This window comes from Microchirus variegatus (assembly GCF_963457635.1).
Source record: "Microchirus variegatus genome assembly, chromosome: 16".
Classification (NCBI taxonomy): domain Eukaryota; kingdom Metazoa; phylum Chordata; class Actinopteri; order Pleuronectiformes; family Soleidae; genus Microchirus; species Microchirus variegatus.
This window is the reverse complement of record NC_139817.1, coordinates 13,373,189-13,517,367: the sequence shown is the minus strand read 5'-3', so window position 1 is coordinate 13,517,367 and position 144,179 is coordinate 13,373,189. Positions and strand designations below refer to the sequence as shown.

The following is a 144,179-nucleotide window of genomic DNA, read 5'->3' as shown; positions in this document are numbered from 1 at the left end:
ACACAAATATACACGTGTATACGTGACACGTACTGTGCAGTATATATCCTGACGGTGTGCACGTCTGCAATGGAGAAAAACTGAGCCCCATGTCCTGATTATAAAGCAGATCCAGAGCTCTACATGCATAATCTCACTTTCAGCACTGCACTTAGTCACAGCAAGGACAAAGAATGAATGTGCACTTAATCCTGAATAGATTTTGATCATTCAACACTATTCAGGATTAAGGGTTGTTTGTAAGCAGAGGGGGTGTGCATGTTTTACATGTAATCATGTACATCGCATGTTTCTACGGCACTTTGCGAAAGTCTCAGGCTTAAAAATATCATGACCCTGACTCTCTTAAAACTGGAGTGGAACCCTTATTAATGATATTGGTAAAAACAACTGCTATAAAAGGGGTTAACATTTACATTGTTACAGCAGCTAAGACAGTAAAGATAAAAAATAATAAATAATAAACATACATTACCAAAATAATGTACAGTATATAAAGAGATTTACACCAAGACTATACAAAAATAGTTAAAATAGAATGTAGAATATACATTAGACAGTTATAATATTTACAGTATAAATAAACAAAGATTGAACATGGGAAATTATATAAATATATTGCACTAATGTGAATGTACAGTGTGTGCATGTGGTAGGGAGGAAGGAATAGCCTGGTTAGATGCTTGAGCCTTACATACATTATGCTGACAGTTTGATAATATAAGAGCAACTTTCAGACATCATTCCAATCCAAATGCCAATGATCACAGAATTTGACATAAAAACAACACAAGCCCTGGGGCTTATGCACACTCCTGTTCAAAAATACATTATGGAGGTTTATTTTGAAAGGGTGTGTCACCTGTAAGACTACTAGTTGATGTCATATATACCCACAACCTAGTATTGTCCCATTGTAATTGGTTTATATATGTCATTTTGACCTCTGCAGGTTTATTTGAGTCAAGTGAATGGGTTGTTGTTTTTTCCTCATTAGTCCGCACCAGTGGTATTTAATGATGTGAACGCCGATGTCTATTAAGCATGTTGACTTTCCAACCCCTCATTGTCATTACCACATTGCTATTGCTCATTACTTTTTGGTTGTACCACACTGTAATGTTTTGAACCGATGCAGAGATAAACACCTGGCACCAGCCAAGTAAACTTGTCAAGATTACCTTTAAAACACGGCGGTGCACATGGCCAGCACTGTTGCCTCACATCAAGAAGATCGCTGGTTTGCATCCTGGACCCTCATGTGGAGGATAAAGCAGTGGACAATGATTGAATGAATGAACATTTCAAACTCAATGTACACAGCTGAAAAAAGGTGTTGATGCAATTCATCTAAATATTTAATTTACCATGATCACAGTGGCAATTGCCAGAACAATGGCTTACTCTTTTATATGGTAAACAACATTAGTATTAGTATGATGTCATTCATCCATTTGTTTTGATGCATGCTGCTAAAATTACATCAACTAATCCTAATGGAGGGTGCCCACTCCAGCCCAAATCCAGCTGTGTACACACACTCACATATTTATGCACACTTTTGTTTTGTTCATCATTATTTCGAATCATAACACTTGTGCTGCCAGAATTGAGGATTATACTAAACCAAACGTGAGCTCTAATCTGGATGCATTACGGTGTTCAAGGCTTGGATGGGAAGTGGTGACCTAGATTACTTTATACCACAGTTCCAGTTATGGTAGGAGAGAATGTAGTCCATCAGAGATTATTTTTAGATTAAACTAAATGCTGCTCAGTGAGTCTTAATCTAATGCTTTGACTTTTACTGTAACTCCTCCCTGCACACACCTTTTTACAGTAAAACAAGTCATGAGGATGAAACACATTATTGCCAATGAAAAACCAAAACTTTACCAGAATTCATATTACTTTAGCTATTACTTCCACAGCTTAGCGAGTGTTGAGCAATGTTGTCAGGTTGTTTTCTCATACTATGCCATTCACGGGTGAGTCATAAGAAGCAACAATCATCACCTCCCACTATGATTATGCAGCCGATGTCTCAAACTCATATGACCTGGGGGCCACTGAGTGTAGTCAAGTGAAAAAAAATTCTAACTTTTAGTGAAAAGGGTATCGAATTAACAATATTTATGATGATATTTCACATCATTTAAAAATAAAAGTGATTGTTTTGATATTAGATGAAAAATAGTTCACAATATAAACTAATTTATGATTGAATGATTGAATTAATGCATTAAAAAATAAATAAATGTGGCCCGCAGCCCCACAAATTTGAGACCTCTGATATACAGGATACACCGCCTTCATACTTATCATGTAATCCAAGTACAAATAAAATCCCCAATGTTATTATACAATTCATAGAGATGTATGGGATCAAAATGTTCAACCAAATCATTTTCAGTTGAGAATAGATGTAGTTAAATCAATTTATTGTATCTTGTAAGTGACAATTAATCAGGTTAAGTTGACATCCGATATCTGTATAGTTGACACACTGGCTGTTTGGGTAAAATGGCGCATGTAATTATGTCTCACTTTCCTTGTGAACACACTTTCACTGTTGACTTTTTGTAAAACTCATCTCAAGACGACACACACTAAAAGTGAAATATGTGACATTACTGAAAAGGTCAACAGCAGTCAAATGACTCAGCGCATGAATGAAAACTGGTGAGACCAGACAACTGTGCGTGACTTCACAAACGGATTTAGCCTTTTAATAGACAACTTTTTGCTCTGGAACATTTAATTGCATATTTCAGGGTTGGAAACCATGGGAAACAACCTCATGTGACAACATAAAATTGAAGCAGCTCACAAAATTAGCACTTTTTACTGGAAAACTGATGCTATTTAGATCAGGACCCTCCTCATCAGGGGGTGGAGATGCTGAGCTACCCTCCAGAAAAACTATGCATTTTCCTCAATGTCTCATTATTCCACAAACCAAGGAGAAACACGAGTGGTTTCATGTTGGTCTTTCGTTGCACTCACTTCAAGCATTTCCAGTAAAGGGTCAGGAAGTAGGGTAATGTAAAGTGCAACATTCTACCCTCCCCAGTGGCATTTTTGTCTTTCATTCATAAAACCCTTTCAAAACAGCTGCTTAAGGCCGTTCATCACAGTGTGACCCAGAGCGTGCGTCATTACTGAACTGATATAGAACTAGAAGCATGTGTTTGGTATAATTATTGAATTATTTTGTTTGTGCGTGTGTGTTTGAGGCAGGGGAGTTTCAAAGCCATTTTTGAGGTCTTGATTACGATTAAATTTTGGTTTATACTCTCCACAGAGCCATTTGTCAGTTAGGATAGCCGCACAAACATCTCTCATTCTAAGCCGTGTCTATGAGTTCACCGCTCTGTTATATGATCTGTTCACACCATACCCATCTACTCATCTGTTACTTGTCAGCAGGAGTTGATTCAAGTGGTACACTCAGACATTTCCTGTTATGTCATCTGTCCTCTACCAGAAAAAAAATTAAAAAAAAGAACTCCACTGATTCATCAAATAAAGCACATAAAGGGTAGTGTTGTTAGGAAACAGTTAAGAAGTTTCATTGCTCAGTATGTTCACCTGGTATTTATTAGCTGTTGCTTCGTGACGCCTCTACGTACTCCTGAAGATTACTCCTGACGTACAAAAGGGATTTCTTGTAATAGTTTTGTTATTTATACGGTAATTCAAGATTTGATCAAGTTTTTGTAGGTGAGATGACGACGATGAGTAATAGAATAAGACGGAACAGGAAGGGGGAAAAAAAATGGGAATGTTATCTCAGATTCTTTGACCACACTGTTACGTGGAACTATAAAGATTTCAGATTTCGGGAAAATACCTGTGGGATGAGTGTAATCGAAAAAACTGCTGTGAAAGTTTAAGTTTGTGTGAGGAGTAAAAGTTGAGGTGGCCTTCCCGGTATGGCCCCTGCTATAATTTCATTAGTTATTTTTAGCCACCGACAGTTCAGAAAAAATGTTTCATCATTCCTCCCAAGCTCAGGAGGAAAAGGAGAAAGGCCAGTTACAATATTATTGTAGGCTTTCGGTATTTTGTGAGAAGGAATAAGAAAAGCTCAAACAAAGCAGCCATTGAAAGTATGTACGCAGTGAAGCTGCACCCACTGAGAAGCTTTGACTATTATGTGTATGTAAAAGTGATAGTACGTCTGTACAAGATACCAGTCATTACCTATCAGATGTTTTCCTGCAAACATTTGATTCTTCTAATTTTAAAGGAAACTATTACATAAACATCAAAAATACAACTCCATCACATTGATGTTGTTCTTTTTTAATATATTGATTAATGAAAGCATCTTGCAGTTTTATTGAAGCAAATAAACTGCAAGATATATACATTATACAATAGATTAATACTATATTTAAGATAAAGGTTAATGGAAGGATCTTGTCGTTTTATAAAATCACATAAAACCTGTGCACGGTCTGTAGGGAGTAGAGTTAAGGATTATGTTGCCAGTGCCTGGTTCCTGTTTTCTAATTTTACATCAAAAAAAGGAGATGAGGAGTTTCCTGACTTCATCCTGAGGGATCAAACCCTGGTTGCTAAGAGACTAATGGAAAATCAGGGGCTAAAGGAATGGTGAGAGTGAGTCACTCTTCAGGGGAAAGCTAAGTGAATGAGTGAGAGAAAGAGAAAATTAAAGGGGGAATAATGCACAATTATCCACCACTGAATCACTCAATCAATCATCACTCCTTTTTTTTTTACTTATAGACAATCATCTATTTTACTGTGTAGGTGCATGTACAACATCTCACTCCTCCAAAGTTCCCCTCTGAGTGGCTGTTTTTGACTGCCACTTATCTTATCACAATACTCCACTGCAAAAATACTTTAACTATAATTCAAAACACAACTCCTTTCTTGCACTGTAACATGACACACACACACACACACACAGCCTATGGAAAAAAATAACTGCTATTTTTTTATATGGTTATAAACTGCAGCAATGTTCCTCAATAACTTTAATGACTTGTATAGTGAAACAAAGATAGTCTGTGTGTGATGTTTTATGATAATGTGTCACTGGAGGAACGAGAGTCATGTGCAGATTAGCAGCATTTATTGCACATCACATGGCTCTAACTCCCTGTGCTATTAATGTCCTGTTGACGCCAACACCGTGATGTCGGATTAACTAATTCACTGACTGAACCTGAAATAACAAATATAAAAAACAATTTCTTGGAAATGTGTGTATGTGGGGTCACTCACAGCCATGTACACAGATGCAACAAATCCCATGAATTGAACGCAGATTGCCTAAATTGTGACATTGCAACCATCAGATGTACAATATATAAAGTAAACTGCTGTTACACGCTACCATTAACTCACCTGCAGCATCCAGTCAAAGAAAGGGGGAGCCATTGCTGATGGTCAAACAGTTTAATTAATCTTGAAAGACCAACGTAAGAGCTAGACAAAAAATAGACAACAAGAAAAACACGCAACATTAGCATTAGCAAGTTAGCTAAATAAGAGCAGTGATAGTGATAGCAGGTGGATCTCCACCGCTGAGTAAGCTAGCAGACACAAAAGTTCACATAAAGCTAGCCATTAAATAAAAGACACAAAACACAATTTACCTTGCTGACAGCAGGTTGCTGCAACTCTTGACTGGTGATAATAATCGATTAACTGTTATCTACTTTCTATCTTTGTAATGTTTATCTTCCTCCGAACTTCGTCACCGTGTTTCCGTTTTCTTCGTACTTTTCCGCTGTTAAGTTCAATAGTACAGTTCAAAAGGTACTTCCTGTTAAACCGGAAATTAACGATCACGTCGACGATAGCTAGACACAGTTGCTAACTTGACATGTTAACACGTTGATGGTCTTTTACATAAGCATCACGTCTAAGACTATATACAGATTGGAGTGCAGAGAGTGGGATCAAGTATGCATAACATTAAATACCAGACCAAAGTGAAACTGCAAACATGGGACATAGAAGGTATGGAAAGTCTTTAAGTGTCTTCAGCCACTTTATTACGTACACAGTGATTGTCTTTTCCAAAACGTGGATGTAACAAGTGGTTATTTAAGTAAATGTAGTCTTTCTATCATCTTAACCAGTCTGATCATTCTCCTCTGACCCGTGGCATCTTAATAAGCCTTGGTTGTCCAGTTAGTGTTAAGCATCATCATGATCTCAACATTTGCCAATGAACAGCAGCTATTCTGTAGAGTTTGACTGTAAACCAAGCCATTAAACACTCAAGAGATACAATCTAAGCACATTAAAGTCTCGCTTCATTAAGAGTTATAAAAGTTTAACAAAGTTTCTTCACAACATCTAATTAGTTGCAGGCCGATAGATGTTTACCATATAGACTTAACTTAGACAATGAAGACACCTTAAAATTGCTTATGTCCAGGTATAAGATATAATTTTAAAGCTTTAATTGTTGTGAGTTATGTCATCCATGCTATACGATAGGTCCAATGCATTCCTCTTCAACTTATAGTTTGTTTAAACTGAACGTTTAAATTGTTAAAGTTCCATATACAATGACAGTATTTAGACTTTCAAAGTAAGGGGTTATGTCACTGAAATGAATGCACCTCCTCTATAGACAGTTATATAATTGTCTGCAGTGTAGTGCAGCGATCCTTCCTTTTGTGACTAAATTTGGTTTCAAGTCCACTCACCTTGTGTTCAATGGAAAGAAAATGATTAACCCCTCTTACCTGTGTCACTGACATTTTATTATATCTATTGTATTCGATCACCACACATTCTGTTGTTGTTTTATCTTTGTCGTTTCTGTCCAGAATTGGCACATTTAGGACCTACGCTCAAAAGCAGACGGTACACGCTGACATTAACCGCTGTGGTGTTAGGTAACACATCTGTGGGCGACGAGGGGACATGTGTTCCTGTGAGGTTTAGCATGATAATCTGAACCGGCGCTGACACTTTCAGTGACAGGGAAGGAGAGGTGGCGGTGGGTTACTGAGCTACTATGTTGGTTGTTCTTCAACGTGAGATCCACAAGATATTACTGAAATAAACATGCTTCATATTTATTATTCATATGGTCATGTTGATACTCGTCCCACATGCCTGCAGGTATTATTATTATTATTATCCGGCCGTCTCTGCTGGAGAGAAAATAGTCTTTTGGCTTTTTTTGGATAACTTTAAACCAGTCACAAACATTTTATGTGGTGAAGGGTGATGCTTCCCCTGGAAAAATGTGCTTGGGGTGTTTTTGATTGAATATTTGCACATGAGTGGTTGATTCCGAGCAGGAGAAAAACATATATGTCACTCTGTGATTGCCAAATCCGGATTCTCATAAAATATCCACCGCTGAGGTTGTTGTTGTTGTTTTGTAGCAAAAGGAATGTTGAAAACAGCAGGAGGCCAGAAGTGGAAGAGGAGGAGTATATCTTCTCATTCACGGTCAGTGACTTTTACGTTTAGACTAAGACTTTTTAGTTCATGCAACTTAAACATATAGATCTATTAAATTAAGTCAGTGTCACTAATTGTTTGGAGCAGAACAAAAGAAAAAGGAGAGACATAAACTGTCACATTAGCCTAAAATCCACATTCTGTTACATTCTACTTCACAGTGAAGGTGTTGTAAATGTAAATAAATGTAAATAAAAATGTGTTTATTTGTTAGTAAGCCATTCTGAATTGTATCTCAAAAAAAAAAAAAAACCCTGTTCTGCTTCTGCTTTTCTTTTGAAGAACCGAAAGCTGCTGTGGAACCTCGTGTACCTGCAAAACCAACGCGTAAGTACGTGGGACACGCTGTCTGAGGCAAGAATAGATCCAGAAGATGTGAAAGCAGTCACATACAGTAGTGTGTGTGGGGGGGGAGCACATTTGTCATCACCACAGGTTTTACGAGGCCTCTGCGGTAAACATTCAAAGAGTCAAAGCCAGTAACCCTGCCGTTGTCCAACCACCATCCAAATAAACATCTCAAACTAGGAAGACAAGAACCGCCTCAAAGACCAAGGGAAATTGCATCATCGTAGTTTCCAAAATCAGCAACAGTCTCATCCATCCACATGTGTTTGTGTTTGGCTGGTGATGTAACCCAAGTGAGTGCAGTGTATGGATTTCAGCCCGGAGCAACGCTAATCAGCCAAGGATACACAAAAAAAAGAGTGAATAATAAACAATGCTTTACCCAATCATCTGCTGGAATTTCTGACTTTTTAATTTTTTTTAATTTTCTTTTTTATGTGAATTCCAGGATTACTGTTTGACAGAATACACACTGCACCCATATGTGTGATAATGAATGTCACTGGTTACAGATGGCTGGCAGACCTCGCTGCTTATAGTTTTGTGAGCTGGTGTCGGTTTGAACACGCTTGCAGCACATGTCGTGTCGTGGAACCAAAGCAATGGAAAACACTGGAGTTTTGCCTGATTAATATCAACATATAAGTGTTCAAGGATGATTTTTCATTCCCGATACACCTGTAGAGATTCCCGCAGCAGCACAATTACACAGAAAAACACACATTTTTGTACTTTGTCATCTGATTTAATTTAATGAGGAACTTTGGGTCAGGAAAAAAATCCATTGCCCTGCTGGAATTTCCCCCCCACACTGACTTTATTGTCTATTCATTAACATAAGGGCACAATATGTTCCAGAGGAACTGGTGCTGCTCGTTACATGTCACATGTATGACTTTGATTACCACAGTATACCTGAGTATTTAACCTTGTGAATGTGTGGAAATACATAACTTCTGTTCCCCTGTTATGACATTATGACTAATAAAAAAAAAGTAAGTACTATAATGAGAATGTGAATATTTTTGATTCAAAACACTGACAGAAAAGCACATGGCCCAGCAAACATGAAAAAAAAAATATAATGTCAGTAGAAAATGAATTATTCATACACTATTGTTCAAAAGTTTGGGGTCACCTATATAATTGTTTTGTGTTTTCCATTAAAAGTCACACTTTTATTCATCAAAAGAGTTGCAAAATGAATAGAAAATATACGACTTTAACAAGATTAGAAATAATGATTTTTATTCAAAATAATCATTTTGCCCTTTTGTCAAAGAACCAGCAAAACTGTTTTCAGCTGTGCTAACATCATTGCACAAGGGTTTTCTAATCATCCAATAACCTTCTAACGTGATTAGCAAACACAATGTACCATTAGAACACTGGAAATGGGCCTCTATACACCTATGTACATATTCCATTAAAAACCAGACGTTTGCAGCTAGAATAGTCGTTTACCACATTAACAATGTATAGAGTGTATTTCTGATTCATTTAATGTTATATTCATTGAAAAAAAAAAAGAAAAAAGAATGACCCCAAACTTTTGAATGGTAGTGGATAAAATAATGTTTATGTAATATATTCAAAAATATACATTGTCATAATTCTTCTTTAGAGTAATTATATGTGCTCTTTGCAGACTCACATGGATTCTAATCCTCTAATACTTTTAAATTGTTCCTCCTGTTTTACACCCAGCCCCCTCCTCTCGTGGTCTATTTTTGCTTCAATTAAACAGTCCCACGTCTAATCCGCCAATAAGTGCGACATTAGTGGTCGACAATCGCAGTATCTGGCCTGAAGCCAGCGGGGGAACAGCTGTTGACACCGCTCCTCTATCAGACCTCTCGCCCTCCAGCCTGAGTGATGAGACAGACAGAAGCAGAAGAGAGGAAACAAGTCATTTGTATGTCAGACACTGACCTGCCTCAACAAATCCATGGCTGCTCCCACTGGGTGTTTCCAGCCCGAGGTCAGACACCGTCTTTAAAGCTACCAAGCATTGCTGCTGTGAGCTTGTTTTGGAGTCGGCTTCCAACACTCTCATAGCCAGAAATGACTTGATGTATGTTTAAGATGTGGCCAAATGTTTTTCCACTCGTGTGTGACCTGCATTTACACACACACACGATATACAGCATAGCTTTTCAACAGATCTTTCTAGGAACGATTCTTCGAGGAAAAGTAAGGACACCACAAAGTGTGGAGTATGAGATATTTAACAGTGGTTTTGTTTTATGTATATATTTTTTAGTTTATTTATTTTAAATCAGTGACCAAAACTGATTGGTCCCTTTTCCACCAACATTTCCAGGAACTTTTATTATCAGGAAGTTCCAGAAAAAACACTTACAACAAGGACAAGTACGCGCTAGAGTCTGGACCTTGTTGTCCGTCCACTTGTCCTTTTTTTGTCCATATTTTTGAAGGAAAAGCACTTTTTTCAATGAATATAACATTAAATGAATCAGAAATACACTCTATACATTGTTTATGTGGTAAACGACTATTCTAGCTGCAAACGACTGTTTTTTAATGGAATATGTACATAGGTGTATAGAGGCCCATTTCCAGCAACCATCTCTCCAGTGTTCTAATGGTACATTGTGTTTGCTTATCGCATTAGAAGTCTATGGATGATTAGAAAACCCTTGTGCAATTATGTTAGTACAGCTGAAAACAGTTTTGCTGGTTCTTTAGATCATTATTTCTAATCCTGTCAATGTCTTGACTATATTTTCTATTCATTTTGCAACTCTTTTGATGAATAGAAGTGTGACTTTTAATGGAAAACACAAATAAATTGTATAGTTGACCCCAAACTTTTGAACAGCAGTGTATAGCGAAATGTGTTCTTCTTTCTTCGTCTTCTTTTAAAGGTCTTGTTTAACGGTGGGTAGCACCACAGATTACCAGAGTTCCTGATAATCTAAAAAGTCCCTAGTCAGTAAAGGGTAAACATTTTCCCTGGGTAATTTCGGTGGAAACATGCGATGGTTTTTCAAAATCCCGGGTAAGTGAGAGAGGTTCCTGTGGTGGAAAAGGAGAGCTATTGTGTGCATGAACGGACTTTACTGCAGTTGTAGAGCACATGTGCCATGTGTCAATGGGAGGAAGTAAGAGTAGTTTCATTGTTCTGTATCTCAATGGCCATAAATATGTCATTCCTTTCCTTCCACATTCCACCTCATCACTATTTTCTGTGGTCGTCTGTAGGTGTCGTTACAAGGTCCAGAAACTTTCCCAGGAGAAAATAAAAAATCCCCCAGCACATTGTACGTTTTTTTCCTCCACCCCCCAAAAAAGGGCACCAAAAATAGTCAGCTGGCGTGAGCACATAAAAGCGTGTCTGTCATGTTTCACGCTATGTACGACAATACGGGGAAATTACATCATCTACAGTGATGACACTTCATTTTATTTACATAACCCTGCAGTAAAACGGTTCCCTTGTGGGCAGGAACACACAGTTTATGTCTTAACTTTAATGTCTGTGTCTGTTTTATTTCACCCTCACTGATCTCATAAGTGTTGTTTTAGGGTTTTTTGTCATCGATTTCTGTTAAAAGAATAATAATAAAATAAAATAAAAAAGAAGAAGCCGTTTAGACAAGTCTCAATAAAACAAAAAAAAGTGTTTGCTCAGCACTTAACAGCACTGTAACAAATTTAATGACAAGCTGTGAAAACATGTATAAAATTACAGATATTTCAGTTAAACGGCGGTTTGAAAAATTGATGACCAGCAACTGTTTAATAATGTAAACATGTAAATATATTATTTTGTTTTTTAACACAATGTGATAAGTTATTGTCTTTTCAAGTGCTGCATCCCTCCGCTCTCTCTCGTCTCCTGTGTTAACTTGCACAGACTTGGCTGATGCATTCATCCTCAGGCACATCCAGTTTGCAGATGTATGACTCACCGCCAAGATGGAAACTGCTGCAAACCCTTCTTCTTTTTTTTTAATAGCTGATTCAATTCCTTCAGTCACCACATTTTTAGTGATGGAAGATAAATTTTATACAACCACTTGCACTGTGACACTCGCTGCCAAAATATTTCTCTTTCTCTCTCTCTCTCTCTCTCTCTCTCAGCAAGAGCGGATGGGATCTTTGCAAAAAAAAAATGTATCTCAGATGTATTTGACGTAAGCGCTGGTCGGATCCCAGTCTCCTGCACGTTGAAGAAAAAAAAAAAACAGGTAACGCTTTAGATTAGGGAACACATATTCACCATTAACTAGGTGCTTACTAACATGCATATGCAAGTAGCATACTCGCCCTTTATTAACACCTTATGTAGGAAAAATCTGAATTCATGTCATAATAGAGGTAGAATAGATATACAGACAGACAGACAGACTTTATATATCCGAAGCTTGGAAATTTCAGTGAAGCAGCAGCATTACACACAAGACAATGACAACACAATGAAATTAGAAAAAAAAAAAGAACAAACTAGACATTAACATAGTATAAATAAGGAGTAATGATAGTCCAAAATACCTAATTTTTCTCAATAAATTTTAGGTAAAATTAAGAAAATGCTATTTATAGATGAACTAAAATCAGTTTGACACACCCGTACTAGACCTTACTGGACAGAACACAGTGAATACAATAAAATCTAAACCTCTCCCCGTGGAGCATCGTATTTCCTCTCCTCGCGGCACATAAACGACAAGTCAAGAGAGGGGAAACTAAGAAGCGCTCAGGCTCTCTGGTTAGCGTTAAGTTGTTGCATAACCAAGTGACTGTGACAGAGAAATGGAAAATGGATAAATCATTCAGCTGTGGCAAACACCTGCTGATGCAGTTCAGTACACCTAATCCATGTGTGAACCTTGTATTGATTATTACGCAGAGGTGATGATTGTCTGTGTGTGGGACACGGAGGCCGTCATCAGTGTTTGTGTATACGTGTCTCAGGAAATCCATTTTGTTGATGTCTGTGTGTTTGGAACTGCATTGATTTTTGGAGCATGAATGCTTTCCATCTCCTGCACACATACTCTAAATAATGAAATACTGGAGCAAAAATAGGCGAAAGTGCCATTTGTAGAACATGAGGGGGTTTAAGATGCTGTGGTGACTCACCTTGCTTTGCCTTAGAAAAAAAAAATCGGAAATCTTAAAGAAGGAAATTAGTTTTAGCTTCTTTCCAGGTTTTTTTGTTAATATTATTATTATTAAATCTGTGACTCATCAGTACATTGTGGAAAGACATGGACACGGCTTTGAATCTAAAATTAAAAGAATATATATAATATAAAGAATGTGTTTGGACTTAGGAGTTTTACATGTTTTTAATTTATTTTCATTTTTAACAGAAAGACAATGGCTCCAATCAAAGCATTGCCCAAAATAAAATGGACAAAAGCAAACACGAGTATAAAAGTCTCCAGAGATCAGTGTACAAGACAATACTACCAATAAATCAAAAGACTATATGATGATACACTTTTTAGAGCTGCAGCGTTACAGTCTCACTACTCTCATTGACAGATGTGGGGGACTCGAGTCACGTGACGCAACTGGAGTCTGACTTAAGTCTTAAGTCTGACTTGGACTCAACACTCATGACCTCAGACTTCACCTAGACTCGATGACTTATGGAATATTTACATCGCAAACATTGACGTTACAGTTTGTTTTTGCAAAATGGAAAACATTGAGTCGTCTTCTTTTACGGCCTTGTGCGCAAACCTGGCAACCAAGCAACACCAACACGTGAAATTTCATTTGACAATTCAAATCCCACAAAAGGAAGGTACGACAGGAAGTCAGTCTGTTGCCATTTTAACAGTAGTTAACGTCTTTGTGGGTCAAAAGAAACAGGCCTTATGTGTATTCTTTACGTTTTAGACTCTGTGGTTTCATTTTTATTGAGATTCTACATTTTGTTTTTCAAAATCAATCAATCAAAGGCAGGTGAGACAAACAAGACACAGGTGAAACACATTAGGGCGGGCCAGGCAATCAGGGAAGACAGGACAGGAAGCAAAGCTACACACACGGTACACTGTGAGGAAAAACTTCAAAATAAAACAGGAAGCAAAGAAAACAGGAAAAAAAAATGAAGGTAAAAAAGTCCAAACTGAATGTTCAGTTTGCTGAACAATGCTTGATTAAGATTAAGATTAAGATCCCTTATTAGTCCCGCAGTGGGGAAATTTCCAATTACTGCATTTAACCCATCTGTGAGTTAGTGAACACACAGTGAGGTGAAGTACACGCTAACCCGGAGCAGTGAGCTGCCTTCATTCAGCGGTTCTCGGGGAGCAGTGAGGGGGTTAGGTGCCTTGCTTGGCAGCCGCGGACTGGTCGGGGGATCAAACCGGCTACCCTCCAGTCTCAAGCTTGAAGCCCTAACCACTAGGCCACAGCTGCCCATCAGCTTTAAAGAAAGGTTTTTTTGTTTTTGTTTTAAAGCCACAGATAAAAGTCTTACCTTTGTTTTCCATGTCAATAGTCTCACGACTGTACCGTCACAAATTAAAAACACATATGCTGGAAATTTGACAATCACAGCTGGGTTAACTTGGCCTTAATCTTTCTGATTCAAGCTTGCATTGATTCTTCCTCAGTCTCTCTGTGTGTGTGTGTGTGTGTGTGTGTGTGTGTGTGTGTGTGTGTGTGTGTGTGTGTGTGTGTGTGTGTGTGTGTGTGTGTGTGTGTGTGTGTGTGTCAAGCTGTGGCCTTGAGATAATCTGGACAGATGAGCAGTTTGACCTCATCTGGCGAGGTTAAGAGGTGGTACGAGCACTGGCTGTGTTATGTTATGGAGAGGAACAAGCAAAAAATCAAAATGGTAACAGAAACAGGATCAGAGGTGAGTGACATTGATGTTTCCTCACATTACTGCTATGTGGAGATAAACATAACATAGAGACACACACACACACACACACACACACACACACACACACACACACACACACACACACACACACACACACACACACACACACACACACACACACACACACACACCTTTAACACGAAAAGTGTGTTTTTCAAAATAAAGGATGTACTCATTTAGAGTCTTTCCCACTCCCAAACTTAGCTCATGATGATGATGATGATGATGATGATGATGATGATGAGGCGTTGCTGGTGCTGAGGAAAGTAGTTTCTATTTTCACCAACATGTGACAGTCACATGCAGCGACGTGTGAGCTTCATCTTTTCGCAGTCACACATCATCATTCCCGTGATGATGACGATGTTACCCTTTGTTTCCAGTTCTTTGTCCAAAATTAGCTTTTATTTCCATATCCCAAGGGAATTGTGCCTATAAAATATAAGAATAGACACACACACACACACACACACACACACACACACACAAAGAGATTAAGACAATCCGGATGAATACCTTTCATTAATTTGAAATGGCTGCTCAGTGTCTGTTAAACAATTTGTCCGAGTGCATAAGTGAATGAAGCGTGACAGTGGAACACAGCGTATTAAGTGGTGACATCATGAGCTCGATTCACTTCCGCCGTTTCAGTTCCGCTCTCGCAGTGTGACACACACTCACTCACTCACTCACTCACTCACTCACTCTCTCGTGTCATTTCACCACCACGCAGTCAGACAGCTCATTAATGTGAACCAAGGCACACGTTTAGTGGAGCAAACAAACACAAACACACACGACACTTCAGAAGCCTGGTATAGGCTCAACGTTGATCCCCTTTCATGGGAATTGTGGGGGGAAAAAAGGACACGCACAACAGTGATTAAGTGGGGAATTGAGTAGTAGGATGAGATTTATTGTCAAACGTAGGTTTTTCAGTTACACTTTAGATTAGGGAACACATATTCACCATTAACTAGGTGCTTACTATCATATATAATTTGCCTAGTGGCTCTTCATTAGTAATCATTAAGCACACATTAACACCTTATTCTACATAACCTTATTCTACCTTTATTACAACATGAATTAAGATTTTTCCTACATACGTTAATATGTGCTTAATATTCACTAATAAAGGGCTAGTGAATGTTTTCTAACGTAGAGAAGGACAGAACTACGGAGCCCCAGGGTATGGGGAAAATGAAAAAATAATTAGTGTGCACGAAATACTAATTTGTCCCCACAGAATAGGTCAAACGTGCACGAGAATAATATTAATAACAGTCTCATGAATCACCTGGAGAGCTGCAGCGAAGAGAGCTGACGCTTTGTGATTGAGTTTTATTTTAGGTTGGGAATGAGTCACAAATATATTCTCAAAAGCCTGGCATTGGAAGCGTCGTGTGTCCACTGCTGCGGGAACACGCATGCATTCAGCGAGGTGGAGGCGGGGTTACTGGTGCCAAATCAAAGAAAAATAATAAAAGAGTTGGCCTCAATAACAGGTGATAAATGAAAAAAAAAAACAACAACCTGCTTATCTACAAAAAAGACGTGCGCACTCTGAGACACTAACACCAAAGAAGGTAAGTCCTCATGTGAGCGTCATTTAAGGAAATGGTGATTTTAGTGGATGGTGATTGGCCAGCTCAGGAACCTGGGAACCAATGAGCTGCTCTGCAGACACTAAACAGGTATAGGCACTCTGGTGATCACCACGCTTATTATAGTGTTTTCATTAGTTTTAGTTTTTATTTAGCTTTTTGTTTTTAAAATGAGTTACTTTTAATTCATTTTTATTTGTTATTTGTTTGTATTTGTTAAGTATTGTGTGTCATAAAAAAAACAGCAAAACATGCCATTTTAAAAACGTATGAGGACACATGAACAGCCATCGCTGAGTCAAACATAACAGTCGACAAGAAAATAGCCGGATGTGCATCACACTCCTGAGGTTGGATGCAGTTAGTGTGAAAGGTAAAACAATCAAATGACACACACGAACATGACATAAATAACTAGAATGCATTTCTGGGGGAACTGCAGAGTGTGCTTGCTCTTGCTCGGGTGCATTTCACTAATGCGAGCCCGATGATGCGTGGTAAGAAAGAGCTGCACTTGCGTCAGTGAACGGTTAGATAGTGTAGGGGCAGACCTTGGTGTGGTCATGTAAATAAGTCTGTGAAATATCCATAACATTTTAATGTTTTTTTTTTCTTTTTTCAGATCTTGTGCTTCCTCATATTGGAGTCCAGAGTTCGTGTACAAAGTTTGGTTTCGATACGTGAAAGTGTTCTGATATATGACCTAACTTCCTGTTTCATCTGGCTGTGATGGGCAAGTGCTTCTGGTAACTTTTGTGAGCCTTCGTCCAAGGATCATGTACGTCATACGTCATGTAAAATTTGTGACCTGTGAAAGTTTAGTTTCGATTTCTATTCAATCCAATATGGCGGAAGAACGACAAGGTCCAATAACACTATCTTCAATTTCCACACTACACTGGTTCCGGCCGGATATTCCACAGTTGGACCGGTGGAGATATCTCAAAAAGGTCTAGGAGCAGGAGCTGACCAAAAATTTGTCTGACAGGAATAAGAAAACTTAAGAAGGACATTAGTGTGCTGCCTTTCAGCAAGCAACATAATAATAAATAACCCTCATGAGACACATCTACTACTACTTTATGAATGAAAAGAAAACACACTACAAATGAACCGAAAGGAAATAAATGTGCACATTTTTACCCTTATTTTAGTTATCTGTTTTGTTGTTGTTGTACTGTAGTACTATTTTTATTTATAGCGAAAATGTTTTTTTCAATTCTAGTTTTCATTTGTTTAGTTTTTGTTAACCAAAAACAACTTGACCACAAAAACAGTGACCTTTGACCCAAACTGATGACAGTGACAAAAAGACTAATCTTTAATATGAAATCATAATTGTGGTGCTTTAAATGCTTCTTGTGAATTTAATACATGAAACATCTTCTATAGTCCATTCAAGAAAACAGGATTTGTTTAATTCACCACAGACACAGTTGGAGGTTAGTGGCTCGAGCATTAATCTGATGAGGTCAGTGGATTTTTTTTTTCAGGTGATTACGATCCTATTAGTAAAGTGCATTATTTAAGCTTAGTTTTGCCGCCGTTAACAACATTCATCATTTAAAGTGTTCTGTTGTGGAAGAGTCCACCTGCTTTTCCCTCCTCCTCTCCTCACTGCAACTCATGTTGTTGTTGTTGTTGTTGTGTGATTTACCTCCATTCACAGGCCTGCGCCATTCAAAGCGCAGTGTGTAAAATGATCCAAAATGGCAGCCACTGTAGGTAGAGCTGACTCTGTAATAAAACTCGTACAATCAGGTGGTTGTACACTAAAAAAAGATCCAGACTAGATCCTTCTCCACGGTCACGTCTCTGCGTGAGGTGTCACTGAACCTCGTGAAATGAGGTGAAAAGTGGAAGTGGGAACACCTGTCCTGTCGCACATCACATGGTTTTTCACATGGAGTCTTTTTTCTCAGTTCCGTCTTCACGTCTCGTGATCAAATGCTGTTTCATTATAGAGCGGAACCATCTGCTGTGTGTGTGTTTTCACCTCTAAAGCAGAGGAAGATCACCGTGTCCTCGTCCTTCAGAGACTGTGGAGGAGGAGGAGGAGGAGGAGAAGACACCTTAAAACAACCTGTGAGTGAGCAGTGAAGCAGTGAAACAGTCTGAGCTGATGGTGTGAGGAGGGTTAGTCTGGAAAAATAAAAAAAAAGAGTTATGTAACATAATAGATGGTTTGATGATATTTGCTGAGGCATCAAAAACGGGGGTGAGGAGCAGAGTCATACGTTCCTATTGAAGAATGTGTGTGTGTGTGTGTGTGTGTGTGTGTGTGTGTGTGTGTGTGTTAGTGTGTGCGTGTGCGTGTGTGTGATCAACAGCTGCTTCTTATTATTCCAGCTGAATCTGCTTAGCTAAAATCTCACAAAGAATTTGGTGCCGTTTCAAAAATGAATGGAAGTTTATTTTCTGACTCAGGTGCTCTCACACACACACACACACACACACGCACGCACACACACACACTTACAGTACAGACAGACAGACAGACAGCTTTGAGATGAAGGATGAGTCTCCTGTCTCTCCACCGTGTGAATGAATACATCACTTTGTTGCACTGATTTAATGTAACAATAACGTCATAGTTACTGTAATATACAGACATCTGTTTCTCTTTGTTTCCACTCTGTTATGCTGTTAGATTTACTGGCTGCATATTTGGCACAGGGACACGTGTATGGCAATCGCAAATAAATCACAGCGTGTATTTGCTTTAGCAACAACACTATTCCCATCTTTAATATTTTTTTTTTATATATATATAAAACTGACCTGTTCTGACTGAAGCAGCTATTTCATTCTGCTTCCTTCCCACTCTCTCTTCCTCAGTTCATTGCTGTTTTTTTTTTTTTAAAGTCTCCATCTAAACCAGCAACAATGACGACATCGGCATCGGTTACAAAGCTTATGATGGAAATCTGCACAAGAGGCAGGTGTGAGCTCAGCACAGTTAGGGCCCCCCTGGGTCCTTTAACAAAGATTTGTGCTGGACTGAGGAAAAATGTACCTGTGAGCTGACACATGGCCAATAAAAACTGTTCATATATTGTGCTCAATTGTGTGTGTAAGCATGATGGTGAGCATGCAGTGGACTGAGCAGAGTCATGCATCTCTTGGGACTTCATCCAGTGAGTGACGACAGAGGGAGACGTGATGTAAAAGAGTTGGAAGGAAAGATCTGAGAATCAGGGTTTAATTAAGCTCGTCGACCGCTGTGCAATGACCAGAATAATAATGAAGGGTTGAGATGTTTAAAACTCAAATTACACGACCGTTCAAAAGTTTGGGGTCACCTATACATTTTTTGGGTGTTTTCCATTAAAAGTCACACTTTTATTCATCAAAAGAGTTGCTAAATGAATAGAAAATATAGTCAAGACATTGACAAAATTAGAAATAATGATTTTTATTCAAAATAATAATTTTGTCCTTCTGTCAAAGAACCAGCAAAACTGTTTTCAGCTGTGCTAACATGATTGCACACAGGTTTTCAAGGGTTTTCTAATCATCCAATAGCCTTCTAGCATGATAACAAACAGCAGGGCCGGCCCAAGGCATAAGCGAACTAAGCTGCTGCTTAGGGCCCCGTGACCGCGAGAGGGAAGAGCAAAAAAAAAAAAAACTAAAGCTTTTTCACAGTTTTTACATAGTTGTCAGATGAGATTATTTAACTTTATATTTTATTTATAAACCATTTTTATTGGTATTGTTCCAGGTGCCTCCATTGTTGGATTGTTTATTTTATTTAATGCTGTGTTTTTTTACATATAAAATTCGAATCTTTGTATTACAGGAGTGTATTTTGAATCCCCCTCAGAGATTGCGCTCATTTTTAGATTTTCAGACCTTAATATCTTAATATTTTATTTATAAACCGTTTTTTTTAATGTATTGATTCTCCATGTCGCCAGTAGGGGGAGTTGCTGATTTTGTCAAATAGTAATTGAAAGATGTTTCTGTTAGTTTGCAAATCTGTTGTCTGCTTCCATGCAACAAAAAAGTTCTCCCATTTAGTTTTACAAGTGTATTCGTGACAGAGTAGAATAAGTAGAATACCTTTAGTATAGTAGGTGTGTGAATGATCAATTATCATTATTATTGGCAGTAACAGAGGGCCCCATAATCAAATTTTGCTTAGGGCCCCATGGAGGCTTGGGCCGGTCCTGGCAAACACAATGTACCATTAGAACACTGGAGAGATGGTTGCTGGAAATGGGCCTCTATACACCTATGTACATATTCCATTAAAAAACCAGACGTTTGCAGCTAGAATAGTCGTTTACCACATTAACAATGTATAGAGTGTATTTCTGATTCATTTAATGTTATATTCATTGAAAAAAAGTGCTTTTCCATCAAAAATAAGGGCATTTCTAAGTGACCCCAAACTTTTGAATGGTAGTGGGACTGTTTTCTTCAAGATAATATATATACATAACTTAGTAACATATGTGATTTAAAACAACGCAAAGTACAGTACTCCCAAAATTACAAATTAAGAAAAAAAAAATCTTAAAAAGTACAAGTACACAAAAATCTACTCGATTACAGTAACGCAGGTACAGTAAATGTAATTCATTACTTTCCACCTGTAGTGGGCAGCATCACTGTCTGAGAGACTGAAAACTTGCTCCCGTTGCAGCGGAAAAATAAAACACGGCCGTGTTTAAACTGACATTGAAGCGTGTCTGTAAATAAAGATAATAAGACTCGCTCTCATGCCGTATCCTGCATGGCGATACATTTTTTTTGACTCGTCAAGAATGTGAGATAAGAGATTGTGATGGCGCGGGAAACGTTGACAGCCATATTTGGAACGACAGGAGACCGAGAGATCTAAACAGGAAATGTGAGCTGGTGTGTTTTGTTTTTTTTGCTCGACCCCGAATATAACGGCAGAAAGTGCGATATGATTTATTTAAATGACAGAGCGGAAAGGGAAATCGAACAAAAGGATTTTTCGGTGAAGGAATCCAGAGCGAGAGTTTGGGGGGAAGGGGGCGGCTATTGTACGGCGTTACAAGACAGGCATGGAAAAACACAAGCAGAGGGACATGGACAAAAGACACGGTCGACAGGGAGCGTGACAGAGAGGAAACAGGCCCAGAAAGGCGATAGAGAAGTTTGTGACAATTCCTTTTTGGAAAAGGATACAGCGTTTGTCAAAGCAGACGGCAGCTGGTAAAGAAGATTAGGCGATGTTTCTGTCTTCAGACTAATCAACCCCCAAACACAGACACAGACCTCCAACTGTGTCGTCTCATCCCCTCGCGGCACAACATTCACTTGCTCTCATTTTTTCCTGCGTCTCTGCATCACCATATTATGACTTTCATCTCTAATAATTCACTTTAATTATGGGGGATCATGGATGTTGAGTAAGAAGACAATGAATGATATTGATTGTTATGGTATGGACAGATCTGTGCACAGTAAACACGGGAGAATGAGGAAACAGAAGCCCTCGGTTGAGGAGACTGTAAACAAGACGTCAAATCATCTAATTCAGTTTATTTATCGGGGGAAAAAAGACTAAAGTATATGTGAAGTGTTTGTGATAATTCCTCATGACAAAACCACCTCATTCCCAGTGCAATACTGCTAATTATAACACTCACAGTCTTCCCTGAGTGCACTGTTTACTTTCATTTGTTGTCTTATTTCTACTTTTCTACATTGTTGTGATTGTATGCTGCTGTAACACTGCAAAATGTCCCCATGTGGGATGAATAAAGGATTGTCTTTTTCCACTGTTTGTAGCCACGTTGCCAGAGCTCAGCATCTCATTAGTCTGAGGATGTCTTTCGTGAGTATGATAGTTAATGCTACACACATTTGAAGGGCCAAAATGACGAATGTCGAAATGAACGACTTTCAATGTTTATGTTTCTCAAAAAAAAAGCGGTTAAACATTCGAAAAAAAGTCCATCCATCCATCAGGGGGTCTATGGTGCCAATCCCAGGTGACATAGGGTGAAAGGTGAGGTACAAACAAACATCCACGTTCACATTCACACCTACAGTCAATTTAGAGTGTCCGATTTGCCTAATCCCCCCAATCTGCATGTGTTTGGACTGAGGGGGGAAACTGGAGAACTCCCCCCCCCCCCTCACACACACACATACACAGAGAGAACATGCGGAAAAGTTCCTTTTTCCTCATCTTCTTGCTGCTGGCCCTAGATTTGATATCTCCAAACGTATTGTGCCTTTGGCATTTCCAGGTGTGTTAGACAGTGATGTGGGGTCAGGTACTTTTCCACAGAGCTGCTGTTGTGGTGTGTCATAATGTGCCCACGTTCTCCTCGTTGTTTTGGATACGGATTAGCACAGTTCCTCTCTCTCTCTTTTGTAAATAATTGTTTTTCCTCTAGGAAAGTGTGCCACGAGGACAACTACAGTGAAAGCGAGGCCAGCATCAACGTGGGTGACGGAAATTTTTATTGCCAGTATGACGTGCAATGAATTTTAACATCGTAATGACACGTTTGAGACGTCAAAAGCGTTTGAGTACATTTCAAGTATCTTTCATGCTAAACTTAACTTAAAAAAAGTCTGGTAACACTTTAGATTAAGGAACACATATTCACCATTAACTAGGCTTACTAACATATATAAGTAGCATACTTAGTAATCATTAAGCACATATTAACACCTTATTCTACATAACCTTATTCTACCTCTATTATGACATGAATTAAGATTTTTCCTACATAAGGTGTTAATATGTGCTTAATATTTACTAATAAAGGACTAGTATGGTACTTATTTGCTTGTTAGTAATCACCTAGTTAATGGTGAATATGTTCCCTAATCTAAAGTGTTACCAAAAGTCTTTTAATGTCATGTATAGACACGTTACAAACAAAGAAGAGAGGGACAGAGAAAACACAAGTGATCAGGCTGTATCATAGAGAAAAATGTGAATTGCAGAGGTACCGTGTTAGTTTTTGCATATGACAATAAGGCTTTTGAATCCTTGAATAATGGCTATGCTAACAGCCGGGAACATGAATTCACACATCTTCTACCGTTTTATCCTCCACATGAGGGTTACAGGGGGCGCTGGTGCCAATCCCAGCTGACATACACTACCGTTCAAAAGTTTGGAGTCACCTATACATTTTTCTTGTGTTTTCCATTAAAAGTCACACTTTTATTCATCAAAAGAGTTGCAAAATGAATTGAAAATATAGTCAAGACATAGACAAAATAGAAATAATGATTTTGCCCTTCGAAGAATCAAAAATAAGGACATTTCTAAGTGACCCCAAACTTTTGAACGGCAGTGTGGGGTGAAACGGTGGATTACAACCTGGACAGGTCACCAGCCGATCACAGGGCCAACATAGAGACACTCTCACATTCACACCTACGGTCAATTCAGAGCATCCCAATTTGCCTAATCCCCAAATCTGCATGTTTTTAGACTATGGGAGAAAACTGGAAAAAACCTAGGGGGAAAAAAACCCACACACAGGTGAGAACATGTAGCAGCAAGTCCCGGGGTTGTGTGTGTGTGTGTGTCTGTAAGAAAAAGATAGAGCAGACAAGGTAGAAGTCTTGTGTTCCCATTGATGCCAATCAAAGCTGTTGCTGATAAAAATGAATAAACTCATTCCCACTGGTGTTAAAACCATTAAAATAGAGGATTTAACTGTTTTTTAATGACATGGGAATGAGGTAGTCAGTAGATATGCCTGTAATTAAACTACAGATGTACATTTAAAAGTGAAAAAAAGAAACAAACTCAAAATACTGTACATTATTATCATTGTTGTGAGAAGAAATCCAGAGACAACACGTGTTACTTCATCAGTTGGTTGGTTTATTTCTCATTAGCAATGACACCAAATGTACTCTATTGTTCTCACTTGTTAACATAGGAGATGCATTTTGCATTGTAAACAGTGAAAATGATAAAAATGCATTTCAGAAAAACTCCTTACAAGCAGTGTATGACCAGGGGGGAAAGAACAGATTGTACCTGCTCTCGCTCACCTCTATGTTTTATTTGACTTTTTATTTTTTAAAACAATACATGTCATCTTATAGTTTTGAGTCTCTCATATTTACATAGATACACAGCTGGGCCCCCGCGTTCATCGCCAGCAGAGACCTCAGATCAGTATTTTTGTTTTTTTTTTGTTTTATTTTTTTTAAATGTGTTATCACATAGTTTTCTTAAAGAATTATATTTACAACCAACGACATGCCCCAGCTGCCCGCTGCTGAGGAGGGTTAACACACAATTGGAATCACTTGCTTAAAATTCATTTTTACCTACTTATGGTTCTTGAAAGTTAACCTTAAACCTCTAAGTATTGATTTATTTTTTCCTTAACAAATAAAGTTAATACAGAGCATAAGCTGTTCATCTTTTCCGCCCCTGCCGACGACTCGTAAAAATTGGAAATAAATGAAAAATAATAATAAAATAAAATAAAAAATAAAAATATTGCACTTAAAGTTCAGGACAGCATTGGACCTGTTTTGGTGGTTAAGAGGAAAGTGAGAGTGTTTAGCTGAGTGCTTTGGAGGAGGAGGAGGAGGTGAGGGTATCTGTTGAAGTATCCAGCAAGTTCATCTAAATAAATAGGCAAAGCCTTTGTACAACACAGAGCGACCTCTCGTGTATTGCTCTGGAGAACTACGGAGTGCAGGTGCATGGGAAACTTTTACATTGTAGAAAAAACACACACACAGTAACAGCTGAGAAGATAAAACCAGAAGTGGAGACTTTGTCATAGCAATGTCCTGAGAAAACGTCCTCGTTAGTCCAGAATGAGCTACGACGTGGAATCTTTTTCTTTTTCCCCTTCTCGAGATTTTCAGTCCTTGTTGTAAACAGTCTTTGGAGACATGGATCAAGTCGTCGTCGTCTTTGTTTTTCCCCACCTCCATCTCTGGCTTTGAATGTCTTTTTAATGTGCACGTGACACACACACACACACACACACACACACACACACGTCTGTGTTTCTTCACAGCTCCGTCTGCTTCATGTCCTCTGCTGAACGCTCACAGTATCTGAAGACGACGAGGTGTTTATAGAAGCTTTGAGAGGGTGTAGAGTTTGAACAGAGATGACTGAGGATGCTCTTTTTGTTTTTCTTCTCTCCATCACAGCAGAGTTTGGAGGAAAATGCAGAAAAGACTTGTGTGTCGTCGTACCAACAGCTTTAGAAGTGGCTTCACATAGGACATGGCAGCAGGAAAAGGAGGGGGGGGGGGGGTTTAAGTGGAAGTTTTCAAAAGAAAATAAAGGAAAACATTTTTGACATAACAGTACCTGACTGTCTGTGTGTCTGCTCTTGTTTTGATTAACCCCTCCCTTTCTCCAGTACAGCTCGTCAAAAAACAACAAAACTAAGAGACGCGGAAATTTTACAAAAAAAAGCAACAGAAATGGACACGAGCGTCCACAGCTCCTGCTCCAAGCCTTCTGTCATTTTTATGGTCACAAGCATTCATCCATTCGTCAGTCCATCCACTCATCTCATCCACCTGGTTAAGTGTGTAAACTACATTCCTTTGCAGTGCCATAGCTTTAGCCACGTCGTGTCACACCATAGACAACAAAAAAACAAACAATAAAATAACAGTGGACGACGCATACAAAAAAGACAAAAACAAAATAGAAATGTATTAAAAAGGCAAACTAAGACCCCTCACACCCACGTTATGTGTTTTCAAGTCTGCCCCGTATCTCCTCTCTTTCTTTCTCGTCCTTCTTTCCTCTTCCTCGTCTCTTATGACGAGGATGACGTCGAAGTGGAGCTGGGCTTTTTTTGGTTGATTAAGTCCAAGTAGAGTTCTGAGCGGAGGAATCGGGGATATGAGTCCTTCTCCATCAGGCCGTATATCCGCCTCTGTGCGAGGTCGAAGCAGGAGCGTGTCACATTCTGCAGGTTGTCCTTGGTGTGGTCTCTGGTGTACGAATCCAGATTGACCTGCGTGAGAGGCAAATGGAACACGTGAGACAAACTCCAGGTTGTTTTGAAGCCATTTTCCCCCCGCTAAGTTGCATTCACGCTCACTCACCTCTTTACAAGACTGGATAGCGATGTATTCTGCAAAGACCTTCTTGGCTTTTGAGGCCATCTTGGACTGCGACTTGATCTTCTTATATTCCTCGCATGCTAGCCAGAATTCCAGATTCTCCTCGCTGAACTCCGTGCGCAGGAAAGCTCTGAACGCTGCCAAACCATCTGAGACAGAAAGCAGAAAAGGAGGAGAATAAACAAGATGAGCGTTGACTCGAGTGTCATGGCAACCTCACAGCTAAAGCTCTCTCCTTGGGAGTTTGAGTGACGAAAATAGCTCCGTGACGGCCTTTTTGAGTCATGTGGTTGGAATAAAGTGAGACAGAAAAAAACCATGAACACCACAGTTCCTATTCAAGTGCTTCACGCAGATCATTTGTCATTATTCAGCAACAAATCTACCCCTGAATGAACAAAGGTGCGACTGTTTCAGTGGAAAAGAAGGGAAAACAGACACATTCTGGAAGTTGTGACGCTTTTAGTTTCGGTCCAAGTTAATGATTTGAGGAAGAAGGCATGCAGCACAGAGAAAGGCAGGAAGCCCACGTCTGCCCACTGCTCCTTGTCTACACCTTTCCGTTCCCATGAATCACTCGCTGTATGATGATAAAGCCATGCCAATGGAAGCGGTCATCTCTTACCTCACTCTGGTAAGCAGGAGTGAGGTAAGAGGTGGAGAGAGAGAGAGAGAGAGACGATTGGAGAATAGAGAGGTCAGGAGAAGCCAGATGAGGAGCAGATGGAGCGCTGGCTCCTTATCAGCTATGACAGAGTGGGACTCAACAGTGGAAGATGGATTGTGGACAAAAATAGCAGCACATTTGCAAGTTTTTTTTTTCCCCCCTGTTGTTATTCTATGCAGCACATGAACTCCACATAGATCAGTATGTGCATACAATATCTGATGATCGACCTTCACAACCACAACAAACATGCAGCACGTGTTTGCATCAAATGATTTCACAGTTTCAGAAGAAGACAACAATGTAAGTGAAGAAGTTAAAGAGGAAAACAAGCAAACTTACATTTGTGAGCCAGCAGCTTGTCCAGTGAGTCCCCCCACTTCAGCGCTTCCTCTGGGGTGGGCCTGCAGATGAAAGCAGAGCGATTCTTTAACAAGCCCATCTCAGCCAGGTTTCTCATAGTATGACCCATCCGCAGAGCTTTGTCTATGCTGGGGTAGGTGAGTGGAAACGTGGAGGCGGGTAAATTTCCTCTCCACTGATTCCTCCTCCTTCTTCTCTAGTCTGTGTGCACTGCTGCTGTTCTTCCCTCACTATGGTTTCAGACTCGTGTTCTTGTTGTGCGAGCCATGAGTCTGTCTGCTACACTGTGCTGGTGGGGGTAGGACTTTATATTCCCTCTGAAGGCAGCTTTGTAGGCAGGAAGGGAGGGGCGTGAGCTGGGCCAATGGGGATGTGTTGTTGGGCTGAGACCTCCTCCCTCCCCCCCACATCAGAGTCTGTCTGCCCCCTGCTGCCTCTCATTCTTACCCTGGCCTGATAAAAAAAAGCATGGCTCCATACAATGGTCATCTTACACTCACTGCAATACACATGTGAGACTTGATGTGACACAGCCAGCCAGAGGGGCTGTAAAATGCTTATTTACCTGTTTCTGCTTCAGTGTAATGTGTATCAGAGACTGGGTCAGTGTTTTTTTGGGTCTTTCTAGCCTTTTATTTAAGGTTAAATAAACAACACACTCAATTAAAAACAAATATGCGTTAGTAAAATAATCAGAAATGTTATGCTCTCCCCACAGTTTATGTTGAGAATTGGGTCAATGTCAAAAGTGAACCCACATAGTAAAAGTTTGGTAAACACTGATGTATACATGCCTGCATTTTTGCCGCCCTCATTACCGCGCTGTAACCTTTCCTTATTACAGCACTATTACATTGTTGTTACCAAGCTATTTCAATTAAAACAATTCTTCCGTCCTCCTTTACGTACACGTCTTCCACTTCATTTCCATCACTAACTAAGTCAGACACTATGATATAGGCACACTCCCATCTTTCCGACTGCCTACACGTCTGTCCTCGCCGCACCAGGTTGTGTCGAGACCCGTAAAGCAGTGTCACACCCACCCACGAGCACACGCCGTCAGGAAGTGGCCACTTACTTGACTGACTTCATAGTCTTGTCTAGCTTGCTGGCTGGGTTGCTTCCTGGGGATTCATTCCTCCTCCGCAGGAAAGCCAGTCGATTCTTCATGTCTTTGGCCCTGGGTGAAAGAAAGAAAGAGGAGAGAAGAGAAAGAAAAGGGGGAGTGGGAAAGAGGAGGAAGAGTGAGAGAGGGTTTAGTGATTAGAGGTGAGGAGGGTAATGGGGTGGGAGGTGTAATGCAGAATGAGGGATGACAAGAGAGAGAGAAGGGGAAATAAGTATTGTCCAAAGTCCACAACTGAAGCAATCCAAGGCTCTTCAGCACTGTAAATCCAATCCATATGAAATCAAACTGCACAAATGCCAGAAAAGATAGAAAGGAATTCTGTGTTGTGTACATTTTAGTCTTCAGCCCGAGAAACGCTGCTGCGGAGAAACAGAAAAAGGGTGATATCACGCTCCCCTTTTTTGTCCACGCTTTGTGTGTCAATGTCTCTGCTGTCAATCTAAAAAAACCCCGCTAACAATCTTTCCTGTAGATGTGTCCCTGGCAGGTTCCTCGGCGGGGACTGAGTGAATGTGGCAGAGAAGGAGGAGAGAGAGGGACTCAGTGCACACTCCTCTGTTTCATCACGCCATTCACCATGTGCCTAGAGGGGATGCTGAGAGGGAGCTGACCCAGGGCCGAGGCAACAGGGCAGAGTGACCTCCTCCTCGCTCCTCTGCCGCACCGCTCCCGACATTCAAAAATGATCCTGACCGCTCACCTCACCTGCTTCACCTTTCTAACACCATCACACACACACACACACACAAAACCTCAGAACCCCCCCCAAGTGAGCGCAAACAGCGCATTCCCATAATCCCATGGTGCCTGTCCTGGCTTTTCTTGACCTGGAGCACGTGCCGTCTTCACTGGGACGTGACCTCGCTCAACACCCATTTCCTGAGTTTCCTTTTCGCTTTTGATTTCCACTGTGGATTGACTGGCCTGCTAATAATCCAATGCAGTGGTTGATAACCATAGCCCCCCCCCCCCTTCAGCAGAGCCTGCACACCCAAGATTTAAAAAAAAAAAAAAATCCCTGAGGCCTCCAGTTATAGACACCTTCTAACACGATCATGAAGAGGAGACACAACCGCAGAGCTGTGACTGTGCTTAAATGTTGGACATGAAAACATGATGATGAAAGCAGACCCACATCAACGTGAACGTTTCAAAGAGACCTCACCCCCGCAGCCCCCCCGCCTCACCCCTGCACCTGTGCCAACTCACGTCCACTTCACTGCTGCTTTCATGCCAGTCACAGGTGTTAGAGGGGGAAACTCCCAAGATGAAACCAGTAAGTGCATGAAGGAAAGAGTGAGAGAGGTGGTGTGTAAATGTGATGTGGTCGCTCAAAAACACACACACACACAGTGGCTGCCCAACTAAACAGAAAATCCCGGTGAGTAAATGTGTGTTTTTCCAAAGGCCAAATAAAAGGAAAGGTAGAAACTTGTCCGTACACATGATACAACACGACAGCATGAGCTGTTGTTGGAAACAGGAGCTGAATAATCGCTCCTTCACGACGTGGATGAGTGTGACTTTGTTGGTGGTTTGATTTGGGCGTGTTTGAGTTAGGGGAAGTGAGCTGGTGCTTTTCTGCAGGGGATTTGGTAGATTTAGGGAGTGATGACTATCCCTTACTACACTGACAAGGGAAAATGATATAGCCAAATGAATTAGATTCATTCAAGTAAGACAATTTCATCATATACACAACCGTACAAAAGTTTGGAGTCAGAGTTTTTGTTTTCCATTAAAACTCACTCTTTTATTTATCAAAAGAGTAATGAGTAAAGAGCAAAATGAATAGAAAATATAGTGTTTTCATCTGTGCTAACATAATTTCAAGGGTTTTCAAGGGTTTTCTAATCATCCAATAGCCTTCTAATGTATAGAGTGTATTTATGATTAATGTAATGATGTATTCATTGAAAAAAGCGCTTTTCCTTCAAAAATATGGACATTTCTAAGTGACCCCAAACTTTTGAACGGTGTATAAATCGTTTCAGATCAAATAAAGTACTTTTACTTTCAAATTTGGTGAAATATCATTGATTGAATATCTTTATTGTGATATCATGGTGGAATATTGTGTTATTTTAAGCTCATATTGCCCACCTGTTGCTTTTCCCCCACATGTTTGTCTCCAAACTTGCTGACTTAATATGAGGGTTACAAATTGACCAACTTTTTTCATTGTAGTTCCCTAAAAAACATGTATACGTTGAGAAAACTGTCAAAAAAAGCCAAAATATGGAAAACAACAAAGAACTCCTTCCAAAAACCACTTAAAAGTAGAAAACACTGACACAGTGTCAAAGGAACACTTCATCACTTCATCTGACAGAGACATACGTCACACATTGACTGAAGCTGGAACAGTTTTTGGAACACGATCATTTCATGCAAGAATCCCTGAGAATAGCTCACACAGCCGCGATCGCGGGCGACATTATCGCCCACATAAAACACAATTTTGCTCTTAAATAAACTCGTAACATCAGAGCAGGATTTATTAGATTCTTTCATTTCTAGGTCGCGCTCAATTCGAGGCAATTAAAGTCGTGAACTGTGCTAAAGGAGCGCGTCTGTCTCGCCCATGCATGTGGGGAAGGAAAATAACATGGGAAATATTTCTTGGGCCTAACAAAAGCACACTTTATTTTTTATTTATTCTGGGTTTTTTTTACACAAGCTGAGCCCATGTGGGCATGATGTCATAACAACAGACACTTAAAAGAGGGGAAAAAAACAATGTTTCTATCCTGCCACCATGTGGGAGTCAGTGGACACTGCAAACACCAACAGTAGAAGTAAACATTGCTGTAGAAAATCTAATACTACATCTGTGCTGTATGTGTGGTGATACGCGAGTGGTTTTCTTACTTAATTGTGACTTAAATTCAACTTAATGCAGATGAAACTGTGGGTAAATGAATTCTCCACTCCATCAACAATGCCTGTGATCACCAGGCTGCCTAACTTCAGCTAATCACCTAAACAAAAGGGGGGGCGGGGAAGCTTATTAGCATGACAAGGGAAAACTATCTAAACCCTTAACTCCAACTTTACACTGAAGTAAAAAATGTGAGTGACACACGGCTGGCACGAAGATGAAAACACTCTTCACTACAAAGGCCTTTCATTTCATCATCATAACATTTTTAAAAAGCACACACACACATATATATTCTATATAGACAGCAGATGGAAAATAGTCTCATGCGTGTGCTTATTTTTAGATGACGAGCACCACTTTACAACGATACCACACCGTTACTGTTCTTTGCACCTCTGCTCTTTATGTGCTAATGGTTCCTCTCACAGTTTCACTTTGACAACCTCTCTCTATTTAAAGTTTCACTGTGACGCTCCGGCTGCTAAAAGCTCCCCAGCACTAATGTCATTAACAAAAGCATCACACTTCTCTTGATCTATCACACATACAGTACAATGAGGCAACTATTCTTGAACATAATCTGTGAGGAGACTGCTCTGCAGAGACTTCTCAAACACGCAGAACTATATACAGCATGTTCATGTGTCTGGAAAAGGAAGGAGTGAAAGGTCTTTAGCGCTGCAATTAACTGCAGGTTTCTTTTCTCATTATTCCCTCATTGCTTGGCTCATATTTGACGCATTTATACCACGCTGCCGGATATTCCTGGTGTTCAAGGAAAGTAGGCCGCACTCTCAGGGAAAGGCTCTGGGAGCACATGGGGGGGTGGGGGGGGGGTGCTGCAGACAGACACACACCGCAGATGACAATGTAACACACATAAGCATCTCTATTGACAAAATGATGTCCTTTTTTTTCATAAAAGTTGTTGTGAATTAAATTAACTTGAGGGACATGGAGCATAACAAAAAGGGTAACACTTTATAACAAGTAGTTAAGCATTAATAAATATTGAATTCATCATTTATAACACATCAATACTCATTAGTATATACTTTATAAACACAGTCCCTTGTAAGTCGATCAAAGAGCTGATTTGTTGGAGGTGGATGCTGATTGGCTGCTAGAGTACAGCAGCTGTTTGGACACTGTTCCTAAGCTGATGGTATGAGTAAAACTTTTATAGCTGTGTTTATAAACTACATACTAATGAGTATTAATATGTTATAAATGATGAATTCAATATTTGTTAATGCTTAGCTAATGCTAATAGTGTGGACGTGTTATAAAGTGTTACCAATTAGTGGTTTTAAATAACGTGGAAGCAAACCACTGAATGCAGCTTTCAAGTAAAGCAGGCCTATGAATGCAAGTCACAGTCTTTCTAACAGGATGCAATGATGAGTCTTTTCTCTATTTGATACACGAGGCATTGTATCAAACAGAATCTGTGAAATCCGGGGTTTGGCATAAAGGACTGTGGAGGAATTGAAATACAGATGGTGAGAGCAGAGACGATGAAGCATGTTTTCATTCCCTGCTGCCACTTTCTAATTAGAGGAGGCTGTTTGCCAGTGAGGTCAACACAGAACACAAGGCACAAATAACACTGTGTGTGAGTGTGTGTCTGTGAGTGTAGAGGGCCCAGCGTCGTGCCAGTGCGTCTGCAAGACTTAAAAATAGCATTAACACTATTAAGGCTATGGGAACAAATTGTGAGTGTTTCTGTTTTCACGGACGAAAACTTTCCAGAGATGCACTGGCTCCACGAAACACAACATAAATGAGGAAAAGAAAGACCGTCATATTCCTAGAAGACAAAAGAAAAAGGGAATTGTCCTAAATTTTGTCCATAAATATAACGCCATCAGATTCAAAGAGCTCACACTCACCTTCCTCACTACTAAAACCCACATGGGCAATCCTATTCCTGAAATCCAGGCTATGTATAATAAGATAAAGGGGCAGCCTCAAGTTAGAAATGAACACTTCCTCGTCTAAAATAGTTGAAGCACTTCAGCCTCATGGGGGATTCTTTTTTTTCCCTCACTGTGACGATCAAATGAGATCCATGTAGAGGTCAGATACCAGCATCTGCGCCTGAGGGACCTTAAAAAGCCTCAGCCCACGCTTTCCCTCCCCCTCCTCTCTGATGTTTCTAATCCCCGGTTATGGAAATCAAAGCACAGATAAGCACAGATCGCCTTTTGCTCTTACCTTTCCAGGTACTTCTCTGAGAAATCAACCACAGTGTGAAACATGGGTGCCAGCAGCCAGTGTTGCACGTTCACGTGTGGAGAGTTGACAGCATGGACACAAGCCTGTGTCAAAAGTCCCAGAACTGGAGGCCCGAAGGTTTGTTTAACAGTCGCATTCCTCTAAACCCTGAGAGGCTCTGGTGGAGCATTTTTATAGTACAGGGGGGTCTGAGGAAGGCGGACCCTGCACTCACCCAATCACCTCGCAGATTCATTCCACTGAGGCCCAAATTGTTTTTAATGCTAATGGCTGAGTTGATTATACAGTATATTCAACAGTTTTATTATATCCAATCCAACATTATTTATAAAGCACTTGAAAATCAACAACAGCTGTACATCAGAGATAAATAAAACTATAAAAAAGATAAAAAATCTTAGTCTCACACTGGGTTGAAAGGCAGAGTGTGAGGATGAAGCAGCTCAGTTGATGACAGTAATGATCTGCTATCTGTGTTAACTGAAGAGCAGTGAATTAAAATACTTGTTTATTGTTATAAAATGAATAAAAGTTTAGTTCTGGCAACCATGTCTGGTAACACTTTAGATTAAGAAACACATATTCACCATTAACTAGGTGCTTACTAACATATATAAGTAGCATACTAGCTCTTTATTAGTAATCATTAAGTAAGTATTAAAACCTTATTCAACATAACCTTATACTAACTCTATTACAACATGAATTAAGATTTTTCTTACAGTAAGTGTTAATATGTGCTTAATTTTTACTAATAAAGGGCTAGTATGCTACTTATATGCATGTTAGTAAGCACCTAGTTAATGGTGAATATGTGTTCCCTAATCCCTAAAGTGTTACTATTAAAATACTACCTTGATTATTGTTATAAAATGAATAAAAGTTTAGTTCTGGCTGTCTTTTAAAAGTATGTCTCTGTTTTGGTGAAAATTGCTCTGATATCTAGTCACAGCAAACAAATGGTGAACATGCATTTTTGGACCTTTCTGTGGCGTTGGCCAAGTGTTATCTTAACAACGTAAAGTGCAAAGTTTCCACTAAAACAAGTTCGTCACACTATTTTTTGCAGAGCGCCATCACCTTATCCAAGTCTATGTCTTTGATTTCAGTGAGAGAAATCATCTGGACTTCTGTTTCGCTCTTGCAAATATTTACACAAAGGCAATCCATTGATCAGTGTTACTGTGTTCTTAAAATAGTGACTGTGTTCCCATCTCTTTAACTGTCAACGAGTTGTCAGTTAAAGAAGTACAAGAAACCACTGTTTCTTGTACTTGTGCTGTTGACCTCTTTGGCCAGGTCAGCCTTGTAAATGAGATCTTGGATCTTTTACCTGGTAAATAAAGGTTGTTGTTACTCATTTCCTTTTATTTACCAGGTAAAAGACCCTTTGAGATCGAGATCTAAATTACAAGGCGGACCTGGCCAAGAGGTCACGTCTTAATAAATATCACAAACAAGAGCTTTAGATGCTCCTTGGAAAGGAAACCAACATGTATTGATTATTGTTTACTTTTAAAACGCATCTTAATACTAATTTTAACTCTTTGGTTTAATTGTATGACCTGTTTATTTGTGTTGTTTTTATTTTTTCTACATTATTTTTATTTGTTTTATTTATTTATCTCTGGTGTACAGCACTTTGTTCCAGCTGTTTTTAAAGTGCTTTATAAATAAAGTTGGATTGGATTGGTCTGGGAACTGCTGCTTCAGGAAGTATCAGTGTATTTGTAAGATACACTGAAACACCGAAAAAAGCCCTGACCGTCTATTTATCTATCTGAAATCTGACATTTCTGCACTTATTACTCTGTGTCTGGTTTGGTTAATTACTTTATTGCCACTTGAGAGAAAAAAAAAACGAGTGGAGCCAGTACTTGGGGAAAAAGAACACCTGGACAGGATAAAAACAAAAGGTGGTAATGGAGGGGGGAGAGGCCAAGATAATGTGCACAATCCCAGGAAAAACAGCTGTGCGGAGAAACAAGACACATGCCGCAAAATGTGCAAAGAGATGGGAAGAGATAAAGACGTGGAAGAGAGAAAAAGAATGCTTAGGAAGGAAGGAAGGACCTCGCTGTCGGCTGTATGTTGCCTGAATGAGGAGGAAACAATGGATTAACTGTGCTGAGGCAAAAGTGCTTTGTGTGAGAACAGCGGTGGAAAGAAAACATCTAATGTGATTCCACATGTATTTCATTTTCCTTACACTGCGGTTATTATTGATGTTGTCTGTGGAGTTTTGTTCAATTATATTCTCATGTTAATTCCTTTTTAATTAAATCAATGTGACAGTTATGATGAAAGAAAGAGGGCCTTTATGTTCGCACAATCACTCATTTGCAGATAGTGAGACGAGAACAAAGAGGCGCGAGACAAAAAAACATAAAAGAAATTAGCATTTCCATGCCCAAACGAATGTGTGTCTACCCAAAAAACTATTTCACATTCAGTCTATTCTAAAGGCTGTTATGTAAGAAGAGAAAACACATTTTCTGTTGATTATTTTAAATGTGAGAGCTGAGTCTACACTTTATGTTGTTTATATTCTCCTCTCAAATAATCTGCTGCTCTTGGGAGCCTGTGCTCCAAAAACCACACGATCAAAGGTCAGTTACCTTTGCTTTAACTATAAATAGCCACATGCCACAGATAAAGATCTCGTTGGTACTTTGGTGATCAGTCTCTGACATCTGGAGGAAATCATTTCATTTCCTTTATGCTCCGCTGTATAGCAGAGAGATTTCAATCTACTGCAGCGACATATTGCATTTGTGTTCCTCTAAGACAGAGAAACACATACAGTGTTGAGTTAATAACATGGAGTACATGTATATGTACTGCAGGGAATAATGAAACCTGGCTAAATATATACACATAAATATATACATATATATGTTTATTAGTGTGTACTACATGATGAAAAAGCTTGAGATGGAAACGACAGACGTGCGGTGGCGATGATTTAATGGAAAAATGCAAAAAAACAAGTGCTGAGTTTCCACCGAGCTGAGAGGTAAGTGAGTTTTAAATTGACTAATGATGACAGAGGAGGGTCGCATCAATGACAGGACTTCATTTTATCTATTTTATCTACGCGAGACAAAAGCTTTTCTTCCATACAGCTGTCATCACTGCGACAGCTACGCAGCGCAGATGCGCAACTCATTCAAGGTAACTGCTATTGCACTCGAAAGCAACCAATATGATGGACTTATTTCCACCTCTGTGTTGTGTTATTGTTGTGTTGTTTCCAAGGTAACATCCAGGTGTGTGTTTTAGTCATATATGGCAAAAAAAAAACATGGTATTAGTATAGTAAATGTAAAGGAGAGGTAACATTAAACCTGTCCAGGGTGTCGTCCCCTATCTTTTGTCAGCTGCAGATGAAATTCATCCTCCCCGACGTCCTGCACACATTTTCTACTGGAATTATCAAGCTGTTACTTGGTGATTTCTATAGCAATAACACAGTAGTACCATAATATTACTTCCATATTGTTACTGTACTGTAATGTAAAAGTGTTACCCATTAACATGGGTTATTATTAAGGATAATGAACTCAGACAAATAATTAATGAACTCAGGAAACCCTGTTTAATGCAAGAGAAATGAAAAAGTTATTTGTTATTTCTGCCTATTGACAAAAAAACTCTACATTTCGACGACATTAAATCAAAAGAAGGAAACATACACTACCGTTCAAAAGTTTGGGGTCACTGAGAAATGTCCATATTTTTGAAGGAAAAGCACTTTCTTTCAATGAATATAACATTTAATGAATCAGAAATACACTCTATACATTGTTAATGTGGTAAACGACTATTCTAGCTGCAAACGTCTGGTTTTTAATGGAATATGTACATAGGTGTATAGAGGCCCATTTCCAGCAACCATCTCTCCAGTGTTCTAATGGTACATTGTGTTTGCTAGAAGGCTATTGGATGATTAGAAAACCCTTGAAAACCCTTGTGCAATTATGTTACGTAAAAACAGTTTTGCTGGTTCTTTGACGAAAGCAAAGTTTGAAGGGCAAAATTATTTTTTGTGAACAAAAATAATTTTTTCTAATCTTGTCTTGACTATATTTTCTATTCATTTTGCAACTCTTTTGATAAAAGTGTGAGTTTTAATGGAAAACTTGTATCAGTGACGCCACACTTCTGAGCAGTAATGTATGTAACCCCTAAAATCAATCATCTTTGGGGATGGTGTGAAGTCTCTTTTTTTCTAAACTGTTTGCAACAGCTGACAACAAGGCAATATACTGCAGAAAGAAAAAAAAAAGCTGTGGAATCTTAATCACTTAATCTGCTGGTTAACTAAACAACATTAAAACGCAGCTTGAGCTAAAGCATGGCCAGCGTTCAGGCCCCTAAAAAACAGCCACCGCCAGTGCTTTTATTGTCCTCTTGGTGCGATATGTGCATTCATCTTGACGAACAGCAGCGTGAATGAAGATCACTCAACAGCTGATGAATCGCTGAGGCGTCAACACACACACACACACCTTCCATTCTCACGCTGCCGAGAATGTGAGACCCATATGGGGCCACACTCGTCGGCAGCACACACATCATTTGCCACTTAATTAAGTCGATTATGAGCAGTGAAAAATGACGAGCTTTAACTCTTTAACGCCCCACCCTGAGCATGTAAATTTGACTGTGTTAGCATCAGGGGGCAACACAAAAACCTGACAGTTCACACTAACCTAAAGTGAATATGTTGTAACATCTTCCATCCACTGTCAGAATAGGTCACCATGTTAATTGACCCCCTGTGGGGCTGCTGTAATAGAAGTCATTATGTCCAGACCATTAGTTGGGACACAAGTAATGAGACCCAGCCTTTATTTCAAAATAAAGGCTGGGTGTGAAAACAGAGCCCATTTACAGAATACGCTGAATAAAAAAAGCCTAGCGACGACAACACTCTAAACACAGAATTCTGTGTTCATTATCATTCCTCACACACAGCACACATGTTTTCCTTTCCTTAACTGTAAGAACTTTGATGTGTCAGTCCTGGTTAATAACCTTTTTGGCTCTGTTGTCCAGAACTAATGAGAAGACGATGTGAAAAACACACTACATCAAAAAAGAAAGAAAGAAAAAAAAAGAAAGTAAGATTTATGTACTTACAGATTCTTGGACTTCTTCTTCTTTGAGCCGTCGGGGCCGACCTCACAGCTGCAGGGGGATCCGGAGCTCAGCTGAGGGGAGAGGAACGAGAGCACACACTGCATCATCCACCTTCCACAAAGAAAGAGGGCCTTGTAGCCTCATGCAGGAAGCATGGTTAGCTTTAACTGGCTGATAAGCTACTAAGTCCTTGGTGTGTCTGGTTTACACTGGGCTCAAACTACTCCAAAAGCCGGGGATGAGAATGGTTAATCCATGGGAAGAATCCAAAGTAAGAGTCCTTACAAGCCAACCTCCTCTGAGGTGTGTGTGTGTGTCTGTTTCTTGTGGAAATGTGAGTGTTTATGCAGAGAGTGGCAGAGTGTGAAGAGTCTGTGACTGTTGTTTCTGTTGGCTTCCAACTGTGCCCAAGGTTTGAGCCTTAGACCCTGGTTTCACATTACACTTTCTGACAACCCACACTTTTGATTGGCTCAGAGAGGAAGGGAAGTTGCCTCAGGATTGAGAAAGGGTCAGTCTTCACTAATCTGGTGGCCTGAAGTGGGCCCATTGTATATGTGTGTATGTGTGTGTGGGGGTTGGTGGGTGGGTGTACGAGGCTCTAAATAATGAGCCATTGTATTTACAGGAACCCACAGTTGAACCTGAGCGGGATACTCTGGCCACAGCTGGTAACACATGGTGGAGATTGTTTTATGGGTTTCTCAGTTTGAACCCTGGAGTGATGACATTTTCTGGCCGGCCTTCACTTACTCAAGGGGATGTTTATTTTTTTATGACGGTGATGCATGATACAAAAATGCTCATCCTTTTTTTTAAAGCTCCCATAGAATGGTCCTATCACACATATACGTGAGTTATGGAGGTCTACTTACATACATTAACTTGTTTTTATGGTCAAAAACCTCCTAGTTGCTGCAAACGAGCCCATAGAAATCTCTCCTCACTGAAGCTCTCGTCAGCCGTCTTGTGACTGTCTTGTGATTGGCCAGGTACCTGGAAGTGACGTAATTAGCACATCAGCTATCGGAAGCACAGCTCCCCCCTCTGGAACTGTGGATGCACTGCTACTCATTATCAAAACATTGTTTTAACAATGTTTGAAAATGGCTTGGTCACGACTCCCCACCGCAGTCCCTTTTACGCCTTTGACCCGGAGTCGAACCCAGAGTCAGAAGACACTGTCGGAAGTGAAACACCTCAACAACGAACGTTATTCTTCTGCGGTTCAATGTACGCAACCGTATGTGCCCGGACTGTCAGCTGTTCAGGAGACGGGATCCTTACGTAACGATTCCAGGCTTTTTCAGACTACTTGCAGAGCCCGAGAATACAATAAAACCCAGCGTTCGTTCTCAGCAGTGGCTGAACTGTTTGTTTCCAAACTTTAGGACTTCATAAACGAGGTAATGGCGCAGATACACACCAAAAAACTGCATTAATTGGAACTTTTGGTCTATGGGAGATTTTAAAAAGTGGCTGCAGAGTTTGTTGCTTCCTTCAGTAAGAAAAGGAACAGTAGCATGAATTCAGTTAAAAAATGGATTAGACAGATGAAAATATTGTGTTTTTTTTGGAAAAACATGAAAGCATCTTGCGTTGAATTGGAGGGAATCTGTTCTGATTTGATTTCCTCGATAAAACACTTTCAGACTTTCTCTGCGTGTGTTGCTGAGGACTTCGGGAAGGGCGTGAATTCTTTTTGAATGAGTGGTTTTCGGAGAAACATAAAATGTCACCCGGGCTTGGTCAACGCATCCACTTAACTGACACCCATGATTACAACAACATCAACAGATACGAGTGTGCCAAGAAAACAAGCTGCTGATATAAAAACCTGCACAGAATCATCTGAAGTGTGGGAGTAATTGTTTGTCACAAGCACTACAACCCGCAATGTATGGTCACTTGAAGTAAAAGCATTCTGTTTAGGATGCACTGACAACAAGACAGCGAGTGTTAACCTTCTCTTTTGTACACGCCCAATGATGATATTCAACTTGACAACAGCCAATGAGATAAAACATGAGATATAGGCCTGCTCTCTGTCATGACTGTGAATTGTTTAACAGTAACTGATGACATTGGGCTGTTTTGAATCTTGGCGAGCACTCAGGGTACTTTACAGTTCTGCCGTTCACGTTGTTTATCTGTAGTCTTTAGTTCTGTCACACATCATTCTTACACATTAGGAGCCACATTATACTTCTACGACTGCGTATGTGTTATCCAACTGCGTAACCACCTATGCGTATTAACACCTTATGTAGGAAAAATATGAGTTCATGTTGTAATAGAGGTAGAATAAGGTTACGTAGAATAAGGTGTTAATACGTGCTTAATGATTACTAATAAAAGGCTAGCAGATTTTTAATTTACCTTCCTCTCATGACATTTTGTCAAAGTTGTAGTTAAAACGTTGTCGATTCCCTTCAGGCTTTTTAAGTTGGTAGAACTGAAACCCACTGATGTGGGGGCAAGTACAGCGTGTTAGTGTATTCTTAATAAAATACCATCATGATACCGAAATATATCTGACATGTGGGTGATAGAGAAATAATTAAAATAACCCCCCTCACGTCTCCCTGAGCAGTGGAGCTTCCATCGTCTGCTGATAACACCAACCTCGGGCTGAGATGCAGAGAGTCAGAATGTTTAATGCATGCACCGACACATTCAAGGCTTCTTGAACTGATTTCTACGTTGACTGCGAAAAGGTGAATGAGTTTATGTTAAGTAGCAGGCCGTCTAAAAATAAACTCAAGCTCGGAACAGCAGCAGAAGTATGTGTAGAGCTGCTGTTTGACGAGTATGAAGGCCTGTCAAATTAAAAGGTGTGTGTGTGTGTGTGTGTGGCTGTGAGGACAACGTGTTGTTTTTGTGAGGATATTTTTGAAGGTTGTTAGGGCTTTTGAGGGTTAGGACTTGGTTTTAGGGTTAGGATTGTGGTAAATGTTAGTTAAGCATATATTTGAGATGATAAAGGTTAAGGTAAAGGGCCAGGGAATGTATTATGTCAGAGAGTGAGCGTGTGTTAAACATTGAAAGGTAAAATAATAAAGGACTACAATGTAAAATGACTGAAATGTGAAATGATAAATATATATCTAGAGAAAATAAGAATCTAGAGAAAATTTTTGTCATGTTTTTTACATTTTTGTTTGTTTGTTTTTTTCTTCTTCATTGTATTTCTGATATTTTGGGTTATTTTATGGATTGTACAGGATAGGCAAAAATAAGCCTCGGCTTCAGCCTATTCCTTTTTCAGTTACAGAGTTTCTTTATAATTTTGTTGTGAGCAAATGTTGACTGTAAGTCTGTGGTAATATTTGCCGATTAATTGCACATAATGTATTTTATATTGTAACCGAAATAAAACTATTCATTCATTCATTCATTCATCCTATTGGCATTATTTTTTGAAAATATTTGGTTTATTTGGAACATTTAAAAAGAAAAGAGATGCAAATACAACCATAAAAGGTAACACTTTAGATTAAGGAACATATATTCACCATAAGTAACATACTAGCCCTTTATTGGTAATCAATAAGCACATTTTAACACCTTATTCTACCTCTATTATGACATGAATTAAGGTTTTTCCTACATAAGGTGTTAACAAGGTGTTAACATGCTTAATATTTACTAATAAAGAGCTAGTATGCTACTTATATGCATGTTAGTAAGCACCTAGTTTATGGTGAATAAGTGTTCCCTTATTAACACAGGGTGGAACAAAAAGGAGCTATTTGAAGGCTAGAGTAAAGAGATATGATTTAAGTCTTCTTTTAAAAATATCTAGTGAGCTGGCTTCCTTGATATCGAAGGGTAGTGTGTTCCAAAGTTTAGTTGTTGTGGGAAACCTCCAATAAGCAGATTATTGCAGTGTTATTTGTGGTACATAGCTAACAAGGGACATGGCAATGTAGCTTCAACTCTTTGTTTGTGGTTTGTGACCCGGTCTGAACAAGGGCCATGGAGTTTGCATGCTCTCTGTGTGTGCGTGGGTTTTCAGTCAAAAGACATGCAGATTTGGGGGTTAGGCAAATTGGATGCTTCTAAATTTACTGTAGGTGAGAGAGTGGATGGTTGTTTGTCTCTATGTGGCCCTAGCCTGCGATGGACTGGTGAGACCTGTCAGCTGAGATTGGCACAGCACCTACTGTGACCTTCATGTGGAGGATGGATGACGGTGATGACTGAGAGCTGTAAGACCACTGATACTGTAGCTGTGATGAGCACACTTGACTTAGTTTATACTAACACCAAGATCAAAACATGATATAACATACACTACCATTCAAATGCTTTGGGTCACTTAGAAATGTCCTTATATTTGAAGGAAAAACACTTTTTTTCAATGAATATAACATTAAATGAATCAGAAATACATTCTATACATTGTTAATGTGATAAACGACTATTCTAGCTGCAAATGTCTGATTTTTAATGGAATATGTTCAAAAAATATATTACTTTGAATAAAAAATATTATTAAAAAAAACATTATTTCTAATCTTGTCAATGTCTTGACTATATTTTCTATTCATTTTGCAACTCTTTTGATGAATAAAAGTGTGAGTTTTAATGGAAAACACAACAAAATTGTATCAGTGACCCCAAACCTTTGAACAGTAGTGTATATTCTTCAGCTCATCCATGAGAAAACAGCAACACGGGCCACGGGGCAATTACACGAGTATAGATGAAGTCATCAAAGAAATAAAATAAAAAATCTGAATCTAATCACAAGTCCCAGTCTCTACAGAGCCATCAGCTACACTTTCCATACGAAAAGAAAGTTGACAAAACATGACAACATTTTATATCTCTGAGGACATTTGCTCTCATGTCGCTCCCGGGATGGGGATTAGTCAGTATCAGGATGGTGTTGTGCAGCCATTGGTGAACAAAGGAAGCGGGGGGGAATCGTCTGTTTGTCAGGTCAGGCTTTGTTCTGTTAGCTGTCTGCATAAGGACGGGGATGCTCATTCACACTTGACTGCTATTTTCCAGCTGCATAAGATCCACATGGAAACACACGCACACACAGGAGAATATACCTGTCTGTGTTTTACAACTGGGATTTTTCACAAGAGCATAGAGAGAGTGTTACAAGAATAAAATCATAAAAAAACAGGATTATTAACACATTTCTGTGAATTATTCTCCTTTCTTTTCTATCTAATGCTCACACATGACATAAACACACCACTCACTCATGTCCAGACCGTCTACAAATGGCAACCGGAGCATTAAAAAAAAGTCCAGATCTCATCTAAAAATAACCCTGGCATGTGTTTTTCAGCTCATGTGCATACTTCTGTGTATGTAAGACTCTGCTCACGTGCGTCACTGGACGCAGAAAGAAAAACGGGGAATTTGCCAAAGACCACATGGCGATAAAGCCCCCGCAGGCGGGAGATGAATGCTGTTCGTGGTTACAGGAGGGACGCGTAGATACAGAGATAAAGGCTTAACCGGACTACGTCTGCGCTGCACGTGTGCCTGTGTTTTTTTTTGTTGCACTTTTTAGCACATGTGAAAGTAATCTTAACCACATGGGCAACTTTTTTTGTCTGACAATTTCAAAACATGAATGAAAACCTGCAAACCTTTTGACCTGAGAACATATCTTTGAGCATATCGATAGCGTATCGAGGTAGGATGAGGTGTTTGTGTTGCCTTTTCTGGGCAAAAACCTGGCCCTAATGAGGTAGAACCTAATTGTTGAGGAACTGGTTAAGTTTACGGGTAAGAGGTTGGATTATTATTGGGTAATTATAGGGCAGGGCAAACCTATCTGTCTCACTTTCCCGACAAACTCAACCTTCTACGGACACACTGTGGAAACAACGCTCCAAACACATCCTAAAAAGAGTCTTGACCCAGCCAACCCCCGATCCTAAAATCCTCCTCAGACCTTGAGAGGTGAAGAAATTAATCTTGGTCTTTGTGTGTTTAAACTTCTCACCAGTTCAACTCCCGACTGCTTTCCTTCATCAAAACTTCCCTCGGGCTAACTTCCTTCCTTTCCACTGCTCAGTTTCTTCTCTTCTTCTGTTTGAAAACAAACTGACAAGCTGTCTGAACAATGTCATGTGAACTCAGAAAATCCCCCAGTCTAAGTGGTGCAGCAGCAGATTGGTGCTACCTTTAGAACCCCCCCGTTTCCAGGCATTGTATTCTTTCTCTCTCTCTTTCTCTGTCGTGTCCAAACACAGGCTTCAGGATTACAATGCAGATACTAAATGATCACACTCGCTTACTTTACTGTACATACAGTAGACAGTGTACTGTAGATATACCTGTTGTTTGGGAGTGAACTTACCACTCCAAGTCAAGTGTTATATATTCACACAAGACCAGGAAATCCATCTAGACAGATTTATGGGGTTAAAACGGTCAAATGTGATTTGAAAATTGCCTCAGATCCTAATACAAGCCCTTTATTAGTAGTCATTAAGCATGTATTAACACCTTATGTAGGACAATTCATGTTGTAATAGAGGTAGAATAAGGTTATGTAGAATAAGGTGTTAATAGGTGCTTAATGATTATTAATAAAGGGCTAGTATGCGACTTATATGTTAGTAAGCACCTCGTTAATGGTGAATATGTGTTCCCTAATGTAAAGTGCTACAGAAAATGAATTAATTTAAGTTAATTGAGGAGCAAAATCTGTTTGTTAATGCTCATGTATTTGTATTTATCGCAACCTTTCACAAAACAATTAAAAAGGTACAGACTGTAGAATCCAGAATCATTATATAAGTTCTGGTTTAGTAAAAAAAAAAAAAAAAAAAATAGAAGAACATATCTATTACTAAGATTTAATATCTTTCCACTTAAGGAAACACCTCCCTTCCACCCCCCTGTGATGTTCTGTCCTCACTTAGAACAGTAAAAGTGTGTAATCATGCAGTAATATAACATTGAACAGGCAGCAGTAGGTTTAGTTTGGCAGTCGGATGGCTGTCGAGAATCACAGCCACAGTTCATTATCTCACACTGTTTTTGAACAGATAGTGAGGTACATGTTAACAACAAGCTGCAGAATCTAACACAGCAGATTGTTTCATATAACAATCTGCTGTAATGACAACAAAAACACTTTTCTGTTTTTTCTTCAGATTTTGTTCTTCCAGCAAAAGAAATATCTCCAGATAACTCCGGAATTCAGATGTCACAAGCTAAGAGTTCCAGGTAATTATTTGTGGCATAACTATGTGCCCAAATCAGGCTTTTGTGAGTTTATTTTTAGTCTCCTAATTAATTATGGGTATGTTTACTCAATTTAAGAACAATATGATCATTCAGATGGCAATTTAACAATTTAACAGTAAAATTACAAATGTGTTCTGCTTAAAATAGGGAAAAACACTTGGGTCATGCCTGGCATCGCTACGTGCCGACGCTGACCGCATTCTCTCCAAAAAAACTCTTAATAACCCCCTGTTAAAAATCTTCAACATGTCTTGATTTGTGCACAAATGACCCTTTTATGGTGCGGCAGGAATTACGTTCTGTTGCACAAGAAGCACAGATGGACGAAAAACCCACGGGAACAAACCAACGACAGAGCCAGAGTGTCTGATTTCAACAGCCTCCAGGGTCAATATGTCAGAGATGGTGTGTTCTATAAAAAAACATCACTGGATTAGCTTGTTGGGGTCAAATGAAGTTACGAGAGTCGTCAATCATAATCTGAATCTGCTGAACCTGTGTTTCATCACAGAAGCGAAGCCACGTGATGACAGAGTCAGAAAACACATGGTTCTGTGTGCTTGCACATGTGTAACTTTAATATACTTACAAAAATGCAATTCTCCTTAATGTTAAAACTTAATAGCATTCCCTTTGTATGTCATGCTGCAGTAAACTAAGCAAATAACCAAATACAGCTTGTTTGTTTGACGATAAACTTGGCTCTTTTTTTAAGCGTCGACACAGAGAGTTGAAAGTAAATAAATTAAAAAGGAGACAAAAACAGAATACTGCATGGCCTCTGTCTCAGGGGGTTATTGTAGGAACAATGAGGCCTTTATAAGAGCCAGAGGAAGAAGAGAAATATGTAATGAAGGCAAAAAAACTGATGTTTTAACAAAATAAACTTGGGAGAGAGATCACAAACACAAATGCTGGGGGAGCTGCGCTGATTATCAGGCAATCTGAAGCAAATATGAAACTGATGTCGAGTGAAGTTTTCATGAATCTATGATGAGGGTTTCCATCATTTATTCAGGAACATTTAAAAATAAAAAAAATATATCTAAGGGGTGGATTTGGTCCCTTTTGACAGTTGACCTCATTTCTCCCTTTGTTTTATAGAAGCCATTAGAAAACAGCCTTGATATCATCATTTTCTTTGATGTGTTCGTTTCAATTCATGTCAGAGGAAATATTTGAATAGGTTACCAAACAACAAACACGGGAGATTTTTTTGGCCGGTAAAATTAAGTTGTAGTTGCAGCTGAGCGACTGCACTTGTGTTTGTGACACACAAACATAAACACCGAGCTTTGATAGGACCAGAGGTCATCATGGAGACCAAAAACTGATTCTAAGGAGGTACAACCTCATTTGGGAGAAAGGTTTAGGGCTTATATTCAAATTGTGGTGAGGTCAAGGTTAGGATCTGACAATAACTGGTTATGGATAACACTTAGTTTAGGCTGTTTGTGTGGGAGAGAGAGAGAGAGAGAGAGGGGTCAATTGTTACATTAAGTACAAGGAGCAAAGTAACAATAATTGTATAATATCTGAAAATAAACAGTTACCTTCACACAGGATACTGGCACACAATGAGAGCAGCAAAAGGATTGTATGTGTGCATGTGTGTGCGCGCATGTTTGTGTGTGAGAGTCTGCGTGACTCAGCACAGCTAAGTAGACGACGGCTGATTCCGGTGTAAGTACTTCCCGTGTCACAGGACGTCCGTGAACAATGCTGATATGACGTCACATCTGAGAACTGCTCTGAGGTGCTGACGCGTTACCCTGTCCTGAAACTGGTGTTGTGCATTAAAACATTTTTGACACTTTCAAGTTTTAAAGGCTGCAGCAATAAGGAGAATCAGTGCACCACTGAATACCACTTTACTGCAGGGAGAAACATTAATATTTATTTCTTTGTGGTACATTGCCTCCATAAATTGTGCTATTATTTTCAAGAATCTTAAAGGAGACATACTATGCAAAATCAACTTTTTAATCATTTTAATACTTATATTTGAGACTCTGAGGCCCTATGAGGAGGCAAAGTGTGAAAAAAGATGACTCACTCTTGTTGTTGTGGTCCGTCTCAGTCTTATTACAGGAGATAAAACATGCGATGTTGACTTCCGCTCTCATTGCTACGTCACAATGAGACATTCCTGTAATTATTGTCTCGCGGAGCTCCCCTTTGTCCCGAAAAAACGCGCAAGGGCAATAGTATCCGGAAGAGCGGAAGGGTTCTATTCTTGGCTCCACAATGCAGCACAGAGTTCCACACAAACTTCCAGCCTCAGAGGATTTACATGTCCACTGGATACATTTAATATATGAAGGCAATGTGCTCGCTAGAGTCAGCAATTGATGGCTTTTCCCAATGCTAACTGCTGTTAGCTGCCGGAGCCTCAGTGACGCTGACGTTTTTTCTTGTGTCTCATTTGCATTTAAAGAGACAGGCACTCAAAACTGAGTGTTCTGAACAGGGCTGTTTTGGCAGGGTGATTGAATTGCTATGGTGCCAAAGCATGTCACAGACATGTTCATTAGGACACCAGGGAACTAGGTTAACTTGGAGAAATAGGGTATAATATGTCTCCTTTTAATGACAGTTGACAAGATTTTGAAGCACAGCTCATGAAAAGTCTCAGAACGCCTCTACTTGTGAGAATAAAATATAGGTCAGTTACACTGACCAGATTAATGTTCTTGTTATTTCTGGAAATCAATTTATGAAATCCAGGTGCGGGAAAAAAACACATCATATAACATCTCAATCGGTAAGAAAAACATAAATTCTTCTTGCTGACTTTTCTTAACATGATTAGTTTCATTGTTTTTAGTAATGATAGACGGGGTTGTTGTTACAGCTGCAGAGTCAGTGTTGACTCAGTAGATGTCAGCACCACAATTACATTACATCGGTCAGTTTGAGATTAAAATTATTATTATGATGATTATTGTTAAGTGGTTGTGATACAGACACGATGTATTGCACTATTTTCTGTCCACGGGAGCAGCATGACAGGGTGAGATGTATGATATTTGGGAGGGGGGAGAACGAGACTCCGACTGCGCCAGCTCAAGGATTATGTGGGTCACACACTCGCTCATGTAAAAGGTCACGCTTCACCTCACAGTGGAGGTAAACAACACACCGCAGCCATGGGATATCTGAATTTTACTGTTATTTGCGGAGAGACCTGCCTGATTAAAACATAATATGCTCCCTCCGAATTTTACGAGAAGCAGCAGTGCAAAGCACAACTTCAATTTGTTATGTAGTCATCATCGTCATCATCCCTTTTAACGGAAAATAAAGTAAAAGAGGAGCAAACTGTACACAGAATTGGTTATAAATCATTAACTGCTAGAGTGCTTGGCAAGACCTTCAATGGAAGAATGTGTACTGAAACCAGCAATACAAATTTATTGTAGCTATTATGAACATTTTATTGAAAAAAAAGAAAAAAAAGAGAAAAGCTTGTGGTGTACCCTTGACATACTTTATGACTCTGTTTGGGCTAAAAACGGAGTACGGCATGTACACGGCATGAGTGAGTTGATTAAAGAGCAAAAAAAAATCTTAAACAAAATTTCAGAGATTTAATTTAAAAGAGAAGCTGCAAAATAAAGACTAATGAATCTGTGACAAAAAAAAATATAGATTAAAGTATTCTTTCACAATATAGAAAGCTGGCATTCACCATTGAAATTAATTAATACCAAGGTCAAATATCAGATATTATATGCTGGTGAGGTGAAGACTGAAACTTCAGTGTCGGGCACAGAAAGGTTGTTTAACCCATTTAGATGTTTCATTTCACAGCGCGTGCCTGAACAGCTTTGAACTGTGATTGTGATTTCGTTGTACCTCCAGCGCTGATTGTTGCCTTGACCCTGTTCCTCCTGTGAGGACAGAGTGTGTGCTCCCATCATCATCCCACCAGCATTGTTCACCCTGCCTCCTGCCTCCTCGAGTGATTTGTGTATGCCCTGTTTCTGCATGTGTCGCTGCACAGTTGTGTGTCTCAAATTCAAACCCAGCCAGGTTTTACATGCTGACCGAGACCACGCGGCTGGCAGATAAAGTACAGCGTGTTCTTGTTATCTCACTGTGTGTACCAATTTCTTTTTTTCTTTTTCTACTGCAGACAGAACGTAGCGGGGATTTGGACAAAATGATTTAGTCTTTTAAATGCATCATACAAACAACACACTGCTCAGCAATGTGCAATCGGCTTCCTAAAATGGTAGCGGCCAAACATTTACAACGATAAACTGAGCGCTGAGATTCGTAGCCTTTTATAAACTCTGATCTCACAACATGTTGGAGTGCTAATAAAGTAAGTAAATGTTAAACGAGTATAAGGACTATTTCATCCTTTCATCAGACGTTTGGTCATAAACATAAACAAAAGGGTTTGCATGTATTTTTGGAGCATTTTGTGGGTTCTTCAACCTGTGTGCAATTGTCTTTACTTTACAGTGTTGCCGTTGCCTCTTCTGTCTTGACATCAAATCAAATCACTTCCTGTGTGCAGTGTCAGGATTAGAACACACAGTGTTACCCACACTGCAGCTTGAAGTTCAAAAACATTATGACAGGAAAACCATTGTTTGTCTCAACCTGAAATCTATTTGTGGCAGTGAAATACACATTTATTCCTGTTTTGGAAGAATATGGTTAATTGCCATTTTGGTGATTTCCTGCCCATTAAACTGACACATGAAGCAGGCATCGCGTAGTGTCGGGTCAGTAAACATTTGTGATCCACAGACCAGACCACAACACTGCTATGGCAATGAACGCTACAAACATCTAGAATGGAACACACAGACGACACAAGTAAGAAAAAGGGGCCTTCTGGATCCTGTCCTGGCTTAGGGTTCACGTACTTGCATGATCCAAGTCCTGACACTGAGTCACCCAGCTGTTTACACTGAGGTGGGCAGAGAGCGTGGGTATGATGAATAATGTCTTTGCTAAGTGTTGTGACATCAGGCCAATGAAAGAACGACATCATCAGATGTAGATTGCTGATAATAATGACTTCCCCTCAGCTGGTTACGGTACTGCAAGTCAGGATGTTGTATTAGTCATGTTCAACGCCGTTCTCAGTGTCATTTCCTCTGTCAAACCAGGTAAAAGTTAGTGAAACTGAAATGGTGAAAGAACAGTGTTAAAAAGTGTAATAAATAGAAGAAATCCACTGTCTGTTTGATCTGTTCTGTTCAAATGTGAAACAAATGGAAAATGGATTTTTTAGAATCTGAATAAATGGAACTAAATGGAACCAAACATAATGTAAAATAAAGGTAACTACTCCGTAACATATTGCTAAATAATTTTCTGTATTAATTACATATTCAAGTTACAAATATGATGCATTATAGATGTAACCCGGTCCGCGATGGTGTTTCTTGACAAACTAAGTTTTAAAAGTCTGTTTCTGATCGGGGCAGATCTGCTCACACACCTTCAGCATGCACTGCTTCAAAAACGCATCCTCAGAAAAAGACTTTGAAGCACGGGTGATTTCTTCAGCCACAATAAAGCTAGAGAACTGGGTGTTCTACGCATTCAGCAAAAAATATCCTCCCCAGTTTTTGACCCGGAAGTAGAAGGAGACGACGTATAAACTGCAGTACTGTTGTCGGAAAAGAACAAACAAATACGATGGTGAGTGAACACTACATGCAGTTGTATCGACTAGTCCGACTAAAATTGGATTTTTAAAATGCATCATGCAGATCTTCTTTGTTGCTGTCCGCTGTGGAACTGCTGCTATGTTGTACAAAGTGTTCGCTTTTTAGAAGTGTCATAAAAAATATATTTCTAAATGTTCTCAAAGTCCTCTGCAGTCAACTAAATGCCAGAACTCTTCAGCATGAAGCCAGACATCTTTGGCAGCCAGGCAGATTTGGAAAACGGAAACTGTGGAGTGCTTTTTACTTTGAAAGTGATGGGAGTTTTTGACTTATGTGGCAGATTTGTGACAGATGACATTCTGCCATGAAACACACTTGGCTCTGAAAAGCAGGTCTCACAAGGGCAGTGTGGCTATTCACCTACCATGTGAAAACATGAAAAGCAAGACGTTCGTTTAAAGCAATAACGAATAGCAAAAAAGTTATTTTATTTAATCCTGCAGACCATCAACATGGGCACTATGAATATTATTGGTTAAAAATGAAGGTTGCATGTTCTGCTGAGACATAAAACATGTTTAATTGGATGGATCTTTCTAGGTGTCCATTCCTTATCATTTAAACTTTAAATTTAAAGCATAGCTATAACCAATTAATCATCTGTTTCCATCATACTGATAAACCATCTGTATATCTAAGTGTAATTTACTCACACATGTTTTGAAAATTACAATGAAAAAACACGTATCTTCATCCTGGTTTTTGGCAGGAAAGAAGGGAAATATAATCAGGAAAAATAATATGAAGATTTAAGCAAGTAACAGTTCCATGTATTTGCAAGAACAGAGTGAAAGAGATGTTTCTTTCCAGGACACTGTAATTTGTTATGACAGTTGCTTCACTGCCTCTTCCTGTGTGACTGACCGACATAATTTATGTAGATATTTGTACACAGAAAAAAAAGGAGTACACTTGGTAAATAAGAGACAAACAAAACAAAACAGACCACTGAAAGAACATCCTGGAGTTTTGTTGGCAGCTCTTATTAACCATACATGACAATTAAGAATCAATAATTCAATTTTACATTTTATCTCAAACTAAAAACACACACAGCAAGAAAGAATGAAACCAGTGAGAAGAGTATATATCGATTTTAGGTTAAGCTGCATCCGTCATGGTCCAGCCAACGTTTGTCAAAAGTCATCAGTTTGTTCTCATTCTTAAATCATTTTTATACTGTAAAAGTCAAGCACAAATCATATTATAATTTAACACATTAATGTAACAGGCTCCACCCTCCTGTATCACTATATCATGTACATGTGAGGATACTGACTTTGTGCATGAGAAATGTAGTTTTGACCGCATTATAATGACATCCATATTACGATGTGGAAAAACAGCATCAGACTTTAAAGTCTATTCAATGTGACTTCCTGTTTTAGTCAAGTGTCAACTTTAGCTGTATAGTGTTAATGTTAAGTGTCGGATCTAATATTTGTCACACTCATAGCACTAAGCACAAAAAAATGTGCTTTAAATGTTTTTTGTCAAAATGCCACCAGATGAGTAAAACAGAAAATATGTAATATTTGTGTTGAATTATTACAGCCTGGGATACGTCAATGATTAGCAGCAACACTCATGACAGTGTCATCTAGTGGAAATAGCATGTTCCTTAACGAGTTCGTTCAAATGCGTAGACTAGCCATTTTTGTTTTTCCAAAATAGCCGACTTCTGGGTGGGCGGAGCTAAATAATTTTACTACATTTTTGCAACTTTCTCTTGCATCAAAAATCCCCCCCAAAATCCTCAAGAAACTTTGGAGTAAGCCCAAAAAACATTTACTAAATTTTGTCCCGATCTGACGACTTTTGTCTGACCATGACCAAAATTCAGGGGGCGCTATAGAGCCCTGGGGCTATGTACGGGTTTGTGCCCTATGCCAATATCGCAATTTTCGCCAATCTGACCTCCATGCCAAATTTCAAGATTTTTTTATGCACATTAACCTCCTCAAAGATGAGCGCCATATCAGAGAAAAATAGTAATCTCAACAGAAACAATTGGTTCCTCACATGTTTGTGCTCGCATCCTAATGAAATGCATGCATTCTCCTTTGATGGAAGTGAGGTTAGAAAATTGCAGTTTGAATGGGTTTCAATGGCACATTTTTGGCGCTTAGCACCATGAGTGTAACACTTGTTTGTACACAGTGTATTTTAGCCGGACTGTAGGAGCTGAGCTGAAAATAACAAAATCAGATAAAAAAAAAAAAAAAATCATGTCATATGCACAAACACAGGTGATAAAATCAATGGTCAAATTGCATGCTGTCTGTGAGAAATTACACAATTTTCCTCCCTGTCAAATCAAATACACAGTGTTTGCCCACTACAACAGAAACTACTCGATGTAAATCTGCAGTACATGGGCTCACTTAACACAACAAAACTGTAAACAACAAACTAAACTGCAAGTTATGTATCTGTGAGGGTTTAAAGGGTTTAAGGTTTCAAATTAGTTTTGTTCATTCTAATTAGGAGACCAAACTCTCCAGGGCGAACTAAAGTAAATGGCTCAAAGTGAGCGTGTGTATGCACGCTAATAACTCCTAGATAATCTGTCTGGACTGTTGATGCCAACGTTGTAAATAAGAGGAGGAGATTGAAGAGAGCTGGGCGGAATAATGGAAACAGAGTGTGAGAGAGAGGAACAATCTGTTTGTTTTGGATTGTGTAATATAAAACTATAACTCCTCAGTTTTGTCTGATGGAATCACTAATATTTGTAATTTTAGGCGTATTAGATAAAGAGAAAGACACCATCCCTTTTTGGAAAACCCACCCACATGATAAAAAATGTCTTTATGTATAAGAGATGGATATTTTGTCTTCTGAAGGCTTGCAATGTTGTGAACGTGAAGTAAAACACTATAGAGTGTAAAAACATCATGTTCAGTCCGTCCACGTGTTTGTCCACAGACACTGTTGTGACAGGACACTGTTCCCAAAAGCGTGTTCTCTCTGCTCGGTAAATATTTACACGTTACTTATTTAGCATGGCCCTGGTCTGGCTGCATCCCACATGGAATTGAGCCCTGGAAACCTTTTGTCCTTTGTAGGTCAAACAGAATAGAAAAAAAAATGTATGTTTACTCGCAACACCTCATTTTACATTTTACCATGTCACAGTGCGGTCCAAAAAATATACAGCAGATTTCTGTAGACCGTGGCATGAGGCAAATTATTGAAAACATTTTGTTTTTGTCTTTATATTTAGACAAAAAAAACACTTAACGGCTGACAATGACACTCACTGATACCTAGTGTTTCTAAATTGTTTCCCTGAAACTCTCAATCTATTATTAGCTCCAGTCACCGTGCACAAACACGTGCTAGGAACACGCCACAATTGACATAAACAAGAACTGTTTCTCACTAGTTCTACAACATTTGAGGTCTGATTAGGAAAAATGAAGGGAACATGCACATCAGGGCCTGGGGAACGAGGAGAGGTCGACACTAATAGATTTGTTTTGAAAGATTCCTCGTCGATGAGGTACTTAAATATGACTTAATGGTACGCACAGTATACTGATATTTTTGCACACGATAGCCCAAGATAGCAAGTTCCTGCAGCTGTTTGTCAAAGTGCAGTGGACATTGAGTCGAGGTCTGTGGACATTTTGACGACACAATATTGTAAGGATTGGACACGGTGTCCTTAGGTTATTTGAGCCCACGTGCGGAGTACGTGCTACTCTGAAAAGGTACATTCAGTAAGTAAAACAAATATTGTGCACATACAAGCAGTGTAAAGTTCATATGGGTATGGCTCATATTCCTCAATGTTTGTGAATTGATTTGATATTTTGGATTCAGCCTGGACGACAAAGGTGAGTCACTTAGTTCCAGATAAAGCTCTGTGTACTGTTTACTTGACATTTGATTCCTCTGTGGTGTTCACCTCAGTTCCTATACTCAAGCAAATAGAGCATAAATTCCTGCTACTGCAGCTTAGATATTTAATTTTTTTGCTTTACTCTAATTTGAAGCAACAGTATCAAGGGATATAATTTGAGTGTGCAGTAGTGCGCGGGCTTGTTTTCACACAAATGACAGATGAGGGTCATTGTGCGCAGTGTAACAATAATCAATTAAAATTGCCTGCTCAAGTGTTGGATTTTTGTTTAAGCTAAAAAAGAGAATGAATCCCTTGTCTCCTAATGGCACTGTTAAATATACAAAATCATTATCTCATATTTAAAAAAATAAGAAAAGACAATTATATAATGTAATGAATATAAGTTTTTCCAGATGATTAATATTTCCAATTTATTTGTGTTCCTCACTGCCTGCCACAAATTATTTTCCTCCCATAATCCTCTTGTGACGAGGCGAGTACGTGCACTTATACTCTAAGTTTGAACTTATTAACCTTTTTCTTTTATTATTTTGTACGACACAGCGCCGTGTATCCGTGACAGTGTAGGAATGTAAGCATCAGTAAACACGGTTGGAGAAGTTTCCTCCTGACATCTGTAAATACCGAGGATATTTATCCAGATTTCAAACAAACGTTCAGACCCGGTAAACAAAATGTTTAGCTGCCTAAGTGCAACGGTTGGCTCCGCAAGAGTCTGTCGCAGCAACATCTTGCTGGGATGCTACACATTAACAAACACGGATAAAGAGATAGATTGCATGACGTCTGCATTTAAAGAATGATTTTAAGACCTTTGGAAGAAGCTGCGATTAATCTTTTTAATCAGACTTAAATTCTAGATTCTCATTTGCACTGTTGTCTTTTTACACCATTTTAAACTTCAGTTACATAACATATAAATGGAACTGTAGAAGCAAAAACCTGACGTCTCCCACTATGTTTGTCTCTGGTTCTTTTTCAATTGATGGGAGACACTAAAGACATCAAGTAAAAGGTGCAGAGCGGAAAGAAACAGAACCAGAGTCGATGTCTGATAAAGGCCAAGTAAACACTTCCCGGCAGCCGGAAAAAACCAACGTATGTGTGTGTTCTTGTATAGGTATCTCTGTGAGGACCAAAAAAAACAATTAACTATAGGGGGTGAGGACATTTTGACTGGTCCTCATGTTCTGTCACCCCTTAAAAGTGCTTTTTAAAGGTTAAGACTTGGTTTTAGGGTTAGAATTTGGTTTGGGTTAAGGTTAGGGTGAGGCATTTAAGGTTAGAGTTAGGGGTAAAGTTATAATAGTTTTGATAATTTACTTTTTGTTTATAAAATTAGTTTGCAAGTGTTAATCTGTGTACACAGACACATTATGGACACTTGTATTCCTTATGGGGCCACAAAGTCCTCATAACATAAATGACAACATTTTAAGCTGAAGACATATTTTAAAGTCAAGGTTAGGATTAAGCCAGTAGTAATTATGGTTAAGGTTCAAGTAAGTTAATCTCCAGGAAATTAAAGTCAATGCAATGTTTTCTGAAGTCATGGAAACCAGTATGTGAATGTGTGTGTGAGTGCGTGTACATATTGATTATAATCTGTTACTTGACCTGAAGTTGTTCTTCAAAATGCATCCGATTATGAAATGGTTTCATATTTCCACTGTCCAATATCGTTCTTTTTCATGTTTTCATCCCATGAAACGCTCCTGACATGTAAGAACTGCTCATAACCAGATTTCTATCCACTTAATCTGTGTCGTGATGAGACCACAAAAACTTCTGAGAAGTTAAAGGCGGCAGTATGTTCTATGTTCCATGTTCATGTCGGCTCATGAATCAGCATTGTCTATCTTAAGTGGTAGAAAAACACTTTAGATTAGGGAACACATATTCACCATTAACTAGGTGCTTACTAACATGTATATAAGTAGCATACTAGGCCTTTATTAGTAAATATTAAGCACACATTAACATCTTATGTAGGAAAAATCTGAATTCATGTCATAATTAAGGTAGAATAAGTTTGTGTAGAATAATGTGTTAATACGTGCTTAGTATTTACTAATAAAGGCCTAGTATGCTACTTACATGTTAGCAAGCACCTAGTTAATGGTGAATATGTGTTCCCTAATCTAAAGTGTTAAGAAGAAAAAAGTGCTTTTTGGTCACAGGTTGGAGACGCACACACACACACACACTCTCTCTCTCTCTTGAATAAGAGATGTCACAAGATCTATGAAACAGGCTGAGATGACAGATCTTTTTAAATAATGGACACTCAAAGGAACAGTGTCCATGACGCCAAAAGGTAGAAAAACAACCCTTGAATCTGCCAGGACCAACAGGCTCCAGCTCTGTCTCTGTTGCATTCCTCCTCTGCACAGCACACGCACGCACGCTCGCACATGCACACGCACACGCACGCACGCACGCACACACACACACGCACACACACACACAGCCATTTAAGGCTGCTCAGAGTGCTGACAGACTTGGGGCGGCTGGTGAAAACAAAGGGAAATTGCCTCTGATATGTTCTCTACTGATAAATTCAGTACTTGTTTGTTCAATTTGTCATTTGTTTATCCTTAAATAGATGGGATATCTGATATCACACAACTTTTTTCCCCTATTCACCCACCCACACACTACCTCTTTAAGAAACACTCATCAGGTTTGTAGGTGTGCAGTTTGTGATGCTTGGGAAGAATCAATGATGCCCCTGTGAGTATTCCAGATGAAGATGATATGAAATGCATCACTGACTGGAAAAGAGGCCCCACAGAAACAGTTACTTCATCTTGGCCAGAGGGAAGTTAGAGGACATTATGTGAAGCTGCAGGGAAAACATGATGTGTCCAATGCTTCCCTCTGTTGGACACGACTGCCACCTACACTGAATCTGAACACACAAATCCTTTTCAAAACGGAAAGTCTGTTTGTAGTTATCTGCAATTTAATGCAAATATTTCAGTATTTTTTTAATTATTTTTTTTTAACTTTACTTTATTGTTCACTACAGTTTCCCTCACTGAGGAGACACATGTTTTATTTTCTCAAAGGAGGAAAACCACACACTTTGGCACTTTAAAAGGAGTTTTTCAGATGACAAGTGCTGCTCATGGCGTAGATGGCACATAAAGATGTAATGATAAACATGTGGGAAACATTGTGCTGTAAATAGTCTGTGAATCTGTGACGTTATTTTTTCACTCTGTATTCTAATGTATTCTACGTAATGGCATTGGAGTGCGCGTGAAATAAAACAATTTGCAAAGTCTACAGAGAGAGTTACATTTGAATTATTCAACAAAGGGCTGTTTGTGTACCTAATGACAGCGCTCTCTGTATGGAAATGTGAAATGTTTGTGTGTGTGGAGAAGTTGGAAAACAGTGTGAATCTGCTCTAAGCCAATGTGGGACTTTGAATGTGTGCAAAAAAGTAAGAGTAGATGCATAATTTGATATTAAAAATGTACTTTTTTTCATTATTTTACACTACCAGCATACAGGATCTTGACATTAATGTATTTGTAAAACCTTATTTGGCAGGAAGTCATTATTTTTCTCCTTGGCATTCAATTCAGGTTGAACTACATTCCCATTTTTTATGTGTTTTATCGTGTTCTTCTGTTTTATTGATGTGATTATGTGCAGCCCTTTGCTCAACCTCGGTTATGTAAACACGCTGTATACAAACCATATAGGCGGTAATACACTGGAAACATGGATACATGCACAATGTGCATTATGTCTTGTGCATGTCTACTCTTTGTGGCCTTGGAGAAGATAAAATAATGTTAATCAATGCTGACGACGCCAGTATTCTTGTGAACTTGCTCTATTTCGCCACTTGATGTCGCCCTTTTTACAGAAGAAAAAATTGAATGGAAATGAAAGGCTAAGCAATGAGATAATTCATGCACTGCTGATGCAATAGTGCATACTGCAGTCAGAGAACTTTACTAGAGTAAAGAAAAAACTGAAATACTCTGATGCAAATATTACAACAGCATTGTGTGATAGTTTAAGGCCACCATTAGATTTGGTGTTTTAGCATCGCTATAATGACCATACAGTGTCATTATTTCTTAATCACTTTATGGGAACATATATAGAAAATATAGGAAATGTGCATGCAGTTTATGTGTATTTATGTTTTTGTTAAAATCAGTATTTGTTCTACCATTTTATGTTGAGAATATCTGCTGTGAAAAAGGTCTAATTACGGCAGGTTTATTCAAGACATGCTTGAACATTAAATGTTGCATGAGTTTAACTCATTGAGTTTGCACAGAACTGTATGTGTGCATGTGAGTTACGGTCATTTAAACTTTTCATGCTCTCTTCCTATTTATCAAGCAATCCAAGTAGGGCAAATGTGGTGTAACCATGGCAATGGCTGTATTTTACTACAGTGCTGTATTTGTGTAATTTAATTACCATTTGACTCGGTGTAATAGTATCCGAGTGTGCGGCTGCTTACCTTCCTCCCGGAGAAGAGCATGCACAGCTGATGCATGGAGCCTCCGTTCTTGGTCAGCTCTTTCTTCAAGGTTTTGGGTGATGGCAGCGTCCAGCCGCCCTTGTGGTGTGCTCCTGCCTCTAGGCAGTTGATGGCGTTGTCAGAGGTGAAGCAGGGCGTGCGTGGATCCTGCAGGAGGCTCCCTTCACTGTGGGTGCGTCTGCGCAGGGAGTTCTGCACCCTGAGCCCCCCTGCTCCATGTTTCTCACAGGTGGCGCCTTCCACCATGCTGCGCCGCTTGCTGTCGCTCCTCTGCAGGTAGGCATCGTCGCTGTCACCATCGTCGTCCTCATCTTCAGACTCGTCTTCGTCGTCATCGTCGTAGTCTTCGTCGTCAGTGTTGGGTGAGGAGAGGGCATCGGCGCTAAAGGAGCGATCGAGGCGCAGTTCAGGGATGACAAATGAAGATGAGGAGGAGGAAGGAGGAGCGTTGGTGTCTGGTGGCTCTGAGGCGTTGTCATCATCTGGGTTTGACACCAGCAAATTTAGGTGGACCTCCTCTTCATTCATCTCTCCATCATCCTCTCCTTCTTCTTTCTCTCCCCCCTCACTTACAACACTCCTTCTACTGGCTCCATCTTCCTCTTCCTCTTCCTCCGCTTTCATGTCTCCATTCTTCACCGCTCTCCAGAACTCCATCTCATTTCCCTCTATGCTCTTGCAATCCTCACCTTCAGTAGAAGGAGGTGGCGTGGGAGGTACCTTATGTCGCTCCTCGGATCCCACCAGACTGCTGAGGGGCATGTAGATATCATCTAATGGGGTGAGGGGCTCTGACGGGTGAGGACTGCCAAGGGTTGGGGGCTCTGAGGGGCTTGAAGGATAGAGACTGCTTTCCTCGCCTTCCGAGCTGCGGGGAGGAAGGTCCAGGCAAACGCCTCCTCGATCTCCTCCGACTCCGCCCAGCTCACATGAAGGGGCATCCACCTTAGGCTCCAACATCTACACAATGGAACAGACAAGGTAAAAGTAAGGGAAGGTTAGTCATAATTATGACATCATCGATAGAGATAAATCAAACCAATATGACCCAGCACAATGGAGATTTCAAATGTACTTGTCACAACTTTTCAATTTCAGTTACTGAATTTGGTTGTCATGCTGCATGCTGACGTGACCGAGCTGTCCTGCCTAAATTAGACTTCAGTTTTGTCCTCAAAGTGTCATATTAAGTGAAGGTAGTCATGCTGTGACATGCCCAAGAACGTAACATACTGAACGCTGACTGATCATAGCATGTGGTCAGTCCTGGCCTGCAAGCTTTAACATTAGAGCTTCTGGCTCTGGAGCCAGACTTCACAAACATGACAATAAACAGTGCCCTTGATCTCTGACCACCAAAATCTAGTTAGTCAGTTCACCCTTAAGTTCTATTGAGCATTTGTACCAAATTTGAAGATGTTGTGTATTTTGAAGATATTCCACAGTGTTCTTGGACAAGGATGGACAAATGGACGTATGAACAACCTGAAAACATGATGCCTCCGGTCACTGGCTGAGACCAGGCATGGAGGCATAAAAAGATGACATAACAATAGTCATTCCATCTGGGCCTAAAAGCATGGCTGGTGCTAATTTGGCTTATTTTAATTCCATCAAACTGACAAGAGCTGAACAGCCAGAGAGCACACTGTAATGTCAGTGCCAGCAAGTTCATGTTGTGGTGCAGAGCTGCGAGCTACTATACACTCCCTGCACGGATTCAGTCAAAATAAGCTGCTTCTGTGGATTTTTTGTTAGAAAAAGCAAGCCAAACCTCAAAGTCTGTTCCAATCTTTTCAACCTTTCTGATATGTCGCTATCATTTAAAAAAATAATCCTTTTTTTTCCACCCAAATGGCCGCATCCATAAGCTCTCTGTTGGCCCATAATGGAGCCTCCAGTGGGTGGATCATTACAAATGCACTTTGAGTGAGCCGGAATCATCAAACCCACAGAATTTCATTCCAAATTCAGCAATAAATCAGCAAAAGTTATGAATGATACTGAATATATCTGTCAAGTAATTCCAACGAGGGCACCGACACTATCATATGCAATAAAACAGATTTTTCTAAAGCTATGTGCATGTTTAAACGTCTGAGGATATTGTATTTCAAGCTGTCACATTGTTGTCATACTACACTACAACACTGCTGGTTTTTGCCATTGCATTTGTTGCCAAAAGGGACTAAAAACTTGTGCTCATTAACATGCTGTAGCTATTCCTGTGACTCTGTGCTGGAGTAAACACGGGTCACAGGAGGACATGCAAAACCCTGAAGGCACGCATCAGTACTTCAAACTGAGACCATGCATTGGTTTATAAACATTTAAATTATGTTTGATGTGAAGAGTTGTGGCATGCGTGGGTTAAGTTGGTGTGAAATGTCAGCCACAGCCTAGAATTTTAACATTAGTTGTCAGAAAAGAACTTGAATTGCTGGACACACATGTTATAGTAATAGTCACTAATGAAGCATCCATGCTGAGGTCACTCTAAAAAAAAAAGAAGAGGAGTAGATAATGTTGCTGTTCATAAGAGCCACTCAAACATCTCAAAGATGAAGAGGGAGATTTGGAGAAGTACAAATGCAAGTATTATATGTTAGGAAAAACAATGGGAGGGAGAAGAAATAAATAAATTGTCATTCTATTACAGGAAAAAACAAGTTAATATCTTTCTGTGTCCTCCAGTTCACACAGTGTAGAGCATAAACCAGACAGACATTGCACAGTGCATGAAAATAAAGTCAACTATACTGTGAACTGTACTATAAATATTTGTTATTCAATGAACTCCTGAGATCCTGAACTCTCTGTCGGCAGAATTAATCCTACCTTCTTGAAAACTGTGGCGAGTCTGTGAAGGGCCTCATTGTGTTAACCCATGATGACAAGCAGCAGTCACAAGACGCTGCATCTTAAATTGGAGATAATTCTGCCTCCTCGCAGACAAGCTCTCGTGACATTTCACAAAGCTGTTTGTGTACTTTTATAACTCAAATTGTTGTTGACTCTAAACTTCTGACCTTCTGAGGAAAAAACAAAACAAAACCCATAACTGTATCAATTTATAACTGCAATTGAATCTCATGGAAGTATTAGTGTGTAATAGTGTGGGCAAAAAGAAAGTCAGACAATATTGATTTTATTTTATTTTTGTCAGCGTATGATAAGGGGAAGTGGTTATTTGCATTCTGAGAGGTGACAACTATGATTGGCCTCAGCTGCACAATCGGAACACGCTATTTCCACATATAAGGATTGGGGTCATTGTGACTCTAGCAAGAATATGACCTGATATTTTTGTAACGTGGGCTGTGGAGAACTTCAAGGCTCTGATCTGAGTCTCGAAACTATTGAAACTATATCTGCTCATCTGGCATTTATAAAACTGACAGATGCACTGTATATCTATGTTGACCCATCAACACAAGAAATGCTGCCGTCTGTGTTGTTTTGTACTGAACTCACATTCTGGTGTCTCACCAGGGTTCTTCTAAATGGGCTGTCTGAATTTTGTTATACTTGATTTAAGCATATTTATTTTATGTTTATCTGTAGAACAAGTACATATAATCAATTCTCCAGCGAGGAGAGAAACAAATGATCTGCTCTTTTTATGCACTATTCAAGAGATCCTGAGTATTAAAAAAAGAGATTCACAAGGTGATTATAGATGTTGGGTCTCAATCGTTTAATGTTCTTTTGAACAGTGGCTGTAATATTCTGGCCATAGATTATCAATAGTTTTGTGAATAGGTTATTTGTTACCACATTTAAATAGTCTTGCTGTGATCAACAGGTGGCATGAGATCACATGTAGGTGTTTGTACCAAGATCATATTATTTGGTTTGTTCAGCGGTATGCCTGATTCTTTACTATTTATCAATTCCCGATATGGCTGCGGTGAAGCACTTTCAGACAATAACCACGCCTACATCAGGGCTAAAAATATAATACTTGACTTATCTGTGTCTTACTACCCCCAACACGGTCACTTAAACCCTCAAATATTTCCATTTTAACCACATCTTAACCTCACTGCGAGCCAATCTCCATGCTCACAGTGCTAAAACCGAGACGTCAAGGCTTCTGACTGATTATATGAGGTGTATTAATAGAATGAAATGCACATTTATCACATTTGCCTTGAGGGGGAAAGTGGAAGTGAAGCCTTTGTGTTCATGCCTTTCTGTACATTGTTGCATAGCTACCAACTCTCACGCATTTGACTGACATTTCACACTCTCACGCCACGCCTCCGATTTCTCACACTGAAGTACACATTGCGATTAAAATATGGTTCTGAATAGCATAAGGATATGGTGCGAATATCATCCATCCTCTGAAAGGTTTGAAACCGCTCGCACCCGCGATACCTAGACAGTTCGGTTACAATACTGAGCGGCAAGAGAGATGTCCAAGCGTTAATGGTGGTAGTCTAGTGGTTAAATTGTTAGCCTTTTGTCGGGGAGGTCACAGGATCGAATCCAGCTCCCAGTATATCTACATTATTTACCATATTATTATTATTGTATAAAGCATTATGAGTATCAAGCATTCATAATTCATAAATCATATTGTATGAAGCATTAATTAAGCTTGGGATGCATAAAGTATTACTATAAATAAGTATATTGGGTGTGTGGTGTTAACCAGCCATACATTAGCCCCACATGTCACGATGTCTCACTCCAAGGTTTTCTCAAAAGTTGGAAGCCCTATTGTTGTCTATCTCTTATCTCAAAGTTTGCTGAAAGAAGAAATTGCTAGCTAAAAGAAGATCCATCTATCTATCTATCTATCTATCTATCTAGCCTCCACCTTGCTGGCCCCCATAAGCCACTAGAGCCACCTGTCCTGTCAGATACACTTGTTCTTTCTAACACACACATGCGCACACACACAAAATCCCATTAACCTTGTGTATCTTTTGTGCCTCTCCTCACATCCTATGTGAAGACAAAGATAAGTGCAAACATATTAATAAATACATAATAAATAAATAAATAAATAAATCTTCAGTCTTTGTCAAGTTTTGACATTTACAATCTTGCCTGCACCCTCTAATGCTCTCTCCTCTGTGAGGCTGCTCAGAAGCATGAACCAAGAGACAAAAGCTAATGGGCAATGTGACCATATGCAGTATGTGTATGTAGAATATGCCATGTTTTTAAATGTCATTTAGCATAATAAAAACTCCGGGCACTGCTTAAAATCAAGGAGAAAAACAAAACCAGCTCTTAAAGGCAGAGAGAGGAGGTCACTGGGTAATAGAGTGAATAGATGAAAGAGACGAGAGGAGTCAGAGTACACAGCAACATAGACGTGTAATCTGAAGAACTAAAACAGGAGGCAAAAAGAGCAGCAATCTTGTGGGGAAAACTAGCCTTATTATTCATGGAGACAAGCCATTAACACCATTACTGGTCTCACAAAGAACTAACTAGCTAATGACAACCTTTTTGAATAGTGTGGATACAAATTTTAAAAACAGAATTTTGGAAGTGGAAGTGTTTGGTCTATCTAGTTCAGTCGCAAAAACCTGGAATCATTCATTCAGCTTTAGTTAGAAACACCCCCCCCAACTGGTTTGAATGCCTTGGTGGCTGATTAAGTCAATGACCTAGGGTGAGCTAAAACTGTGTTTCATCATGATGCAAACAGTGTATGATACTTTGGTTCAAGGACAAAGCCATGCAGATAACGGTGAATGTCATTTAATTTATTCTATTTTTGGGGCTAATTTATTCAGTTCTTCAGGAGCAGGATTTTGAAACCCTGACATAAAGGAATCAAGAATTAACAATGAATACTTGTGTGTTGCCAAAGGCACAAATACTGTATAGCAAACGGTTATAACAGGTGATACAATGACAAATATCTACAACAGCCACCTTTAGCATTTACAACACTTACTGTGATCAGATTCAAAATATTATGGAGCGTGCTATGTTGTGCTAATGTTCCTGAGACGTGGAAACAAAACCTGCCGTTGCACTGTTTTCATGCACAAACATGACTGTCCATCAAAGCCTTTTGATTAATGTTCACATGACAGCGACAGATTGAAAGTGCAAGTGCAACAGCAGCAGAGATTTGTCACAATAACAGGCTGGAATCACATTTTAAGTAAAAAAAAAGAAGTGCTAGGATAACGTTTCTGCTCCAAGGCACTGACATTCAATCTGATTCCTTGTGGCGTAATGGACCAAAATACCAAACCACCATTGCACCATTGTTATAAGTGAAGCCAGCATTTAAATGTCTCTTTTTTTACGATTGAATACAAGACATTTTCTTACATACAATGTTCTATTTCATCAACATCAAATAGTTATTAATGGCACTTAAGAGCTGGTTAAGATAAGAAATACAAGAAGTCAACATAGGCTTAAAAAACAAACTGGAGGCAGCACAGAAGCAAATGCTTACCCCTCTAAGCTTTAGGTCTGTACAGCTCCATATCCATTAATTCAGTAGTCCATCTGGGCTTATAGAACAAAACACACAAACAGGACCAGCACAAGACTATAAGACTAAAATAAAACCATGTGCATGCCAAACAAGTTTTTTTCTAAAGCCAAATTGGGGCATGAAAGGAGGCTACCCTCGTCTGTATGTCCTACATAAGGTTGACGTGTTCATACGGAATATATACTGTTCGAAAACTGCACTCAGACATTAATAATCCATCACTACTGTACTGAAAAGAGTAATGTAAAGGCATAGATTTGCATCTCCTGTGTTACAATAACAAAATAGTGATGCACATGTTGCTATAGTGGCACCTGCCAAATTAAATGTTTGGTGTTATATAAGAGGAAAAGACAGAGTGAAGACACCAGGTGAGAGTTTCCTTGAAATATACTTTAATGTGCAACGATAATGCCCTCAAAAATGCACACACACACACACACACACACACACACACACACACACACACACACACACACACACACACACACACACACACACACACACACACACACACACACACACACACACACACACACACACACACACACACACACACACACACACACACACACACACACTAAGAGTCACCCATAGACAACCATGTGAACTCTGTCCCACCGTTACCATGGAAATGAGAGACCCAGCCCAGGGAAGCAGCTGTGCTGCACTGTCTCCAAAAGAAAAAGACGTCGCCTCTGAACTCTGTCAAAGTTCCTCCAAACCAACGACTGCTTCTCAGTGTGGAGATGCCATTTTTCATCTTAATCTGAATTATTCATCCTTATCTCAATTTAATTTCCTGTGTCCTAGTTGATTTTTTAAGTAAGACATTGCATTAAAGACCATTTAGTGTCCTCCCAATGTCTCTGTACCTCTTTCAATATTAATGCTTTAATGGGCTCATGGGTACACTTGCCAAATTCACCCCAACCTCAATAAATTTAGCCCGAGTCAATTAGCGAAGCTGTTAAACAACTGCACATCAAGGGACATGGATTTTCTTCCCATCATCTTTGTCCCTCGCCTCCATTGCTCACAGTAACTCAGGCTTGGAGCTGCATGGCAACAAGTTTCCTGGCAGGATGTCCAAGTGATGTACGCAATCAGTCTGCATTAACCTGGCTATTCAGTCTCCTTCATATGCCGACTTGTCTCACTCATTTCCCGACAAGAACAAGTGAAGTCAGGTGAGTCTAAAGAAGCACTTCGTATTCAAAATGTGGAAGATGATAACACAGGAAGCGAAAAGTAGTCCGGCATCCTTGGTTCCACATTAGGACTAATTAAAGTCTTTTCGTTACTGAAGTGGTGTAATTATGTCGCTTTTCATTACAAGTAGCATAGATAAGATTGTTATTTTGTATATGTATATTTTCCCTGTCAGATCCAGGTTTCAACACAGAGGAATCTTTGAACCTAGCAGTGAAAATAACAGGAAGAAACCTACAAACAATGACCTGTAGAAGAAACTATGGAATATTGAATTGGAGAAAGAGTAATGTGCTCTCTGGGTGTTATATGTAGTACATTTCATTCGCCAAGAGTCGTAGTTCGATCGGCTACTGTAGTCTCCATGTTTCTGCCAATAGATTCTGCCAATTCTCTGGTGTTCACACAACATCCTGTCCTCCTGATTATTCTCTGTTTTCACACCTTTGCCTTCACTTTACCTCAGAACCATGGTAGGGGTCTGACATATAAAGGTCTATTACTGTATCATTGCTCTTCTCTGGGTGAAACAGTGGGTAATAGCGGGCGGTGCATTGAGGTGCATGTGATGAGGCCATTCAGAGATTGATCATCTATATGGTGTGGCCCCTTAACGAGTTATTGGCATTACACAAAAGCAATAATGGCTTCTAAATCCTCAGACCGCAGATTGCTCTGGATGGTACGTGTCAAAACAGACGGAGGTTAATATACATTTAGATGGTCCTGACATGCACGCCTCCATACACTTACAGGCTATCTTTGTGTCAGATAAACACGGGTTTCACTCTGCAAACATCTGCGGTGATTATCTTATCAGATGCTGCATGATGCGTCATCAACATATGGCATGTTTCCACTGAGTGGAATGATTTGGTATGTTTTTTTTTTGTTGTTTTTTTGCGTTTCCATTAGGAATAGCACCAAAATAATATGGCAACGAACCATTCCATTTTGTCAGTACCCTTCCCTTGGGGTACCAGAGTAATGGTATGGTACAGTACGGGTGGGGGGGGGGGGATGCGGGAACTAGACCCATGACTGATTAGACGACAGGAAAGCGTCACTCCCTTGCGACCGGTGTTTCATCAGCATCCGCAAACGTGACGTCTCCTCGTCTAAATGAGACGCGTGCATATGGGAGTCTTTTTAACGTGTGACGTGATTTCAGGAATGGATGAAATAAATGGCGTGCGAGACATACGTACGTTGCAGCAAGTCATTTAAAAAAACAGAAAACATCTGCTATTATTATATTAAACCTTGAATGATGATTTTACACCACACCGGGTTTAAAGGTCACATTAATCACACGCTGATTTGAGCTTGAATGCCTGCATTTTCTTTTTTTCTTTTTTAACTCTGCGGTTATTGTGCTCTCTTCTGTGGACAATGATTTGTTCAATCTTAAGTTTAGTCTTTGCTGTGTCTTCTTGTTCTTTGTAATCATTTAAGCTCACAATCGGGGGGTGGGTGGGGGGGAATTACTCCAAATGTCATTGACGTAACTTGCCCAGTCATGCCAGGCAGCTGAAGACAATGGGACCACTGATAAAAAGGCCTTCAGAGAAAGAATGGAGAGAGAAAGAGAGAGAGTGGTAGAGGGGTTATATATGTATGTGCGTGCAAGTGTCAGGAGGAGGACACAGAGAGATGATGCATCTATCTTCGGTTTGGTTTGTGTCTTTTGTTTGTGTGCATGTGTGCATGTGCGTGTGCGTGTGTGTGTGTGTGTGTGTGTGTGTGTGTGTGTGTGTGTGTGTGTGCATAATGAATTTTCATGTATGACATTGTTTTGACAAGGTTGTAAAACAAAAAAACACAAAAAAAACACCTTATTAGCTCAAGCTGGAGAGGAGGAGATTTATATTCTCACTTTAAAACTTCAGATGTTTGCACCACTGCTCTGTAAAATCCATGCACATACTCGCAACAGTATTGTGACAAAATATCGTCTTAATTCCATCAACAGGCACAACACAAACTCCGCAGTCCTGCTTCTATGTCTCTCTTTAATAACCTCACAATTCTCGTAATGAGAAAAAGAGAAAAGCAATTTTCCCCAGTGTGTGCCTTGTTGTTGTTTTTTTTTATCCTCCTCTGGTTGTTCCTGTGTTTGCTGTTTTCTCTTGTCTCTATCACTTTCAGCTGGCCTCTAACATGGTTTAGTGTAAGTCCTCTTAATGGCCATCTCAGTGCTTTCCTCTTTTCCCTCTCTCTCTCTCGCTCTCTCTCTCTCTCAGTTTTCCTGTTTCTCTCCCTGTGACTCCCTAACCATGTGGAGGGATAAATAATGTCACTGGCAGATAGCCAGAGCACAAATGACTTAACAAAAAGTGCCAAACGGGGATGAAATCAATCTGTTGTTAAGAAAAATACGGTACACATCTCTTGTTGATACATCCAGGGCAATTATAATAAAGGGAGCCATTAAAGTGTTAAATGGAGGGGAAGATAACAGGGTGAATTTACAGTATAGAGAATAAAACAAAGTGGAAAGTAAACACGAAAGTAACAAGGCAGAAAAAGTTAAAAGAATAGAAAAGAAGAGCATGACACTAACACAAAGCCCCTCATATGTGCCTGTCATAAAGATACCCAATGACAAATAAGCCTTTATTGCTTTTTCCTATCATTCCTCCCATCTCTCTGTCTTGTGTCTATCTTCTCTCCGTATGACCAAACCCCTCCCTGCCTCGCAGCAGCACAATATCAACATCTCTAACCATCTGCATGCATACTTGAAATGTTTTCCCCCCCGCAAAGCCAAATAAAAGCAGTGTAAAATCAATTTCAAGGAATAAATTAAGTTACAATAAAAAAAACCCAACAAAAACAAATAAACCCTACCTGGCAAGAGGAAGCAGTTCCAGGTTACAATCCACTAAAGGCAGATGCAGGCAACTACACACATCCCCATCAAAGTGGCCTAATTCCTCTGTCTAACTGGTGTGTGTGAGTGTGTTCGGCTGGTGTGCGTGTGTGTGATTCTGCCAGAGTGGGCTAGGCCAACTGGAGTGTGTAGAGAGAAAGAGAGAGAGAGAGAGAGAGAAAGAGGGGAAGAGAGTGAATGCCCAAGAGGCTAAGAAGGTAGACTCCCAAGCCGCACAAACAAGTGAGAAGGAAAGGGGGAGAGGGAAGAAGAGAGAGGGAGGAGAGAGAGAGATAATGACAAGAGACAAATGAGCAGCGAGAGCTCAGAGAGAAGCATATGTGCACACATGCATGCTGTGTACGTCCACCTAACACAACTAACTGATATATAATGTCCCCGCTGATTGCAGATGGGGGTCTGCAAATATCATCTGACATATGTGTACATATAGTCATCATTTGTGTCTTGGCGGCAACCCACTGCCCCCGCCCTCCGTTTTTCTCTGCGAGGACATCAGGGCACTATTCAGTCAGATCCCACAGGATGCACAAACACACAACGGACACCATTGTAAACACACACACACACACACACACAGGTGCTCGGAAAACACACATTAAATGTCACAACACTGCTTACACAGCAAAAAAACGCACAAACGCGAACATTAGACGAAAAAACTAAATGAACTAAACCGTTAATAGAATAGAATTTAGAAAATAGAATTCTTACTACAAGTCAAATCATTCAGATGAAAACCTATAATCTGACCAATATGATGTGACGTGTAAGGAGGACACAAGAGGATGTCACTTCAATCTTCATCGAGCTCAACTTTGATTGATCCCCACGGATTTCATTATGTTTTTATTGTTATTGCCGAGCTCACTGTCGATATGTATTACATCACTGTTTGCCCTCTGTAATTGCACTGACTCATAGCCTGCCACAATATCCTTGACTCGGGATGACATCGATGCAGTATTTCTAGTCAGACTGATGATGCCTCGACACGGCGGAGAGACCAGGAATGACTACATGAACCCTTTGCAAGTGAGCTGACGAGTGTTCGCCTGCAAAGCCCCGGCTATAATTGTGTCTTCTGCCTTCAGCAGCATGGGTTTGATTGTTGTTCCACGCAGGCAATTACATTTTCAGAGGTTGTTAAGTTGTAAACAAGCAGTACCAAATAAAAGAAGCAGAACTGCATGGTCTCGCTGGTGTTTAATCCTTCGTTTTCAACAGCTTGTTTTTTTTTCTTCCAACAAAAGTAATGAATTACATTGGTAAAAATGTGTTATCTTTAAATACCTGAGCGCACACATTGATTTTCAAGCTCTAACTTCCAATCGTTTGTATATAACACAATACAACAACTTTGATGCAATATAATACAAAGGATAGTTCTGATATAGGCTCAAAAGTGGCAAGCTTAAGAAAAGCTTTGAATAAACCATCATTATACCCTGCTGTATGAAGCAGCGTACGTGCTCTATGTGAGTGGCGTTTGATACTATGTGTATGTCTCTCTCACTCATTCATGGACCATCTCCCTCTCTCTGATGCGCGACCGCGCTCTGTTAACTCAAGAGCCTCTCGATGCTACTTAGAAGAAAGGTCTCTGAATCTCTTTATTGTGACATACAACATTTGACTGAGACAGGAAGACACACACACACACACCTGCTGTTTCTCTCTCTCCGCGGCTCCTCAGGTCAACAACAATCTATCACTGACAATGTCGTTTGTTGAGGTAAATGCCACGCACAAATCAAGATGGTTTCATAATACACAAGCGTAACAGTTCAATGTTAGCCACTACAAAGCAACCTCAGAAATCTCTGATACCTTTTCTGATAGACTTTTCATAATTAGAATTCCATGGAAAAAGCGTGAAAGCTTTCTGCCTCTGGAATCACATGAGCATTAACTAACCCCAAAAATGGATCACACACGATAAGACAACAGACACACAAACTCCATAAACATGCACACACACACACACTTAAATGACTAAACCTCGAATAACAAATCTCAACAATAAGTTACTATACAATATAATTTATTGAAATGTGTGGTTATAAACGCAAGTTACTTATTGATAGTTTTGACTTTACCAGGAGCAGCATTTACACACACACACACACACACACACACACAAGGCCTAAACACAGGGCAAATCCACACATAAGTAAATAAACTCAACAACAGCCCTCATCTCAAGTACAGATGTGGCACCGCAAGTTTCCTGAAAGAGCTTTGACCTTCATAGCAGCAAAGAAGAAAGAGAGTGTACGTTACCTTAGACACAGGCATCTGGGAAAAAAAAACAAAAAAGTATGTTGGAAAGTGTGTGTTATTATGATTGGTATGTGTGCCAAAGTACAGCAGAGGCTGGCACAGTTCACGCACACACAATCAGACAGAACACATGTGCCGCACGAATAGAGACAAGCTACTAATCCGATGTGCCCATTTATTGTTATGGTTCTCCCCCTCTGTACTCTGTACGTTCCTCAGGATGTGTCAGTGTGTCTTCTTTCTTCTCCTTGCTCTGGTTCTTGTCTCTGTGTTGTTGCTGCTGCTGCAGTCCCAGTTACCTCCCCGAGCTCGGTTATAACGTGTGTGTGTGTGTGTGTGTGTGTGTGTGTGTGTGTGTGTGTGTGTGTGTGTGTGTGTGTGTGTGTGTGTGTGTGTGTGTGTGTGTGTGTGTGTGTGTGTGAAAAAGACAGTAAAAGGGGAGAGAGAGAGAGAGAGACTGAGAGAATGGGGGGTGTAAAACAGGACAAGGGAAATGAAAAAGATAGATGGAATCAGAGGTGTGAGAGTGGAGCAAGGAATTGGAAGAATGTGATGTATTAAAAAACGTAGAGTAGGTAAGTGATGGTTATGTAAAGATCAAACGCAACTAATTGTGAGGAGACCAAAGCAGTGTCCTTCATTCTACCCCTCTCTCTCTCTCCCTCTCTCCCTCTATCTCCGCTATTTTTAGAAGTTGCTCTGTCGTAAATCAAAGAACTGAATCAAAACCTATCAAAGGGCAGGATGTTAAGTGCCATGTATTAAACACCAAATAAGATGTGCGTGCATGTGCGTGTGCACACACACACACACACACACACACACACACAAACCCCTGTCTGTAACAATGAGCATGTGTCTGCATCAGACCTGAAGGGAGACATGTACGCTATTCATAAAGCCTTATCTAATCACATCATGTGCTAATATATAATGGGCTTTTCAAATAGCTATTTTAAACATTGTCGGGTTGAACTGAACAGACCACTGTCTCCTTTGACTGAAGGTATTCGTGTGAAGGATCATTTTCAGCGACGCCATAAAGCAATAATTGACATGTGAAAGTTGCACATAAACTCAGGTCACATTTCGTCATGGAATGTTTATCATCCGTCTCAGTTCGTGTGGTCAAAAATGTCTGAAAATAGATTGCCATTGTTTGCAAATGTACCCGTTATCTAAACGCCGCTGCACGGACACAGCAGAGCAAATATTCTCTGGGTAATAATGTGCATAAATAACAAGTTCATACTTTGTGTGTGTGTGCTGTTGTAGTTCTGAGTCCGTCCATAGGCTGTAGCTTCTGTGCCATTATGTAACACAGTTATGAATAGTTAAAGGAGAGCTAAAATAGAGGCAAACGCCATTCCATCAAAGAGAAATCATTAATGTTTAAGGATAGACAAGGGAATGAATCCTACAGTACAAGAAGCCACAAGGAATAACAGTGAGCCGTGTGAGTGTGTGTGTTGAATCACAGTGTACTTCATGATACGATACAGGGTCCATGATACCAACAATTCTGTGATAATCAATATCTTGCAAAACAATCACATAGCGATAGCAGAAAGTCTGTGAAAAGTTAAAAGTGCAGCATTTCTCTATTTATTCACCAAAATCAATATTCTGACCCACCCCTAGTGTGTGTCCTTGAGTGTCTTTACATGTATTTAGTAGGCTGTAGTGACATATTTTGATCTTTATGAGGACATGTTGGCTGGTCCACACTACTCTAAAGGGGTTTTTGAGTTAAGGCAGTGTTTTAGGGTTTAGTTGTATTGGATAAGGTTAGGATAAGGAGGTATGGAATGCATTAAAAATGACGTACAAGAATGTGTGTGTGTTTGTGTGTGTGTGTCACAGAGAAAGGAAAAAGAGAGCAAGAGAAATGTTAATCACAATCATATATTCAACTCCAGATGTTGCCCATATTGAAATTAACATTAGGATTCATTCACTCTGACAATCTGGTCTTTCAGGCTGCATTTATCTGGCAAGAGGACTTTCACTTATATTATGTGACATCTAATGCATTGTTTTCTTTATTTTATTGCTTTTAATCCCCCACTTACAATAAGGTGACAGGTGAGTAGCAGCACTAAGAGCTCATTAATGTCCTTGTAGGACATCCAGTGAAAATAAACTGTCTCAAGTCACACACACACACACACACACACACACACACACACACACACACACACACACACACACACACACACACACACACACACACACACACACACACACACACACACACACACACACACACACACACACACACACACACACACACACACAGCTTCCTCCAGCTTCTTGTTAGCCTTCTCCTCACATTCTCATGTCAGTCATCGTCACCTGTTGTGACTCCGATGCTAAGCTTAAATTATATTGTGAACATATACTGTCCATTACCAGATGATTCCCTCTAATACGCTTCCTCTTTTCTGCCAAAATGACCATGATTTTTAATCTCTGTCGTCTCTTAACTGTAGTTTTGTATGTCACTGAGGGGGGGGAAATAACCTATCATAATTAAATAAAAATAAATTGTAATAGATAATTTCATATTAACAATTCATATAATCTAGATTGAGGCTGTGGATGCTCCCAGCTTTATGGAGCTTAATATTAAGTTTCAGCTCACTGCCACATACATTAGCATCAGTTTTAGAGACAATCTGGTTAACACAGTGAAGCATTTCCCTCAGGATTTGGTGGATGCCAAGAGCTAATGATACACTCAACAAACCCAACAAATGATCAGTGATATCATTTTTGGAGTGGCTTTGTTAGTTCTAGTAAACTTTTTAACACCGGTTTCTGAAAGCTGAGAAGTTGCACATCAAAGCCAACATGTTTTATACTGTTGAAATTTCAAATTTAACTCGCAAAATCTGTTATTTCTTCATTTTAAATTGTGAATAGACCATTTTAACATAAATTAAATGTGCATTAAAAGTAAATAACTGCCAGACATTAAAAGTTATTCTGGAAAAATTGGTAAAAGCACTTACTCTAAGGAAATTTAATGGCCCTTTTTATGGTTAAAATAAGCAACAACATAAAAAGTCCTTCTGTGATTATGTTTAGAGCTGTGGTAACACTTAAGATAAGGGAACACATATTCACCATTAACTAGGTGCTTACTAACATATATAAGTAGCATACGTGACCTTTATTAGTAATCATTAAGCACGTATTAACACCTTATTCTACATAACCTAATTCTACCTCTATTACGACATGAATTAAGATTTTTCCTACATAGGGTGTTAATACATGCTTAATATTTACTAATAAAGGGCTAGAATGCTACTTATATGCGTGTTAGTAAGCACCCAGTTAATGGTGAATATGTGTTCCCTAATCTTCCGTTACCAGAATTGTTTTTATCAAACGGAAAACCGCCACTTTAAAGGAGTCATATTATACCCTATTTCTCCAAGTTAACCGAGTTCCCTGGTGTCCGAATGAACATGTCTGTGACATGCTTTGGTCAAAATGTCATACCACTCTCGCGTGTTTTACAAACCAATCGGAGTTCCAGGAATTTAGCGCATTGTGACGTCACAATGTTTTATCTCCTGTACTTAGACTGAGGCGGACCACAAAAATATGAGTGAGTCATATTTTTTCACAATTTGCCGACTGATAGGGCCTCCAGAGTCCCAAATATAAGGATTTAAATGATTAAAAAGTTGATTTTGCATAATATGGGACCTTTAAATATCAAACTTTTGGCACATCCTGACCAATTAACGACATCAGCGTGGTGTCAGTTTGTGTGTGTGTGTGTGTGTGTTATTCCTGTTTAAAATCGTTCTGGTTAAAATGCAGTAAATTAGAGTAAAGCGATGGCTGAACTGATGCAGAGCTGTCAGCATATCATCTCCTTGTGATTTTGTGTCAGTACTTAAAATGCAGTGTGTCCCAATAGTGAGACATGCAGCGTCCTATCAGTCCAGAGCATCATGTACAGTATCGTTGATGTGGCTTGTTCTCCTGACGTGGACAGACATGGGAGAGTGGGGAAGACGAGAAGCACACACACCACGGGCATTCTTTCATTTCTTCATGAATAAACAGAGAAAGAGAACGACAGCGGCGGAATGAGAGAGGTTCCTGTTCACACTGCGTCACCACTTCTTTCCGACATAAATGCTGTATTACATTATAACCAGTTCAGCGGCTAAAACAGATTCTCATAAATGTGAAATGACGCTGCCAAAGAAGGAGAAGAGAGAACAAGCTGCCACCAACAGACACTTTGTCCATTAGCAGCAGCCATCTTGTGTTGCCGTTGTTCTTGTGAGCCTATATGCCCTCATGGAGAAAATTTATGCAACCCTTTCACAGCAGACAGTTCTCCTGACGCAAAGACAGAGTGCCAGGATTACCAGATTAGCTGCTAACTATCAGTGATGAAGAGCGGCTGTCATTTTCAAAATGGCCAGTCCTGCTTAAATTCCCATTTGAGAGAATCTGTCTGTGTGTGTGTGTGTGTGTGTGTGTGTGTGTGTGTGTGTGTGTGTGTGTGTGTGTGTGTGTGTGTGTGTGTGTGTGTGTGTGTGTGTGTGTGTGTGTGTGTGTGTGTGTGTGTGTGCGCAGCTGAGCAAATTTATTTTTCCAGCAGCTTAGTGGCTAATGCTGTTCAGAGAAGAATGCACCGGAAGCTTTCCAAGGAAGCAGTTCAGAGAATTGAAATGGGCTTTTGGATACCAGACCACATGAAAGAGGGAACTAAACTATTTATCATGTAAAATATTAGGTCACATGCACTTATATAAAGAATGATAAGGTCCTTTTTCCCCCCCTTGAGTGAGATGGCAGATTATTGGTTAGAAAAACGTATTATTTGTGACTGTTCAATGTCAACCAAATCTCCTGCTTTTACTTTGAAGGGCAGCAACAACAGTGGCCTTCAAAGTGGCTCAAATTTGACTTTTTATGTACAATTTTGTGCTGGCAAACAATTGAAATATGATGCAGAACGCCAGAAAAACAGAGGCATCAGTTACTGAGTTCAGGTGAGTGATCATGAGCATTTGCCCCAAACCCTCCTGTTTAATATCTGTCGACTTAAAATGAAGCTCCACAGAAAAACAGAAAGTTTCAAACTTTCATTATTTTCTGCTCTCAGAAAGGACCAGAGAGGATTATATAAATCGCTGAGTGAAAGCACTCATGTCCAGATTCTTTCAAGGAGAAGCAAATAAAGAATTTGGGGGGAATCGGAGGAAGAAGGACTGCTGACATCAATCTTATTTGCTTTAAAAACATAAATGAACAAAGCGTAGAGTGGGTGAGATTCCGACAGTACGGGTTCTCGCAGCACACTCAAACAAAAAACTTCTGAGTCGAGTGCAGACGTCAGCTAAGCGGGGATTTTCCCAGAGTTGTGCATGAAAGGACGAGTGACACAAAGGAAATGTGTAATTCAGTGGGTGATTTTCTAAAGCTCCTTTTGCTGCAATTTCAACTCAAAGATTACAAAGCCACTTCAAACGTTGACTCAGCGGTAAGGTAGACATTTCACTCTGTCATTCTCTGGGATGATATTATTGAATGAGGAAAGTGGACGTGGCCTAAAAATATTGTGCTGAACCAAGATAACCTCAAACTAAAGAGTTATGTCGTATCAATGAGACAAAGATAGATACAGAGACCATGGAAGGATCTGACCCACATGTCTGCACATGTTTATTATGAGTGTCCTCAACATGATAAAAACTTAATGATACTTCCCCTCTATGTCAAATAAAATACACAAATATCTGGTCCCATACAGCAGAGAGGATTCCCTTCATATCGCCATATTTGGCCAAACTGATTTGCATATAATTAAACACATCTGGAGTTGACTAAATAAAAAACTATTTGCCTCTAAGATATTCTGGAGAAATGCAATCAAAAGTGAACTCATTTGTCGAGATGTAAGATGTTGTGATTAATCAGAAACCGGTTTGCCTTTAGGACACCACTTAGACTCACATTTAATAAAATAATTAACATAAAAGCGTCTCATAACCACAAATATGAATGTACTAGAGCTGAAACAATTAATCAATTAATAATTGATTACTAAATTAATTGTCAACTATTTTGATAATCGATTAATTGGTTTGGAGCTTTTTTCATGATTAAAAAAAGATTTCTGATTGTTTCAGCTTCTTAAATGTGTATGTTTTCTTTGTTTCTTTGCTCCACATAACAAAGAAATCATTAAAACTGAATCATTTTGGTTTGTGGACAAAACAAGACATTTGAGAACATCGTCATTTCCAGGTTTGACAAACACTGATCGACGTTTTTTTTAACATTTTCTGACATTTTATGGACCAAACGATTAATCAAGAAAATAATCGACAGATTAATCGATTATGAAAATAATCGTTAGTAGCTCGAGATTGTACATATGTAGGTATGGGAAGTATGCATATGTCTGAGAATGAGAATGTACTCTTATCGAAAGTGTGTGATTATATGATATTTATATGTGATTACGACATTACAGAGTATTTTCCAATTTTAACTAAGTGACAATAGAAAACTGCTTTATTTATCAACGTCTAACAAAGCCTGAATCTCGTCCAAAACACAAAAGGTAAAGTCTGCATCTGTACCTAAAACTTGGTACTAACATACATTTTTGGGTGATCCAATCATCAATTTCATCATTTTCCAAACTCTCATGACCGATTTAGGGCCTTGCACTAAGTGGATAGACAACCACTAAGACACACCATGAACTGATGACTTTAACCACTTGTAAACACAGACACATGTGACCACATGGCCTTTGTAAGTTAAACCCTAATTGGTCTCGATGTGCTCCTGACAAGGACTTAACAAGAAAATCACTCCAGGATGCGATGGTTGTTTTGATGACAGCACGTTAACACGCGCAAATATGGAGAGGAGCACTGGTGCCACTGACGTACGAGGCAGAAGTGCAATTCAAATCAAAGGCCTAATCTCCATCTGGGGAGATGGTTCAGTCCAAACATGACTAGACGGCTGCTACCGCAAGCAGGCTGTCTATGAGAGTGTTGCTGACAGCCTATGAAGCCTGCCCCACACTAGAAGATTTTCAAATCTGACTTGATTTTTAAAAAACGTGGGAGAACACAGCTTTTCCGTGGTTTAAGGCTGACAAAGCACATACTACACGATCCGGTCAACACTACACACTTGGCATTTAATCAAACGATTTCAGGGAGAAGATTCTAGGGATTAGGGATCTCACAGAAACTCGCATGATTTAACGTGACTTCAGAATGTAAATAGATATGGAGGTGGACTATGGATGAAGTCATGGCTGAGAGGACGCAATCAACTCGGCTTGTAGAAGTTACGGTTCTAAACAAAAGTACACATCTGTTTCCTGGTCAACTCTCATTAGTTATTGCGGGGTTCTGCTCATGCCACAATTGCTGTTCAGTTGTAAATATAAAAATGTTTAATGCATCCGATGACATTAAAATTGTGTCTGTCAACCCCTCACACTACAGGATAATTTCAGCCTAAAATCTGACAGTACCCTCGGTTGTTGGAACAGCCAGATCTGAGCTGAAATCTAGCCAATTATCCTCTCGTGCGAGGCACCAAAACATGTTTTTTTGCGTTAAATGTTCAAGCTTTAAACTCATTATGACACAGCCCTAGGCCTTCCGCATATGTACACATTTCCATAACAGCAAGTTGTGAGAGGAGAGGCCCAACTTCACCGTCATGATTAACATTTACAGTTGTCAACATTGCCTCTGCACCGGCGACACAAGTAAATAAGGATAGGACTTCTCTCCACCGCTGTCACCTATATCTCTGAAGAGTTAACTGAAGGAAGACCATGTTTGAACCAATACTCGATGCTGTCATGCTGGGGAGGAGAGAGAGAGGGAGGAACTGCTGTGGTGAGAAGGGAGAGACCAGAGGAACGTGGGCCTCATCCTCGAGATTGAGATGAAGCATCTGAATGGAATGTCAAGTTGGAGCGCTTCATTGGATGGGAATCAGTGAACTCCCCCGCATACAAGATGAGCCATTACCACCATATGTAAATATGTGCAAGCGACTCTTACTTCCATGTTATGACAACTTCAAGATTAGTTTCCACATACAAAAAGCTCTTATCATGTCTATTCAATTCTATGGTCTGTATTTAAATAGCACATTTCTTGTCTAAATGACTAAAGCTAAGGGTTCATTGTCTTGCCCAGGGACACAGTAGTAGAGCAGGTGATTGAACTCCAACCCTTGTTTCTTTATTGTGTTGATGGAGTTTAGACAAGCTATAAAGTTGCGTGTCATGTGTTGATTCAGTTCTCTCACAATATAAAAAAGAATATAAAAAAATATTCCTTGGAATCATGTGTTCCAAAAAGCTAGTGTACTGAGGTCAAAGTCTGGGGCCAAGAATTGCGTCATTTACACTTCTGGGAAAACACATGGGTCATCCTGAATCTTTTCACACAAACCATGAGGGTAAAAATAGAATACACACATGGATATTCGCACGCGCACACACACACACACACACACACACATAAAGAGAGAGAGATGAAAGACTGTCAGCTTGTCACTGTCTTTCTCTCTCTTTCATGTGCTGATGAAATGAAGCACTAATGTACAACAGGTGTGCCATCCACACACAAGGCTATTTATCCCCTTTTAATCACCTCTCAACTTAACTGCTGCAAATTGGGTTGGACACATCTTAAATTGATGAAGTGAACGGGGCCATCGCTGATCATCAAACACGCGTGGAAGTGTGGAATGACGAAAAGGGAAAAATAAACTTGCAGTGAAAAGGAGAACGCTAACCAAAAATGACATAAATCAGCTTTCATCAGAGGTTTTGAAGAAATAATTGACTTGGCTTTACATGTATTTCTCAAACTTCTTTGAAAATTACTTATTAGAGCAGCTGCCAAGAAAAAAATAATATTTTGAGTGCTTAGCTAACAAGAACTGGGCCATGGCTTCAGTCGCTCTTTTACAGTGAGCACTTAAAGATCAGTTATAGTGAATCTTTATGTGCGTCCAGAATTGAGCTCCAGTGAGGACAGGGTCAGATGACTTAATCCAGAAGTGATCAAATTCTGTTTTCTTTCCCCAAACAATTTAGAGCATTATGAAATGCCTCATTTTGTGCATGGTAGGATTTGATTATACTCGGTGTGATTAATTCACTGCTTCAACAGAGCATAACTGATCTATAAAGCTCTGTTTTCACTGGAGTGGAACAGTTTGGTTCAATACAGTATGTATTTTTGTTTGCTTTTCCTAATAGTACCAACTGCCTCCAAATGTTCCATTCTTCCTTTGGGGTTCCAGACTATGGTACTGGTAAAGACTCTCCCTTGCAACTGGTGTTTCTTCAATGCCCCAAGTCTAGTCTCAGACAAATACAAAAAAAACAGCCACAAACCAAGCAGAAGAAAAGCTGCTGGATTACCTCCTTTGTTGCTCCCATTGTGTTGTTGCCTGCTATGTTCAATGTTGTCATTTGTTTTCAGCTCACCGGTACAATGTCACGTGACGTACTGTATCACCCCCCTGCCTACCAAGAAAAGGCACTGAAACACAAGCCTGGCCGATTCCAAAACATTCCAAACCACACTGTACCAAACCAAAACTTTGATTTGTAGTCAACTGGATGGTTAACATGAGAATGTGTCTGAATCGTTTTGTCTGTAGCAAAACCTTTACCACTTTAACAGCCTTGTTTTTCCATGTGAATTAAAAAAAATAATAAAATAAACAGCATGACAAAATACATTGTGTTATCTGCCCAACACCAATGGGCCAATAACAGACAAGACAATTATGAAGCGAACACAAACATACACTACCATTCAAATGTTTGGGGTCACTAAGAAATGTACTTATTTTTGAAGAAAAAGCAAGTTTTTTTCAATGAATATAACATTAAATCAATGAGAAATACACTCTATACATTGTCTTTTCTAGCCGCAAACGTCTGGTTTTAATGGAATATGTACATAGGTGTATAGAGGCCCATTTCCAGCAACCATCTCTCCAGTGTTCTAATGGTACATTGTGTTTGCTGATCACGTTAGAAGGCTATTGGATGATTAGAAAACCCTTGTGCAATGATGTTAGCACAGCTGAAAACAGTTTTGCTTGAAGGGCAAAATTATTATGTTGAATAAAAATCATTATTTCTAATCCTGTCAATGTCTTGACTATATTTTCTATTCATTTTGCAACTCTTTTGATGAATAAAAGTGTGCCTTTTAATGGAAAACAAAAAAAAATTGTATAGGTGACCCCAAACTTTTGAACGGTAGTGTATCTCCAAATGAATGCTGCTGCATATAAGCATCTATCTGTTATCAAAGTAACTAGAGAGTTACTTCAACATTTTATAAATGAATCCACAAACATCACCTGCTCAGTACCTTGACCCACGATGTAAAAAGTAGAATACAAATATGTCAATGAAGAGACAAAACAAATAAAAGCGGCTGTTCAACCACAAATCCTACAGAAGGTAAACAGGAATTGACAAACAATGACAACACCTGGCACTCCCAGTAATCAACATTCAGTACTGTGATTAATGCTTCAAATGATTGTGGCAAATAAGATGTACCAACAAGTGCAGTACAAGTACTTTTGTAAGCAAGTACCTTCATCACTGAAGAGCGCAAGACAGGACTGAAACCACAATTAGTTTCATTAAAGCAGAGCAACTATTCAAACGCAAGCAGATAAAAGGCAGCGGGATTAAAATTCCCCAAAGAAATGTAAGACCTGAGTGGAAAATCATAATGATGGCAGTGTGAGCTACAGGAAAGGTGTACGTTACTGAGTCAACCTGCACACTTGAGAGTGAGTGGTGTTCCTGGGCAAGTGTGATGTGAGTGTGCACAAATATATATCTATATTGCCATGTTATTATCTTTGGTCAGAACTGAAAAATTGGAAAAGGCTCCGTGTCCATACCTGTTCAAAATGTGGAACGGGAGGCTCCCTCCTCTGAAGCTGGAGCTGCTTGTCAATGTTGTCCTTCAGGCACTGACACACTCGGCGCTTCTGGTCTGCTGAATAGGCTTCCAGGCTCAGCAGGCAGTCACACTTCTACAAACATACAGGAAGAGGGAGAGGGAAAGGGAGAGAGAGAGAGAGACAGACAGACAGAGAGAGTGAGGAGCAAGAAGGGTGGAGGAAAGAAATGGCCAATTAGGCATCTGCTGTCAGCGAAAATAGAGAAGTGTCTCCTGATACTTGGATATTGGAGGTTGAGACAGGAAGAGCATGAGCGAACAAATGGGAGGATTACAACAGAAAGTATGCATGTGTGAAATGAATGAAGTGCCTCACATTTTTTTCCCTCTTGTCTTAGGAGAACTCTTTAATGAGACCTTCAGATGGAAGCTATCAGTGTCTGCATGTGTGTGTGTGTGTGTGAGAGAGAGATGACTCTTCAAAGAGGATAATGACTAACAAGTGGGGATAATCTATCACACTTGCACCTTTATGTGTATACACTAGCCATGTCTGTGTGTCTGCGAGAGGCCAGAGGAAGAAAATTAATGATCGTGTCCATAACCAACACTGGCTACTGGTGCAGACTCAGTTGTCATCTCAACACTGGAACTCCCCCGAGGGAATCAAAACACTAGCATTAGTGAAATAAGATAATAGCCACTATCCACTTCACGCAGAACTTGATATGCTGGTAGAAAATAATTACAGCGTGTGTCTAATGGCAGGAGCACAAATCAATGGACCGTACCCTTGCTGGGAAACGCATGAGAATCAACAAAGGACACCGAGTGCTGACGTCAGAATTGGTCAAATATAGCTTTTCACTGAGCAGATCATAAACATCATCTGTGTTTGATCTGAGTAAAATCCAAATCAAAGGTTTGATGGATTCATTTAAGCTTGTCTGCTTTTGACTAAAATGTTTTAAAAATAAAAGACAAAATCCAAGACAAAGATACCTTATTCTTATTTATTTGAAGACTAAAGTAACCCATTGGGCTCATCCTTTCCCTATGTCACATTGTTGCTGCAGCTTCTAGCAGTGACAAGGGAAGGACATTTATGACCTGACATTTTTGGGCAGAAGTCATGATATAAATAGACCCCCCCCCCAACCCCCCCATTTTTGAGCAAATCATCAGGGATTGACTGAAGCCCTCTGGACTTTTCTTGACACACACTGCCCTGGTCAGTGGTGAATCATGATGCTTGTGTATTCGCCTGCTGTCTGCATGCTGGCTGCATGAGCTTTTGCATGACCTGCTGTGTTGTTATCTCTTGGACTATCGGTCTCTTTCACCGTGACTGGTGCTGAGAATGCTGCTATTGTAGGGGTTATTGGCACAACCAGGTTGGTGGTTAAAGCCTTGTCATTGTTAGTGATGCTAATGCAAGCTAAAAAAGACAGTAAAGGCCTGCATCAGTGGCAGCAGCATAAAAAAACATTCTGCTTTGACCCAGAACAAAAGGGACATTATACAAAGCAGATGTGTACTGATGTGTTATATATATATCTATAGATATAGATATAGATATAGATATAGATATATATCTATATCTATATATAAAAGAATATCAAAAGTAAGAGATGCAGGAACAAATACAGAACAAAGAAACGTGTAAAGCAAAAAGCCTTTATGCAACTGAGCCTGACTGTTTCCAGTTAGACCAAGAGATGATGAAACAGGTGCTCTCTCAGAGAGGTCAGAAATCAGTGGTGATGTTCTTTGATATCCATCATTTGGGCCGAATCTGAGTCTGTTAGGTTGCAGCACAAGCCATAATACTTGAAACACATGCACAAACACACAAACACGGCAGCATCAATGTAAACAATAGATTGCGGGCAAAAACCCATAATATTGCTGTGAGAGAAAATGCCATGATTCCGTCTGAGGCTGTTTTTAAGTTTACAAATCAAGAATGACTTGATATTCTACAGTTAGGATAGACTCGATTTGGAAATGCATTTGTCTTACGCAAAATTCTATCTGAAGGTGAAAACCACTTTAAAAGGTGCATCGTGTGAGAATTAGTGGTGAAACTGCAGAAAGCAACAAACAGAGAACTATGGTGGCCTTCGCCAAAACATCGTAAAAACATAATAGTACACCGTGGTGCTCTCTGTAAAGCAATGATGATACATATAAACGGCTTTTTCCAAAAAATAAAACTTTAAGGACATTTAAATTATGAGCATATTGACTTTTGTCTCAATTCACAGGGAGGATTATCACATGGTTCTAACTTTATTGGGAAGGAGGATGAATTATTGTGTGGCAAAAGAAAGGAAGCAAACAACGTTCTGAAGCCAGGACATAAAAATGGAAATAAAAGTCAACTTGTTAATCATTCATGAGACCACTATTGATCTTGTTTTCTCAAACCACATCCGAGCTTTCAAATAATAGACCGGTGTGGTTCAGTTTTCAGGTTGTTTATTTTTGGCTTGGTTTGGGATTTCGAGCCACTCAGACCTCATCTACCTTCAACTCCTATGAATTCCCATCATCATTAGCTGCACTAAACAAATGAAATAAACGAGGAAAAAGTTTGGACAGAAATAAACAACATGCCCTAGTTCGGAATGAATGGAATGTTTTCTTCGGTACTTGACTAATGGCATTAGCTATGTGATGACCTGACAGTTGATCGGTTGATTCATGGTTGCCAAAAGACATTAAGATGAGACGCGCACAAAATTAAAGCGCACATAATCTCCAAATTGAAACATGGTCACACTCCTAGATAACCATCTTTCAATCATGTAAGGTTCAGGGCATATGTTACTGCTCATGCAACAGACACATATACACAAACCTGTGTTTATAGCTTTGTGAGGACACATTGTAGATATAATGCATTCCCTAGTCCAGGGGTGTCACATAATATGAGATGAGTGCATAGCCATACATAATACATTATAAAACTGGACATTGGAGCCCTAGCCCTTTACCCTAACCTTAACCCTCAACCTAACCCTTGTGTAAACCCAACACTAACTCCAACCTTAAAACCAGTTCTTAACCCTTAAAAAGTCCTTTAAAGTTTTTGGGCCCAGACACAATGTCCCCACAAGGTCAAATTGTCCTCACAAAAAGATATAAAAGTGTAAAAGTACACACCACACTTGCCACATGACTCCTATGCCATGCACTAATATCGGATTCCAGGTCTTCAATGTACTTTAAGTTATAGTAATGCAAGCTTCAGGCTTTCCATACCACATTGCCTCATATGGCCTGGTTTTTCCATGCAAATCCCCACTGTCCCAAAACACATCTGCAACACAGCTCAGTTCAGGCTCCCCGGGGCAAACATGCACCTGCATCCCCACAAACACATGCTCATGATGCACATGCTCTCACACGATCACACAGCCTTTATACAGTTCCAGTCTGAACTCTTACCGTGATTTAAGTCTTACTGTAGACAATTTTTTTTACATAATCATTTAGAGATTAAAAAAAAAACAAAGAGCTCCGCTTGGTGAGTCACAGTGAGCCACAGGCCTCAGAGATGGCCAGAGATGTGAGGATTTACGTCCCTAATCTGTTGAGGAGAGGAAGTGAGCGTGTTTACACAGTCTCAGTGTGTAAATATGAGTTACGGAGCACATACTATACTGTAAACCACTTACTGACGTCATGCATTTTGTCCTGGGCGAGGACAGAAAAGAGGGAACTGACAGACAGCAGACGTATACGGAGGTCATTTGTGTTGTGAGTAATACAGCGCGCACAGTCCATGAACGGCGCTCTGCTGAGGAATACTAATGATGATTTATTTGTGTGAGCTATTGATTTCCATCTCTCTTGTTTATTTTTGTTTGCCACCATTAAGGACTCAGTGACTTTTAATTGTGCATTACTATGTGGGATTACTGCAAACCCCCGTGTACAGTGCATATCATTGCATTACATCAGTTAAAATGATTGGTCATGCCAGCAAATGAGTGAACTGAGTGAACAGCTGGCCATGGACCACATGTTTTATCCAGGAATCCTCTAGAGCCAACTGGAGCTTCCTATGATGTTGGCACTGCAATCTATTTCACAAGACAGCTGTCTTATAGTTTAAATCCCATTCAAGTGGTGCTCAGTGTTGTGACACATAAAGAATGTTTGCGTGTCATTTTTAGAAAAAAAATAATCTCTTTTTGAGGTTGACAGGAATTTACTGGATTTCTTCATGATACTCATGCATAAGCATAATCGTGAGGGATTTTCATGTTGAGGTCAAGTTGTTTCTTGGCAGCAAATGGCATCAGGGCAGTGACCCAGCTGCAGTCCCACAACCAATAGCTTATGCTGTATATTTTAATTTGCAAGCCACAAAATCAGGCCTTGAATGAAGTAATATTATCTTGAATAATAAATAGACTCTAAGAGCCATGTTCGCTTAAATAGCAAACAGTTCCTTTACTCCTGTTCCACTGTTTATAAATCTGCCCGTTCAAGAGATAAACATGAGAGCTAATGAAACAAAATTCAATGAATGGCTACTGGCCTGACATGGAGTAGCTAAAAATACAGGCAGCATTTCCCCTTAATCAGATTGATTAAAGTGCTCCGTGGTTGAAGCCCTCCCCCTAAGCCATCTGGCAGATGAGTTTTCAGACTGGACTCCTGTCAACACAGCTCACCTAAAGCCTGCCCCATGCACACTGGAGGATTTTCAAATCTGACATGATTTTTAAAGACACGCTTGGGAGACCACAGACACAACAAACTTTCAACGTTTTAATCCTGAGGAAGCGCAGACGAGACGGTACAGTCAAGACGCAAGACCACACACTTCAGGGAGGAGATTCCAGGGATTTGAGATCTCACAGAATCTCGTGTGATTTAACGAGATGTCTATAGCTGTTGTGTGTGCGATGTTTTGGTTCAAAACAGAAGTATGCAACATCAGTTTTCATGTCAACTCACTGTTCAGTCGTAAATATGAAACATGATTAATACTTACGGTTTAAAACCAGAAGATTCTGATGCACCGATGACGTTAAATTCAAGTCTGTTAACCCCTCACACTACAGGATAATTTGGGACCGAAATCTGGCCAATTATCCTCGAGTGTGGGGCGGGCTCAATCTGCTCTGAGTAGATTGGCGTCTGACAGCTTACATGTACGTAATAAAATCAAGAATTTCACAGAGCCAGGATTAATTAACCCACATATATTAAAATTGTGTCAAATGTGGCAAAGACTGTAAATATGATGAAAGTTCAACATTTTTGGAAATAGAGTGAATGGCTTTCTTAAAACTTCAAAGATTACCTCCCATGTTTCTAATCTGTATCTCAGGCTAAAGTAAACAACTTCTGACAAATTTAGCAAACATCTTAATCTTCACATCAGCAAGAAAGTAAATGAATCCAATTTTCTAAACATTCAACACTTATGTGAATCAAGGTAATTCATCTCCAAAGAAGAACAAATAATAAACAGCCTGCATTGTTCCAGCCCCTCTTCCATGTCCGTATCCTCGCTCAAGCTCATCTTCAATTATCCCTGCACTGTTTGCACACCTCGCTCATGTAAATTTAGCTCTGCTCTTGGGAGAGACTTGAGTCTGAAGTTTGTTCATGCACACATGTTGGTGTTTTGAGAGTAAACTCGAGGCTGCTATAGCTCACATTCAAAAGTACACACACAGAGCCGACGCCAGTAACACACAGATGGGAGTACAGTGATCGCAAGTGAACGTTAGAAGATGACAGTGAGCATTATGGCAATGTTAAATCTCCATCAGGCACTTAGATTAGTTTAGTCATGAACCAGAAATACATTTAAAGTGCAAAGTGTCTGTGTATTAATTATTCACATGGCCATACTCCTCAGAGATCCAAGAGTTTTTTTTTCCATTGCGAAGTCAGTATGGGAAACTTATTCACTAATGACACACACCTAAACTGTAACTAAACCCCCTCCACTCCCCCCCTTCAGATACCTCTACAGGCTGCAGTGCCTGATTTTAAAAAATGTTTAGAAGTGAGCTGAGTGGGGGGGGGGGGGAGTGTGGAGCAGCGAGGGTGCGTGGCCTGGAAGTCAAAGCTGACACCTAGTTGGAGCTGTCTAACAAGGTGCTTGGTGAGAGAGAAAGACGACAAAGCAACAGTCTGGGTTTGAGACAACGAGCCTTGTGCTGGTTAAACAAAAGGAGTGACAAAAGAGGGCACAGTGATGAAAGAGTGAACTAAAATAGCCAATGGCAAAATCTGAATGCAGTAGCTGGTGTTTGACCAGAGAGAGACAGAAGGTAAGCAGATTTTTACAATTACCTCTACCGTAATCGACCACATGTTGATGCCGTCTGCAAAAAAAATTTTTTTATCGTAAGCTTCACACTTTCAACACCACATTCATGAAAATGTTTTACTCTGGTTTTTATTGCATCTGCTTTAACTTTATCTGCTGACACAGGTCATTTTCTTTTAGGCAACAAAATCGCAAAATCGCCAGAGCACTGAATGACTATAAGGTCAAATGCTTGAAAAACAATCATTGTTTATTCCTGCAGTAATCAGCCTCCTTAATGGATATTATATTAATATAATGTGATTCCACGTTTATTGTTGCATTTGTTTCCTATGGTGTGGTACTAATAATGTTTAAGTCCAAATTGTCCCTTAGGGGAAAAAAAGGTATAATAAATAAACATTGAACCTTGAATTTGAACCTTTTTATCACAATATGTATAATTTCAATATTTAACACTCAAGCATCTGGATCACCAAATAACATATACACTGGTATTTACCAGTCATTTTTAATTTCTTCCACTCATTTTTACTGTATAACTATGCAAATAAAGGTCAGTTGATTCATTCCAAACACGTGTCATTATTTAAAAAAAAAACACCACCAGTGCATCTGATACAAAACATGCTAGTTAATGTCAATAGATTTTTTTTTTTTTTTAATAATAATAAATGTAATCTCCTCTCAACTCTGTGGCTTTCCCACACTTTTATCTATTTTGAGATTGTTTGTCTGGCTTCCAGTCCTGAGCTCTTCTGTGGTTTGACTAGACTCAGTTACAATGAAAACAGCATGTAAACTGGAGCCTCTGGCCTGAAGCCCATTCTGAAGCCACCGGGGAGGATGATAAGCACATGACAGGGACAAGGAGAAGCTTGTCTCCTTTAAAGACGAACACTGGAGACGGTTCACTTTGGTCAGGGTAATGACCTCAATGTTTGGCTTTTTGTGTCTTTGTATTCTGTAGATGATAAATGAGATATTTGTATTTAATGTTATGTTGAGAGTTCACATTGCCAACACTGAATGTTTACTTCACCTGAAACTGGGGCCTTAAAATTGTATTTGCAACCATAAAAGAATAACGCAATATGATTTAGTCTGTCTATATACTCGGCTGCTGCATTAATGGGACTGTGACCCAAATATGATGAAGTCTGAGTGCTGCTACAATTTCATCTATAAGGGTTTCGGGGTTATGTTTAGGTTAAGGTTGAATAAGTCTCCAGGAATGGAACTAGTACATGTAATGTTCTTGGAAGTCTTGGAAATGTGTGTGTCCACATTTTTGTTACATGTGTTGGATAAGATTACAACTATTAGCAGGTATAAATATAATCATTCAATACTGCTTGTTTTTATTTCCTATATATGCACTACCGTTCAGAAGTTTGGGGTCACCTATACAAAGTTTTCCATTAGAAGTCACACTTTTATTAATCAAAAGAGTTGCAAAATAAATAGAAAATACAGTCAAGACATTGACAAGATTAGAAATAATTATTTGTATGCAAAATAATAATTTATTAAAAAATAAATAAATAAATAAATAACCTCCATGTCTATCTAATTCTCAAGGGTTTTCTAATCATCCAATAGCCTTCTAACGCGATTAGCAAACACAATGTACCATTAGAACACTGGAGAGATGGTTGCTGGAAATGGGCCTCTATACACCTGTGTACATATTCCATTAAAAACCAGACGTTTGCAACGAGAATAGTCGTTTACCACATTGACAATGTATAGAGTGTATTTCTGATTCATGTAATGTTATATTCATGGTATATTGTGATAATGTCAGACATGAATTATGTGTGACTGTGACAGCCCTGAAGCCATGAATGCACTTCTAAGTACAGTGCAAAATGAAGTCGGTTAATAATTCACACACTGACAGGTATTTGTCCTGCATCTGATGGAAGCGGGAGTTCAACGCAGCTGCAAAGAATACGTTTATCACTGACGCAGCTGTGTAATTTGTTGGTGGTCGTAGATCTGCAACCGCAATCAAATTGTTAAGATGCTGGTCTTTACGTAATTGAATTTAGACGTATAGGCAGCGTAATTGCATTCCTGACAATCAGAGGTGGCATATTAAATCAGAGAGAGAGAGAGCTGGGTACACTTTTAAGTTGTGACTCAGGTGGAGGGAGGAAGGTACATCTCCATTCAATCAGACCCCCCAGAGAGGCTGGTCCTGACCTGGCCATGTAATGGATGGTTACCATGCCGTCTGTATTTTGCTGACTCGAGGCCCTGGGTGCATATCACTCACACCCTGCCGTCAGACTGCAGTGGCAGGCAGCCTATTTGTCATGCAGTCAATGATGAGCAAGAGCACAGGGGAAACTTCAATACATGATGAAAAAATGTATATGGAGCTCCATGCAATCCCATCATGAAGCACTTGGATAGAGCTGAAACGATGAAACGATCATTAATCGATTATTCAATGAATCGTCAACTATTTTGATAATCGATTTGAAGCTTTTTTCATGATTAAAACAAGATTTCTGATTGTTTTAGCTTCTTAAATGTTAATATTTTCTTTGCTTCTTTGCTCCACATAACAAAGAAATCATTAAAACTGAATCATTTCGGTTTGTGGACAAAATGAGACATTCGAGAACATCGTCATTTCCAGGTTTGACAAACACCGGTCAATGTTTTCTGACATTATATGGACCAAACCATTCATCGACTAATCGAGAAAATAATCGTTAGTTGCAGCTCTACACTTGGACCCAAAACAACACCGAACTGTTCAACCAGGCAATATGTCAGGCAACTTGTCTTCTTCACCAGGTGTAATTGTAAAAAATTAAGCAGGTGAATAGTTGTTGTGACATGCAGATACTGAGGATGGCAGAGGTGGATCACTGCTATAAAACACATTCAAAGTGAAGACAGAGTGATGGGGGGACCCGCAGGCAACACTAGTGATCAGTGTTCAGATAGTGGGTCTTGACTGTAAAGTTGGAATCCAGATTCACAGCTTTCCAGTCTGCAGTTAAGGGGAAACATGAGGGAAATTTAACTTCTAATGATTGTTAAAGTTTTTACACTACTTATACTGATGTTACAGTGCAAGATACTGCTGTAAAAGGCATTCATTTATTCATCTCACACTGCTTTATCCTCCACATGAGGGTCGCAGGGGTGGGGGCCTGCACACCCTGGACAGGTCACCAGTCCATCACAGGACCACACAGAGACAACCATTCACTCTCACACCTACAGTCAATTTAGAGTGTCCAATTTGCCTAATCCCAAAATCTGCATGTTTTTTTGGACTGTGGGATGAAACAGGAGAACCCAGAGAGCATGCAAACACACGGAAAACATGAAATTCCATGCAGTGTTAGACTGAAATGTAAAGCATTTTTGTATCTTGAGACACAATGACATTTATAAAGCCTGTAATCTATTTGGCATGATCATTGTAAGTTATGCTTCCCTTAAATGTCCCCTAAACTGCTGACCGGGAAGCTGCAAATCTGGATGCCAAGATTGGTGTCCTTAAAGACTCCAACACCAATTTTACTCTAACATCTTGTTTATCTTTCATGGTTTTATTTTGACGTGTGAGCATTCTCCAGAGAAAAATTACATTGTTGTTGTCAGGTCTGAAATAATACTTGTAATTAAATAATTATGTGATATAATGCTTAATCTGCATGGATTTAAAGTTGTGCAGTGGACTCTTACAACTTAAAAAACAGCACTGGCGCAATTCATTTTTTAGAAGCTTTTCCTGCCAACATAGCTGTGTAATAAGCAAGGCATCCAGAGGTCTATACACACATTATAAACAGATATAAACAGATAAAGTCATGTGATGAAGTATGTCAGTATGTCTTCTTGCGCCTACAAAAATACATTGATGGAAAGCTTTCATATTAATGAATCAAATGTAGGTGCAACATTTTAATTGTGTCCACAAAGGTCATTTTGCATGTTACTGAATCAATGAATCACTTTCTCCTTTTACTGTGCATAATTACACAGCACTGTAACATGGTCACTAGATCCCAGTGCTCCCTTGCTGTTCCACAGCCTACACACAAACCGCCACGCTGTGATTTCACCTAATTTAGCCTCTGTTGCCTATAAAGCTCCACGGGCTGATGTCACACAGTCCAGTTAATGCAAGGGGGAATCAAAACAGCGCTGCGCTATTCAAATCTACAGATATACAGTATATACCAGGCAGCATATAGAGTATATAACTCTTTGTGCCAGCTTGAGAAAATGGCTGATAGCTGTTGAGGGGAGGGGCTTTTTATCAGGTCAACAAATATCCGGTGAGGCGGTGGGAACACACACACTTTTATTGTTATTTCTGTTGTTAATTTTTGTCCAGCGTAGGACAGGGGAAAGTTGAAGAACATTTGGGGTTTCTAAGTTTGGGGTCACTTAGAAATGTCCTTATTTTTGAAGGAAAAGCACTATTTTTTTCAATGAATATAACATTAAATGAATCAGAAATACACTCTATACATCGTTAATGTGGTAAACGACTATTCTATCTGCAAACTTCTGGTTTATGGAATATGTACATAGGTGAATATAGGCCCATTTCCAGCAACCATCTCTCCAGTGTTCTAATGGTACATTGTGTTTGCTAATCGCGTTAGAAGGCTATTGGATGATTAGAAAATCCTTGAAAACCCTTGTGCAATTATGTTAGCACAGCTGAAAACAGTTTTGCTGGTTCTTTGACGAAAGGGCAAAATTACTATTTTGAATAAGAATCATTATTTCTAATCTTGTCAATGTCTTCACCATATATTCTATCAATTTTGCAACTCGTTTGATGAATACAAGTGTGAATTTTAATGGAAAACACAAAAAAATTATATTACCATGCTTGTGAAAAGCATGCAGGGCCATTATAAGGGTTCAGATATATTCAGTCAGTCAAGTACTGCATTACATTGCTTCATCACAATAGATTTAAAATGTGCCTTAAACTGTGATGGCACTGGCGTCACTAAATTTTAACAGAAGCTTTTCCTGGCCCCATGGCGGCGTAAACAAAGGAACTCATGTGACATTCAGAGCTCCATTGGCTCCTCTCACCAACACATTCTCCAAATGCTGCTTCACCAAGATGATTAATAATACAAAATTAATTCCACATATGTGTGGACGTGGAGCGAAATTATTTGTTGCATCTAAACAATACGGCACAAATGTGTCATTTGTGACAGAGCCAGTTTTGTACAGTAATGACAGAGCAACACCAGGAACAATACAAAAGAGTTTTGCCATTGTTGAAAATTAAAACATGATGAAAGTCTCAGGGTTGTTCTACTTCAGTCTGCACACAAACATACTGCAATTACAGCAGCTCGAAATTATGTTAGGTCTGAAATAAATTTAAACACATTCAGCTCATTGTCCGACGACTTTGTACAAACAAAGGGTCAAACTCACTCAAGGCAAAAAAAAAAAAAAAAAAGAATCATATTTAACTCAGCAGCACAGCATTCAACATGATAAATTACATCATTCCTGTGGTAAGCTACTGCAGTTCTTCATAATTCTTGCAAACTGAGTCTATAGGACTCTCCTTTTTCGCCCTCCATCTGAGGCACTTACATCTCCAGCGTCAGAGAGCAGATGCTGCTGAAGAGAGCTCGACTCCCTGACCAATCTCTTCTTGGGCCCAACGCGATCGGCTAAGTTGCCCATGACGACTCTGCGATGACCCCGATACACTCCGCTGGTCAAAAAAATCTCACGCGGTCTCTTTCCTTCGTTTCACTGATTTGTTTTCCTCAACACAATGATTCCTTGCTTCCTCTCGCCGCCTGCGTCACTGACACACTTACACACACATGACTTTCCAGAGACACAATCGTACCCCTCACCACCGCCGCCACCAACACTTTCACGTGTAAATCTGGGTTAAGTCAGATCTGTTTTGAGAAGCGCTAAAATAGCATGACCTCGAGCTATGCAGGAGAAGGACAGGAAGTAGAGAAAATGAGGAGAGAGCAGACTGTGACTAACTGTGAACAATTTAATGAGAACTTTTTTGTCATTCTGCAGGGTGGAAGCTATTTGACTTTAGTTGACTGACTTTAGTTTCAAAGATGAACGTCACCTTAAAAGTGAAACCGATAAACACTGCTGAGACGAGAAAATCCTGAACAAACTGACAAGGATGTGACACTAAAGCATCCCAGAAGATCGAGGCGTTTTTGGGACTTAAAAACACGAAAATCTGAAGCGTCTCCATCTACACTGCCAAGACGCAAAACTCCGCTCAGATCTGCTCACGTCGCGTAAGTGTTTACGTCACATACATTCGGTAGTACAGTAGACATAAAGAGGTGTGAAAATACGGCCTGGAAAAGCAGACTACTTTGTCTATTGGAGGAATGCGAAAGGGGAGTTGCTTAGGTATAAATGTTTTGGGCTCACTATGCTCTGGGTCTTTCTCCAGCTAGGATCACCCGTGTGAAGATTGACCTTTTCTTTGCAAAGAAAATAAATCCTTGTCGGCCGGCAGAAGTCTCTATTTCATTCTTCACCAGCAGCAGAGAATTTCCACAACAGTTGGAGCAGGGAAACATCTAAACATACAGGCAAATGGTCCCAGAGGACCAGGATTGGGAACCACTGTTGTAAACTGTTCCTAAAATAATGTTCCTTTCACTTGATTTTTTAAATTTTTTCTTTTATATTCTTATATTTATATATACTCTATATACTCGATGGGCAATACATGACAATACATATTTGTTATATAATAATGTTGTGGCCAGGTCAGGAATTGAACTACATACATTAGATGATTAGATAGTGTCCTAAATCTCCCTCTCTCTCGCCCCGTCTTTTTCTCTGTTAGTGTGTGTGTGGATATGTGTATGACCTTTGCACAGACAGGCCAGAAAGAGCAATTCAATTAGAGTCTATCACATCACACACACATATCTCATTTGAGCGAACGTAAACAAACAAGCGCACACGGCCGCCACGGCGAAGGTCGGGTTCATTCAAACTCTTCAAACATGTCTTTATCGTCTTTGATTAGCGGAGACCAATACTCCAGCTATTCATGACCTTTGTAGATGCTCTCTTCCACAGTCTCCTCTGATTTCTCTCTCTCTTCTTCCACCTCATATTCTCACCATCCACTTCACACATCACTGCGCACTGCCACAGGGCAACAGGAAGGTCAACCTCTCGGTAAAGTCGCTGTCAACACGTACAGATAAACGAGCACTAGAGGAGTTTAGCAGCTGCTCGAGAAGAGAAGAGAGGAGAACCTTCCACACCGTATCTGTGAGAATACATGATAGGAACCACTGTAAAAGGTGTTTCATTGTAGTTTGTGTTTGCTCCTCCAGGTATAAAATGGACTGCTGACAGGTGTATCAACTATAACAGATGAGTGTGTATGTGTGTGTATGGCAGACACTATCCGACAGGACGGATGAAAGAGTTTGACAGGAGACATGGAAGCCGCAGTGCCAAGTAAATTTAACCAAGTGCACTAAAATCTCATTGCTTTTCGTCTGTCATCTCTCTGTCTCTTCCAGCTCCTATTTGTTCATATATGGCAATATTACAATACAAGCTATTTGTTAAGAAACAGCTTAACATTAAAAAAAAGAAGAACTATGGCGTGAATGTCTTCTGAACAGCCAATGAAACCATCCCTGCAGAGCTTTTAAATGCTTCACATTAAATCCAAATCTACCTTTAACTCACTGAAACTCTCTCTCTTTCTCTATTGCCGTCTTACGTAATTTTATATTTATAAATGTTTCCTAATTGGGTGGAATAATTTTACAGCAGTTTCCTTCCTCTATTCCAGCCTGTGGGACGGATACGAGACCCCCTTCATTCTCTCTTGATTTACTGAAGAAGAAGAAAATGCCCTTTAAAAGATTCATAAGCTGCTAATGAGGTTATGCAACACATTTCAAAGCACAAAATAGAGACAGTGTGTGTGTGTGTGTGTGTGTGTGTGTGTGTGTGTGTGTGTGTGTGTGTGTGTGTGTGTGTGTGTGTGTGTGTGTGTGTGTGTGTGTGTGTGTGTGTGTGTGTGTGTGTGTGTGTGTGTGTGTGTGTGTGTGTGTGACAAGATTATCTTTATGGGCAAACATCAGCAGCTCAAAACAAAGTGTAGAATAGTCACAGTGGCCATATGGATGCATAAATTCAAAAAGCAGCTCAGAGATATTCAACCTTCCATTAAAGTGGGTAAAGTTGAAAAAGTCACGGATTCTGTTCCACAGAACTAAAATAGAAAGTCTGATTTGTTCAAGCTAATTCACAAGATACTGGAGAATAAATTGATTTTTTTGGTAGTTGTAAAGTTCACGGTCATGGGCTCATCTCCAATTCAAAGTCAGCTGCATAACTTCTCCTGGGAGGTGTAACACGAGGAGGGGGTTTGTACAACACCATCCACACAAATCCAATCCCCTCCTTCCTTTATGCACAGACGCTGCAACAAATCACAGGGAGTCGCTGCTGCAGCAGTGAGAGAACAGGACCCACAGCTTCTCACCAGCAAACAGTACGACTGCTGCTGCTGCTGCACTGTGAGCGAGAGGCTCAGCATACACGGGAAAAACAATTCTACATAAACAGACACTGCACAGAAAGCAGCATCACAATCCCTTAAAAACTTTGAGAAAATAAGATTGTTGTCTCCCCCCCTTTTCCACATTAGAGAAATATTACTGTACTGTATCACTTTATGACATTTGTATCATATATTGTATGCTACAGTTTTCCCACATGGATTAATAAATTTTACCTTAACTATGTTACTTAACTATTTCGGTAACCCTTTAGATTAGGGAACACATATTCACCATTAAGTAGGTGCTTACTAACATGCTATAAGTAGCATACTAGCCCTTTATTAGTAAATATTAAGCACGTATTAACACCTTATGTAAGAAAAATCTTAATTCATGTCAAAATAGAGGTGGAATATGTTTATTTAGAATAAGGTGAAAACGTGCTTAATGATTCCTTCATTTTTTTAGGGATAGACCAATTATTGGTGCTGATATTCTGCATTTTGGCACAAATCAGCATCTGCCTTTTTTTTTTTTTTTTTTAATCCTACGGCCGATAAGAGATCAATTTATTTATTTAAAATTTCAGTTAACTTTATAACAGATGCTGTTGAACTCCCTGTACTTTTTGTTTTTGTTTGAACTTAAAACAAATAAGTGAAAGATAAAATAACATTGTAGTTATATTGGAATTTTGGAGAACTTAATTTACAGTGTAGTAAACTTTAGGGAGCTATTTATTTGTGTAAGTTTTAATTTAACTTTATAAGTTGCTGCACTGCAAATTGAGAATGAGAATTTTAAAACAAAGATGTCGTCTAAGATATATATAAAAAAACACCTTTAACATGTTTAACAAATCTGAAAAGCTATTTAATAAACACATGCTTAAAGGCATTTAAATGAAGTGTTTGTATTACTAACAATATTTCCACTTCTACTGCAAATTAATATCGGCTCCATTATCTGTCATCAGCCTCCTTGACTACTAATAATCTGTATCGGCCCTGAAAAAAAACATATCGGTCCATCTCTAATTTTTTTTTTACATACAATTTATAGACAGTAACTGAACAACTCAGCCCACAAGTGATCAGAAGAGAGCAGACAAAGATAGAAACAAACTATGAAATTAATAAAACCTGAAACCTCTTTTATGCTATCACTCAAAGCTGTAGTGTTTCTGCCACCTCAGCCAAATGATTGAATTTATGATGGTTTAAAATACTGACATGTGATCATATAAAAAATGATCCAGAAGAGGCTATATACTGGATTCAGGATTTGATTAAATGTATTAAAGTCCCAACCTTATATTACAACTGCAACATATTGCCAATACTTCTTCTGTACACTGATTTTAGCTGTTTTCAGCACATTTTTATGCTGTGTCTGATTGTTTTATGTCAGCAGAAAACTGGCTGCAGGTGATCCAAACACAGTAGTAGCTCCAGAGATTGTGTGACAGCTGCTTCATTTATGTACAAACAACAGCATGTGAGATGAGGGAGGGAGGAAGGGAGAGGGCATGAAAAGGTGTCAGAAAGCAATGAGCAAAAGTGATAAAGACATAATGGATAGCGGGGATTAGAGGGACGATAAAAACTGCAGTTTTATTGACTCATTGCACATTTTCTGAGTTAGAAGAATATGATCAAAGGGACACGGGGAGCAGCCTCAGTGAGGGAGTTGAGCAAACCTGCTCTTTAATGACAAAATCAAGACTGAAAAACAGCCAGTCATGTTCCAAATCTACGAAATCCCACGAGAATTCCCGTCAGATTAAATATCACACCCTCCGTTATTTGTGCAGCGCAGCTTTATTGTGCGTAAAAACTACTTTCTAAAGCTAATAACACGTAATGAGGACAGAGAATGACACGGAAAGGTTTTTTATCTAATTACGCTGTGATGCATTTCACTGAATAATTCACTTGTGGAAGTAAAGGACCCATCCCTTTTACATCCCTAAAACACATTTTGAGGTTTCAAAGTTGTTCTCTTTATGCTTTTTTAAAACTTTTATCAAGACCATTCCCCCACCGCTACAGTGTTTGATGTGGTCATTTATTTATTTATTATAGCGCTGAGACACAGAAAGTGCAATTTTCAGTAAGCAGTATTGAATTATCGGAGAGTACAGTACATCAGCTTTTTTTTTTCCTTTTCATCTTAAAATGATGGCCTGAAACATGCTCTATTAGAGAGGATGGAATAAAGGATGATTACTCAGCATACATGTCATGACCGTGATTGTAATAACAAAACAAATCAGAATGTGAAATAGGTCCCGCAAACCTGTAGAGTTCACATAATCCTCAGTATTATTTTATGTTCAAATGTATCCAATAGAAATCACAATTTTACAGTATATGCTTCTGATATTTATCCCAAAAAATCAAAGGTATATTGTGTGTGTGTGATGGTGAAAGGTCTGAGACGGAGTTCGATCTGACAGACACACGCACACACAGAGAAAAGACATTTTCATTAGAGCTTTCTGCTAATCCTCGTGTCTTCCCTGTAATGTGATTTCCACCAGAGTATATGGCCCCTGCGGCTCACAGACAAAATAAACTGTTCACATTAGACCGTTGCTTTTCCCCCCCACCACCTCTTTCTCTCCCACTCTCTGTGTGTGTCTGTCATGAACACAAACACAAACACACTCTTACCTCGGTCATGTGAATAAGGTAGAATCTCAGCTCTTCCAGATAATCTGTAACAGAAAGTTACAAACAGATTAATAATCTTTTCATAACTGTGTTGACTCTTTCTTCAGATACACAAAGCAGGACTTGAATCTCCAGTTAAGATGGCGCAGAAATACTTTTATATTGATATTGTACAGGTCAGCTTTATACGCCTCCACCCATAAGTCACAAGTGAAGCCCTCTGTGAGGCACGCCTGTGGGTCTGAAGTCGTGATATATGGTTTTAATCGAGTGACACCCCACCATCACACACACACACAAACATACAACCCACGTAATCTATACACTGTGGTGAGGTTATAGCTTTTTATTACCAATAAGCACACACACACACACACACACACACAAGCCAACAGTCAAGTTGCGTGATGTTCAAGAGCACACCGAGGTAGCCCTGAGGAGAGAATTAAAATGATTAAATCTGTTCTAGAAAGACAGAAATTGTCCGTCCATCTGTCCATCCCTCAAGAAAACTAATATTACAGTGATGATTCACAGAATAATAAAGAACAAAACATCTTTGAATATAAATGACTGCATCAGTCAGACCTAACATGCTCCTATTGGTCAATACCAGCTGTCACTCACACTGGTGTTCATTCATTATGTGTCATGTGCTTTATAGTCTATTTTCTTATAAATGGGAACAAAAATATTAATGATTAATATTATTATTAGTAAAATATTACTTAACTATTTCCTGACATTGTAATTAAAGTGAGAACTAGGCTCATTTTACGCAAATTGAGTTGTTTTTGCAACCAGAAATTCCATATTCAATATATTTTTGCATCAGCCGGCAAATCAGACTACTTCTGCTGGACGGCATGGTTGCACAGCAGTAAACACTGTTGCCTCACAAACCCCAGTCTGTCCACCCAAGGACCCTTTCTAGGAAGGTTCCTAGAAGAGGATGGCTAAAATGCTAAAATGCTAAAATGAGGACACGTTGTTTCCCCATGTGGATTAATAAAAGTTAGCTTAACCTTAAATGTTTTATAGAGAGAATATGGCCTTGACTGACAGTGACTGAACAAAAAAAACATAAATACATAAAAAGAATTCTAAAAATAAACACAACCTTTGACAGAAACGATGTGTTGCATACGACCATACGTCTCACAGTGAACACTCGGTGAATGCATCATTGATAAATGAGGTTGTCAGCCTGAGGAAGTGATTCAAATGGACATAGAGATTCAGACTTTTTTTCAGAATTAAATTTAACTTTTTATTCGTGTCAGGCATGAATTATTATCTGAAGCAGAGCACTTTGTGTCTTAAAATATGTCCAGAGGGGATCAATAAATCCTCCAAAGTCATGCGTCATTCAGTTACTGAATCCAGACTCTGTGAATTCAGCGTCACATAAGAGCTCATCTGGGCCTGTAAGCCTCCACGAGTTTGGCTCTTGCTTTGCAACAGAACAAAGAATGGGTCGAATGTTTCCTTACTTGGAAAGAAGGAAGAAAAAGTGTTATAATGCTCATCTTTTTTTGATTATAGCCTATATTATGAGTCAGCTGTATAACCTTCTCCTGATGCTGTACTTTATAAATCCTCACTAAATCAACTCTTAGTGTTGAACAGGGACGAGACCAACTGTCACATAAGTCAACAGGGGTAAGATGGGTCATGTGTAATGTACACAGAGCACAGAGAAGTTGTGCCTTTTTTTTTTTTACCAATGTAAGGTTATTTTTCAAACCTAACAGCAGAGGTCAGTGTTTGATATCTTTTTGATATCTCAAACACCAGCTGAGTGTTGTCATACAGATAGATACAGAGAGAGATACAGAGAGAATTTGATGATTTGAGCTTCAATAATCATTTATAGGACATAATTACAAATTCCTGAAAAGTCTCCATTTCAAACTCACTCTAAGTGGATTCGCATAGTAGAATTAACATTTATCTGTCCATCCATTCATCACCTCCGTGTATTATCTATACTGCTTATCCTGTGAGGGTTTCCATGGGAAGCTGGTGACAATCCCAGCTGACATTTAACATAGTGTATCCTCAACAGGTCACCTGTGTTTTATCAAGTGTGGACTCATTTCAACAACTTGCTGTCACTTAAAAGTAAGACAACAGTTGTGCTTCTTACAGTATACATGTGTTGTGTAAGAATCAGTCTTTTCAGTTTAGTACAATGATGTTTAGATTGACACATGGTAATATTGTTTTTTATTGTTTTTTTAGGGGCTGTATATAATATCAATCTCACTTCCCACGCTCATCAGTGGAGTATCAGCTGGTGACAGGAACACAGGAAAGTCCCTGCATTTAACTAGCACTGTGTCATTATGTGCACACACACACACACACACACACACACACACACACACACACACACACACACACACACACACACACACACACACACACACACACACACACACACACACACTTGTCAAACACGCCCTTGCTGAAACAAACACAATCCCCTGGCGCCTCTTTCCTGAGTGACGCTGCCGAAGCGAAATAACAATGACAGGCAGCAGGGAGGAGATGTGTGTCTGTGTGTATGTGAGTGCTTGTGTATGTGAATGTGTGTGCGAGTGTGTCCTCTCATGAAATACACATGCAGACACGCAAACCCTGCTGAATCCCTGCAATTGTTTGAGTGAGTGGTGGAGGTCAAAAGTAGCCCATGGTAAACCAGTGATGTCTGTGGGACTTGACACAAGGGTGTGTGTGTGTGTGTGTGTGTATATATATATATATACAGTATATATATATACATATTTATATTTATTTACTTGGTATGTGAAAGCCTTCACAGTTCCCTGACACAAGTCTACTATACATGGTCAGAGTGAAAATATTTCATTGTGAGGTCATTCTCCATGTTGTACAGCCATGTTTGTTTGCTGAAGTTATTTAGTCAGTTGCAATCAACCCTAAATCCTTTAATTACTTCACATGGTAGTGAGTTCAGATTTCTTTACTAAGCAAATACCCTCATATCCTGTTCATGACCTTAGTGACCTCAGAGCACAGCTGTCTTGGCAAAGGTCATAATATCATCATCACACCACCTGTCAGGTTTCTACCTTCATCACATTCTCTTGACAACTTTACTGCTCAGTCCTAATTTTCATCACACAAAACATTTGGTTCTTTCTTTCCTGTACTATTATTACCATTATTGCTCTTGCTTTGCCCCAAGCATGACTCCAAACTTTGCCCACGCCTCCACCCACCTCTCTAAATACAGATATTTACAGTAAGTCCTATTTGTTTGACTTGCTGGCTGCTGTGTGCAGGGCCTGACCCATTCTTTCCACATTGCCAGAGTGGGCGATTGTTTACATGAAAAGTGAAATAAAGAGACAAAGCAACAGAAAGTTGGCCAGTGGTTGCCTAAATATTCTCTGGATAAACTCAGCAAATACAGTCACTGTAACAATAGTGCTGTATGTTTATGTGATTAGCATTTTTTGTGTTTCATTACTTTTATTACTACTATTACTGGGTGTTTAACTGTAAAGGGTCATGTCTGTTTGGAAGTGTGTTTATGTTTTTGGAAGAAGGTTGAACTTTGTGCTACAATGTTCACTCTATTGTGCTCTTAGGTCTGCAAGTTAATAAAACAAGTAATGAATCCTACACTCTGTCATTTACATATAAAACCAGAAAAATTAAGGAATTTATGACACTACCGTTCAAGAGTTTGGGGTCACTTAGAAATGTCCTCCATTGTTAAGCACTTTTTTTTCAATGAATATAACATTAAATGAATCATAAACACAATGTGGTAAACGACTATTCTAGCTGCAAACGTCTGGTTTTTAATGGAATATGTACATAGGTGTATAAAGGCCCATCTCCAGTGTACTAATGGTACATTGTGTTTGCTAATCGTGTTAGAAGGCTATTGGATGATTAGAAAACCCTTGAAAACCCTTGATGCACGGCTGAAAACAGTTTTGCTGGTCCTTTGAACAAAGGGCAAAATTATTATTTTGACTAAAAATCATTATTTCTAATATTGTCAATGTCTTGACTATATTTTCTATTCATTTTGCAACTCTTTTGAACAATAAAAGCGTGACTTTTAATGGAAAAAAACAAAAAAAAAGTGTATAGGTGACCCTAAACTTTTGAACGGTAGTGTATATTATTTGGCAGCAGGTGGAATAAAGTTACTTACCATCCTGAAGCCGGAGCTGTCTGAGGTACAAAGGACTCTGAAGGACGTTACACCTGCCCGGTTCATCCTCTCTTGTCACCAGCATCAGGTCGCTGTAGACAAACACCGTCACCTAATTTAAAATCAGAGGGGCAGGTGGAGGAGGCAAAGAGGAAAGATTTAAAAACATGAAGATGACAAGAGTCTGGCTTGGATTTAAAAACGTGTGTTGTCTGATTTTTCCCCACATTAAAGCAAAATGCGTCACAAAAACACATTTGCAGTGCAATGAGATGCATTTCACACTGTCACACTAAGAAGTCTCACCTCTATAACAGCTTAAATGATATCATGCGCTAACAAAGCACAGCCACAGAAAGAAATGTTAACACTATATAAAGTGCAAAGACACATTCATGAACGTGTTAGTGTTCTTTTTTTTTTATAAGCAAAATAAAGATAGCAAATGTAATGAATCGGGTAATAAATAAAAAATAAATAAAAAATGAAATGGATGATGGTGAAAACACAGGTCACTCCATCACCTTTCAATTATATAACTGTGTAATCACCCTGGTCGATTTTGTTTTCTATGAGGTGCAGCAGTAGGCGTTTGTTTGTAATTAGAATAATGATCTTAATCATGCAGAATCGCTGCTTTGAAGATTGGTTTAATAGTTTCCAACATGCCCCTGACTGATTAGATGCTTCCTCAAAAACAAAAAAAAACAGCTACAAATGAGCAGAGAGCCAAGAAAACAAGAACAACAAAAAAATTACATCTAGATATTTTTCTGTTTTCGTGCAGCATCCAAACAGTGTGATTCATTCAGATGGCACAGTGTTTCGCGACAATGCTTTTGCTTTGGTGGCTTCCTCGGAAGGGTGAGATAACAAAGTGATTCAGACGCAGTCTATATTTGTGAGGATTATGTGTGTGTCCTTGTGCATGTTGCAAAAATCGTGTCAACCCTACAGTGTGAGGACCTTTTGGCCTGTCCTCAAATCTTTAAAGGCCTTTTTGAGGGTTAAGACCTGGTTTAATCATTAGAGTTGTAATGTGGTTAGGGTTAAGCATGCAGTTGGGGTGTTTAAGGTTAGGGTAAGGGGATAGAGAATGCATTATGTCTATGAGTGTCCTCATTTTGAATGCTGATAAATCTTTAGGACATTTTCCGGTATAAGCACTCTGTCAAATATTAAGACCATTGTCTATATACAGAACAATTATTTACCCAGTAAATCTATTCAATCGGTTCTGTCCAAATATTTATTGCACTAAAAGTCAAATACCCACTTTATCCAATGTGTGCTGTGTTGTGCTCATAGATTATGTGCAGACATAACAATGAAAGAGGTATATGTTTGTTTGTTTATCTGCAGGGCACGCACGCACGCACGCACGCACACACGCACACACACACACAGCTCCAGTGAGTAAAGACAAAAAAGCTGGAACAACACAGTGTGATCATTAAAAACAGCCTGTATGAAGTGGAACAGTGGAGAGAAACTCCCTCCTGACAAACACTGGCTGTTAAATATTTGTTTTATGACTGACCCCAGGGAGATAACTGAACTTCCATGCCAGCAGTCAGTGCACTTTACTTTACCACAGAGCAAAGATTATCTGACGGGACAAATTAACAGTTTGTTAATTCGTAGTAAGGGCTCAACTCGATGCCCCTTTTTTTCTTTTTTTTTTGCACAACATGTTTCTCTGAAAGATTACAGGACAATGAAATATGAGAGACAGACCCATTAAATCAACACTGACTCATGAAACCTTAGATTCTCCGAACAAACCAAGTGGGTAATTAACGGTTTAAAGTTCCTCTGCCAATGTTGACACGTGTCATGTCACTTTTAGTGTATTTGCAAATTTTTCAATGAAATGCACACACACATATAGATATCTATATAGATAGATATCTATATATAATAAAGTCAAGTCACAGAATACATTCAGAATAGTGAATTTTAAAGTCACAATTGTGAGAATAAAGTCAGAATTCTCTATATATAGAGAGATAGATTAGATTCTAAATTAACAATATTTTCCTCTCTTACACCATACAGAATATTCAACTGAGCTTACAGCACCAGTGCCAATGTTTTTCAAACTGTTATTTAAATTAAAACACCTCACTGTCTGCAACTTGTGGAAGTGGAATAGAATCGATCTTTTTGCATATCTATATCTAACTGACTGACTCTGCCACATCATTCTCTTTTTTAATCCAATTTGACTGTTGTAGAATTTACTGCTCGTTCACCATGAGACACCCCTGTTTGTTTCTTCTCTTCTCACAGTTTTGGCTCATTATGTTGCTGTTTACGTTTGTTGCTATTATGTTTGTCTTCCTTTGTTATTTCTATTATGTATATCTACAAACAACAGGGCATCAAAGAGTTTGGATTCACGTTCAAAGCTACATCAACTCAGTTATTGGGATAGTCAGTTTAAAAAAAAATACAAAATAAAAATAACCTTGGACCGTTTCTTGGACACTACAATTTAAGGTTATACTAATTAAATGTAACATTTGCACTCGGTAAAGTGTATCAAAGTGACACAATGTAGGATTTAGACCTTCAAATGATGTCTCAAAGATCATTTTGAAGCACCTCTGCACCACTTTATAACTTCTGGTTTTGGGTCCAAGCCAAAAAGGACTACAACTATTCACTGAGTGGAAGTCATGGCAGAGGCAGCACAAAGACTGAAGAAAGGTGAGTGATGGATTAAGAGGCTGGACAAGACAGAATATTGGTCTGGATCTCACTCACTGGTGTTTGGTTTCACAATGATAAAATAAAACTATTTGAAAGAGTGAAAATACTACAGAAGAGGATTAGGGCCACACAGGAAAAAAATATTTAAGTTCTGACTTTAAACTCAGAATTCGGACTTTATTCTCTGAATTCTGACTTTAAAACTCACAATTCTGACTTTAAACTCAGAATACTGATGTTACTTAACTTGGAATTCTAACTTTATTCTCAAAATTCTGAGTTTTAAAGTAAACTCAGAATTCTGACTTTATTCTCAGACTTTATTCACTTTATTCACTGGGCACCTGTAGTTAAGAGTTTAAAGTCAGAATTCTGAGAATAAAGACAGAATTCTGAGTTTAAAGTCAGAACTCAAATATTTTTTTTCCTGTGTGGCCCTAATCATTTTCCGTAAAAATTGCCCAAAAGAACATGTATACACCAAAAGGAAATTCCATAACAAGTATTGAAATGACGTGCTTAATGGACAAATATCAGAACACACAGAGTACATGTTTACTGCAGTGAAAGCACTTACTTTGAGAGAGTGGTGCTTGCTCTCATGGAGTATCATCTCCTCAGATATGATGAGTGTTCGGCTGCACAGGTCAAGAGGCTGCTCACACAACGACAACAACAGGTGACACACACACACACGGATTAGTGTAATAAGCGACATTTTTAAACAGCTTGTGTTAATATGAAGCATTTTGCAAGATAGCATTTAAATGGATAATATTGCACTTGTTATTGATTAGGAAAAAAAGGTTAAAATACCAAATCCATTTTAGCTTCCTAATCCAAATGATCTCATAGACAGAAAACAGATGAGTCTTTTGCGCTGTGGGAAACACAACTGAAAATGAATCTGTGAAGAGTCAAAGAAGAGAAGCTGTGTGGCGGTCTGTGTGGTCTGTGTATAAGAATGTGACAAGACATTGTCAGTAAAACTGAACAGTGCGGGGGTGGAGGGGACTTCCTCTCAAGTCCAGGGTTTGAAAAAGGGGGCGATTCAGTGTGAACGTGAATGTGAAGCAGGGTCCGGGGCTGCATGTGTCTTTATGCATTAACAGGAAGTGCTACTGCAGTCACTGTGGTTGCAAAGTGTAAATGCGAGAGTACCCCATATGCTTGACATGAGATATAGGAGACATCATATCACACCTATCTTGTCGCACATTGGCTTTCTACATGATCACTTTTCTATATTTTATAATGGCACGTGACTTATTGATATGTCTAATACCATTTAATTAAATGTTGCCTCGTTCTGATCATTATTATTAAACAATCATATAATATCAGAATTAATATTACGTTAACACACTGTTGACCTTATAATATGCCAATAGAATGGAACACATTTTGCAAAAACATCATTCAAAGCCAAAATAAGTACTTTAGTTTGATTATTTCAGTTTTTTCCTCCTTGTACTGAGTGTTTTAAAAAAATGAACGAATAAAACAACAACCCTTATTCGGCTCAACGTTTTAGCTATCTGTGATTCGACATGAATTTCCTGTTTCTCTTCACAGACAAGGGCTGAACCTAGTGGCAGAAATCCCCTCCAATAAAAGTCTAAAAAGTAAGAGTTATGTTAGGTATCAGAGGCTCCAGCAATGAGGGACACAGCACAGAAGATATAATATTTAGGGGCCGTCCACATGGAAACAGGTGAAGGTGAATACACATCATTTTGGTGTTTTGGGAGACCTGAAATTGTGTATTTTTAAAAAACAGGTGCCAGAATGAGAAAATATCAAAACACCACTCTTGCGGTTTCGTGCAGACAAAGAATATGCTACGGTGATATCATTATTACCACTCTGTCTTGTCCTTATCTTCGTCGTCATTACCTCTGCCAAGGAGGCTATGTTTTTTCGCCAGAGTTTGTTTGTCTGTCAGTTAGCAACATAACTCTAAGTCGTGGACGGATTTGGATGACATTTTCAGTGTCCACAATGGGACCAGGAACAAGTGATTAAATTTTGGGCTTGATCCATAGACCCTATCACTGGTTACAACATTCGCTGTCTGACCCAGTAGACACTGTGCCTACAACTTTTACACAGCATTTTCCCCCTAAATGACAAAATATCATAAAAAGTCCAAAGGGGGGTGGGGTGGGGATCTGGGCTGCCTTGGTGGAGGTCTGCGCTCTCTGAGTGCTTTTCTGGTTATCCATGTCATCGTTCTCTTGTGTGTGTATATTGTTTTCCAGCGTTGCCAACTACTTTCAATAAAAAGTTACTTAAGTCGGCCTGAAAAGACGCTAGATATCACGCTAGACACATCCTGTCTTCAGTGACTTCAGACACGGGGGGGAGAAGAAAGTGTTGAAACGGAACCTATTTTCACAGACACTATTTTTACTTGAATGAACAACACAGACGACGAGTGATTGTTCCGCACACGGTCAGCTGCACTGCACATCCACAGCTCCTTCTTGTCTGTGTGATCACAGTGTTTCTCTCTCAGTGTCAACAGTTAGATTGACTCTCGGCCCGCGTGGTAAATACAGCTACACAAAGCTCAATGGTGCGGCAGAACTGGACATTTCTTTTACCAGGAAAGTAGTTATTATATGTCAGAGAGTCGTGACTCGCTAGATTTGTCGTTAAGTCGCTTTTTCCGAAGAATTTCTGTCATATCTGTCACGATGCCTTGTGTATGGGAAACTTTTTCAAAACGGCAAAGGAAAAAATAGTTTTCTTTTGTGCTGTTTCTCTGTCGATGTGGCCTTAGTGAGGCTAAATGCCATGATTGGGCTTACAGGCAGGTTAGTGTTAGGGTTGAAGAAGAGGACAGGCCATGAAGGTGACCTTTTTCCTGTTAGACAGCGAATAAAAAGTAGCTTCAGGACAAATATAATGTTCCTTCAATAGTATAGATTGCAGTGTATAAACTAAAGTGAAGAGAAGTGAAGGTGCCAACAAACTAACCGTGGAGGTCTGCAGTGCTGAGTTTGACTTTTGAAACACAAGAGCCACAAACTCCTGCTGATGCAAGCTATCATATCTGGCAAACAATAGCTGCATACTCTACCCTTAATCAGCACTTCAGCAGAGGTAGGAGATTACTGTCACCATAATAGTAATCTCACACTACTGGCTGTTTTCCTTCAAATGTATTATACATACACAGCTGTTCAAAAGTTTGGGGTAATATGTACATAGGTGTAAAGAGGCCCATTTCCAGCAACCATCTCTCCAGTGTTCTAATGGTACATTGTGTTTGCTAATCGCGTTAGAAGGCTATTGGATCATTAGAAAACCCTTGTGCAATTATGTTAGTACAGATGAAAACAGTTTTGCTGGTTCTTTGACGAAAGGGCAAAATTATTATTTTGAATAAAAATCATTATTTCTAATCTTGTCAAAGTCATGACTATATTTTTTCTATTTTTCTATTCATTTTGCAACTCTGTGACCCCAAACTTTTGAACAGTAATGTAATTCTAATATAGTGTAAGAATCTGTAAACACACACACGTCCTACCTGAACAAAGATGGGGAAGATAAGGATCTTGGGCGCCACTTTGACATATCCATAATTTCCATGAGGTGTGTGTGAGCGGACGATAGTACAGTTCTGGTAATTAGCAAAGTTGGCGCTCTGCTGCTGGTAGTTTGAGTTAGTGGAGGTGGAAGACGATTTTGTCGTCTTGGAGTTGTTGGAGCGTCTTAGGAAGCCAGTGCGACTAGAAAAACCCCCACCACCTCCACCTCCACCACCTCCACCACCTCCTCCCCCACTCGTACTTGCAGAGAAACCTGGCCGACCACCTCCCTGGGGTTGTGGACTAGAAGATTGTCGTGTTGTGTACAGCCTGGCAGCTGAGGAATGAAAAGAAAGGTGAGGTAGGTGAGCAAAGAGATGGAGAATATAGGCAGTCATTTATGAAACCATTTACAGTTGTAACTATCAAGATAACATTACTATACACCTACTTTCATATCTGCACATTATATACAGTATAAGAATGCAGCCAAAAGATGCTGAGCTCAGCATAAAATCTGCTCTAAGGGACATGCAGCTCAGCCTTGACCTGACCAAAGGTAATAAATTGCACATACAAGCACAAAATAAGTTTCCGAGAAGTGCAATTAACCACAAAGATAGGACTCTACTACTAACTGTGATACATTATAAGTTAAAGGTGCATTATGTAATTAATCTAAAGCAACTGGCCGTAAAATCCTCCTAATATATCACAGAGACTCTATAATGTTCATATAACAAACTGAACTCACTGACAACAACAACAGTACAGCCAAAGTATTCGCATTAAAAACAAATATTTTGCGGACCGCAAATCATATTTATGTTTTGAAATCATGTTTTGGCATGTGGCGCCACCTACCACCAGCTACCAATCACTGCAGTATGTAGAGTCTCAGCTGCCGAGCAACCACGGGTTGCCAGTTACGTCTGAGCTTCAATGGCGGAGAAAACGAAACCTAAAAGACCTCTGTATTTTGAATTTGAGTGTAGTAACCGTTTTTGGCCACATTCTTACATACAGTGCCGTTAATTAAAAATTAAGGGATTTTTAGAGGTCAAGATCTGGACAATTTACTTTCTGTTGAGTGTTTTGGGGTAACATTTGCCACCTAGTTACTACAGCTACATGCTCCAAGTGGTGGACAAGACGGATTATTACATATGTGACATTTAAAATGTTATATTGTCCAGCTCAGAAGAAGGATATAAGAAGGATGTATGTACCCACATATCATTCTTTTATATATATATCGTTGAATTCCATGGTTATTTTAGATACAATCACATTTAATCATTATCTTTATTAATAAATATTCTGAAAATTTTATTCAACACAGATTTCGAAGCAATTCAAACTTTTCCAAATTTAAAGGCAAGCTATGGCTGTCAGCCAAAATACCTACCAGAGTTCAAAACATTGCAGGAGTATGAACATGACAGGCAGATTCTTACCTAATGTTCCCTGGTTGTCTTGGTAAACAGGCCTTAAGATCTGAAAGAGCAATAGAAAGTAACGTGAAATTATATTTAAATTAAAGGTTACTTCATCTATCTGACATTAAAACTACATCTATAATGGAATAATGCTACATGCTACATGCTACATGTCCTGCACGTTGTAGACATTTTCCCCGCTCTAACACACCTGATTCAAATGATCAGCTCGTCAACAGAAGCCTGATAACGAGCCATTCATTTGAATCAGGTGTGTTGGAGCAGGGAGACCAGCACTGAGAAACACTGGACTATAGGTATGTCGGTATACATCTGAAACTAACTGATGTGACATTGATAATGCAATCTACAAGATTTCTAGATAAGCACGGACTGCCATGAGACATTATTATTATCTTTAAAATGATGATATGACAGTGTTTTCCCCAGTTTTGGGAAGATTTCATGTCGCATCTGTGTTCTAAACTTTCATTCTCCATGCCCCGAGTTTGTGTTTCAGGCTCATTTCAGGAGCCCATTTTAACAGTGCTGGCTCCTACCTGTCATAATACATCATAATCAACTGAGGATGTAAAGAGTGAAGGCTGCTGTCACCACATCACATGTCATCCAGATTAACAAAGGACTTAAACTAGGTGATGGAAAGTCACAAAATATTTGAAACATATCAAATAGTAAGCTTTCCAGCCCCCCTGTTGGGATAAATATGATCTGTGAGCTCTTTGTGGTTTAGTATTGTGTGATTGTAATATGTCACCAACATGACCCACTTTCACAGGGCTTTCAGTATTTTTAGAGTACAATGGCCACTACGGAATCCCATCTTTTTATTTCTGTGGAACAGAAGTGATGTCTGTTTGAAACTGTATTTTTTTACTGACCCGAGGCTTCCCTCCCTCTTATCTTCCAAGGCATTTAACACTTTTTTTAGTCTCTTAATACTCTTATTCTCTCCATTCTGAAATCTCATCTCATCTCTCATCTCAATGGAAACAATGTTTTTTTGTTGTTTTTTTGAATGACGATGGGACACTGCATGAGGAACACACACAGAGACACATAAAATACACATACGGCTTTAAGGAACAGATAAGATCAGTGGGAATCAGGGATAGGCAAGAGGAAATAATATAACAATAACTACACATATTTTAGCAAAAAAGATTAAGTTTGTTAGAAAGGTTTTGGAAGTCTAGAGTGCAGTGAATAAAAGGCTGCAGGGAGACTGACTCACACGTAAAACAAATGTTTTTGGTTAATGTCTCCCTGAGTTGGTTAATGGGTTAGTATTGAATTGTTATTAAAGTGTTAGCTGAGGAATTCAGTTCAGTCTTTTTTTATTGTATTTAATCAGTTTGCTTTATTTTGTTTTTTTAATGATGAAAACTTTTACCTTTATATACATGATGTCACTAGATGCATCCATGAGAACATGCTATATAAAACCCTATGTACACGTCATACTGTGCATGTACATACATGTTATACTTAATGTAAAACTATAGCCTTTGAATATTGCATGTGAATGTCCTTTGATTTTAAAAACTGATGTATAACCAACGGCAGGGTTGATTTATCTATAGGATAAATAATACATTATGAGTTGTTTCCCTAATATGAACTGTGCTTTAACTGCCAAGGCTTCACATGGTATCAGCACACATACATATTTTATATTGTTATTGTTTCCTATTGCTTTATTGTCTCACCCTTTAGCTTCAGGACTGAACTACACGTAGTATCTTCATATCCTGTTGCAAAGCACAATTCAGTGCGACAGCAGTAACCCACATGACCCAGACACACTGTACAAACAGTCCTATCTATCGACACCAGGGATAAAAGGTAAGGAGACATATCTAGGATGAGCCACCATATGACCGTGGTGAGGATGAGGAGGACGAAGAAGATGATGAAAGTGCAGTCCACCACCAGTTTGCGGTACCTGGCTTCCAGTGTTGATGGGTGCCAGGATGATGTAGTTGTCCCCGTTGGATGCCTTGACCCTGGTGCCCTTCAGTGTGGCAGTGTGAGGGTGGTGGAGGTGCCGCGGTGGTTTCCCGTCCAGCTCCTCCGCTGAGCCGCCCTGAGCCCCCCATGCGAGCGTCCCCTGGCCTAAATTGCTATTTCCAGGATCGGAGCCGTTGACCAGCAGCCTGCGGGTGGCAGTGGCCCGGTGGTGAGCCGGGAGAGGCGGCACAGCTGGGGGTATTTTGCTGGGGCCAACATCTGGTACACGCCTGCGGGTCGGGGGTGAGGGGGTGTCATAGTTTGAGACGGAGGGCTTGTAGGAGGGCCGGTGAATAAGGCCCTCAAAGTTAGGCTTCGCAGAGGGACCGGTGCGCCACACAACCACTTTGATTTCATTGGCGCTGTTTCTGCAACGAGAGAGAAAGATTATGATCAATGAAATCTTCGTCCATTGATCTACCACTTCTACCACTTCTAACACTCCTCCTAAGGTCTTCTTGCCGCAAAGGCAAGAGAGCGAACCACTGCGCCATCAATGGAATCAAGACAAGTTAATTTAATATCTGGACAAACTGAATTTGGTAACACTTTAGATTACTTATTCACCATTAACTAGGTGCTTACTAACATATATAAGTAGCTTACTAGCCCTTTATTATTAATCATTAAGCACGTATTAACACCTTATTCTACATAACCTTATTCTACCTCTATTACATCATGACTTAAGATTTTTCCTACATAAGGTGTTAATACGTGCTTAATGTTTACTAATAAAGGTCTAGTATGCTACTTATATACATGTTAGGAAGCACCTAGTTAATGGTGAATAAGTGTTCCCTAATATATATGATTTGTAAATGAGTATAAAATATCTGTTTTGTTCTGAATAAGGTGAGAAGCAGTCCTAAAATAAAAATATCTGTTAATTAAAGATGTCAATTAAGATGAATATGAATTCAATTAAAGAAGTCTTTGCATTTTTTTTATTTGAAGTGAAATAAAGCACTGTATACACTGTGATATATGGGACAAACGACAACAATAAATATAACAATACAGCTGAAATTATTCATTATTAATATCACAATCAATTTTCACCATACATTACTGAGAATTAAATTGTATTATAGTTCTACATGGCATATTTATTCACATAAATGTAGTCCTGGTTAATGAATAAACCTTTAAACTGGTTTCTCCTACTATTTACTCTCAATTGTCCCATAATCCTCTGGTGTACTGGGGTTATTTACCTGATAGCATGGGCTAGGTCCGCACATTTCCACTGCTCCACTGGTTGACCATTTAGCTGTAGGAGAGTGTCCAACTGTTGCAGACCTGCTTGATCTGCTGGTCCACCTGCCAGAAAGAAGACAGAAAAACATATTTCATTCTTTAGAATGCAGATACTCCCTCAGTCCTGATGGTACAGATTGGTGTGCATCTATGTAGGTGAAATTCTGTTTAATCTCTCCAAAAGTGAAGTAACAATGTGATCATCTTAAGATTGACCACCTTGCTGGTGAATATCTGCCAACACTGGGGCAGTTGCCCACTTGACAAGCAGGCTTCTTATTAACTGCAGTACACTATGCTCAGCAACGACCAATGGTGTAAAAACAAAATTACCCAGAGGTGGTGAATGAAATTTTCATGATATTTGCAGCAACTGGGTTAAAATAAGTTAAATCAATGAAACAAAAATCATATTTCAATGTAAAATTAACAATTAAATCATAATTAAATCATGTCATGAATATTAAAACTAAGTCTTGTCAATAAAAATAAAAAACATGATCAATTTCTGTAAATAATTAATACTGTTTGGCTACTTTTGAATTTAATGAAGATGGATTTTAGGTGTTTAAATTAGATAGAGAATTTACCAAAGCAGACCAACCAAAGCAGAAATTAAACGAAGCAAGTTTTTTTCTTAGATTAACTTGAAAATTATGGAGCATAATAAATAGCAAAAAAACAACTTCTCCCTGGAAAATGAAGTTCCATGCAAAACTTGCCTGGATCAACAGCCTGTACCCTCACAGGAGAGTCTGAGCAGATGGTGAAGCCGTATCCATCCTTTCCTCGGAGGATGGTCACCTGCAGAACACACACACAATCTGTTATTTGATTATACAAAAACTCTCTCTCCCCTGTAACCCAAGTAAACAAGAGTACATGCTGGCTCTCTCTTAAAGCCAATTAGCTGTATTAATGAGACGAACAGCTCTAATAGATGGGTGAAAGTAATAGAAAAACTATACTTAACATTTAATATTTACAAAATATCAGTTCTACATTATACAGTTGCCCTTATACGGAAGAGGATTAGCGCCACACAGGAAACAAATATTTGAATTCTGACTTTATTTTCAGAATTCTGACTTTAAAACCCTGAATTAGGACTTTAAACTCAGAAATAATTTCTGACTTTAAATTCAGAATTTCTGACTTTATTCTGAGAATTACTGACTTTAATCTCAGAATTCTGATTTTAAACTCAGATAAAGTCAGAAATTCTTAGTTTCAACTCAGAATTCTGAGAATAAAGTCAGAAATACTCAGAATAAAGTCAGAAATTCTCAGAATTTCTTAGTTTACACTCAGAATTTCTGACTTTAATCTCAGAATTCTGAATTTAAACTCAAAATTCTGACTTTAAACTCAAATTTTCTGACTTTAATCTCAGAATTCTGATGTTAAACTCAAAGTTTCTGACTTTATTCTCAGAATTCTGACTTTAAACTCAACATTTCTGACTTTATTCTCAGAATTCTGACTTTAAAGTCAGAACTTAAATATCTTTTTCCTGTGACCCTAATCCTCTTCTGTACCTTTATATGTGCATTTTAAAAAATACATATAATTATTTTTTTAGGAAACTCACTAAGAGTAGGAGTCACAAGAACAGAACAATCCAGAGACAACAAGGCAAGTAATCAGATTAAGTAATATATAAGCTGTCACCAGGTTGTCAAGTGGATTTTAGACAATTCAATCATATCCAATCTGTGATTTAAAGGTTTAGCAAAGCCGAACGTATTAAAGATTATTTTGAAATCAAACACAAAGACACAGCGTTTGCCACACTGACACACGCACACACAGTGACGCACACACATGAAGATAATGCTGATGGCTCTTTCCCATTGTCTTTCTTTCTCACTGACCCCACTTTGTCATTCAGTACCTGAGCCCGAAGGTTTCTGAGCCAAAGGCAACAACGTTCCATCCAAAACATCTCCCTTGCCAACCTTATCTGCTCACTGCCATGGGCCCAAAACACACACAGACATCCCCACCATCTCTATTTTGTTTCTACAGCACAGGAAAACTACATGTAAATGCTGCTACCCAAAAAAAAGGTCCACCCATGAGCAAGATGGAGCACATGGAGAAAAGCAGTGATTGTTCAGGTGCCTGGAGCTTGTGATGACCCTAAACTGTCAGCTACAATTGTGGTTTCTTATAGTCCACTGACTCTATGTGCCCCATGTCACACTGTTTGTTTGTTTTTTTCTTTATTTCTTTTCATATATAACTTGCCCATATCTGTGCCTTTTTAAGTCCACATTAACTGTGACTGCTGGTGATTTAAGGCTACAGAGAATGATACCTTTTTGCCAGGCTTATGTTTCTGTACACACGATGAGAAGTATACAGATCTGCTGTGTTTTTGCATAAAAAAAAATAAGATATAAAACTGAATAGAAAGTCTACTGAAAATGAGAAAGCAGCTGTGGGAGACTGAAGGGGAGGAAAAATGATTAACAGAACAAAAATAGATGGATTAAAATGGGCCAGAGGGGACTTAAAAAGTGGTGAAGACAGAACAGATGGCATGAATAAAAACATTTAGCAAGAATTAAAGATAATAGTCTTTCACAAAACAGTTAAAAGGATCGTTTTGAAATGGAAAAATAAAAATAAACAAAAGAACAGATCCTAAAATATGTATCTTTTTATCAAAAGATGTAACAGAACTGTGTCCTTTCCAGTCGAACCCTAATTTTAACTGATTAGCCAAAATACAGACCTTTTGTAGCATTAATTCAATTTGTAAGTTTAGTAGAGTCAAACCACTTGAAGATGACATGATAATAATTCAAAAAACCCTGAATGGATGATGTTTAAGTGTTTGATAATAATTCTGATCTAGATCTATAGAGATTAAAACTTTCTTGTAACCTAATGACGGAAAACGAGGGCTTAAACTGATTTTTTTTTTACATTCGTCCTTGAGTAATCCAACATCTTTCTAGTGCGACTGTATACGGAGCTTGAATCGTGCTGAACTCAGCATTTTCACATTACTGCAAAGCAATAGTGCAGCAGAGATAATATTAACTGCCAACAGGTACACATAAACTACAGAAAATTCACCAGTTGCACACAACCCAGATAGAAGATAGAAGATATCCATGCTGCGTTTCTGTCATTGAAACCCAGTCTTATACAAACTCTTTGATTTGCTGTGCTTCATTATTAATCTTTAATTTACAATATATACTCAATGACTTTGACTTCCTTCTCTTTATATGGGCATTTCAATTGTGCACCAAGTGGCTCTGGTTCCTGTCATAGCAAATATTTGTCTGTTCACAATCCACTCCGCTCACTTCTCCTGAGCCTCCTCTCACTGTGTAAAGGATCAATAATGCAGCGGTCAGAGAGCCGCTCTTCACCTCTACACAAACACACTTCCTTTACTTACAGTCACTTATTCCTTTCTGGGTGTGTTAGACATGCAGTTCAAAATGCATTTTCCTCGGCACAGTAATGACAGAATAATAACATCTGTCAGGAGACAAAAAAAAATACTTTAAATGTTTTATGTTCACCCTTTGCTACAATGCTACTTTTGAATTATATAATACAACTTATCCTCTGCAAGTTAATTATAAAGCAGCCTGCGCAAGACTGTAACCTTTAGAGCACTGATTCATTCTTTCAGTCTCTCTCACTCTCACACTCATAGTCTTCACTGAGCACTGGATGTCTTGGTCTCTCTGTAACAGACACACACCTGTGGCAGCATACATCTGATGCAAAGGTGACACAGCCCATGGATGGTGTGTACCACACCTCCACCTCCTCCTCCTCCTCCTCTCCCTCCTTCTCCGCCGTTCAAGTCTGCAGTTAACACACAAACGCTGCGACGCTGACTCTCCTGTTGGCCAGCCGCTCTGCAGCCCGAGTATCTCCACAGCCTCCTCTGCGCCGCCGAGTGTGTCCTCCTCGGGCTGTGCTCCAGCGGTTGGGAAGGCTTCAGGGTGTTATGGATCATCGCAAACAGTGGGAAGTGACTTTTTGTCTTGTAGTGTCTAGTGCGGGCCCAGCACAGACGGAAGCAGATAGCAATATTGTTCCTCGCCCTGCTGGAAAACAGGAATCTGTCGAGTATGACAAAAACAAGTCCTTGGAGACTTTTTTTTAGCCAAAGTGGCTGTCACTCTGCATCAGCTTTCCTCAAATGATTCCCACATTCAATTTTCTTCGTGCTGCACTCTGTGACTGAACTCCAGCTGCACTCCAATCCATTCAAGGTTCCTCAGTAACAACAAGTCCTCAATACATATTCCCATGTGCAAGGTTTTTTTTTTGTCAGTACCCTTTTTTCCACAGCTTCATGTCTGTCTTCAGTACAATCAATCCTTCTTTTGTGTTTTCATCCTCCTCCTCCTCTCTTCATGCAGTTACTTTGTCCTGGTATGACAGTGTCCAGCTTCTTGCTCCTCTGTTCCCCCGAAATCAGCTGTGTTGGAGTGTGTGGCGGCGTCATGTAGGCGAGACTGGCGCTGGCTCAGCCTGCTCAGGCCACACTGTAGCTCCTGGTTGGGGCGCTCATGGGAACTCTTCAACAGCAGAAGAATAGGAGGAAGTGCCTCCCGCCACCGCCATTCCCCCCCCCCCCACCACCTCTCCTCACACACATGCACACTTGCACATATGCATACCTCTCCACTGCAAAGCCAGGACAGCTTTGTGTGCCTGCACCCGATAAGAATGGTTTGCTTCCTGAGTCCACACTATGAGGTTGCGAAAGGTGCTACAGCTCTCAGTCTTCTGCGCATAAAAACGGTAGTGACTAATGTAGGTGGCACAAGTGTGACGTGTATGAATTAGAGTGAGAAAAGGCTGGATTTAAAAAGAAAAAAAAGAACTGTTGCAGCAGGGGTATGAAAGCCATTAACAGTACAGTTCAATGTCTCTTTCATACTCTTTCATAATAAAAACGTTGATCGCTCACAACTTTTAGCAACTTTGAGGCATGTGGTTTACTCATAAACTCACACACGTACATTCACATCAGTCAAATTTCGCACCTCATCAGACTGTTTCCACTTCCCCCACCTTAGCTCCCACACTCCAGTCTCCATCCAGACATTATGCTTGTTTGTTATGTTTTCAACGTCCATATTTCCTCTGCTTTTCCTTTCAGCTGCTCCCCCTCAGCCCTTCTCACCACACGGTACGGAAATTCACAGGTCTGTGAACTCAGGACAATCCACCCTCTCTCTCCCAGTTATCCAAACATTGTTTTTGTTTTTAATATCTGTGTGCCTGGGAAAGTGGTTGTAATGTGCTGAGAAAATAACAACACCTCAGCAGCAGTCTGTTGAGTTATGGCTTTTTTTAATTATGCCAGTGGTCGGCCTACGACCTAGCAACCTCATTAATGCCTTTTTTTTCCCCTTATCACAGTTTGGAGTTTTGATTAATGGAATGAAACATGGACAGACGAGCGACAGAGAAAGAGTGACAGTGACGCTGCACTGCTCTCTCCAATGTAATAAAGTGGCAGAAAAGGCCGTTAAAGATCTCTTCATGCCAGTCGTAATGACAGCTTTTCCTTGTTTGTCTTTTCAAAAGGGGTGAGGGTTACCCGTCAAGCACACAAAAACACTTTCTCTCTCGCTCACGCTGCGCTGTTCACCTCTAAATAGGCAGAAGGACGGATTAGAGGGAGAAAAGAAAGGGACAGAAGAAAGCATGTCTTAGAGAGAGGAGTGAAAAGCTGGTCTCGAAGCCAGTATGTTGTTTGGTAATGTGGGATCTCTCTGCCTCTCTATCGGTCTCGCCCCCTCTCTTTGACCTGAATAAAGAGCTATCAAAGAAGGAGGCGGCTTTTCACGCCACTGAATACAAAAGTTGGTTCTAAGGCCAAGTTCAGGGTCACAGCTTTTGCTGCACTTAATATCTTAACTGTGGAAACAAAGCCTAAGGATTTAAAACGACACTACAAGTGCAGGCTTTTGCAGGTGATATCGTAAATTTAACATCGTCAACAAAGTCTGATATTAGCAAGTTTACAGCTAAAATCATGCTCGACATTGGCAGATATACAGTGTTTACACTGTTTACATCCTAGTGCAAGCATGTCCAAAGGGCCCGTGGTCAGATTTTATATGACCGGCACTAAAACCAGAGAACAGGGTTTGCATCCTGGCCTCGACAGACAGATACACGCGTTAACTGCACACCTTATTGTATTCAACTTTTCAGTGAGCTTTGCCTATACCTGTTGGTGTTCGGGGTCACTTAGAAAATTCCTTATTTTTGAAGGAAAAGCACTTTTTTGTGAATATATATGAATCAGAAATACACTCTATACATTGTTAATGTGGTAAACGACTATTCTAGCTGCAAACGTCTGGTTTTTAATGGAATATGTACATAGGTGTATAGAGGCCCATTTCCAGTGTTGTAATGGTACATTGTGTTTGCTCATCGTGTTAGAAGGCTATTGGATGTTTAGAAAACCCTTGAAATCCTTGTGCAATGATGTTAGCACAGATGAAAACAGTTTTGCTGGTTCTTTGACGAAAGGGAAAAATTATTGTTATATAAAAATCATTATTTCTAATCTTGTCAATGTCTTGACTATATTTTTTATTAATTTTGCAACTATTTTGGTGAATAAAAGTGTGACTTTTAATGGAAAACACTAAAAGACTGTATAGGTGACCCCACACTTTTGAACAGTAGTGTACTTATATTAAATATTACTCTACGTTACTATGTTGTCGGACTCCAGATGTCAAAGAAAGGCAGAATTTGAGGGTTTTTTTGTATTTATTTTCATTAGTTCACTCCTGTGTGGCTTAGATTTGGTTACACTGCCATTTACAAATGCGAATTTTGACAATGAAAATAACATTGTTATAAAACAGTGCATCTGTATGTAACTTGTACTGTTATTAAATGTACCATTAGCCGGGAATCTTGACATTATCAAATCTGGCCCTTTGCAGGTATTTGTTCATGTCCAAGGCCAGAGGGAAGCATGAATGATTATAATTTTTAAATCACAACAGCAATTAGCTGATTGCAAAGACTTGAATTTAAAAGTATAATGCATACAAGGTGGACACAATTTATTTCTCCAAGTTCTTATCCTTGCATTAATTTATGAAATGAAAAAAATGTACTTAAAAAAAATAATAATAATATCGCAAATCAAATTCAAATAAGATGCAGGAAAACAAAAGAGATAAGCACGCACATGTCCTGTGTACCAAATAACAGATGAGAGTTAGGGGCAGCCAAAGCCCTGGGACTAAACAAAAAGAAATGTCCTGGCAAACAAAAATCAAAAATTATCATTCACTCTGAGAGCGGCCAAAAACATCACTGCCCTTCTTTCACTTTGCCTCACCCTTCCTTCCCAAATTTCCCATCAGACAGAAGTGTCACAGCAATTTCCACCAAGATATTTTAGGAGCTAATGTTATCTGACAAGCAAAGTGACACAAGGGGACATGATACCCAAGGCACAGCTGTTGATTAAATCCATGAACTCTGCTCTTTGGCAATGACATATGTAGTATTTTTGGACTCATTTCACCTTTCAACACAACTGATAAACGCTGACAAGGCAACCGAGCAAATTAACACTTGTTATGCCACTTGTCAAATTTCATAATGACTGGCTGAGATTGATCATTGACGTTATCTGAGAAAACAGTACTTTTCTTTCCTATTCACATTTAGGAATTACTTGAATTTAGACTCATATTCTTCTCACTTCTTACCTGAAGTGAATTTACTGTATAAATGGTAAGTGCTTAATGTACTACACTGGTTTCAAACATCACAGTGATTAAAAACTGTTGTTAATCACTGTAAACGACACATTTTTCACCCATTTCACTACATTAAGTATTTATCACTAAATGTCAGCCGTCCTAACAGCATCTTTAAAAGGCAAACCATGGCAACGCCAGCTCTTTGGGACAAACTGAAGCGACGTTGTCGCTAACAGTCAGGCAAATTAGGTAAAACAACAGAGCTTGATTGGTGTGACATTTTCTTAAATGTACGGCAATTATCCCAATTCAAAAGAACTGGTGATTTGAAGTAAATTTGCAGAGAAAGGTTGTAAAAAATTTAGACAGTAGACACAAGAAGCTCTAGAAATAGCTTTGTGGTTTTCTTCAGAGCGACATTCCTTTTTGGAAATAAAGTATTATCTTCACCAACATCTGAAAAGCCCAAAGCCTCAGATGAGCCCTGTGTAAATCACTGAGATATTCATGTGTAAGGTCATCATGCAACACTGAAATGATTGAGTAGGTAAAGAGTGGGCAGTTAATGATACCACAGAGCTCTTTGTGTCGTATGGGTGACGGCCATGGACTGACGGACACAAAAAGAGAGGGAATGAGAGAGGAGGAGGAGGCGGTGAAGGTTGAGGAGGCCACAGCGGCAAAAGGACGACGCACACGTTTTTGTAAGGCAGCAAGGACAAGGCAACAGAAAATGAGTACTGAAAAGAGAGGTAAATCTAAAAGGTTTTCCATTCACCCCTAAATTGGTCTATGAATGTACTTTTCCTACTCCTTTAACTGTCCGCTGAGACTATGCCATAGAAACCACACAATCATCTGTTACTTTGATTCACCCCGCAGATAAAGAGGAAGAGAGAGAACAAGTATTAAAGCGGTGGGAGGGAAGAGGAAGGAGAGCGGAAAGGAGCATTCACAAATACAGATGTAAAAGCCTTTTCATCTCAAGAGCTGAAACTCAACATGAAGACGCTCGTCACTGTTCGTACGTCTCCAGAAGCTTCTCAGGTTTGTGACAAACTGGATGTAGTTACATTATTCTGCTACCACCAGTGTGAAAACTGTGTTTAATGTGTTGCAATATTCCACAAATGTAAGGCTGAATGGTGCAAAAGCAGAAATAAAAAGGGTCAAATATAGTAACACTGCTATAAATAATTCTGTGTGAATGTGCAGTGATGTAGAGTGTGAGGAAGATTAAAGTAAACTGAGCAACGCTGACTAATCCTGTCCAGTCACACTTATTACACACACTGTGTGTGTGTGTGTGTGTGTGTGTGTGTGTGTGTGTGTGTGTGTGTGTGTGTGTGTGTGTGTGTGTGTGTGTGTGTGTGTGTGTGTGTGTGTGTGTGTGTGTGTGTGTGTGTGTGTGTGTGAGAGAGAAAGATTCCTGCACAGTTCACATCCTGGAGTGTTTCAAAAGAAACACGGATACGTCTCAACAACACATTTTAGACCATCCTAGCAATCAGTTAGTCATATATAATTGAATTTATCACATGAATTTATAATCATGTGAACTGCAAGAATGTATTATGTTATTTTGAATGTAACCCACCCAGTTTGGTGATTGAAAAACAAACAAAATGCGTGTTATTTCTTTTCACTACACACAGCAGCAATGTACTTTTAGTAAACTTTATTTTGCAATGGAATGTCTGCTGGGGAGTGAATCAATTAACACTTCCAAAAATGTCACTTTAAAAATCATAACAATGTTAAACAGATGTGATTTAAGCCCTCAACTTTGATTTAATGAATCCACATTTGAAGCTATTACCTCTTTGATTGCATTTACATCCACTGAGCAGTTTGCATGATTAAAATTGGACTGTTTGGACTAAAATTTCAGAGTGTGACTGTGAATTCTTTCTCGTTTGTGGTGAGCTTATTTGGAGCAGACTGGGTCAGACTGAGCTATGTGTGGTTGTGGCTTCTCTGGGTCTTTACTTAGGATCTGTCAGTTTGTTTTATTAGGCTACCGTTGCTGTCTCTTTTTCTAACAATATGCTGTATAACAAACTGACAAGAATGTGCAGTTTGACTGAAAGCTGTTTAATTGTGTTGAGCGACTGTAAAAAAGGGTTTTTATTTATGCATTTATTTTAGATTCATGTTTTGCTTCAGACACAGCAGCAACCATACCATCTATGACATGGTGTGATGCGATGTATCACGGGTATATGCCTGACAGCGAGATAATATATGCTTCATGAATGCTAGATGACTCCCTTCAGCGGATTTTCAATTATAACATAGCCACCGTCAGAAAGGCATCGGAGCATCTGAAAATATTATCTCTGTCGACATCATGTGGAAACCCAAGCCGAAAATCAATCATCCATTAAACTAACTGTGGAAGTTTGCCAACTCAGGATCCAATAAAAGTAGAATTATTGTCAATGAATCTGCTGTAATGTCAACAAAAGCAGAGAAAAACAAAAAAAGATGGTGCTTTATTGACCAACTCTGGTGCGACACTGAAGGAAGTTTTGTATTTCTTCCTTTTACCCCACGCACCTACATCACATCTTTCACTCATGTGTAACCTGTTTGTTGCTGATCGTTTATTGAATAAAGCAACTTTGATGTTTTTTTAAGTACTGATGACAACAGGATGATTGTAGGTTTACAGTGTCAGTGCATGATTCTCTCCAGAGCTCTACCAGGAAGCATATGTGAGTTAGTTAGTAAGAGAGACGCTGTGATTGGTTTTTCCGCACAGCTAATCCCCTCATAAGTGATAGATTACATATTGCTACTTTAGCTTTGTTAAAACTTACTGACAAATGCATTATGTAGCTAGTCAGTGACAATCCCATTTTCTGGGTAGTATGGGGTTAGGATTATGACAGTCCAAAGACCTGCAGATTGGGGTAACACTTAACTGTGCTGTGTTGGGTTAGGAGCCCAAGGGTTCTGTGTGTACCATGCCTTTCACCCAATGTCAGCTGGGATTAAAGGTATTAGGGTGACCATTTGCTAATAAGACATGACTAAAATGTCTTATTAAAATGATGATTATTAGGGATTTAAAGTTGTTTTATAAGCATCATTAAGGACTTGGGAGGGTGGGTCCTTGTGTGGCTAAACGCTGAGATGTAAGCTTCAAGATTTGTTACTGTAGCTTAAAAGCCGAGAGACAAACAACGTAGTTACCCAAAGAAGGATAACCTATGCATATAAAAATAAATGAAGCTATTAAATAAAAATAAAATGTTTTAATACGATTTCTCCAGAAAGATCCCAAGTGAAAATGGCATTTCCATCATCAGTCATAACCCTGTGTTTCAGTAAACAGATAAAGTGGTCACATTTAATTTTTAATTTATGCATGGACACCAGTGTGTGGAGCTGGATAAAATGGATTTTGAAGAGATGTAAAACTTGAATTGTTATGACAAATCTATGAAGGCTTTGTGATTTCCACAAAAAAAGATAAACAAAACAGTCACATTTGACTGCACATTTCACTTTTCCCCCCTTTTGTCACGACAGAACCATTATTCTGCTCCACATGTGACTCGCATGCAAGCAGACAAGCTTTTTGGCATTCAAGAAATGACATACTGCTCCACTCGCCGCTCAAGCCCAAGTGCGTGATTAAATTAGTTGCTATAGTTGCTGAGGATGGGTAACATGGAATTCATGCTGCAAATATCTGACTGAAGGCATGTTTATGCATGATGAGTTTTGGTGGTGCAATGTCACGGGTCAGCTACTTTGTATTATAGTAGGACTCTGCATGTATTGTGCACATTAACAAATGTATAAAATACAATTATAGGTGACGCTTTAAATTAGGGAACACATATTCAGCATTAACTAGGTGCTTACTAACAAGCATATAAGTAGCATACTAGCCCTTTAATAGTAAATATTAAGCATGTATTAACACCTTATGTAGGAAAAATCTTAATTCATGTCGTAATAGAGGTAGAATAAGGTTATGTAGAATAAGGTGTTAATATGTGCTTAATTATTACTAATAAAGGGCTAGTATGCTACTTATGTTAGTAAGCACCTATTTAATGGTGAATATGTGTTCCCTAATCTAAAGTGTTACCCAATTCTTAAACGCAATGCAAACTACAAAATAATAAAAATATTAATGACATTTAAGAGCATCATTCAGGTTGATAATATCCACCTACAGACAGAGCAATAAACAACACATGTATAACTTAGATTAAACTCTACATGAATAGACATTAAAAGCAAATATGTATTTATATATATATTTTTTAAAGAGAGATTTAAAGATCGTACTTACCGTTAAGCATTGCATATTCTCAGGGCGATTGGTCTCGGGGGCAGCACCATGGTTTGATAACACAGCGTCTGAAATGTAGACAAAGGAATCACGGGCTGAGACAGTGCCTTTGGAGCACATTTCTCCCTGTGCCAGCGCAAAACAGCTCTCTGGATGCACAAAAATAAAGTCCTCAAATAGTTCGGAGAGTCCATAAAAGTGACTCAGAAAGACAACAAGAAGCAATTATGGCAGCATTCAATCTGGACCAGCCTTTTGCTGGGCCGGTATTCAAACTTGGGAGTACACATAAAAGGGGGAAAAAAACAGGCCGGCCAAGTCAAGAAAAACCCCGTAAGATGCGAGGATCCGACAAACTGCCCATGAGAGGAGTGGAAGTGAGAACAAGTGAGAAGGAGGAAAGGAGGGAGGGAGGGAGGGGTGAAGAAGAGAAAAGGAACTCCTCTCTCACTCTATTATCTGTCCGTCACAGGGCTCCTGGGAAGTTGCTATGGTTACAGGGACTCACGCCTCAGTGTCCTTTTAACTATTCCTCATAAAGGCAGCATTCAGCTTTGGGCTACAATGCGATCTCCCAGCTTTTCTTTTTTTTTTCTCTCTCTTTCTGTCTCGTTTTTCCACATCCCACTTTTGTTTGCATCTGTAAACAACTCTCACTTAATTCATACACTGTATCGTTCCTTCTTAGTGTCTTCTCTCGACATAACTTCACACACTACCAATAAACCATTTTCCAAAAAAACATTAGCAGCACCCCTCTGGTGTTTTGTTTTTATCCTCCCCCTTACCCCTGTGTCTTTGCAATACTCTTCACCTCTCCTACCTCCATCACCACAGCAGGGAAAGTATCCTTCCCACTGACTGTGAAATGTTATTTTCCTCTGCCAACCCAGTCTAAACACCACCAACACAAGTGAAAGGGTGTAAGTGGATAAGTGACCTCCAATTAACCTTGCAAAAATTGGAATGTCCCATTATAATCACACAAACAACTTGAAATGTTTGCCCATGTAGCTTTTAAAGTAGGGAAAACACATTATAACACTGTAATGATCTATTTACAATAATTGTATAAGTCTCAGCATAGCACTGATCATTCTATCAATGCCTAAAAACAAATTTGAAGACTTGATGTGTTTAATCAGAAGTGACAAGTCTTCAAACTCTAATGATAATGAATCTTGACAGCAAATAAAGAGTGAAGCAGTGTGCAATGAAAACGTGCATCTGATTTTAATCATAATTTATGTCCGTTTCGACATTGCAGAACAAGTATCAAGCAAAACCAAAAATGTTTATCTTATCCGTCGTGCATCCATCATCTAGTAATGTCTGATCATGCACAAGTTAATTCAGGATAAAGGACTGCCTTTAGGGCCAAGACGAACAAGGAAAACCTGCAGCATGATATTCCAATTCCCACAGTACTCGAATACCAGTAAGCATCATGAGATGTTAAAGAGACTGAAGACAATTTAACTCCATAGAAGAAGCTGTGGTATAATATCCTCCGGCATACGTGGAACAAAGTAGCTGATAAGTGCCTTTAGAGTGCGTACTTTTAAAAGCAAAGCATGATCACAACAAATTATTGATCACGTTGTTTTCACTGTTTACTGCACCTACTGTACATGCATATGTGTGCTGACTGTTTGCCAAATGAGTGGTGATATTGATACAGTATTAAGATTAATTTTACTGGGGCATAACGATGTCAGCAATAATAATTACAAATACTACAGACACAAAACAAAGCACAATGCAGTTATAATTAAGCACTTCTATCTTTTGTTATACTATAATACTCTTTTTTTTGGTAAAGGTTCTTCTTTATTCAGTAAGTAAGTTCAAACCCAGTGTTTAACCTTAAAGTTGTGGTTGCCCTGGTAACCCCAGGGCTACTTAAAAATAGTGATTATGTCATTTTTTTTTTTTTTAATTTAATCCGAAACCTCCAGGGTTCCGGCAACAGAGAGGGAGTAACCTGACTGGCATCGAGCCCAGAAGAGGAGCCTTTTGTCTGGCTAAGACACCAGTAACATGGGGCATGTGATGGGAGAAACATGGGAGCAAAACCCAGAATGACTGACATAAAATGAGGGGAAATGATGAGGTACAATCAGAGACAGGAACAATGGGCAGTGGGAAAAGTATACACAGAAAAATTCAGGGAAATTGGAATGCAGTCAGATTAAAAGACCTGAACGCAGAGATGACAAAGATGGACAATTAAATCAGAGGGGGTGGAGAGATGAATAAGGTATGAGTGAAGAAAAGTAATCTGCTTAGTTGAATCAGCTCAGATTTACACCAACACAAAAAAAGCCCTCGACTCTGCCCAAAATTCCTTAATGCACCACTCGACTCTCATTCCCCCTTTTCACCCCTCGTCACCAACAAACAAATCTGCACTTGATGGAGTGAGTGTGCAAGGGAGAGCAGACACAGGTCAGTACAAATCTTACAAGTTTTCTCATGTTTGGCTTAGTTTGGGTATTTCAGGAATGCATCCATTTTTTATATAGGTACCAGCAAGACAGAAGTTTGATTTAAAAAAAACATATAAAGAATATATAAAATATTATGACATCAAGTCGTTTCCGTCTTTCACAAACACACACTTGCACCTCGTTTAAGACTCATCCACATAAAAAGAGAACTTTCCCAATGCAAACCTTTTTCTTTTTTTCTTTTTTAAAAAGGTTTTCATTAAACACGGCATTGCTTCAAGAAATGTTTGACTCTAAATGCTGTAGTTTTTACGTTAATGTACAGTACTGTTCAAAAGTTTGGGGTCACCTATACAATTTAATTGTGTTTTCCATTAAAAGTCACACTATTATTCATCAAAAGAGTTGCAAAATGAATAGAAAATATAGTCAAGACATTGACAAGATTACAAATAAGGATTTTTATTCTAAATAATAATTTTGCCCTTTTGTCAAAGAACCAGCAAAACTGTCAGCTGTGCTAACATAATTGCACAAGGGTTTTCAAGGGTTTTCTAACCATCCAATAGCCTTCTAACGCGATTAGCAAACACAATGTACCATTAGAACACTGGAAATGGGCCTCTATACACCTATGTACATATGAAAACCAGACGTTTGCAGCTAGAATAGTCGTTTACCACATTAACAATGCTTTTCCTTTAAAAATAAGGACATTTCTAAGTGGCCCCAAACTTCTGAATGGTAGTGTATAGAGAACGATAACAAGAGTGACAACAAATGTTAGAGCAAGATTGGGTTATGATATTTTGAGATACTTTTTCCCACTGGGACCCATTTTCCAAAGCAAAACGAATGATTTAAGGCTCCCAAAGACCAGTTCTGTCTGGATAAAAATTCAAAGTGATACCAAACTTTTGTGGACTCTCCGGAACTCACTCTGATGTGTATGAGCGCTTAGATAAATACACCAGTTAATGTGCTGTGCCTGAGGGAGTTTCTCTTGGTGAATGCATATATTGATTCTATCTGTGAGAAAAGAAAAAGACACAAAGTGCTGCAGCCTAAAATGTTGCCATCAGTTAAATTCTTTTACAAGTTCTCTCAAGTAAGCTTCCTGTCCTCACTGTGATGACGACTGAATCATTACATCCAGGGTAAAAAAAATCTGCGGTTTCGCAGTGACTTCTTTTAAGGTCTCTCCGGTTTGTTGGAATGCAACACAAAACATAATCTACATTAAGTGTGCAGGGATCATCTCAATCCCTGAGAAGTCCAATAACTTTTTTTTTTCTCCCCATCTACTGTTTGTTTATTAGTCCAAAACAACACATTTTACAGCAAATACAGGATAATCCCCTAAATCCAGCATGCCAACCTGTCATCAGCTACAATAAAAGAGGAGTCACCTCTGTTGTCGACAGAGATGTTGATTTGTTGATTTGACATGTTGAAATAGCATTAGTTAAGCAATAATAAATATTGAATTCATCATTTATAATGCATGAATACTCATTAGTATGTATTTTATAAACACAGTTTTAAATGTTTTACTCATGCTGAAGTGTTAGCATGTACTGAGTGACTGCTGGACACAGAGGTGAGAGAGCAGTACCTTGTAAGCCGATCAAAGAGCTCATTTGTTGGAGGTGGATGCTGATTGGCTGCTTGAGTACAGCAGCTATTTGGACACTGTTCCTCAGCTGATGAATGAGTAAAACATTTATAACCGTCTTTATAAACTACATACTAATGAGTATTCATGCGTTATAAATGATTAATTCAATATTTATTCATGCTTAACTAATGCTTATAGTGTGTACCTATAAAGTGTTAGCAATTTGGCTTGTCATGCCTGCGTAAACAGGTTTTAAAATTATAATTATAATACCAGAAATGTACAAATATCTATTGCAAGTGACCGTAAAATGTTCTGGAACGATACGAAACGGTTTGCAGAAATCGGAAACAATAAAAGTAACATGTTAAAATCTTATTCCTGTTATTTTGTCCACCCCTTTGATGTCATGCAAAGCAGAAAGTAGGACACAGCATATTCGAACGCAAACATCGCATCACATTTAGTCTGATCCATCAGAAGAATGCATTTTACCTGTGTCTTAAGATGAGTGCATCGCAAACATGACATAAAGAGTACATTAAGCATAAGAGATAATAGTGTGCTGCTTCTTCTTGCCTAACTTAATATGCCCTTGTGACATTTGGGAATTCAGCTCGGCTTAACAGCAGCATCTCACGCATTTGAGTTCTTGCTTCTGTCTGGGCAAAGCAGAGTGACCACAAAGGATTACGTCTGATATCGCAGTGTGCTGTACGTTTGTCGCTGATTGGGATTTGTATGGAGGATATTAAGAGACTGGGATTGACTTTCGTGTCACGAGTGAATGGAACAAAACCTTCATATCACCAAATTCACCCAGTTCTTCAGGCTTCATCATGTGGTTATAAAAGCAGGAAAAGTTATGTCGAATACAGCTTCTGTGAGTTATTATAAATGATAAAGATGGAATAATCAACAAGATCATCGATATAACTACACAGTGTTTGTGATTATATATCATGTTTGCGTTGGCCCTGACATTGGGGAGCAGAGAATCCTCAGTACACAAAAATACAGACGATAACATAGCGACATATGGACTGTCAAAACACCTTTTGTAGCGTGCAATTAAGTAAAAACAGCCAAGAAGACAACTTGGTGCAGAGCTATAATGTATGGGAAAATATTTGCATGTTCTTGGTCTGAGAGGTATGTGTCATTCACACAGAGCTGTCAGTATGTGCCGTGACAAATTCAAAAAATATCTGCACAGCCGATGGGAATATGCTTGTTTTCATCATGAGGGCATCTTTTCTTGGTGGTAACACTGTGTCCAGTTCTTCCCACTTAGTTCTGCTCAGCATGTCTGCCTGTCGTGGAAATTGTTGTGTTTTTTTATTTAATTTTTTTTAACTTTGTGTACCACTTGACTTGCAACAGTCAGGGTTCGTTGCTTAAGGCATTAACACATGCAGGTGTCCAGGTGCTACAGTGGACTATGCCACTGCCATATGGGAGTTTGCAGTGATTCAATTCTTATAAGGCAGATGTTCTATAATACTATATAGACTAACAGTTGTATGTGTTTGTCATGTGCAAACATACTTGATTACTCACTTAACTAACCACAAATTTTTGTGGTTTTGTAGCACCTGTTCAATTGGGAGAGATTTAATCTAATGCTAATCTGAAATTTTATAGGGCTTTTTAACAACAAACAATCATAATTTTAACTAGTCACAGGAACAGCAGGCAGAATGTGTTAATGATAAGATAATCGATGAGAGAAACTGAATGTTATTTAGACATCATTGATTTTTTTTTGTTAAAATTGTGCTGTCAAAATACCTGTTTGAAAAAGTTAATACGGTTTACACAGAAGAGGAACTCTTTAATAGTGATAACTGACTTATATGTGTTTAATTAAAACCTTTTTTTATTATTATTTGCACATCAGGGCTAAGTGGGCACTGAAGCCAAACTCAGACTCGAGCACAACACTTTTGGCAAGATTTGGCTTGGATTTGCCTTGGACACTTGGATTCAAGGTTTGGTGACTCGATTACGTGCTGTAGATTTGCCTTTGAGAGTTGGAGCCAACATATATTTTTACAGTTAGGTAGATATATTCATGCAGACCATATTGTTAAAGCAAGAAAAATATCAGAGTCTATACTGTAAACTAAAAGCAACTGCATATATCATGAGATATTTACTCATCAACACATTATATCACACACACAACAGTGCAGTGTTAAAACAGTGCCTCCTAAAGATCAATGCACAATCCACACATATAAGTTAATGGCAAAGCATAAATTTAATCTACTGCTTTAAACACACAATGTGCCATCTGGAAAGAGCCTGACAGTGTATTTACAGTATTGTCTCGGTCCCCATTCATCCATTATGTATAGTGAAACAAGTGCGTATGTGTATGAGTGTGTGTGTATGAAGCAGATGACGTATTTTAAAGCCGAAGCCCATTGGCTTTCATGCATATGGGGACCACCGAACCCACATCATAAGCTTGCTGGAGTGAAATGCATTAGCCATGGTCAACACACACACATGAATATGTTACTGTGGGTCAGTTGTCTCCATTGGCACGCAATAAAATAAAAAATAACGCCGCCAAGACTAACCCTTACTTAGAAGTACATGCACACAGATGAGTGACTAAATGTTCCATAAAAAAACCTCATCAGCCCAATGGCCATATTCACCGATGGAGATCGACTCATGTTGCTGTTTTTAATGCAGCATATGTCTCTCTTCAAGACCAAACTGGCTTACCCAATCAGATTTTTGCTGTTGCGACATAAATAGTCATTTTTGGTCTCCCATTTTTAATAATTTACACATAAACCATATGTGTGTAGCAGCTAAAGTGTTTCCTGAGGCTATGCTCTGTATTACTGAGGTCTCTAAAGCGCTGCATCATACAAAAAGCAAACCCTATTTCCCCTCCATCTCTCTTTAACAGAGATCTTGTTTGGCTGCCATTCATGCATTGTCTGTCATCCTTTCAAATGTGAAGTGTTTAGCAAAAGTCAAAATGGCAGCTTGATAATTGCCCTGCATTGTAATTTATTAGCTGTCAAAACTCGCAAGATTTTCGTTGTTGAAGCGGAGGAAAGCTGATTGGACGAAGCCACAGCGGTACAAGAGAGAACCAGTCTGAGAAAAAGTACATTTTCTCTGATGAAAGGTTCTTGTCATTTTAAATAGATAAGATTTATTTTGTGTGCATCTAACATTACGTTAATTCAAATTTAAAAACATCCTTTTTCTCTCTTTTCTCTTTTTAAAATAAATCTGCAGTTTTTAATCAACTTGAGTAAACATAGTTGCAGCAGAGAGAGCATATACTCTAGGATTTACTGAAAATAACACAATACTCATTGTGATGAGGCAACATAAGTGCATTAAAGTGGCTCATGTGATGTGATTTTAACAATAGTGGCCTTTGCTGCAAGGCTGGACAAGACAGTTAAATCATATTAAATTATCATAGCATTATGGCACATAACGTTTGCCTCAGGACAACTTTATTCCCTTCCCACTAGGTCAGAGTGATGCTTCATCATGTGTGGATGGGCTTCTAACTTACTGGTCCAACATAAATCTGCCTTCAGGGATTTTGGCATCGCCTTGTTCTAACTGTGAATGGCACAGGTCTTTGAGTGAGGGATTAGTGAGAGACACCGATCCAAATACTGCACCTCTGGTCAGAGTCTGTCCACATTAACAGACAGCTGTGTTCAACGGACCGTGTTTGCAAACAAGGTTAGACTTTCATTAAAAGATAGTATGTACTGCAGGATTATGAATGTGGCCAAACTAAATAAAGATAAAATCCTGACTTCATCTTACAGGTAAAAACCTGTGCTATTTCCTGATTGCAAATGAATTATAAAATGAGAAACGGTCATGATTCAGCAAGGCTTTGATTGTGGAAGATAAGTATGGTGCGCTCCATGGGCTCAAAATGGTTTAATTTCCCTCTGCGCCTAATTTGCATCTACAAGTCACAGGTTTACATTTTGGATTAATTTGATCATATCACTCTAAAGTCAACGGGCTACACATTCTCTATATTGGTGTTTAATTTACCCTTAAAAGCTGCACAAGACAGAGATATACAAAGAAATCCAAATATAGCTTCGTCTGAGCTTGAAAATTGTAGTGCGCAAATGAAAGAAATGTCAGTTATATTCAAACACTGTCAAATGAGTAAGAGTATGATTAGGCCTATCAGCTCCACATGATTCTCTGTGTTTGTCAGTGTAGTGGGGTTTCTCGTGTTGCCTTCCATCACTGATTTAAGTCAAGACAGGCTGGAGTAACACTGCACTTGTAAGGTGAGAGAACTGTAACAGGTTGGAATCGGACTAAAAACGCAGCTTCTTTCCCCATCCCACCCCTCAAAAGTTTGGGGTCACTTAGAAATGTCCTTATTTTTGAAGGAAAAGCACTTTTTTTCAATGAATATAACATTAAATGAATCAGAAATACATTCTATACATTGGTAATGTGGTAAACGACTATTCTAGCTGCAAACGTCTGGTTTTTAATGGAAAATGTACATAGGTGTATAGAGGCCCATTTCCAGCAACCATCTCTCCAGTGTTCTATTGGTACATTGTGTTTGCTAATTGCGTTAGAAGGCTATTGGATGATTAGAAAACCCTTGATTTATTTGTGCAATGATGTTAGCACAGCTGAAAACAGTTTTGCTGGTTCTTTGAGGAAAGGGCTTGACTATATTTTCTATTCATTTGTAACTCTTTCGGGGAATAAAAGTGTGAGTTTTAATGGAAAACACAAACAAATTGTATAGGTGACCCCAAACTTTTGAACGGTAGTGTACACACTTTCAATCAGGTCTGATAGTATTGCTTCGCAAAACCCTTTCTTAGATGATGGAGGCAGCATACAAATTCTGTAACGTCATTTCAGTTCATGACGACCAAGCACTGACAGATTAATAACAATTTACACACAAGCACAAGAGATTTGACCTTAAAATAACAGCATCTTCAACTTGTGTTGTCTCGCTCACTGGCAACACAGATGTTACTTTCTACAGCTCAATCTACAAATGCCATGTAGTCCTTTAACCAATTCTCAGAGACTGAGTCACATTCAAACACAACAAATGATTAAACATATGTTCGGGGATTTTCAACACTAAACACGCACACACACAAAAGTTTGTTACACACGATACTGACATACTGAAGGATATTAAAGTTCCCTTCTCCGGCACTGAGTCAGAGGAGAGGTATGATGACAAGAGGAAAACATTATGAGTTGAACTTGAACCTAAAGCATTACCAGGGTGTTCTACGCCTGCCAAGCTCCCTTACTAATTACTAACTACTAATAGTGACGAGGAAACACAGAGGGAACATTCGCGTGAGGGAGGGAGGGAGGTTGAAAAGGAAGACACGGATACAAAAAAAAAGTTCAGGGATATTTAGACTTGAACAATAACACGCGCACACACACAAAACATAAATGGACTGATGAACAAAGAAGGAAAGAGAGACAGATAAACAGACACGGTGAGAAAAACTCCAATGAATGAGCCTTTCCATGTTACAGAGCTCTATGGCCTACATTCTGCCAGCTGGTAACAACAAAGTCCATGCATGCGTATGCACCACACACACACACACACACACACACACACACACACAGACACAAACATGGATCAGAGGAGACAGTAATGGGACAATGCTGCTGCTGCTACTAGGAAAGATGAAAACATCCATTAATACTGTGACCCATGCATGTTTTTTTTCTTTCTTTAACCTAAAACTTCCTTTGCTGCACTTTCTAAATTCCATTAATAATTTTGCATTGCAGTTTAACACCTTTCATCCCACGGCTACATGAACTACTTTCCCAGGATACTCTTGAGTATACGTCAGGATCTCCTCATACAAGCTCTTATAATGGTTTCCTGCTGGCTGATTCTTGCCCAATCTGATACCCTTGTCCCAGTTCCATCCACAGAAGCATAAAACTAATTTTAAAGTTGCATGAGGTAGATTAGCCCAGTTCAGCCAAGTAGTGTAAACTGGGATGGGTGAGCTTATGTCTTATGATATCAACGTTATCTTCCAAACCCAGAATGGAAACATGAATAAGCCAAGGGAAGTTGATGAAAAAACTGTGTGTGGGCAGCATGTGGTGATGTGAAGTGTTTGTGCCATTGTAATAAAGGTGGGGTCATACTGGATGTAATCCACTCAATGGGTAAGCTAAGCTTCTTAAAGTGGTCTTCAGTAGAAAGCAATTGTGACTAATTTAGCTCAGCGGGAGGAAATTAGATGGGAATTGACTTAAGCAGCACAGGCACAGAGAAACAAAGGGAGATTTTAATGACTGTCAGCAAATTTTAAAAGTGCACAAAAGAGAAATGCATCGATGGAAAAAGATAAGGGAGTGGAAACAAGGAATAACAGGAAGAAAGTAATGCAAAACCACAGAGAACAGACAAATAGGTCTCAGGAGAATATATTCCTACAGCATCCTTGGGGGAAATAAAGTCCAGTATGCAAATTAGATGCTTTGCAATGCAATGTGCAACTTCCCAAATGACCTTGTGTACAGTGAGAAGAGTCTAAAAGAAAAAAAACAAACATCATACTCACCTAATCTAGGCTGCCCTTAACGCCGGCACTGAGTAGCATAACTCCAGCACACACACCACCAACACCACCACCAGTGAGAAACTACGAGTCAGTGCAAACATGAGGAGGAAGAGAGGGAGCACTCCAGGTTGGAGAGAAGAAGAGAAAGATTTCAAAATAAATGCATCTATATGTGTGTGTGTGTGTGTGTGTGTGAGTTCAGTGAGTGCGTGTTTGTCTATCAGCGAACAGTACAGGAGCGCTCAGTCTCTCTCGCTCTCTGTGGCAACTGTGACGCGTCACTTTCGTCCAGACCCCTCCCCTCCCTCCCACTCTCTCTCTCTCTGTCTCTCCCCTCATTCGCTCTCCCAATCCCTCTTTCTTTTCTCTCTTAATCCCTTACTTCTCTACTCGCCCCACCTCCCGACCCAAAGGCTGATAAAGACTTATTGCCAGACACCCCAGACACAAAAAAAATACACAAAGACTCCTACCCTTGACCCCCTTACACACTTCTTTTATCATTAATCAAATTTTGAGTTTCAGTATTTGCCTCTGTTTTACAGCATCTGTTTCCGACAATTACTCTTGTTATCATTTAAAAAGCTGGGGATGAGAGCTTAACGTGTCTGAGAGAAGTGTGGTTCGATGAGTGGTTATAACTCATTAAATGATCATGAGTCATTACACTGACTTACCAATGGTGAGGCAGTTGTGTTGTGTGGGCACTTTAAGATGCTTCGTCCTCCCCAGCTCTTCCCCAAGTAGGTAGTACCATCCATGAATCTCCTACATCACAGTGAGAGAGAGTCCTGAGTTAAGCTTGGGGATTCAACCCTACTACATTTAAAGTGAATGCTCTATGCAAGTGCATAAACAGAAATATACACATTCACTCTTGCAGCTATCCTTAAAAGGACTCTGCTTTGACTCCCATTAATTTGGACAGCCTTACCAGTGCTTTATACCTAACCTAACCGTATCTTGAATGGTTTTGGTCTCCATGAGGACTACTGGTCCTGACAAGGTCAGTGTTTATGCCAGAAAAAGGGCCTAAAGAGGTAACAAATACAAGCACACACAAAACACACAGATTTCGTTGTGCTTGCTCCTCCAGGGCTGCGGGCAACGAACACACACATCCCTCAGCACACAATGCTTTGGCTTATTCCAGCTGATGCCCCCACTTCTACACTTCTGCCTTCTGGGCCAGATGGTGTCCGTGTGTGTGTGTGTGTGTGTGTGTGTGTGTGTGTGTGTGTGTGTGTGTGTGTGTGTGTGTGTGTGTGTGTGTGTGTGTGTGTGTGTGTGTGTGTGTGTGTGTGTGTGTGTGTGTGTGTGTGTGTGTGTGTGTCACAAAGATCACTGTATGTGTGTTACGTAAAGCTGTGGCAGAGGGAGTCTGATTTGTAATTCAAATGATGCGGACATAGTCTTGAAAACATGGTCATAAAAAAAAAAACAGTGTCATAAGCTCTGCCATCAATTTGCTATTACACTTTTATTATAGCACACACATTCATGCACACTCAGACACACACACGGCCACCTCCTTTACACTAAATGATGTCGTGCCATGGACATTAACAATAATCTCTATTTTAAAAGCATCTTATCTGAGTGGTGCGATAACTGCAGGCGGTGGGGAGGAAGAGGGAGGACGGGGCAGGGGACTTGTATAGAAGAAGGGGGGAGGGGTGGGCATGCATGTGTCCTGAAAAGTCTGTGAGGGATTTGCCCCATCGTTCAATATTGCGCTGCATGTGTGACAAAGGGGGGAAAGAATGGGGCCAACGGAACCGTGAGTCAGAAGCGAAACAGGGGAAAGGCAGAGGACGTGGAAGAAGAAGCTCAAAGTGACACAAGGGTGTAAACAACAACAGGATGTGACAGACAAGCCGGGGTCAAAATAACAGCCAGCGTTCATGTGAGCTCTGTGTAACGTGTGGGTTAATGGATGGATAAGTGAAAAATAACAGAGGAGAAAGGAAAAATGGATGTGGTGGAGAAGATGAAGAGACAAAACTGCTTGTGATTCCAAGATAGAGCTACGTAATTAGCATTTTAGGCAAATTAAATATTCACTGGGAGGAAGTGTTTGTTTTCCCTGCTTTGTTGTGAAAGCGTGAAGAAATTAAAGATAATACTTTGGAGTGAGTTAAAGAGAAACCAAGAGGGTTTGTAAAAGTGTCGCTGTGTTTGTTTGGTTTTTTCTCAATTTATTTCAGTGATTTAAACTAATCACTAAATTAAGAGTTTCACATCAATACAAATGGAAGCTAACTGAATGCAGACGCCATTTGCTGAATCATCAGAAAAATCTTTGTTTTTTGCTGTAACTATGACAATCATACACATTCCCTACTTAATATAAGGTAGAATCTGGTTGTCCAAACATTATACTTAGCTACCATGCCTATAGTGAAAATACATCCTCACTAAATAAAAGGAATACATCTACTTGATATTGTCTCACCAACAGAGTAAAAGAGGTTGCTAAGGAGTGCAAACAAAAGAGAAGATAGAGGAGGACTACATACAAAATGCAGTGGTTACAGCACTACTTGAACTACTACTACTACTACTACTACTACTAGTACCCCCAGCTTTGTTGTTTTAAAGCTACCATAGGCCGGAAGTTCCAATTAAGGCAGTTTTTTGGTGTGTATCTGTGCCATTACCTCGTTTATGAAGCCCTAAAGTTTGGAAACAAACGGTTCAGCCACTGCTGAGAACATTGGATTTTATTGTATTCTCGGGCTCTGCAAGCGTTCTGAAAAAGCCTGGAATCGGGACGTAAGGATCACTTCTCCTGAACAGCAGATCCTCCTGCTCCGGGCACTAGTCTGGGCACATCCGGCTACGTACATTGAACCGCTGAAGAAGAACAATGTCCGTTGTTGGGGTGTTTCACTTGTGACAGTGTCGTCTGATTTCGGGGAAGCTGAGCTTCTGAGAGCTCATGTGCTAATTACTTGACTTCTAGGTACCTGGCCAATCACAAGACAGTTGGAAAAGCTGTCGTTGGCTGGTCAATCACAACACAGTCTGTCTTCTGGGGGTGAGATCTCGGTCTGAAACAGCGCGGCTGACGAGAGCTTCAGTGAGGAGAGATTTCAATCGTCTCGTTTGCAGCAATTAGGAGGTTTTTGACCATAAAAACAAGTTAATGTATGTAAGTAGACCTCCATAACTCACATGTGCAATAGGACCACTCTATGGGAGCTTTAATGTCAAATTCTGTGATCTTTGGCATTAGCTTTAGAATAATGTTACTGAATGTTGGTCTTGTGTATTAGCAAGCTCTCAATAAGTTAACCTCATACAACAATCTGTTTTTGTTGTTGTCCAGTCTACACATTACGTGGCAATATGTGTGTGAATATTTTTATCCAACCTTTATTTGACCAGGGGAAAAATATAAAATGCTCCACCCTGCTGCTAATTAAAACCTGTGTGCGTAGTTTTGGTATCAGTGACACTTTACAGTATTTGGCAGGTAAGAACAAAGGCCAAATGCATGATGAGAGCAATTTTGACGCCTCACACAGAAACTGACAAATGCAATCAGCTTTGGGTTTGTAGTCTTGTGACAGAAAGCATTACAGTGAGACCTGTTATCATTACTGTGCCAGTAATGCCAATGTTCATATCTTGTACTGCTACAGTCTTCGTGACAGAGAATCAGTGTAATTTGATCACAAATTTGCAGTGTGTAAAGTTTTGTTGTAATTTTAAATGTAAGATATGAGAGTCTGTGAGCTGTAAATAAAAAAAGACAGGCTTAGACCTTTAACATTTCAGAAGGGAGAGGGACTCCATCTGTGATTCACTTGTTTGTCTGGCGGCAGTGACGCTGTGGTGTAACCCCGGTAACCCCAAAGTGTTTCTTCTCAAATATTGAGGTCAACTGGAATGCATTCACACCGAAAGCCTCTGCTTCATGGTCGAACGGATGGACAAATGCAAAGAAAGCTGAGGACACTGTTTACAGAATGTATTTGTACTTTGTAAACCGCGTGTTCAAACTCACCACGTCTGTGTCCACGAGGGAGCGGACACCAAAGCTCATGCAGCCCAGCAGTGCACTGACCCTGGTGAGAACATGGAGAGAATGAATGAGGAGGAGTCAGTTTTATTTTGTTATACATTATTTGGACTCCGCGAGTCCCGTGGGCAAAACTGGTACACTACCTTTCAAAAGTTTGGGGTCAATGTGAAATGTCCTTATTTTTGAAGGAAAAGCTTTTTTTTTTTTTTTCAATGAATCATAAATACACTCTATACATTGTTAAACATTGGTAAATGAATATTATAGCTGCAAACGTCTGGTTTTTTAATGGAATATGTACATAGGTATATAGAGGCCCATTTCCAGCAACCATCTCTCCAGTGTTCTAATGGTACATTGTGTTTGCTAATGGCGTTAGAAGCCTATTGGATGATTAGAAAACCCTTGAAAACAGTTTTGCTGGTTCTTTGACAATAGCAAAGTTTGGAGGGCAAAATTATTATTTTGAATCATTATTTCTAATCTTGTCAATGTCTTGACTAAAATTTCAAAATTAATAGAAAATAATAATTATTCTCTATTCATTTTGAAACTCTTTTGATGAATAAAAGTGTGAGTTTTAATGGAAAACACAAACAAATTATATAGGTGACCCCAAACTTTTGAACGGTAGTGTATAGTATAAAAACAGTATATATGGTATAATAAAGCATAACAATGGGCGAAATAAATTAAACAAATCCAAGACTGTTTAAAGCAATTTTTTTTTTAAATATTTGAATATGTCCACAGAATTTATG

The 144,179-nt window shown here is 39.3% G+C and overlaps 1 protein-coding gene across 2 annotated transcripts; it reads right to left on the bottom strand.

Annotated features, from left to right (window-relative positions):
- Window positions 1-24,262: 24,262 nt before the first annotated feature.
- rgs3a (regulator of G protein signaling 3a) lies at window positions 24,263-120,708 on the bottom strand. 2 transcript variants are annotated; one of them, XM_083903176.1, is made up of 16 exons: window positions 120,398-120,708; window positions 117,390-117,471; window positions 116,625-116,730; window positions 115,343-115,775; window positions 113,376-113,434; window positions 111,937-112,267; window positions 108,976-109,053; window positions 105,684-105,795; window positions 101,486-101,529; window positions 83,950-84,084; window positions 60,089-61,069; window positions 38,797-38,867; window positions 28,479-28,580; window positions 27,377-27,438; window positions 26,350-26,516; window positions 24,263-26,258 (listed from the first exon to the last, which is right to left on the bottom strand). In XM_083903176.1, exons 1-16 carry the CDS (start codon window positions 120,656-120,658, stop codon window positions 26,058-26,060), a joined length of 3,225 nt encoding a protein of 1,074 aa, XP_083759302.1. In that variant the 5' UTR covers window positions 120,659-120,708; the 3' UTR covers window positions 24,263-26,057. The 2 variants fall into 2 exon arrangements, with proteins under 2 accessions (XP_083759302.1, XP_083759303.1); XM_083903177.1 differs by having other exon boundaries at window positions 111,937-112,274; window positions 113,395-113,434.
- Between the last annotated feature and the right edge of the window lie 23,471 nt (window positions 120,709-144,179).

Coding starts and splice junctions, on each gene's coding strand:
- rgs3a (XM_083903176.1), bottom strand. CDS start 120,658: ATGATCCATAACACCCTGAAGCCTTCCCAACCGCTGGAGCACAGCCCG. Junction 105,796..108,975: donor GCAAGCACCACTCTCTCAAA/GTAAGTGCTTTC, acceptor ATTTTAAATTAG/GTGACGGTGTTTGTCTACAG. Junction 26,259..26,349: donor CTATCCAGTCTTGTAAAGAG/GTGAGTGAGCGT, acceptor CCTCTCACGCAG/GTCAATCTGGATTCGTACAC.